This window comes from Triplophysa dalaica, chromosome 11 (genome assembly GCF_015846415.1).
Source record: "Triplophysa dalaica isolate WHDGS20190420 chromosome 11, ASM1584641v1, whole genome shotgun sequence".
NCBI lineage: Eukaryota > Metazoa > Chordata > Actinopteri > Cypriniformes > Nemacheilidae > Triplophysa > Triplophysa dalaica.
Genome location: NC_079552.1, coordinates 17,664,065 through 17,790,121, shown reverse-complemented (window position 1 = coordinate 17,790,121; position 126,057 = coordinate 17,664,065). Strand labels below are relative to the sequence as shown.

Sequence of the window (126,057 nt, the reverse complement as noted above, 5' to 3'; positions counted from 1 at the left end):
GAACCGTAGGAACGGGCAATGATGAGGGAGAATCGAGACATGAGAGTAAGCGTCCTTCAGGTCGATTGTTATGAACCAATTCTGGTTGGTCCCCCATGAGCGAGGTTGGTGGAGGTGTGGAGTTCCTGCATACACACTGGGTCAGTCTTACCCTCATGGAGCTCTCTCGTGGACCTGCAGGATGGCCATAGCGTGGAGAGAGGGGGCGGCTTGGCCCTCAGCAGTGTCAGCTCTCAACACCAGAGATGCCGAAAACCTACACGCTTTGGACAGGAGTCTAGGTCAAGACCCCTAGGTGGCAGCCGTCTGCGGTGCACCGAGACGGCACATTCCACCTGGGGGACATAGACGTATCCTTTAGCTGCCCCACCATCGAGGAAAGAATGGGTGATGGAACAAGTTTAACGTGCACCTGCCAAAAAGAGTCAGAGTCAGATGCCAGTAAGTCACCCCCCGATGCTGCAAGGGACATCTCATCAACATCACGCACCGTTTCCGATACGTGGTTGAGGTACAAGATGGTGGAAACCTCTCTTGGAGAACGTTCAGACGAGACAAGGTGCTAACTGTCCGCGCGCCAGTGGCTGACGGATTTAACGCTCACAGTAATCCTCATATCACCCTCCCTGCTCGCCGTAGCGGACGGCAGGGCCGTAGCCACTGCTGTCACGGAAAGGGAAGCAGACGAGGTGGTGGCTGAGTCCCGTGGGAACACAGCTGCCCGTGACGGAACGTCTGAATCGTGAACAGCCCGCAGTGCGGGCAGAACTTCTCCACAACGGCTGCCCCATTGTGCTGAAAACCCAACTCTTGAGGCAGCCATCGTGTCCGTCCCCCCTCCTCGATGATAGTATTGCACCCATGAGAACAGCAGGACATGCCACGCTGGAGAAATTTGAAAAAACTCAAACTCTTCTGGAACTGCCGCAACGCCCGGGGGAAGTTCCTGCAGGAAGGGACAGTCCACTGCATCACGTCGTAAGAATCCAGCAGTAATTCGGCATAGAGTTTGAAGCAAATTTCATTCACCAATTTCATTGGCCTTTTCTAAGCTAGTCGAAGTTGATAGGTTCTCAAGGGCGAACCCCATCTGTCGGTTCGACACAACTTTGTGTGATGACAGAAAGGGATCAGCGTTTACATGGAAATTTGAGACTTGTCAGGTTTCTCGTGTACAGTGACATCCCCCCCAAAAAATGTCGCTGGAAATCGTTAAAAAGCTGTATCTTAATATCTCTTTTCATGGCAGCAGTAGGCCTACCTGCAAATGCAACGATATATTTTCATTTTGCCATTTCTACATCAATTTTACTTGTAAAATTTAAATTTTACTTGCTGTTACTTCCGTTTGAAACATTTACTACTGCGCTGTCAGACATGCGCACGTAAACAAAACTGAGAGAAAACTGGTAAATGCGAAATGAGAGTAGTTGGAAAAAAAAAATCCTCTGCCGTGCCGGTTTTGCTTACGCTATTTATGAGCTTTTCCCCCGTCACACGTTTACATGTCCTTACTTGTTATCAGCTTATTTAGGATAATTGTAAGTTGTAAGACGTAGACAAATTCAATGATCTGAGTGTAGGATCTTTTCCCCCGTCACACGTTTACATGACCTTAATTGTTATCAACTTATTTAGGATAATTGTAAGTTGTAAGACGTAGACGCATTCAATGATCTGAGTGTAGGATGGCTGTATTAATACATGAACATTGGTACACTGAACTAATACAAGTTAAAAACAATCTCAAGATGATGTAAACTGCCACACAGGGACTCAAACAAGACAGTCATTTAATGAATAATTTATAGCCGTTTTGTGAACAGCGAGGGTTTCCACACACTCGCGCACCTTCATCAGTTTGTTTATGTGAACCAAAGCCCAGGACAGTCCGGTACTGTTGCCTGTCTGACAGCTGGAGGAAGAACAGACTCACAGCTCCAATCCTGCCCTGCCCGACTCCACACAAAGAGACATAAGAACATGAAGGAGAGAACGAGAGGGGCTTTAAAAGTCTGACTAAGATACATGAAATCTCCTTAATATCTCAATTGCAATGATATTAACCACTGAACAAATGGAGAAATATTGTTCTGCAACTTGTAGTTTTATGTTTTAACCGTTGATGTCGATAGAAAAGCAGAAATTCCATAGTTTAAGAGAGAGAGAAATGGGAAGAGGGACCCTGTGATTGACTGTGAACTGAAGGAGACCCACTGACCCAGACATGGGCAGACACTATGATTTGGTTGCTACGGCAACTGATGAAGGGTTCAAAGGATGAGGCAGCTTAAGACGCTGAAGATGTCTCTCAACCACTGCTGGAACATCACCCAACACTCACTGCGGCAGGACGAGACCCGCAGCTCTACAAACAGACCTTCAAAGATCAGTGCGCCCACAAATGCCAAGACGACTTGTTACCATGGAAACAGAGCATGTGCTTTGTGTGAGCATGTTAGCCGCAATATCTGAATCTCAGGACTGTATTATGCATGACACTAAAATCATTTACACTGCTATTTATTGATAACCATGGTTTTTATAGTCATTTTGCAATTTTGAAACTGAGGTAATTTATTTAATAATACATAAAAATTACAAATAATTATTGTAGATTATACCAGATTATATTTAAGTTAATTATGTCAAAGACATCTTTATGACCTTTCACATTCTAGCTGTCCCACCTCTGCGCCTATTTCTATAGCATGTTGACTTTCCATGATGTGTAATCTCTGACAACTCATAAAAAACAGATCTTTCCATTCACAAATGCATCCATCAGCTTTTCTCAAAACTTCTTACTGACTCCTGCCTGCTCAACAGAACTGATATTCTGCAAAAGTTTCTTTAATGTAAAAAGTTAAAAAGCTCTCTCAATTTTTTTATCAATCTTTACAATTTATTTGAATTCACATTATATCAATCTGACATAAAAAAAACTATTTGCATTTCTTATATCTTCATTTTTTTTTCAATTTCAACTTTACTTTATTATCATTTTAGATTGAAGTGTCTTTAAAATGTGAGGCAGCTTTTGATCTTAAGTTTTTGCATAGATTAACAGTTTTCTTACTTAAAGCATATATTTTGGTCAATCAAATCATGTCCCAAATAAACTAGTAAATAAAATAGATGACAAAAAATTATTTTACATTTTTCCTGAATCAGGGTTGCCAAGTGTGCGCTTTTCCCACGGAGTTGGCTATTGTTTTTAACTATGCAGGTTGAAGGTTGAAGGATTTTGTTCATCAGTGATCATTCAAGTTCTATATGAAAACAGACTGTGTTTATTATATACTATACATATACTACACAGTGATTTTTAAAAAGACAATGTGTTTAATTTAATTTGTGTTTTAGATATGGGCGTGGCATATCTTAGTTTTATTAGTCTGGGGTGAGTTTTTTTTGTCTTTTGTTGGTCTGGGGTGAGTTTTGTTTTGTTTTGTTTGTGAGTTTTAGTTTTGACAGGCTTTGGCCTGGTTTCGTTATGCAGATTTGGCAACCATACACTGTAAAATCAGTAGCAAGATTGACTTTTGAAATTTGCTAAATTTTACTTAAAAACTGTGTGCAAAAACTTGACACATAGAATTGAGTAACATTTACTTAATAAACTGTGTGCAAAACATGCACAAATTTAGAAAAAACAATCTAAGTTAAACTTACATTTTGTTTTTTATAATGTACATGTAACATATTGTGAGAGTTGTTTTTTCCTATTCCTGCAATGACAGTGTTTTTTGCATTAATGAGAATTTAGGGGGAAAGTGCAGGAAAGTCAGAAAAATAACTTAAGTAATAAAACACAGTGGTCATAAAATTGGTTTATTTTTCCTTAAAGGTCCAGTGTGTCATTTTTTGAGGATATATTGACTGAAATAAAATATGATATACACAACTATGTCTTCAGAGGTGTTTGACTGTCTATAGAGGTGTATAGGTAAGCTTACATAATGAAGCGTTTTGTTTTTATAACCTTAGAATGTGCTATTTTTATCTGCATACACCACATGCAGATATACAGCTCACTGTAAAAAAATGCCTGTGAAATTAACAGTGAAATTCTGTAGTTTTCACAGAGAAAACTGTTGTCAGAAAACATCCGTAAAAATATGGAAAACACATTCAAATTCTCTGGGAAATGAACAGTGAAATTCCATAGTTTTCACAAGGAGTTTCTTTTCAAATCCAAAAACACTATTATCACCTTCACTAACAGACACCACTGTCACTTTATTTCTGTTGCAGGTCTACAAAAGTTCTAATTGAGAATTAACACAAGTTTACATGTTGATGGTTTTGTTGAGTCATCATCATGGTGATGAGTGTTTGCTTTATTTGGGATCTTGACCCATTCCTTCTTATGTTAAATCTTTCCCTAGTTTTAATATCTATGTGTTTAAACAGTTACCAAAACAGTTGGGGAAAAACTCAAGAAAATTACTGCAATATCTGTTTAAATTAACAGTGTTATTAGTTTAATATAGAGTTTAGGTAGTGATTTATTGGATTAAAGAAAATAATATACTGAAGGTCTTTAAGAGCACATCCGTCACATGAAAAATGTTCTTGCAGACACCAAGAATAGAACAGTTTGTCTCAACGATGTTGACAACCAAAAAAACCTCTTAAGATGAACGCAATGCATTCTGGGTATCATCAAAGCACCTAACTCATCCATGACTCCCAGCATGCATTGCGGCTATAAGCTTTTCAGTTCAATTCAATTCAAGTTTATTTATATAGCGCTTTTCACAATGTGTATTGTTTCAAAGCAGCTTTACAGGGACAAACAGGAAAAACAGAAAAGTTAAAACACAGCACAGTGCATGGTATTTATACAACGAGTAAGTTCATTCTAATAAATAACATCTAATTTCTAAATAAATGAATGAATGCAGTCTCCCGGTGAGCAGGCCAACACTGCCCTGCTGTGGCGAGGAACCCAAACTCCAATGATTGATTAATGGAGAAAAAAACCTCGGGAGAAACCAGGCTCAACCGGGAGGGCCAGATCCCCTCTGACGTGTCATAGCTGCACTAAGACTGCTGACGTGTGGTTTAGGTTTAGCATTTAATACCAAATATTGTAACTTCAGCATTAATAAGACAAATAGTCCGTCTTTGCTCTTGGTTTGGGATGTAGTGGTCTGAGCTTTTAATTTGTTGGTCACCATTGTTGAGATTCATTCACTAATTCTTCATGTCTGAATCACAGACCGAATGCAGACATTTTAACGGTTCAGACGCTTTATAATGATTGTTGCAGGAAATGTGAAACTTAAATGTAAATTCACTGAAACTGTTGTAACAAAAGCCGAATCAAAAATTAAACAACATCATAGAAGAAGCTTGTGAAAGAATCTTAGTACATTTTCTTTTGATGTTATTTGCTATAAAACTTTGTTTTATATAAAGCACTGTCATAGCAGCCCAAAGAAAACTGGAAATTTACATAAGAAGGATGAAAGAGCTCAACTAAAGCAAACACTGATCACAACAACGCTGACTTTAAACAACAATAAAACATCAAGTCATCGACGTTATGCTGCAGTCCCTGTGAAGCAGAAGTGGTGATCGTCTTCAGTATTCTGACATATTTCCAAGATTAATAGTGGGTGTGGCTCATGTTTCCCACTGTAAATTGATTGAATGAGAAAAACAGAATGTTCCCGTAATTTTACAGTAGTTTGCTGGCAACCACAGCTGGCGGTATTTTTCCGTAAAAACTACGGAATTTGTATTTTCTCTTTTCTTTTCTGATATCAAATGTTTTGTGGGTCACCACTATGCTGAAGAGTGGAGTCTGTGTTTAAGCCAAGGTCAGGCAATGATATGCTGATGTCATGCTGATGTCATGCTGCATGTAGCTTTGTTTGAAAGGGACTTTCAAACAATAATGAATTTTTTTAATAATGAATTACAAAGAAATAATTTAAGTAAATGTAATGCTTTCACTTTTATGCATTTGGACCAAGTTTTCGTTTTATATAAAGAAATGCTGTTAATATAAAAGACTCAAATGTATTAAGTTCATACACAGCTTGAAGTTTTTGCCCAGACGTTTTAAACTGCAAAGCTGTTTACGTTCCTTTCCTGTATTACGGATTTTACTGGCAACCACAGCTTCCGGAATTTTTCTGTAAAAATTACGTAACATTTTTTACAGTGTAGCTCTAAACGGATAAACTGCTCTGCTGAGCGTCTTCCGTAAATAGGTTATCTCCTTCGGCAAAGAAGCGAAAATGCGACCACATCTTTTTCCTGTGTCAGCCACCATAATGATTCAAAAGGAAGGGGTAGAGTGAGGGTCCTAACCTCACCACTAGATGCAGCTATATTTCATACACTGGACATTTAATGGAAATACTTGTATTTAATTTGATTATTTATTTATTTGGGGGTATGACAGACATAATCTTAAAAACTTGGATTATATTGACTTCTACCTCTGCTTACACTACCACAGCCAACAAATGGTCAGTTGTACACACGACAGGGAAGCCATAAAGCTTGTGTATAAGAGTGTACAACATGGACTGTGTAGGATCTTCTAAAATGAGCCCTGATTTCTGTGAAACACGAGCCTGTCCAAATAATAACCTCTGACCTGGCCTCTTACCAATAAGTGGAGTACCAGATTCATTTTAGGATCATGGACCATCATTAGAGGAATTTGAACAGGGCCTGTCACGAAGGGCAGAGAGAGAGAGAGAGAGAGAGAGAGAGAGAAGCAGATGGTTGTGTTGGGGTGACAGAGAAGAACAGCATTGTTCTATTGCCTCCTCCATGCTTGAACACAGAACATCTGTCAAAAATATTCCCGTGTGATGTAGCATGAAAGAGCGTAAAAGAGGAGTTCGAGCGAGGTGGGTTAGCACGGTCATGTCAAATGCTGTAAAGTTCTGTAATCAAGTCAATCTGTGTTGGGATACAAGAGAGGAACCCAAACGTGCGAAGAAATAATCCTTTGTTTATAAATGGAATGGTTAATCCGTCTGACTTAATTTACACCATAATTGGGTTTATGTGAAAACCAGCGGGCCAATCATATGTCACGCTGCTGGAACAGACTGCTTTTGATGTTGTAAGGGCAGGTAATAAGATCCCATAATCCCCAGAATACCATAGGTCTCGGTCCTCATGATATCCTTGTGTTATTATGGTTAACACTAATGCTGTGTTTGTTCTTTAGAAAATGGTATGAAACTGGACATTTCACAGTAAATATGTTTCAAAGCATTGCAGAATAACCATCTCTCAGACTAATTTGTGACATATGAGACATTCAACTGAAAGTATTTTAAATGAGAAAGAAACAAGAATACTAGGAAAGATATCGCGCAGGTTAGATATCTAGGTGTTCTGGAAGCAAGAATGCCTCATAATATAGTCTGCCTATGTAAGTGTGTGAGAGCACCATCTATATCTCATTAACAAAGAAAAATAAGGCAAAGGGCATTATCCCTATAAACCAATTTAATCTGAATTATATCAGTTTTACTCAACTTGTGAAAATTTATACAGTGTCTGATTGCTTGTGCGTGTGTACAAAGTAAAAAAAAAACAAGACAAGCAGAGGCAAGCTATAACAGAATATGAGAACAATAAAAGTGAAACACAAATGAACTGTCAGTATATGGGGAAAAACTGAGAAAGAAAGCATCTTGGCACATTTAAATATTATCCAGTTCAAATGAAGTGTGTGTGTACGTGTGTACTGTATATTGCTTTGTCATTTTAGATCAAACTATCTGTTTTTATGAAGAATTATGAGAATTATGCAGTCTGAAACAGCTTACAGGCATACAGAGGTGAGGCTGTTTCTGTGTGTGTGGTCAGGTTCACATTACCGAAAGCGTACGCTGTTCTGTGATGTTCTAATTCTGCCTGAAGTCAAACTTAATGATCACAGAGAAGTGGAAAGAAATTAAATGTTTGGTTTTGTTTACAATTGTTTTTATTACTTACCTCAGGGTTATTATGAAACTATTCTGAAATTCAATATTTTGTGGTTCATTATTTCAATTCTCGCTCTTTGATTTGAAACAGATTGGCTGCACATTGGCCGGCCCTAGGCGACTAGCATATAAAGCCTTGTGTATGATTTGACAGTGATTTATGAGTAGTTGGTATTTAAGGCATATGTTAGTATACACAGCTACATGTGTGAGTCGGCTATATGAAACACACTCTCACATATGCCCCCCTGGAATTCAAAACGTCACAATTGAGCTGTGACAGACATATTGACTGTTTGTTTATAATGAAAGTGCAGTACACATACCCACTCTGTTCTCTGTTCTTCTTCCTAAACCGCTTCTGTAAGCAGAATTAAAGTGATAGTTCACCCAAGAATTCTGTCATTATTTACTCACCCTCTTGTCATTTCAAACCTTTATGACTTTTTCTTCTGAAAGAACACAAAGACATTTTGAAGAAAGTTGGCAATCAAAAAGCACTGGCCCCCATTCACTTGTATGGACACAAAACCAATAAAAGTGAATTGGGGGCCTGTTAACAACATCCTTTTAAATATATTTTGTATTCTGTGGAAAAAAGAAAGTCATATAGGTGGGTGAACTATCACTTTTAGGCATCATAAACAGTCTTAGACAATAAAGTGTACCCAAAATGTTTATTTTTGCTTAATATTATTGTAGCATTACATGTAATCTGTCACGATTGTGTCCGCGTTTTCCCCGTTAGTTTGTATTTTTCGTTTGTTTCTTTTGAATTCCTGTTTCCTGTCCTGTTTTGTAGTTATTTGAAGTTATTTTGTTCATTGGTTCTTGTTAATTGTTTCTCACAGATGTGTCCAGTATCTTGTTTAGTTTTCAGTGTATTTAAACCCCAGTGTTTCCTTGGTCTAGTGTGACAGTAGTCTGTTATGTATTGTTCCAAGTTCTTTTACAATTTTGTACTTTGTCTTCTGTTAAATATATCTTTACTGCACGTGGATCCGATGCCTTGCCTGCCTTTTTGTTACATAATCCCAGACTGCATTGTGATAATATGCATACAAGTTGAGGGTAAGAAAAAACGTATCAAAAAGTATTAATAAAAAGTAGGATATAATGATGAATACATTGACGATTTTTCAAAACATTTATGTGTGTTTAGCATTTTTATGTTAAGCTGAGCATCACTTTGTTGCCATAGCAGCAGGGCAAAGCTATAATTTTATGGTATCCTTGTATATTTGCATGATGCAGGTTCATCTTTTTAAGAGCTTTGTAAATCAGTCCCAATGTGGGTTCAATGTTTAACATGCTGCTTTACAGTTTAGATGCACATGCAGGGCCAAACGGTTCACTAGGTTTTTGAAGAGAGGCGACCAGCCCCTTCAGACTAAACCTTTTGCCATCTGTACTGTATATACGGATACAAACGGAAGGTTCTACCTACTTTATATTGGTGGTTGCAAGTTAGCACAGATTGGAGCGTCCACATGAAAGATGTAATTTTCTTGTGGATTGAGTCTTTGAGAGTAGCTGAAACCAAAGAGTGTTTGGCACAACATGACATCTCGGTACGATGAAATCCCTCCAGAATTTTCACTAATTACAACCATGTTGTATTTGAAGACACACTCGATTTCTCTCCCACTGCATGTCACAATACTAGATAAAAACATACTCACATACACACATACACACATGTGTTCACATATGCACTGAAGCCAGCTGCAAAAATACACCAGTTAATGACCTTACACAAATGCCTGAGGGAAGGACACTTCTGAAAGTTCATAGCAAAGATGAAGCCATTCTTTATTATAAGTAAGTCCTACTTTTGTTATCCGTTTAAAACGTCTTGTTTCTTTCAAAAAGCCACAGAGAAGATCCACATGCTTTGTTATCAAATGCAGCTCTTATAAAAACAAAAATGTTAGAATCTTAGACTCTAGAGAGACAGCCTTTTCTCTCATCTTAGACCTTGCCATGCAAAATCTAAACACTGATGGATGTTGCATGTCATATAAACTAAATATTATAAAAATACACTGTAAAAACTACTAAGATTAAGCGCAAAATTTTCACACAGTTTTTAAAGTAACTACTAAAATACTGTGTGCTAAAACTTAATACAAAAATGAAAAAAAAAACTTTTTAGAAACTGTGTAAAAAAACGTACGTAAAAAAATATACATAAATGGTTAAATAGTTACATTTAATAATATGACAAATATTTTGCAGCATGTGGAGTCCTAAGAGCGAATACATGAATTCGGATCATGAAATCACTCTTAGTTGTGTGAATGTGTGTGTCTATGAGTGTTCACCCTGCAATGGACTACCCATCTACACAGGGTGCCCGGGATGAAGAGGATGCTAGCCATCCCATGACCCTGTAAAAGAAAAATGGATTCAGAGAATTGGTCGCAATTAACCGCATCCAGAATTAATTTTGTGTTTACTAGATATACGTCTGTATACTGTGCATATAAATTTGTATTTATACAAACAAAAGCAAACACATACATGTATATATATTTAGCAAATATTTATTTTCTAAAAAAATGTATATACTGTACATGCATGTGTAAGTGCTTATAAATACAACATTAATATGCACACTACACAGACATATATTGTGTAAAGACAAACTTTTATTCTGGATGTAATTTGTCGTATTTAATCTATTATTTATACTTGCATTTCTGTACATTCATATTACATTTTTATTTCAGCGTTAGAAAAATAATATATTCCAGTTCAATGTGATATAAATTCTGCGTAAAAATGCAGCTTGTATAGACATATCACCTGTTAATGAAAAACCCGATAACATGTAGTTTAGGGTCTTATTAAAGGAGTTTATTGTGCTCAACAGGTTTTGATAATGGCACAAGCATTGCTTTACACTATGATCTTGCTGTGTGTGCTTTCAGGTGAATCTTAGTGTGTACAGGTGATAGAACACAAACTGTAAGCAACCACCCTGTATGCAATTTTTAGTAAACAGGGCATATTAGGTTTGCCTGAAAAATCTCATCTGCTAAGAAGTGACACAGAAATGTTCCTGTTAAAGCTTAAAGGAGAAAAGCTTCAGCTCAAAGGGTATGTTTACATCCTTGCTATTTTCTCTCTTTTCCATTCTTAAATGACAGACTTTGCCTTGATTGGACCACAAGCAGGAAATAACACTCCACAGCAAAAATTGCACAGCGATAACACACGCTATGCATTGTGGGATGTTACATAAAAGTTTTAATGAGCGCTGAAGAGCAAGCGGACCCCGCTGTACAGAAGAGTAAAAGAGAGATCAGGTAAGGACAGGAGACGTGTTTAAGATCTCGTCAGTGTAAACCTGTCAGACTTTCAGCTTCCTGATAATAAAATCTGCAGTCGGTGGCGTAAATGTTTAAAGGCAGCTATTTAAAATGTCACATTTTGAAATCCTTGTATTTTTCCTGGTGTCTTGAACTGTCAAGCTATGAGCTCAAGCTGACCGGTCCTGGATGTGCGCTGTGTTAATGTGTTTTTCTTTTGTACAGTGTCATTTGATATAGCATGTGTATGTTTTGTGTTTTACAGTCTGTGCTGTGAAGAGATCATGCTGGAAGGAAAGTCCTTGAATGAGTGAAGAAGAGACAAATGGCTCAGAAAGAAAATGTACTTCAGAAACTTCAGATGAAATCTTCAATAATCAAGAGCGTCATAGACCCGTGATAAAAGCATTTTAGGAATTAAGCAATAATTCACCTTCAAAATCATTTACTCACCATGTTGTCATTTTAAACCTCCATGATTTCCATATTTCCTCAAAACACAAAAGAAGATATTTTGAAAAATGTTGGTTACCAGCAACTGTTGGTCCCCATTGACTTCTATAGAAAAGACAAAAAACCATGCACGTCAATGGGGACCAACAGTTTTTGGTTACTGACATTTTAAAAAATATATTCTTTTGTCTTCTGCGGAAGATTTGAAATAACAAATAGGGTGTGTAAATAATGACCGAATTTTCATTTTGAAGGTGAACTGTTCCTTTTAGCTCAGCGATTGCTCCTTTCATTGCTTAATTCAGACACCATCCAAATTCCCCTGTTGTAATTTTTTCATTATCTCACACACAAAAAATACATTTCAAAATAATTTATAGATAGCAGTCAAAAAGGACAGGTGATTATTTGCATAATATGATCCTTATTAAGACATCAGTAACACTGAATATTCAGTTCTCTGGTGTATTAACCAAAGATCATGATGTCAAATCTTCACACCTACTCAAGAAATAGAAAATAAACTGAATTGTCACTACTGTTAACATATACAGATTAACAGCTTTTATTGGATAGAATAGTGTGGGTGTATTTGATAAGAAACTTTATAGTGTCATTTTTGGATTAGAGACATTGAAGTCATGAGACACTTTTCAGGATATCTTCTGAATCTAGAGGAGACATGTGTGAGGTCATTGGGGTGTTCTCTCCACAGAAATACTTAGGGATCAAAAATCTTAGACTAATCAAAAGTCTTGATTTGGTTTAAATTTTATCTAACTGATGTCTAGGAGATATAACTGAGGCATTAAAAAAAAACTATTTTTTTCCAATTATGGTTCGGTATTCTAATCTCGGATTCAGGAGGAACAGTGTGGTTTCCGTCCCGGTCGTGGAACACTGGACCAGCTCTATACCCTCTTCAGGGTGCTGGGGGGTTCATGGGAGTTTGCCCAACCAATCCACATGTGTTTTGTGGATTTGGAGAAGGCATTCGACTGTGTCCCTCGCAGCATCTTGTGGAGGGTGCTCCGGGAGTATGGGATTCGGGACCCTTTGCTAAGGGCCATCCGGTCCCTGTACGACCGGAGCAGGAGCTTGGTTCGCATTGCCGGCAGTAAGTCAGACTTGTTTCCGGTGCATGTTGGACTCCGGCAGGGCTGCCCTTTGTCGCCGGTTCTGTTCATAATTTTTATGGACAGAATTTCTAGGCGCAGCCAGGGGCCGGAGGGCGTCGGGTTTGGTGACCACACGATTGCATCTCTGCTCTTTGCGGATGATGTCATCGTGCTGGCCCCATCAGACCAGGACCTTCAGCATGCACTGGGACGGTTTGCAGCCGAGTGTGAAGCGGCTGGGATGAGAATCAGCACCTCCAAATCTGAGGCCATGGTTCTCAGCCGGAAAAGGGTGGCTTGCTCACTTCAGGTAGGTGGAGAGTTCCTGCCTCAAGTGGAGGAGTTCAAGTATCTGGGGGTCTTGTTCACGAGTGAGGGAAGGATGGAGCGGGAGATTGACAGACGGATCGGTGCAGCTTCTGCAGTAATGCAGTCGCTGTACCGGTCTGTCGTGGTGAAGAAGGAGCTGAGCCGCAAAGCAAAGCTCTCGATTTACCGGTCAATCTACGTTCCTACTCTCACCTATGGTCATGAGCTGTGGGTCATGACCGAAAGGACAAGATCCCGGATACAGGCGGCCGAAATTAGCTTTCTCCGCAGGGTGGCCGGGCGATCCCTTAGAGATAGGGTGAGAAGCTCGGTCACTCGGGAGGAGCTCAGAGTAGATCCGCTGCTCCTCCACATCGAGAGGGGCCAGCTGAGGTGGCTCGGGCATCTTTTCCGGATGCCCCCTGGACGCCTTCCCGGTAAGGTGTTCCGGGCATGTCCCACCGGGAGAAGACCCCGGGGAAGACCTAGGACACGCTGGAGGGACTATGTCTCCCGGCTGGCCTGGGAACGCCTCGGTGTCCCCCCGGAAGAGCTGGAGGAAGTGGCTAGGGAGAGGGAAGTCTGGGCATCCCTGCTTAGACTGCTGCCCCCGCGACCCGGCCCCGGATAAGCGGTAGAAAATGGATGGATGGATGGATGGATGGATGGTTCGGTATCTCCGTAGAGCCAACACAAGTCTCCAGTTGGAGTCTGTATTCTGTGTCTCTGAGGCAGATGGGAAGACATGGCAGGAATTCATTCACATTTTCCATTGTATAGTGAGTCATCTTCAGATGATGTCTGTTTTAATTCTGAAATACCCATTTATCTCTGGAAGCTCTGACTATTCTTAGGCAGAAAGAGAAGAATCTGGGAAAGTCTTACAGAAAAACTTTAAAACTCTATATTTTTAATCGGTTTGATTTATTCTGTATTTTATTCTGTAATATTATATTATTCTGTAGTTGCTTTACACTATTTAATCTTTGAGTTCGAAGATTGTGACTGATAAATCCAGACCCAACATCTATGTGTGGATGCCTATCATTGCAATAAATTCAGCAAGGTTATGTGGATTATTTGAACTTTCCTGCTATTTTCTACTGCCGCTTACACATTGTTCAGTTCTCTATAGCAAAGAGCCATCACTGATGTTTATACCCCAACACACTGCAGAGCCGGAGAGCTGAGACCATACGCAATCACACTGTCAACAAGACCCTGTCATAGTTTATTCTGCTAAAGTCAACAGCTTTGATATGATGCTCTTTGATCAGTCTTTACACACAATTGGATTGTAAATTGGCTGTTTATGGTAAAGCAGCCGAACGGTTTGTGGATTTGGGTCAGAGTTCTTTTCCTTACTGTCTTTGGTGGATGTGTTAGGACGAATAAATTACACAGTAGTTCTGGTTTTATTATAGGAAACTTGATCACTGGCAGACGCCATACTCAAATACTTTGCTTGTTCTCTCTGATGTCCTTGACATAACGTAGGTGAATTGACTGTCTGAAGTCTTCAAATGACTGACTTTTCATATTTTAGTGAACTGTTCCAAACAGAGCACTCAGCAGATACCATCAACATGTTAAAGTTGGAATATCAACACACCATTGGGTTGACAGTGTTATTATATTAGACCATATGTGAAGCTGACCTCAGTAAAGGTTGGGTATTGTCCATACAGAGACTACATGGGTGTTTATAATAGAATTGCTGTCCTTCAATGAGAAAAATGATTCTGTGTTTTTACATTAGGCGGCTTTCCTGTTTACGTTGAGGGCATGTAATGGTGGGCAGGGTAAGGCAAGGGGTTGATCAGAGCTTTCACAGGGATTGAGGTAATAGAAGGGGGCACTGAAGGGGCTCTGGCCCCTGGGGGTCTCACAGTGCTGTTTAGAGGCCCCTCAGAGTTTGGGTCACGCCTCGGCCAAAATCCTACTGTGGCTAATTTCCTGCAGTTTGATCAGGACTAAAAAGTAGGCCTCGTGTTGAGGAGCTACAGTTTACCTATGCTTAGGATGCAAAGCAGCATTATAACATATAATCCAAATTCATCTCATACTGAAAATCCAGTTATACAATTCAATATAGTTCTAAAACTGTAGGTCAGGATTCGTTCTCATTTATATCAACAGACTGAATGTTTTTATAGCAATGCATCATAGCAGAGATATTATATATTTAATTTTAATTGTATTAATATTTTAAATTAGCTTTTATTTTTAGATGTTAAGTTTCTATGTTAATTTTTGTTACAGTTTGAGCAATTTTGGTATGTGCTTTTTCATTTTATAATTTTGATTATTTGTTTATTTTTAATGTTGCTTTATAAGATTAATTAATTTATATTGTTGTTTTATTTTAGTTGTTGTTTATTATTATAATAATTTTAGTGCTTTAAACATACTTCAGTTTATTTTTGAGGCAACATTAAACTTTTTTCTATGGTTAAGTTTTTCAAATAATTTGTAGGTCAATATTTGACTTGATTTCAATGAACAGGAACGTTTTCAACGGTTTAATTTGAGTAAACTAAAATAAACTTGCATCAAATTAAGTACAAACTTAACTGTAAATCTAATTGTAAATCTAACACGAGAATCAATAAGATTTAAAGTTATATTTAAATATAGTATCTCTTTCACAGAATATTCATCTTCATTTAAAATTTTCATTGAGTGTAAAATAATTGCATCAAACTATGTCAAATTATCCTGTGGTTGTTTGAAGGAAAGCCTACACAAAGAACTACAAACACTCAGGAAAAACATCCGCGGCTCTACAGTAAGATAAAAGTATCCTGTGTCAAACAACAATCAATCTTTTCACACCCACAGAATAACCTTGCGTGCTAATGCAAACTCTATACGCACTCATCTAAATATAAACCTTGAAAGACCTTTCAGACAATTCCCATATCTGCCACTAAAACATGCACTCAAGGTCCAAAAATAACTTTTTTGTCACACCTGCACTAAACTGTGCTTACTGGCCAAGAAATTGTACTTCCTAATCATACATTTCCCCTAATGTCAATGACTAAATGTAACTGATAATTCTTCAATATAGGGGACAAGCAGCAGTCAATCCCACAATCCACCTGGAGTGTGTGGCCTAAAATGATTAAAAACTTCTTGATCCATTTCGCTCAGAAAACCTCAAGTGGAAATCTACAGCAATGTTCTAAATAAATTAAAGACCGAAAGTATTTCTTATTGGCTAAAAAAGTGTGAACCGCCCATCTGCTGACTCTTTTTGTAATGATGTTTAACACTATTTTCAGTGATCTGTCAGGCAAAAAAAATACTCCGCTATGATGTAAAAACTATTCCACATCCATCAAAAATGGCAGATTGAAAAATGTCAGCAATGTTTCCACTGAAAGGTTATATAAGAAGCAGCACATGTTTCTGCAGTAGACGTCTTTATGTCTATCATTTTAATTTTATATTATTAAAGACTATTGTTTTTAAACCGCACATAGTAATAAGTTCTGGGCGACTGTATTTTATTTACCCTCCAAAGTAACATTTGGAACTTTGCGTGTGTTAATGTCGAACCCTGCATGCACCTCAGTGTGATCCCTGGCATGTCTTCTTTTGAAGGGTCACATCTTTCGTTTATAAACAGACTTGCTCATTTTCCTCCATTCAGCCACTTGTCAAAGCTTAAGCCTTGCTGGACGGTATAATGTGCAAGACAGCTGGAAACAGTTAAATCTAGGCATGTTTGCGGTGAAAAAGTACATTTTCCAGTTTGAGACGAGAAATAAAATGTTGGCACTTGAGTATGAATTGCCTGGCAGTGGTGTGGGTGAAGTTTTTGGACCGTGGCTGGGTGTGTGCGCACTTCTGAGAAGAAGAAAAATTGCTCTAGAGGATCTGGAAAGTAGAGGATGAGAAAAAGTGCGCTGAGAAAACTCTCTTAAAAGGCAGCAGTTGATTTTACTATGATCACAAACATGACCGTTTCATTCCAGATCGCAAAGAAAGCAAATAGAATCGAAACCGACCGAAAATAGACACATATCGCCCCCTAGTGGCAGCATTTAACACTACAACACTCTCTGGTTTGTCTCTTCACGTTAGGTCTGGTTTATTTCATTTAAAGGGGATGGAAAGCATACACATTGGTATGTTCCATTACATACTTCCAATAAATATTTATATGAATAATCTAAAAGGAAGTGCTGCGGTCCCCCTTTTGCTTCATACAGAATAAGCATCCACAATGAGCAGCACAGAAAAGCCATTATAAAAACAATTATAAAAGCTGTTATAAAGTTATTACAATATTAACCTAAATGCAATAAATTATAAACTTTCATTGTATTTGGCAGAAAAAGCCCTTAGTCTTGTGTATACGCAGTCAGCCAAAGAGATATTAAATGTTCTCCGGTCTTCTGATGATAGACTGTATAACTATAGACGTAGACAAGAATTATGATTAGCCATTATTTTTGCACGAATACGCAAACGTTTTGCCAAATGTCTGCCCTGGCACCAAAAGCATTTTCCCTCCGTCATAAAAATAACACCCACTCACAGTATTGATACAACTCCTCAAGAGCAAACCGCACGCCTGACATCCCAATCCGCCCTTGTGCAGAAGCCATTTTAAACCATGTTCTTTTCTTCATGGCTCTGAGACCTGAACTAATAGAGGGTTTCAGTGCCGGTGGTATTTGATGAAAGTGAACGCGCGCAGACAGGGAGCGGATTGTTCATTCATTTGAGCGGTTGTGTTAATAGCATAGGCGCCTTCTGAAGGCCACACATAAACAAAATGGTCTAAAGTGTAAAGAGGGTCCCTAGCCGGGCGTCTTGTTTCTGTTCCCTTCTACAGTCTCCATAATTCAGTATCCCTCCATCAACACACCATTAATGACCCCGCTCCGCCTCATAGCCGTTTATCTGCCCTCCATCTCTCCACAGGCTCACATGGCTCGTGAAAAGCTCAGGGTGTGACAACTCAAAAGGCATTAGAGAGGAAAGTGAGAGAGATGTGGTACGGGTCACACAAATAATTTTCTTTCCTGAAAGTGTTCAAAAGTGCACACATTTGCTCTAATTCATGTCAATTGTTCGGTCAATACTGTGTCAAATGTGTTTTTATGGGGAAGTTAGGTCAGGGGGTTTAGAAGGAGTAATAAGGGATTACAGGGGCTGTCTTGAGTCTTAATGAAAGGTGGGTGGAGATTTGAGAAGGAGTGGGACACTGGGAATATGATACCTGGCCCAATGCATCACTTTGTGTCAAAAATCAAGTACAATATAACAAACACATACGTACTGCATTCACACTATCATTTTTAAAGGGTTCACATGACATGGCAAAAACGAGCATGATCGCTTGTTTTGGATGTAATGCAATGTATATACACGATTTAAGGTTAATAAATGCTGTTTTTTCCACATACTGTGCATGTTTTTCTCCTCTTTACCCCGCCTCTCTAAAACGTGTGGATTTTCGCTCTGAAAAGCGAGGCGTGCTATGATTGGCCAGTTAACCAGCGCTTAGTGATTGGTCAAATACTGCAAGCGTGAAATGTAACGCCTCTTACCATATTTGGAACATGAGGTTCCAACCCAATTCTACTGACAGGTACGCCCACATTACTTGCGTATACATTTGGGCAGTCTTAGTCAAATCATACCAGGAAATTGTTATTACCTAAATCCTGACGCAAAATAAAATGTATCTTCATGGATTCAGAACACCTGTATTGAGAACAACCAGATTTTATGAGTGGTGGTGTTTGTACTGTATACTGGGTGACTGTACAGTAAGTGCCCACATGGAGTTCCCATACAGGCGGTAATGATAGTGTGTAAAGTGATTTCACCCCCTCACCACTTGTGTACGTCAGTTAGTGTAAAACACATCACAGAATTAAGTTTTAATGGGGTCATGAAACCAATGTTAGTTAGGCCACCATAACACATATTTGTCTGTCAGCACCAGCACACAGATGGCTGCCAGCTCCACAGTGGCCTTATCATCACAGACCGAGAGAGGCATCAATCAGCTGTCCATATATCATCAAACCACCAACACACACCTGGTGTAAGAATTTAAAAGGAAAACTCACTCATGCCACCTCAAAGGAATAGTTCACATAAAAATGAAAATGTATTTACCTTTTTACCCTCATAACCATCCCGTTCATAATTCATAATTCTTACGATATTTGATATGTAAACATCAGCTGCAGACACAGAGAATTTTCCTGGACAGCTGAACACAGGTGTTATATCTCTCTTCAGCCACCGGAGGGAAGCATTGCTCAGGTAAAAATCAATTATTGCACCACGCAGTCGAGGAAGTGTACTTTTTAATGTTGACAAACACAAAAAACATTTTGCAAACACATTTCCAATCACGCTTTCTCGTTTTATAATGAAACATATTGCTGGTGAATCTTGCACACATTGGAGTATACACCTTTTTGTCTAATTAAAATGCGCTTTAGCCTGACAAATTACTTAATACCGCAATCCAATGAAAATAAAAAATATTATAATTATTACAATTATAAACAAATGAATTGGCTTTAAGACATTCCAAAAACATTCCAGTTTTCATTAGGAAATGTGTCGAAATGTTTATACTCCTCTAATGATTTATTTTTATAACAGCAATAATCACAATAGTAGATACAATTATGTGTCTAATGGCTTCTACTGACAATTCCTTATAAATATCACTGTAAATATTTAAATTCACAGAATATATTAGTACCTACAATGTCTTATATTATATTATTTTACCCTTTAATGATAATTTATTATCATTTGTCTGTCTTAAGGTTATCTTGGATGTGTGTACTGGGAACTTCTATGATCCTCAGGCACACTTGGCAATAAAGCCCTTAACGACCTTGTTTATAAATATTTAGAAACAGCGTCCTCTAGTGGCAACACCTTAAACGGTTATTTCCCACAACCAGATATGTAAACCTGAAATCAATTTAGACCATATTTACTTTCTTAATAATACACATATTTAGTTGTATTGTACACAATATTGTTATATTATTTTTGCACAATTTTTTGTTCACACCTGGATCAAAGCAGCCTCCCCACTATATATAATTCCCAACAGAAACATGGTAGAAAAAGCATCAGGGGGAATCATTTAACTATAATGTATGGCATAACATTCAACACGATCTAAACCTCAAACAGTCATTTGATGAATTATTAATGTACACCATATTGGCAGGAGCTTTGATGCTTCATCTTCTTCAAAGTAAAAAAGCAACTGCACAGCAGAGACCACAGATTTCATGTGTCATACTCTTCACTAGCCGAGAGAGAGAGAGAGACAGAGAAAGAGAGAGACATTAAAAAGAAAGATTTCCTCAGTCCATATTTCTTTCCCCGCCTCTTTCTTCAGGGGTGAAAAATAAAGAGAGCTTTGTCTGATTTTAACACTTTTGGCTGGAGTGAGAGGTCAGACCCTGCCAGGAAGTCGATGGGTGGGGGTTATGCAGTGGGCCATGAAGCTTTAGTGCTGACACTGTAGTGTAGCCTGATGAACATGTGTCTTTCCCATATACACAATGATAATCTCTCATAAAAGAGCCCACCCTGCTGATTTAAGGGTCAATCTCATGGACAATCTTGTCTCTGTCCGTATTAATTTCAGCCACTTACCCTTCAACAATGAGTTCTGGAATAAACAAGGAAGGAGGCAGCTGGGATTAAGACCAACACGGAGACGAGTAGCTGCACAGAGACCATCTGTTTGGTCAACACAATGCCCTTAACCTTTGGTATTTCAATGAGTCACCAAAACACTGTCCTATTTTCTTCCATTGCATCCAGTGTTGAGTGGCCAGACGACACTATGTCTCGTAAATTGTTTCTGGCGCCTTCCACATATGCTTAATCAATTGATTTCAATCTGGGAAAACACACATTCCACATTAGAAACACTTATACTTTATAAAATTTCCCTTAAATCATTACTTCTGTCCATGGCAAATATCGCTTGGGACGCAGAATTTGCAGTCATGCTGCAGTTTATTTGCAAGACTTTGTCTACTTCATTGTCTAGGGTGCACTAAATTTCAATCAAACCTGGACGCATGTAGGGCGAATGTCCTCCACGGGCACACATTCCTCTCAAAAACATGCTGAATCGCATGGTTTAGTTATGGAAATACCATGATATTTGATCAATTCCCTTGCATAAGTACTATTTTCAGATAACATGGTCCATGTCCAAAAACACCGAAAAAGTTATTTTTTATCAACCATTCGATTACATGAATGCCGTGGTAAAATCACTACACATGACCAAAAATATGGTTTGTTGAATGATCACAGTTTTAGTAGACTATTACGGTTTAATGTCCAAATTAAACTTGACCTATTCAGGCATATTGATTCAATAGATTGAATAGATTTCTTCACCCATTTTATGAGTTTACTGACAGGCCTTCTGTGGGTGTTTCCTACATGCAGTGAGAGAGATGGGGATGCATGGCTGGATTTTACATTAACATGCGTGACAGGCCAAACAACAAACAAATATGTACTAAAAGAAATGACATGCACATGGCATCAGCTCCTTCGTCAGAATTTCACAATTTTGGAATAGTACATTTTTGTACTGCCTTCTTTAAAGCAATGGAAGATAAAGTATATATCTGCATGCATGGGTTCAAACATGCATACAAAGATATTTTTAGCAAGCATGCAATTCAGAGATGGAAAACATGTCCAGCCTGCTAGCATTCTCTAGTGTGCACTTAATCCCGAAATGTAGGGACACCAAGCACTGATAACATATTTTACCTATTCTTATTTACAAAACGAGACATTGCATATCCTAAATCACGATATTATTATGACAGGCACAAAACATGTCCACTCTAAAACAAGATTTTTACGTCGTCTCTCATCTACAAACAGTAGTGTCACTACAGTATGCTCGTACACATGCGCACCGTGCGGTCAGACTGTTGCGCAGTCGGGCGGCCGCTGCGCAGCCCCTCGTCTGAGGGAAGCCGGCGGTGCCAAAATAGGCGGAGTCGGAAGCGCGAAAGCCAAGCGCTCGTCACACTCCTCCCCCGCCGACCGGAGGTGTAAACGACCGTGCCGGAGCAACTCAGGGAGCCGCAGAGAACGAGTGCCCCAGAAGAACGCTGCGTTATCCGGACGTAGAAACAAGCGAGTCGCTCGTTTGATCCCGAGGAGTCGTAACATTATAATACTTTCTTCTAGCATATAGGAGCACGAGGCGAATCCCCCTGGAATATCTCTCTGGATATTTACCACAGAAATGGACGGTTTCGCCGGTAGTTTAGGTGAGTGCGTCCGAGATCTGAGATGTTTACTATTAATAGCGTGCGTTTTCTGCACGCGCGGGGACTCAAGACGTGCAGTGCATGCTGTGTGCTGTATACAAGTGTCAACGATATACATTTACGGTGCAAATGATATTGCATCGGTGTGCATGTGTGCTTTGAGAAGAAGAAAGCCACAGTGTAAACTGCAATGTGTCAAGAAAAGAGGCTCATGCCACCATTCACGAAAGCCGTATATATTTACGCTTGGTTTATTTCCGTTGGTAATGCTCTGCTAAGACAGTCCTTTGGAAAATATTGTCAACAGATTGTAAACTGCCAGTGCACGCGCAATAACACATACATAGTGTTTAATGTGTTAAGCTTAGGTTGCTTAAGGATTTCGTTCAGTCTATATCAATAGCCGCATCAGATCCGCTTCGCCGTTGTCATGACACTCCGTGTCAGTCAGCTTCTGTTAGCAGCATCTTGGCCTTTAGTGCAATATACGGTTCGGTCTGTTACTAAATAGTAATGGCAAATTAGGATGCATTCAAAGATAAAATACAATTTATTTAGGGTATGTGTTAAAATGTTGTCATCATGCTGAATAAACAATCAAAACGATCTGAAAGGATTGCAAAGGACCGAAATGGAAATCGTGCTTGTTTTATGGGATAGAAAAAACGAAACCATGACAGAAATCCTTAAGGATTTAATGGTTACAATGGGAATTGTACTGGGTTTAATGGAAACTAATGGTCTCTGACAAATCTCAAATACAATCCTATTGAACACCATTTAAGTCCTTTTAAAACAAGTCTTAAAAACACTACACAATGTAATTTTGTACTGGGTTTAATGGTAAACAGCTTTTGATTCATGATGGCTTATACACTTTTTAGCTGGGATTGGTGTGGAGTATGTTTTTAAGTGGTATGAGTTAAATTTGTTGCAGAACAGTGTAGTAGGCGAATATAATGTTCAATACATACCGCCAAGCATTGTAATATTCCTTTGTTAATCTAATTATTTTGTGGCAGAATGGGCTGATATACTGCTTTTCATTGGTTTGTAACTTCAGTAAAAAAATTGGTAACAGCCAAAGGCACAATAATGACAACAGGAATTGATTTATCTTTTTATTAACTGGTCAGTTTGTGTCCTCCTCTCAGTGTGGACCATGCAGATCTGTACATGTAAAGACTGTGTCAGTCTGATGGGCTTTACTGGAGGGTTGGCGATATGGGGTCTCAATCTGCTCCGGGTGACACGTTGACTTGGTTAATGGATTGAATGTGTTCAGTCAAAGAGAATGACAGGACCAACGTGGATCGCTCTCCATATAAACCAATTATGTGATAGAACCTGCTTTGTGAAAGAATGTAAAAGCATGATCTTTTATGTAAGTGTTTTGCTTTTTAAAGGTCTTATGAACTAGCCTTGTTTATTCTTTTATACTGTTGTATGAGTTCTAGTAGTCATGACGTTCGCGTGATTTTTACATTCAAAAACATTAAAATCAAGAAGATCAAGAAGCGCTCTGCAAGCGCTCTGTTTTAATGGGCGTGCCGCATTGAAGACTTTATAAGTAAACGCCCACTGCTATGATTGGATTGGTTACACATTAACACCATTTACAGTTTTCGCAGGGCATTAGTATTATCTGGAGACCTCCTGTGATTTGTAAATTACCTCCCCACATCATTATTTCATGTGACGCATTCGCAAGGGATGATTTTACTCAAATTAACTGACTTATTTCCCACATGTGACGGCAAGACTTATAAGATTTCTGCACCATTCCTATCGGATCCAATATTGAAGGCACAGCACTTGCTGCTTTTTAATTTTAGTCATTCCACAAATCCAGTGTAGATCTCTGCCTTGCTTACGAAGGAATCCTCGGAGGAATGAAACAAGCAAACGCTCCATGTTTTTCCCACATGAGCTGGAATGTCTTTAAAAATAAACTTTAAGCCTGCATTCCTAATATCAAGATCCAAAGGAAGGTTATGCAGCAAATGTCTTCTTCCAACCTGGAGTGGCACAATATTTAGCTATCTTTAACGGCATGTTTGTTTATTGCTAGCTCGCTCTATCTGGTTCCGCGCCACCCGTGTTACTTCAGAATTGTCATGCATGAACCAGTGGGCGGGGGTCTAGAGAAGTAGTCGTTGATATTTTTCTGTGGAGGGGGTGTTCAACCTATCAGTGTCGTCATAGATATGTGCATTCCAGAACCTGGCGTTCGCTGGGCCTGGTGTCAATAACAGATGTAATCTCCGTAACAAGGGCGTTTTCAGTTCTGACACATTCATGATGTTCTTGTGAATATAATTACCTCTTATATAACAAAAGCTCGGGTTAAAATTGTGATTTTAATTCATGCCTCCTTTAAATGTTACAAAAGAAGAATAAACAGTAATCTTATAATTGTATTGATCTAGTTTGTCCAATGTAAACAGTTTTTCAATGGGTTTAGATTTCTCTCCTCAGTACATTTTGACGATTAAGCTGTATCTCACGTATGTGTGTAATGCTTAAACAAAGCTGTGTGGGACTTTGCTCTCCTCTGTACCTGTTGACTTGAAATATCAAGTCCATTACTGTGGCTGTCTTTTCATACATCCGCTGATCAATGAAACAGTACAGATTATATAACTCAATTCTGTTGCTTGGTTACAGTAGAGGTTTAGCGCTCAATTTGTCGTGCTCTGAGTTGCCCTGATGATGTTGCAGTGTCTGGCAGGGATGCGATCCAAAGTATGAGAACAGAGGGAGGAAGAAGTGTTGTATTTTCAGGTACATAGAGTTAAACACCGGTTTGTACGTTCTTTAGAGAATGTGGAACTGTTTTGTATAGGAAGCATGCTGTTTAAATTATTGCATATGACTGCTGCTAAAATATATTTTGTGTGTGTACGCCAATGCTTGAGGTCTCTGTACTGTCCTACATAATCTCAGCTGAACACCCCCTGTCTCATGATTTATTTTGCTCTGCAAGAATTCATGTAATGCGTGAGGTCCACACTGTTTTTTGGCTGAAATTGGAATCTAATACTTTGTGTGTCCCATCTATAGTAAACAAAAGCCCACTGTAAGCCACCATATGGTGAACATTTTTTGACCTGTTAAAGAGAAAATTGGATCTTTTAACTGTAAGACGGGACCATATTAAACATTTAAATTACTACCATTTATGTGATACATTTCATTACTTCTTCATAGTGATGCAGATGCACTGAAATTAAAATTGTGGGCCAAAACCGATACCGAAAAATTTAGGATGCACTCGGCCAAAAACCAATACCGCTGCATTTTTAATTAGTAAACAGGCTATCGACACTGATGTCACTGCAAGCGAGAAACCCGGTAAGGCTCAAACTTCCGTGTAAACATGGTCTATTACTATGCATGTAAACACGTGAAATCAAGTTTCTTTATAAGCTGATAGATATCCGTTTATTTCGTGCATGTAAACGCACTCACTTACTGATAGATCGTTCCGCTAATCATTCACAAATAAAGAGCTTATTGCATTCAAAGCTCGGCTTTAAAACACGTCAATACGCGTGATCTCCGACAATAAAGAAACATAAAGCAGTGTCACTTTCTTTCCGCTGGTTTTGAGCTGTTCTTGTTTTATTTATTACTTTCAGCCTTTGTTATGGCTCTTACATGGTCGTCCTTACTCAACAAAAAAATGGTGCTATCTAGCACAAAAAGTGGTTCTGTGCTTGTAATCATAGGGGAACCACTTAACATAAATAACCACTATATAGCACCATATCTCGGTGCTTCAGTGGTGCTTCAGTGGTTCTTCAAAGGTTCTTTGGGGTGACCGAGGTACTACATATATATATATATACCATTTCCATATAATAAACCTGTTAAGCCCCTGTATGGTTCTTCAGCGGTTCTATAAAGCACCTCAGTCATCCCAAAGTACCACTGAAAAACCACTGAAGCACCAAAATGTGGTTCGATACAGCACTAAAAGTGTTTCCCCTTTGATTATGAGCCAAGAACTACTTTCAGTGCTATAAAGCACCATATATATATATTTTTAGAGTGATAGAGTGAGCGGGAGCACTGAATGGAGAGGCACGGGTGCTGGAAATTGCGGCTTTTATTTTGGACTATTTCTTTCTTACGCCCGAAAGCGATAATGCTATTTTCCGCCGAAAATTTTTGGCAGACTTAATTTTTGTGAATCACTACTTCTTCAGGTTTTGGGAGTTTTATTTTTTGCTGCTTTCGATTTCCCAAAGAAGCTTTTCTAATTCCAAAGGTGAAGGTTTTAATGTGGTGAAAGCATCTTCAAGCATGCATCAACCCAGATCTCGTATCAGTTTTGCAAGAAGAAATATTACATCCGGCAGAGACAGACCGAAGAGGCAAACTACCTTTGCGTAATCCTTTAAGGTATGTTCTGCATAGGTTGTGGAAACTTTAGAATTTTCAGCCTACTCTTTCAGGGTTTTCTGTATGACGCGTGGACCTATTTCACCCTGTAATTGTTCTTGGAAGTTTGACGGTGTGGTTTTCGACAATGTAAAATGTGGTTTTGGTCGTGACGCATTACACAATTTTTTTTATTTTGCACAACTAAACCTCAAGGTCTGTAGAAAAACGATAGGCCCATTTCTCTCCAGTTCCGAAGGGCCGATGTCCCACAGAGTTTTGTTTGAACCCTCAATGGAGCGTTTTATTTTCTATTTACAACATTTTATTTTGATGTAAACAAACAATATGTTTGCTCTCTACCTATATATAGTTGCATTTTATTATTTATGTTTAGCATTTCGTCACTCCTTCCTCCAACCCCAAAAAACAAACCTGCGACGTGTTTTGGGGTTTTGACCGACTATTTAATGCCCTCTGTTTTGGAACATGCCTGTTGGAGTAATGTGTCCCTACAAGTGTAGGTCAGTAGGTTGGCCTGTGTGCAGCGTGCTGCCTTTTAAGGCATGTGCATGTGTTGGATGTGTTAAAGCGAGTGTAGGGTCTAGCTTATGGTTCCAGCACTGTAAAAGGTCTTCATGTATATAAGCTCATGTGTGCACAGCGCTCAAATGGCATCAGTTTCCCTCTGTGCCCGATCAACCACCCAACTGTCAAACTCAACATATAAATAGCATCCACCCCCGGTTTCTTCAAAGCCAGGTGCATTTCCCACCTCCACTGCACAGTGGGCCTCTGCAGGGCCTAGTGTGAATTTTCAGCTCTCTGGGTTGTTGTTCAAATCTAATAGGCAACATACAGCATAGTGACCAGAGCTATTGTGGAGTTGCGACATATTTGAGGAACTTGAGGAAACAACCAATATGACGGAATGGTTTGGATTTCATGTGGTCCACTGCTATGGCCAAAAGTCCAAGCTGTGGTCAGTTATGCCTGTATTATGTCAATAAATGATTGTATCGAACACCAGGAATGACCACTATGTCCAACAGTATCAGCAGTTGGCTTCTATCTGACCTAGGGATGTTGAATTGATTACATTTTCCCACCGATTTCCCAAACCAACTATCGCAACAAGCTTAATGTGACCTCTTAGGATTAAAATAGTTTTGATCGATTAGTTTTGGACGTTCATACTACTTACACCCCAACATTTTCATATTGAAAGACGCCCTGGGGTGGTCTTTTATGACCAACATTAGACTTGCTTTGACATCAGTTTTTGTGATTTAAAAGGCAGCCCCAAAATTCCCTTTTCCTAAAATTGAAGAAGTTCAGCTTGTCCTATAACTGAGGGCAGATGATCGGACCCGAATGCATTTGGGTGGCAGCTTTTATTGACTTGGTAATGTGATGTGAAGGCCGTATCATTGTTGAAAAACCTTACTCATGGTTCATTTGTTATGTGTCATACTTTGTTTCACGCAAGAGTTTGCTTTGGAATGAAATAATTGTTTTGACTCTAAATGATCTGTGTTGTGGTCTATTCCAGCATTATTTTTTTGCATTTGTTTGGGATTGCATGTGTCAGCAGTTAATCTTGAAGTTTGTGCACAAGCCGAGTTAAACTTGGAAAGACAAGATGAGGATCAGATTACTAAATTCCTTAGAAAGACAAGGAGAGGGAAAACACGGGATAAGCAAGGAAAGCATAAAAGAAAGCTTGAGAGAGAGGGATGCAGAGGGAGGGAGAGATCCGGAAAGGGACACACGTGTGCCCGAGCGCTTCCAGATGCTGGAATGTTTCCTCCCAGCTTTTTGCATTCCTTATTCCCTTCTTTCCTCATAACAATGGATGAGATTACAGCTGGAGCGAAAGGAAAAAAAATTGTGAATGTTGGTAGATTCTCAGTTTGATGAAATGCAGAGAAGCTGACTGGCTGGTTGCTTTATATGCAAAAGCTGATGTCCAATACCAGTTAGGGACGGGTACCGAGAACCAGTACTTTTTTGGACTGACACATAATTGGGTCGATTCCAGAGAATCGATAAGCTTCATGAGAAACAATTCTCTTATCGATACTTGCGTTGTATTATCTCTGTGTATTCGGGTGTTAAATGGCGAATGAGAGGCTGCTGCTGCCTGTTATTTTCAATCCCTGAATGATGTCCGAATGGCTGAAGTTTGCTCGACGTATGTGTGATATCTAGGGCTGTATGATTTCCGCAATGTATTTGTAATCTGCTTGTTCTGTGTGTTTATGAGTGAAAGAGTGGCATGGTTGCACTTGTGAAGCTTTCAGCGTCCTAGTTTCACCAAGATGAAGCTTTTGTCAAACACTCCTGTGCGGCAACCCGTCAAAATAAAAGTCCTTTATTTGAGAACAAGTAATAACATTGTTTTTACAGTCGAAGTGGTGGTAAAAAATATATTTAAACTTTACATATGTATGGAATCTATGTTTTCACGTATTTTCAGTTTCGTCTAGACATGCTCATATGTTGGTGTTTTGATATATTTTAAAATATATGATGTAAGAGATTATTATATGAAACTGGAAAAAAGCTGAGATTTAGCGGCACCCCTAGCCAGTTGTCACGGCACCCACTTTGGCAACCACTGATATATACAACAGTTTACACTGCCTTTTATAATCTGAAGTTTAAAATGAGTTATTGTGTGTGAATGACGCACAATGTTTATAAAGTTACAGCTTCCAGTGCTTTTAACTAATGACACTCATCAGCGAATACAGGCTTCATCAAAACACAGTAATTTTAAACAAAACTATAGGCTATTATCTTGTAATTATGAAGAATAACAGAAACATTGGAACATCTTTGAAAGAGTAACGTCCTGACTGTCACCGAACACGTTTGCATGCTGACTGGAGATTGACCGATTTCATGTCCAGCGGAGGTCATAGTTTTCATGACTAATTATTCTATTGGTTCAGTGTTTCCCACAGGATTTTGAGAGACTTGTGGCGCTCACGATGTCACACCCCAATTTGCATAGCTGTGACGCCATCACATCGTGTTTGCATTTCTTAGTGTTGACACTTGAAATCTGCTTCGCTTCTACCCTCTGCTCTGACACAATATACTGTAACCCTAACTGAATGCTATTCTAACATATTATCTGTTCTGTTGTCAGACATGAAACAAATATAAAATAGTGAATAAACGTGACCCAATAACACCTCGTATTTAATACAACCAGCTGTCACTGCTGTTAAAATCCTGTTTTATAAACACAACATCGTCTGACAAAAATCACCATACATCTACATTATTACTTATTTGCCTCATGCTGTTGTTGCTCCTCTCATTAATGTGTTGCTGTATTGTGAGCGCTGCTTTGATTTTAAATGCTAGTGATGGCTTTAGATTGCGTATAGCGCAGACAATTTGGTGCAAATTCAGAAATATGGTAAAATACACTTAGTTACAACTACTCATCGCACCAAACTCACTGGGAGAGAGCAAGAAGACCTCTCACACAGACACACCGTGCACATCGAGAAAGGGTGTGTGGACAAAACTGCTAACCTTTCGTCAAGTCCTGAGAAACTCTGCAAAAAAGGTCCGCCCTGACCCAAAATATCGTATTGGTGTGTCCCTAGAAGCTTGACATGAATGTAATAGCGCTGTCTATGCGGATATTTCTCTTAAACAAACGCATCTATTCTCTTTAGAGGTTGGCCGATACCAGTTTTTCCTTTGCCGATCTGATTCCTGAAATGTAAGCATCAGCCGATACAGATCCCATACTATTCCTGCTTTTTCCTGATCAGTGTAGAATTGCATGTATTTTATTGTATTGCACAAAATTATAACGTATTTATGAAAGTTTACTGAGCGCAATGATATTTGCTTTAAATTTAAGTGCAATTTGTTTTTTTAAAACACTCACATAAAGTACAGATACTTGAAAATGTACATGAGTAAAAGTGAACATATGTCACTACTGTACATCTCTGCTCTAATGTAAAATAGTACAAAAGGGATCATGCCCATCCTGGGTGCAGTATGATGCACTTAATGGATCCGCTTCTCTACAAGTATTGCGCATCCTGGGAGCTTGATGATGCATTTCATTCAGTCTCTTATTCTACAAATACTGTGTGCGTCCCGGGCACAGAATGATGTGCTTAATACATCTGCCTTTGACGTGCTTAATGTGCATTGCCTCCTTCCAACAGTTTACTGAACCCTTTAAAAAATAGTTATTGTGTGTGGGTGACGCGTTTTACATAGACCGTTTCCAATGCTTTAATCTAAGACACCCATCATTGATTACCGACTCCAGCTCAATACAATCATTTATACAAAACCAAAGACTATTATCCAGTGATTATACAGAATAAAACACTGCAACATCTTGGAAAGAGTAGCGTCTTGACTGTTACCGAACACTAGATTATGCTAAATAGAAAGTGACAGTTTTCTGCGCAGAATAATAATTTGTTTTATGAAAAGAATATTTGTTTTTATGAAAAAATGGTAAATATGGTTTAACATATACTGTCAATTACAGTTTGTGGATAGAAAATCCGAATAGACAAAAAACATCAGGAAACCAGAATTGGTCAAGAAATTTCAATCGGTGCATCTCTACTCATTAGTAAATGAATATTTTGTTACACTAGTATGACAGTACATAGTATAGGACTGTTTATTGTCAAGGCCCTTACAGTATAATCAGTTAGTTAGTCTTAGTCATAAGTATTAGTTTTAAGTATAAACTGTTAGTTAGTCTTAGTCATAAGTTAGTTAGTATTAGTCATAAGTATAAACTTTTTGTGTCATGCACCCTAATATAGTAATAAACTGTAAAGCCTTTTACATTGTATATGTGAAAATGCCACCCAGTGACTTGTTTGACAATTAAAAAAATGAAACAAACAGATTTTAAGTCCAATTTTGCTTAAGTACTTTGAATCCGATGCTATTGGTGCGACTCTGTTGCTGGGTGTGGCTAGTCTCTTGCTACGAGGTCGTTAGAAGGCTTTCCTAGATTTGGTTTCTCTAGTTACACTTATATAAACAATCCCTGCTGTAACTGACCTGGAGAAGGGTGACGTGAGCTCCGCTGCTTTGCTCCTTTAGGTAGTCGCTCCCGAAAGTCGCTCATCATTTGCATAAAGTTGAGCAACTCTCAACTTTGTCGTGTTGCCACTGCTCACTGTCACTCGTGTCGCCGAAAGGCGCATGCTCTCCATTGAAATGACTGACATCAAATCGCTTTGTCGCTAGATGTTGCTGGCGGTGTGAACCCACGGTCACAACATACGACGCAGAAGGATTGCAGTCTTGTTAAGCTCTTCAGGAAACATAATGTTCATATAAAAGACAATATTGCCAGAAAAGTCATCCCAAATATGAATATTCAATATATCGGCCAGCCCGATTCATTCTAGAATGTACAGAATGGCAACTGAAAACATGAGACTTGACGGATTTATGATTTCAGGCCCAGTGTGAACCTGAGAATTGAATCAAGTCGCATAAGCTAGTTTGAGAACTGTTTTGCACACCTCTTGAGTAAGAGGGGGATGGGTGAGAGAGGCTGGGGTCTAAAGGAGGACAGCGATGGAGAACATAAGTGGGTGGAATTTTGTTTTGCAGTACTGTAGTCTTAATCAGGATAACTCGCTAGAAACCCTGACGTGTGTCTGAGACTAATCTCAGAATGACAGAATTCATACAGAATGAATTGGGCTGAAGATGGGTCTTGAATGTGGTTTAAGGCACCCGTTTACCCCCCCCACTAGTGAAACCCAAGTCAAATACTTGAATCCCAGAAGTCTATTTTGAATTCAAGATTCACATTCTCAGGAAAACACCATCTGGTTTATGTGTGATGTGGTTATAACTCCATAAATGATAAATAGGACTAACACACTGTAAACTGAAAACAGTGCATGAAGTTATGCTTGTTTACAGTGTTGTTGATCCGCATGCATGCAAGCTCACATTCCAGTCCTGACATTGTTGGAGGCAGGTGTGCACTCGGCGTGAGCTGAAACAGGATCAGATGTACTGCTGTAGACATGCCAGCTTAACTGGTCACAGCACTCCTTCCATTGAGCTTTTCTTCACAACTCTTTTTATTTGTGTTTGCATGCATGTATTGTGGATGTGGTCCATTTAAATATACAGTATAAAGAACTTTCGAAAATATTGATAACTCAAAATGGCAGTTTATTTTGTTTCATTTTTTTAACTTGTAATGTGTTGCTAGCATGTATGTAGTTTCAAAGAATTGACAGTTTTCAGATTTAATAGGCATGAAGTAAAAGCAACAAAAAATTACTTTAGATTTTATAGGTTCTTAAAGTTTTCTGTGTGTTCCCTTGGTCTATGGTACCGTGTCTTCTTCGCTGTGTTCGCTGTCGCTTATTTTAGCCGTTTTGTCACCTGAACATCGTGAATGTGCAGCGACTGTCATTTTCTGTATGTGATGCCCCTCATATTCTTGTGAAATATTAACCTTTACCACACGCTGGCCACAATCCAACTCCTACGCATGCAAACGGATGTACATACAAAAATACTGATGCCACACAGTAAACTTTGTGCCTAAACTTTTATAGGTTAGTGGCTGTTCTCATGTTTGTTGACTAGGGATGGGCCGGTATGAGATTTTGACGATATGATGATAACCTTTAGCAAAATTGCCACGGTTTCACGGTATTGCAATTACAACACTAAAATGTATTATTTTCAAAAGTCTGTGAATACAAACAACAACTTTTCAACTGGACGCAAATGCATTTGATTTTTATAAAACCATAGCCATAAAATTTAAATACTCTTTCAAAAAATGATTTTGTCATAGCCCATATAATAGGCCTAAACATCAGACATTGCATAACATTACTTAAATATAAAGCTTGACTATTTCAAACCTTGGTATACCTTGAAACCGGTATCCGGCCCATGCCTATTGTTGACGTAGTTAAAATAAGGTGGGCCACTTTTCACTATAAGGGATTGTTCGACCAAAAATTGTAATTCTTTCATTTACTCACATTCGCTTTTAATGAAAGTATGAACTTTAAATGAGAAAAAAGTATACTAATGCACAGTCCCATTTAAACTATTTGGTCACACATTATTTAACATTTTGTATGCATGATACCGTTTAAATATGCATTATAAAGCTTGCTACCACTGTAAGTTTTTCTACCCCAGAAGCATCTGACACAATTTACCCAACAGCTATTGTTTTTGGCAGAATGCCAAATAACTTTGATTGCGCTGTACAAAAACAGTTAACTGTCAAGTATTATACATATTTTTAGACCTGAGAAAGAGTGCTTTGACTTAAATGTTAGCTTACGAGAGGTAAGTTTAGCCATTGCATTGGATTGCAATGCATTTCATCTTTCACTATTTGCATCTCTCATGCAGTCACAGTCAGCTAAATCAATAAATTGTAGTTTGCTAGGTTAAGGAGATGTATCCCTTCATGTCTCTGCATACAGTAGTTACATTTGCACTACAGTATGAGGTCAGCCAGCGCAGTGACACTGCAGATTTTCTTCTCCGCATAAACACGTGTCTGTCCGACAGCCATGTGGGATGGAGAAACGGCCTCATCCCATACCCGCAGTGCAGTTGATGATTCTGCAGTTTATAGCAGGTCACTACAGTCCATCCAACTTTCTCTGGTAGTTTTCCATGGCATTCTGCACAAACAATCATCAAAAATTAAGTTCCAAAGTGACAACAGTAGCATACGATGCTAAGATTTTGTTAGATCACAGTGGGATTTGTTTAAAAAATTTGCATGTAAACTGCAGACAGGGGGTGCTATAGCCATTTTGGAAAATTAAAACTATATTAGAGGAGTTTCTTTTGTTTGTGTGTTGATTAGACAGACATATTGCTTTAATGCATTTTTTTAAAGTAAGCAGTTGAAGTACACTTCTTTTTTAGTAGTATGAAGTTGGACCACTGTCAAACAGGCCCGCTTCATTCCTGGTGCAAAAGGTTGTACTAGCAGATATCCTGGGTTGGCATTAACCGCACACAGTATATAGCCGCAAAAAAATCAACGGGTTAAAACAACAGAACAGACGATCTGCGTTTTTAAAACAGAAACATCGCAAAAAACTAAACTATGTTTTTTTTTAGTTCTAAGCAATACAAAACTAATGTTTGTAAATATTAGAAAAAATATAAAAATTATGTTTTATGAAATAACCCAGATTTTTTTAATTAGTTTATTATCATGCTTTCATATTGCTGACACTCTTAAGGTTTGCTTTTGTTGGAATTCAACAAACACTGCAATATATGACTGCAATACATGCAGGATTTAAATTATTTAGGATGATAAAACTATAAAAAAAACACACATTCGTTTACGGAAGACTGAGATTAAAACAAAATAATTATTGTTGATTATTGCCTTTTTATATAGAAATTTGTGTATGTTTGATTTTGCTGATGTTTTACGCATTAATAAAGCGGTTATGTAAACTGGATATAAATTGAAGCCTATAAAGTGGGACAATCCCCATCACTGACCGATCACTGATTTATGTTTAATTTCACAAAAAAACTACAATTAGAATCTAACTACACTGCACAATGAACTTTACATCATATCTATTATATATATATATATATATACTATTTTGCAGTTTCACTACCACCTGCAGCTTGAATTGGGATGTTTGAGATTGAGGTAGACAGATTTATATTTGAAACTGGAGCTTTGGAAGGTGGAGCTTTCAGTCATTACTGACGTTCAACATGTTAAAATCTAGCCTATTGCAACCAAATAATAGCTGTTTGTTAACAGCACAAAATAAGACCGCAAAAACTCCTGTTATAATAAACGAATCAGACTTTACTGCACAATTACTTTTGCATCCTGTTTATAATAAACTCAAAGCAAGCGAGCAGTGCACCTAAAATTCCTTCGCACAGTATTTTGCTTCCAACATAGCATGTAGCATGCTTCTCTGTTACAAACTAAAGCCACTAAGTGGTTTCACAATGTGCATTGTTCCAAAGTAGCTTTACATGAGAAAATCAGAAAAACATTAAAACACAGAAAGGTAAAACACAGCACAGTGCATGTAGTTTATGGACTAGCAAGATCATTCTAATAAATAATATCTAATGGGGGCAATCGTGGGCTAATGGTAAGAGAGTCAGACTCGTGACCATAAGGTTGCCGGTTTGATCCTCAGGGCCGGCGGGTAACGATTGAGGTGCCCTTGAGCGAGGCACCTAACCCCTACTTGTTCCTCGGGTGTTGAGGAACCCAAACTCCAATGGTGAATAAGGGAGAGAAAAACGAACTCCCCTGACGTTTCATTTCTGAACTCAGTGACCCTGACCAAAAGCCACTGAGCAAACATCCACGAAGAAGATGGAGAGCCCACCAACCGCACGACCCAGGAAGTCCAACTTGCCGAAACCATGCAGGTCCAACCCGGTCCCACTCTGCGATCGATGCCAGAAAACAGAAGAACAACCAGGGAAAAATAGTAATCGCATAATGTAACTTTATTCCTCTGTTGTCCGACATCGACCACAATACAAGACCAAAGCAGACCCACACAGCCCCAACAAATGAAACCCCCACAACCAACAATAAGTAATTAAAATGACTTTAAAATCAATACGATACTTAATGGGTAGCCAGTGAAGGCATGATAAAATTTGGGTTATGTGATAGAATTTTCTTGACCTGCTTAGAACTCTGGCAGTTGCATTCTGAACTAACTGTAATTACGATACAGGACAACCACTTGGTAGAGCATTACAGTTTATTGACTTGGGATCCTCAATGGCGGTTTCACAGTGTTGCCAACTCTTTTCAATGGAAAGTACCCTGCCCGAAAAGTTGCTTAATGTCACCAGATGACTTCACGCGCTAATTTGCTTATCAGTAACGTCGTCACGTAGTATCTGACAAGCTAAGCGCTTCAGGTCTGCTTCATATCTCTACTCTCTGAGCGGTTGTATACAGTAATATATTAATACAATAATGGCAGAAAACGTATACCTTTTAAACCTTTCATCCTTATTTGGGGGATCTGAACTCCTGTTATCTGGCAACCACAAACATGAACAGTTGTATAGTAGAGGCTCGCACGAAAATCTGTAATATTTATCTAAATAAATCGACAAAGACTAAAAATAGTTTTTGGGTAAGTATTTATTTTTAAAGCTACATTTTAGTCTAGCTACATTTAATTTTTCTTCAACGATATTGCATGCTGATAAAGTCTTAGTTGTCGTTTACTGGCCTTACTTTCGCCTGGTCTTCGTCCTGGGAAAATAGTTGTTGACGATTATTTTATGTCAATATTTCCATTAACAAAATTAAGACAACTACACAATGCAGACTCCGCAAAGTATGCATCATGCAACAGAATATAAATAAGTAATGAATATATTCATGTTGTGGAAAAATTATATTCAACCAATTTTGGGTAAGGCTAAAATGAGACATCAGCCTGTTAGTTTTATAATAGCTTAGCAATAATCTAAAATGTATTTTCTTTCTTGTCAATGACTACGTTTACATGCATATCAATAATGCGATTATTTCCATTAATCAGAGTAAGGACTTAATCGAAGTAACCTATTTGGGTGACATGAGAACACCTCTTTGCTTCTGTTTACAGTTTTATTCATCTGATTATTTGCTATAATACACAGCACAAATGATGATCTCAGATACAGTAGTTGTGTTTTGCTGGCTATCGTTTTAATATATTTGTGTCAAATGCAAAACACTGTTATGTGGACGTAATTTCTGGTTATTCCGGAAAATGCCTCCACAACGGTGTTGTCATCACGTTCGCGCTTGTATTTGAAGGTGAGGAGTAGAGACTGCTGACTGCTATTTGTGTTGACGGTAAACTTCAATTCAAATTTATTTGAATTGATAGAAAACAGATATAGAATGATATGGTAACATAATGAATTTTCTTCATACACACCAGAGAAGTTTTCAGAACTATTGTAGATACATCCAGTCAGATGTTATTCATGTATGTGATTTGTTTGCACTCATGTTTTATAAATTAGCCAGCCTCTACCAATGAAGGATTAAGTCTCTATACCATACTGCACTGTAAATGAATTATTGTTCTGTTTTTGTGACAATTACGAGCTTACATATCTTCGATTGGTTGTTTAAGTCATTACATTCATTTGCATTTTTTACTCTGACTATACAGGCATTAAGACATATTGCTAACGTAAAAAATCATACAAATTAAATATTTATTTTCAGAGGAGTTGTTGAGACATGATATTAGATGAGCAAATATGTAGCAAACTGCGGGTGCCAAACTGTACGGTTCATTTATTTTCTTTTTGGAATGCTTTCATTCTACTACACCCTAATTCCAGTAAATACCACTTTGGAGTTTAAGTGAATGTACTTCCCCTAAGAGTTCATTTTGATCATTGTTGAATGAATCTATGTAAGTTAAGTTGAGTAAGCACTTTCTGCTAAATTACAACAAAAGCAGAGAGCGAGAGAAAGTGAGTGAAAGAGGAGAAACAGATGGAGAAGAGAGAGTGAATATGAGAAATTCGACGAGATTCACATGCATTGAAAGGGACTCTTTTGAAAGTCCTATTTTTAATCGACAAGGCAAGAAATAACGTGCAATAAAATAAAAAAGGAAGAATTCTTTATATAACTAAATACAACTAATATTTATCTAAATTTGACTAAACGTAATTTTTTATTAGGTTACGCAATACGCAGTAACATTTATGATGTTCTTTGAGTTTACTTGTCATCATCACAAGCATCTGCTAGACTACAGTTTTGATTCAGAGCTTTAAATTGATTTCCTGACTCTGATTCACTCAAATAAGTTGAATTTACCAAATCTTCATGCATCTGTATTTCACGTTTAAACCAGATGCTAATATTATTTTGTATATAACAAATTATTTTGCTGAAACTTTTTTACATCTGTCACGCTAAAATAAAGGATTTGAAAGCTAGTTTGATATTGAATTGTTTTAGAAACCTAATTGCCAAATAAACAAACATTCAAATATCAGTGATGCTAATCTTTGATGCTTTGTTTTCATTTAGCCTTTTGTTCAGAATACAGTTGATACATCCTGTTTCTCATCTCAGAAATGTTGCACGCTTACGTCTTGGTCTTGTTGCTGAAGTATCTAAAACAACCCTTAACATACTTCAATACGTTCAAAATTCGGCTACTAGAATGGTGTCTGTGGCCAGGTCTAGTGATAATATAACTCCTGTCTTGGAGTCCTTGCATTGGGTTCCTGTCAGGTACCGTATTGATTTTAAAATCCTTATGTTAACATTTAGGGCTTTGCATGATCTGTTTCCCCAGTACCTTGTCTGATCTTTTATCGCCTTACACACCATGTCACAATCTGCGTTCTTCTCAAAGTTTCTCTTAGTTGTTCCAAGTTGTTCTTCACTCCATGGGTGATAGAGGTTTCTCTTCTTGTTCTCCTAAGCTCTGGAATTCTCTCCTGGCTGACATCAGGGAAGCAAGTTCACTAGCAACCTTTAAATCTCTTCTTAAAACATTTTATTTTACGATTGCCAAAACTTGATAAATCATGTTATTTTGTATTGTTCATTGTATAACTTTTATAGTTGTAAGGTGTTCTTATCGTTGTTTTACCTGACGTGATCACGAGATTCATCTAATGGTAAAGACCAAACCTCAGATAGCATCAGTAAAGAGAAGGTACTGACAGCCGTCCAGTGAGATGAGATTGTCAGTAAGTGTCAGGTCTGCTGTACGTGTACTTCAGGAGCCCTCCTGCTCTCAGCCTGTCGTGCAGCTATCGAATTTCAGAGCACATTAAACACATAGACTAACAATCATCAATATTTTTCGCAATAATTTTGGTGGTTCAAAACTGTTGTTGCAGGATGCGCTCCGATAACTCTGTTTCCTTGGATCTTACAGGTAGTTGCTACGGCATCAGCTCCTACAGCTCAAACCCGGTTGAGTTCACATCTGCTGTTATTTCACTAATGATATGACTTTCATTACTGCAAGATATGTGAAATGTGTGCTGCTATACATATGTTTGCACTAGTTGAACGCAAGTAATGTGCATTTCTTTAACTGTGTTATTGTGGATTCATACATGAAGGTAGAAACTTATGATTGAGAGCTGTTGGGTTGTGCGGCTGATAGGACAGAATGGTTTATTTATCAGTGCTCAACCTATTAGTTATAACACAATATGCGTTTTTATTACCTTCAGTTAGAGATGATTAACTCTTTCAGGCACTAGAATAAAGGTTCATTCATAAAGAGAGGAAACCATTCATCAAATTATATACGTTCTCACATTTCTTCTGTGTAACACAAAAGTAGCTGTTTAAAAAAATGTCTCAGTTATTTTGTCATCGGGGTCCTTTTTTGTTAGGATGCCAATGTTCTTCAAATATCTTCATGTTTTAAATGACATAAGCGTGACTAAACAATGCTAGAGTGTACTGTTCCTTTAAGAAATGATAAAAAAATTTAGTTGTGACCCAGTTATCTACAGTATATCAAATTCAGGTCACTGAAAATTTCCGTGCCATCCCCTGAGGTGGTTTGAGTTATCGAATTACTGCCCGTCTCATATGCTACTTAGAGAAAATTTATCCGATACGTAAATGTGTAACAACCCCACACTAAACGGCAACATCTTAACGTACGTTTGAGACTTTTTTCAAAAAGGCTTTTTCAACTTCTGTGTGCATTCTCTTGATGTTTATAACCTCAAGTCATAACCACAGGTCATAAAATGGCAGCACACCTGTGATTTTCCTCAGGTGGAGGTCGGTGATCATCACCACCATCAGCAAACATTCAGCTCACCAATCTGTGGGTGCTTACGAGATAAAGCGCTGCTGTAGAATCAACAGAAACCTGTTTAAACACAACTCTGTCAGGTTTATCATATCATATTTTTGCACAAATAAAGTAGGGCTAGAATTACCGAAATAACGATTTCACGCCATGATTTCACAAACATATTTGTGCGATTTAATTTGTTGTGTGTTTTTTTCAGTCTGTATTAGACATGTGCGCGATTAATCGTGGTTACCACTGAATCCTTCTGAAATCGAGCTGGCTGCAATTATGCAAGGTATCGGTTATTTTATTAAGGTGTAGCTTGTCCGTGAAGCACGGCTCTGGGATCAGTAGGAAATGCTGCTTGATCTAAAAGTAGTGCGAGTTTGAATCGCTTATAATGTGCATTTAAAAAAGCAACTCCCGTCAAACATGATCATAATAAATATACTTTATTATCAGTGAATTTAAAAAACCTTAGGAGGCTTGAGGATCCGTGATAAAAACATTTCCTTAGGCATTTTCTAGAACTACGATAATGGTCTTCTTCTGCAGTGCATATTTGGAGTTTCTTCTGGCTTTCGAATGCAGCAGCATTTTACGGTACTTCACTCACAAGTTGTGCATAAATCACGTGATATATATTTTCGGTTAATCGGGCAGAGGTCTAGTCTGTATGCAGAGATTGCAGTGTTCAAGCCCACAGATAGACCATAGAGCTCAATTTATGATGCATGGCAGCTTTGGTTGATTTTCATGAAACAAATTGTTGGATGGCGTCACTAAACCCATTGATGTCCTCCTTGCATACGCACACAAACTTCAGACGGTCTAGGGATATTGTGGATTAAAGTTTATGCTTTCCGGGATTTGTCGGAACATCAAACCATCAAAGGCTAATGTGCTCTATATGGATGTAAATCTGGTGGTCTTTTGGGTTTGCCATGGCAGGCATCCATTCTCTGGTTTGACTGAAGGGATCACCTAGTAGCCGTTATAAACGCATCTAGTAGCAGGGCTGATGGAAAAATATAAAAATACGAGGAAAAAATGTTCCGCCAAGTTTTTCCGGTCCACAACACATCCAGGTGAAAAGTCAATATTGCGCAGAACACGCTGCATATTACTTTAGCTTCAACTCGGCTCTTATGGCCCCTCAGTACTGTAGAACTCTTCCAGGCTAATTGAAAACAGGGATGCGAGGAATGCTGCTGAAGGGTGCAGGGGTGGCCGGCCAAATCTGCACACATACACACCCATATTCAGGGGCACCACAGGGGGCAGGAATCCGCTCTCTCTCTCAAGCATTGATTCTTTTATTAGACGGCTCTACTGTGGCTTTGAGGTACAATTTGTGTGGCTTAAATGAGACAAAGAGGCTTAAATAGGTGCGGATTTAGAATGGCTGCTACCGAGAGGTGGACCTGCTCTTATTATGGCAACATGCCAATGCTACAATGCCAGGCTTGTGCACAAGTTTGCATCGATTTTAAAGTTTTGTTTTTTGAATACTAAACTTAAGATGTTGTGAATCCTTCCATAAGCCGTTGTGAACCACCCTAATATCATATATTGCCAGGTTGTGCACCAGACTTCACACTGACATTCAAAAGTCGGGTCTATGCAAGTCTAGTGGGGGGCATTTCCCTAAACGCTAGTTTGCGTGTGACTGCCGCATGAAGAACATGTCTTGTTTCGTCAAACCTGCCTAGTGGTTTTTGTTTTTTTGTGCACCTCACTTGTTCTGTCATTTAAGGTATGTCTGTCTTTCCCTCGGGTCATTACGGTCATTCCCTCTCTCTCGAGCGATTTGACCCTGTGTGTCCTTTTCACTCTCTCAGGGCCAGCTGTGTGTATGCATGTATGTTTGCTGGTGTATTTGTGACCGTCTTTCTTTCTAATTTAGGGAGGCTAAACAAACCACTTTCATGGGAAGGGGCAGATCTGAGAAGTCCGAACATTATAACTCAGCCACTGGTCTTATTTAGGATGTTTAATATTCACCTCTGATCTTTTCTTCAGTATGCCTTCATTTTATACGGTGTCATTTAGAGTACGCAAACAAACCACAACTGTTCTTTTATTTGCTTATATAAGTAAAATACTGTATAATTGCATCCACTGCCATGCGTTATTTTGATCTAAGTCAATAGCTCTTTCCTGTTCTCGCCGTATCTAACTGAGGCCATAAAGCTTGGTCCACTTTGTCCAAGGGTTTTTCCCTTTTTCTGACCCAACTTTGGGTTGAAAATTGCACTGCATATTTGGTCAAATAGGAACTGTACAGTTCTGTTTGTGAATGTCTGGTCTATTTGTTACTAATTTAAGTTTCTTAAAGCTGCAATTTTTTACTTTTGACTCTCTATTGCCATCTCTGTTTGAAACATAAAAATGCAGGTTACGTTTAAATGACGTCAAACTGATATTTTCATTAAAATTTTACTTGAAAGTTTTTGAAATCATTATATTACTTTTGACTACTATTGGGAATAGGGCTCAAATGTTTTGTCAACATTATCGATAACATCGACAATAAAACATGGTAGACTGACTAATATATTTGTTGTCAAGTAGTCGTTTGATTTCACATGATGTATTTTAAGGTCCCGCAATAACGTGGTTTGACCTGTGGGACGCTGTAGCCTCTTGCCTCTTTCCCTTTAAGAGGCAATGCAATAGAAGAACATGCCGCTTGCCAATGTAAGCTGAACTAGCAGAGCGGTATGTGACAATTGCCACAGAGAGATTTTTGCATCTTATGCCTATTTTAACTAAAATAGAATATAACATATTAACCAGTCTGTTTATTGTGAGTTTAAAATGCATCCAGAGTCACAGAGCGAGCGTTTTGCAGTGAGGGAGGAGGTGTCATGATTCTCACTGAGGACCCAAGTGCAGATAACAGGTGGCAGCAACAATAAAATTTGTTAATGAATGAACAAAAACCCACGATGGGGGGAAAAACACAATAACAAAAGACTTTACAAAAGGCAAATAAAAACTTCCCACAAGGGGGCAAAACAAGAACTAAACCCGAAAGGAAACAAAACTCACTATTAAACTGGAACAAGGCAAGGACAAGGCACGATTGGAAATTTATTTATTTATTTCACATGGGCCATTTCAGTGAATCCTCAAAGCTTTAATTAAAAGAGCTAGATGATCTATCCCAATATCTTCTGGTTTTGTTTGGATTAGACTGTTACGTAATGCAGAACAGCGTTCATTTACTGAAGATTATCAGTTACGGTTTACTTTGTTTTAAGGTAATTTTTACGGCATTTAGATTCCTCTAATTCAACCTCTTAAACTCTAATGTACCTACACAAAGATTCCAACACCTCTTCCTTCCAACAGAAAGCCAAATTGTCATTGGGTAATTCATCACACTGGCACCACAGTTTGTTACTCTTAAATATTGTGCAAGAAACTCTCTGTTCAGGCATGCCCTAATGTGTCATGTAAAAAACCATTAGCCTCACTGCGAGTTATGCAGGGGAGACATGGCGACACAAGAAAGAAATAAGAGTTAAGATGAGGAATAATAATAATAATCAATTATTCAAATTTGATGAAATGGATGTTTTGGACGTTTAAGAAGAAAAGCTAGTTTGCTGTGGTGTTGTTATTTCAACATGCAAATTTGAGCGCTTTATGCATGACTGCATGTCAAAATTAATATGATATATGACTGTCCATGTGTAAGCATGCTTGAACTCTTCCTTCCCGTATATATATCAAAACTATTCAAACTAAAACTCATCAGGAATGCATTCTAAAAAAAATTCTGTTGTCTTTTCAGTGGCTGTTATGAGTCTCCAATTAGTTTTACTTAAGACTTAATATTTCATCAGCTTCACACCACATTTTCTCACATCATATTGGATCCGTTTAAATGAAATCTCTCACGTCGTTTATACATATTTTCTGTATTAATGTCTTTCTGAGACTAATCTATTCGATTGAATTCTGATTCAGGCAAGATATCAGTTTTGGTAATACTAGATCTCAGTGCTGCATTTGACACGGTAGATCACACCATACTCCTACATAGGCTGGAAAACTGGGTAAGGCTTTCTGGGTTGGTACTTAAATGGTTCGGGTCATACCTTAAAGGGAGAGGTTACTATGTGAACACAGGCAACCATAAATCTTACTGGACACCCATGACTTCCGAGATTCAGTTGTCACTGTAAAAAAACATCTGATGCACAGAACACTTACATGTGCAGATGTGTGTCGCTGTGGCCAAATCTAATCCAGATATATGTGTTTGTCAAACATAATGCTATACTGTGTGTAACAATCGACTTTATGATACTAATGTATGCGAGGGTGATTTAAAAGCATAATGAGCCGTTTACAGTCGTATCACTCTCGTATGTCAATAATATAATTTAAGCAGATCGGTCTCTGCAGCACTTGCATGAAGTTAATCACCTCTAATAAGCCCCAAACTGAACATTGCTATGGATTCTGTTGTGCTGAGAGGGATCATTTTGTATACGTTTTATTTGAAGCAGTCGCAAAGTTTGCCCGGGTGTGGATGGTAAAGAGTAAAGTGAGTACAGGCCAATTGAGAGCAACCGGGCTATATGTGAGTATGTCTTAAAGGTTGATGCTTCCCTGGCTCACTGTGATGTTGTGCCACAAGACCGGTAACAAAATGGGTTGTAAGTTTTTCCCTAACCCCAATAATTGAGCAAAATGCTTCGGTGCACGGTACTGATGGCTTAATTAGTATCTCAATCCTGGTTCTCCATTTCCCACATTTTCGATGTCTCCCTATTCTATCACAACCAGTCACAAGTTGGTAAATAAAATGAAATACAAGATATATAGCGTTGGCTGGGCTCTCAAAAGCGCTTCTTTGTCCTCATAAAAAACCTGTCACTTTTCCTTACCACACTGCTCATATTAACGACTGGAGTCTGTGATATGCGATCTTGTGGTAACAGCGTTTCTGGGAAAGCGTTGGTGTTCATGCAGATGCTGCTATGAAAGTACGAACAGCCCTTCTGCTTTCGCCCTATGCACACTCTCTCTTTCCTGTGTGCCTTCCTGTCATCTCTATTTTATCGGTCTGCACTGCAGTCCTCGTCGAGTCGCACTTTTCTTTCTCGAGTTGACTGCGTCTTGCGGTCAGGACACACGACAATGGGTCGCACTCCTGGTGCATGCTGGGAGACGGGGAGTGGCACATGCCTCGTGTCTGCAGGCGGATCCGAGTTATGTGGCAAGCCTGAATAATATGTGTCTAAGTCTGATAAAAAAAATGAGATTGAAAATGAAAAAGGCAAATGACATTGAAATTGAGAACGAGAGAGAAAGAGAGAGAGATATGTACAAAAAATGAATGTTAGAATGTGAGTTTAAAATGAAATATTGCACCTTTAACCTGTCTTAACACAAGGTAATATCTTAACACTCATGTCTCTTGTCAAAGTTTTGAAGCAGACTTAATGCACACCCATGTTCAGCATTTTTAACTGTGTTTAACTTGCCTTAGGGTCTGAAACACACACACACACATTAGCACACCCAGCTTGACCCAACTCACAAAACCAGTTAATCTACTGCTGTAAAAATAATTATTAGTTTAAAGTAATATGTCAACAAAATTTACCCCTGCGTAACACCCATGCATTTTTCTTTTAAATAAGATTTGCATGAAAGCAACTGCTACAAGGTCTTTTACATCAGCCAGAAATTACAGTTAATTCTGCTCATGGCTACATATTATTCACTGCACCACACGGTACACGTTTGAACATACAACACTATTTTCAACCTTAGTGGATCTGTGGAACTGCTGCTGTATTTCCAAGTGAAGCAATATATATATCCTGCAATATAGATCCTGAATATATTGCAGGATAAGATATAGCTAACTAGAATAATCTGATTTTGAATAAAAGGATCTGCTAGTGTATAATTTGAACTTCATGCTCATATTTGTTGTCTGTGTAAAACGCTGATGCAAACTAATTTTGCCTTTCAGCCAAATGCTTTACGATCCTTATTGGCTGTCTTATTTTATTGTTCACAAGTAGGCACACGCTCTCATGTCTTCACAGTTCTTCATTTCATTGCAAGCTGACAGAAATGAGGCAGTCATGAGCAATGGTGCACACGTGTGCATGTGAAACTACGAGTGGGAGGTTGAAAGTTCCTACGTTTGGCCTTTGACCTACTTTTCATTTGTCTGTAATTTTGTCAGTGTGACACTTGGATCCCAGCATGAAACTACGTTCTCCCTCAGCCCGCAGTTTCTCATCCTTTGGTTTTCAAACGTCTGGGCGCTAAAAAGTTGCGACGAACGTGGCTGTGGTATCCTTCCTCTAAACTATTCTCCCCGTCTTTGGCTTTCCCTCTGGCTTCTCACCAGTCGCTTTTTGTTGTTGTTCTTTCTTCCAACTTGGCAGCTGTCCGCCGGAGGAATGCTCCCTCGCCCTCTCTCGCTCTCTCTTGCTTTTTTATTGTTTTAAAGCTCTCCTCACCAACAGGCTGGCCCCTTCGCAAACGTGGGATAATTAAACGCTTTGTTTTTTTTATGCTGCTGTCATTTTCCACTCCCTCTCCTCAGGTTTAAGATGAATATTTTGTGTGTTTATTTTCAACCAGGGCTCGCCAAGACTCTTACCGCTGTAATTCAGAAGTAAACTCTGAAGGATACTACAGTACACATGTAGAACACATACATTTTACACATGCTCAGACACAAAATCTCTTGCAGATAATGGCACATGTGCTTGTAAACATGCATTCATTTAGTCACTCGCTTTCGGGAACTATGTCAGTCTTGTGGGATTTTATCACATATTCAAGGTTTTGACTGCTTGAACATTTTTTACTGATATGCAGTGTATAATGCCTTCCAATTCTATAATTTTTTCTTTGTACTAAAACTATGTAGTAATATTATACAATAAATATATTTTTACATACTTTAATGTGTTTATACATTGTAAAACTGTTGTGGGCGCACAAACTGCTCTTTCTTAATGTTTGTTATATGTGTGTTCCTTCTTAAAGGGACAGTTCACCCAGGAATAAAAGTTCTGTAGTGATGCAATAGGGCTGGGCGATTAATCTACAAGTAATGAAAACTGACATTCAGGACCTTTAATCGACGTAATTTTTTTATAATTAAGGTTATTTCGATTACTTTCCCTTTAACATCCATGTCGACTGGTGCCGCTACCACACTTTTTTGTTATCAGAGCAAAAGATTCTTTAAAATACTGCATTATATCTGGGCGTACACATATATGAAAGACAGTATTAAAAACTGTAAGTGGTTTATTTTTACGTGCGTACACTCACAATAACAGCAAACGTTGTGATTTTGTAAAATAAAGAAAATTAACAGGGCGCATTATCAGCTGTTTGTCTTCACTGCCATATTTTTAAAACCGTGTCAATAAACTGATCCAAAACTCTGCAAAAACGTATCAAATAAACATGAAACGTAAGTCTAAAGAATGCTTAATATTTCTTATTTTAAATTATCCGACTCAGATTGGAATGAAATATTCCCTGTGTAAGTGATATGCATGGAATACAGGTAAAGTTGAAATATATTTTCTCTCCTGTTTTTGCTCCCAATTAGTGATCACAGGACTTTTAGTCCAAAAATGAAATATAGATATACTGAAACACGTTTACTTCATATTTCTTTAGACAGAATGGTGAGTTTTAAGCTTTGTTCACCTATAAAATCTCAGTTCAACTCCATCTGTTTCTTTCATGCGACAGCTCCTATGACTGCAGGACGTGTCTCCAGGGTCCTTAAGTACACCCTATATCTCACAACACATGCAGACAGATGATTTGCTGATTTGTGTTGCATTTCTTCTCCTGTCTTCAGCTGCAGCAAAGGCAATGTTTCCAAAAAATAACACAAAGATATGTATTGTTCAGATGTTCAATAAATCACCATAAATAGTTTGTATTTCCTTTGATTATTTTAAAATAATATGAGATAAGAAAAGTCGAATGAAAAAATATTTACAGTGCAAACCATGTCAGTGAAATACAGTAAGAAACTAATATAAATAAATAAACAAAGACAAAATAATTGTTTATTAATCGTAATCGAGAGAAAATGAGCTTCAGTGATATCAGCACCTGCCGGATGACTGTCCACATGAGCTATATCATCAGTTACTGACAGATCATTCCGCTGACCAATCACAAATGATTTTTTTCGAAAAAAATACAGAACTGTTTCCCAACAACCTTTCTTAGTCCCTAATTGGACAATTCTCCCGGAAAAGCATGCGGCACAGCCACAGGAGAGCAGGAGAAGGAGCTTGCGCAGACATCACTTTCACATCACTTTTCACAGGAGAGCGAGAGCATACGTTCCTGAAGTTCAGGTGTTAGTTTGTTCACTGCATTTGGGTGATAAATGTTATAAAAACCGTGGATATAACGTTGGATTCGGAGACTGTTTGAAACTGATATATGGAGCCGTCCCAACGCTAAAAGATGCCGGACATGAACCGGCATGGGTGACAATGTGCTTTGGACACGTCCTTTGGTTCAGCCTAACCCCCGCACGCACAATATGTTTTCGGAAACAATCGTAAAGCTGTATCTATCTTTTATAAATGTGATCAAACTAAATACTCTTCGAAGATACGAAGTATGCAATACTACTCTATAGGTACTCAAGATTAATATGAGATTGGCAGAAACCCATGTGTTACGCCCGCTTTAAAGATTCTTCTATGGCATCGAAGAACCTTTTGAAGCACCTAATTTTTAAGAGTGCAGTTTACTTAAACAGAAAACGCTTCCTTGTCACATGATTGAGAACCATTGTAGTTTAAGATATGTGTGTGTGTGTGTGTGTTCTGGCAGTTTTTTTAAGCTTTGACACCTCCACGTGGTCTCCACCCCTCTCCCATTCTACCCTCCCCCTCCAGTGCACTCTAAAACAACACAGACTTGCGTGTCTGATTCTCTCTATGTGCGTGGAACGGCAGAGGTTAAAGACGTGCGAGCCGAGAAGCTCTGGCCACTCCCTCAGCCAACCAAGATTTTCTTTTTTTATCCCTTTATCTCCTCCTACTCTAGTTTCCCTTGTTCTCTCTCACCCTCGCGCTTACTCGCTCATCCTGGCTTTTGTGTGAGCGCCGCCGAGAAAGAATGCGCGGCGTGTAAGATAGGAGAGACAGACGGGACGGCGCAGCAGGTTTGCAGAGACGTGGCTAGTTGGATCTAATACATTGGAGACGTGAGGTGCTGGACAGGCAGCCGTGAAGAACGCAGGCAGACGTACACGCGCGAGGACAGAATGGAAGACAGCCCGACAGGTTTAGCTCCTGTCTGTAACTCCGTGGCCGTGCTGAACCACCACTGCACTGGTAATACATGAGTGAGGGATTGTGGGAGGACATATATGTGTGTGATAGAGTGTGTAGGAGGTCTATTTACATGCATGTGTGCGGTTGTGTGTGTGAGCTGATAATGTATTAGCACAAGCCTTCTTCCTTTTTGTCATTCGGAGGTTCCCCTCTGCAAACCACATGGTGAGGAAGTAGTGTGTAACTCTCTGACCTCTGTTCACCAAACCTGAATGTAGCTCTGTGTCTGTAAGTGTGTGTGTGTGTTTAGTGAGAGAAAAACTGTTTTGGGTATTCGTGTGATCGTGAATGGTGACCACACCAGTGAACAGTTCTGCGTGTGGTTAGTTTTACTTTATTCAAATAAACCAGCTTTATGATGGACAAAGACAACGTAACGTTATTGTACAGGTCCTGTCTATTTTTTCCATCCAGTCTATTTATCTTCCATTCATGTCGGTATGTGAGGTCCAGTATATTCAAATACACAAAATGTGCACGAATGCATAAGTTTGTGGCTTTCTTGAAATGCCACGTCTGTACCTAGTCTGTTTGTGGCGTCTCATTCAAAGCAAGGTGGCCTGGGGGAGCACACACGAGTCTCTCTGTAAATTGTGTAATTGTGAATGTGGGTTAGACTGTTAACACTGCAGGCACAAAACAGAAATCCACACACACAGTGAATTTGATACCTGATGTGGACCGTATTCTGCCCCTGGTTAGGGTGTTACTTCCCTTCTTTGTAACAAATGTTTATTAAGGAAGAAGAAAAAATAGTTAACAATTAACCTGTGTGTGTGTGTTTATTTGTGTGTGCCACATGTGCATCTGACTGAATGTTGATGCACTCTGCTAGCGTTGAGTTTGTTTGCATATTTTGTAGGAGGCGATGCATAAACTAAACCTTTATGGGCATATACTTTATCGTCAGTGTCCTTCTGAAACCTTGTATCTCCATATATTGTGATTTTATTTTTTTGTCATAAATCATTATTATTAGTCACCATTTATGTTTTGCAAACAGGAATGTGGACATACAAGGTTTCAGAAGAATAGCGATGGTATGATTGGATGTTGTAGATATTTAATTTTGAAAATACTTTTTTCCGCTTGACGTGCACAAAATCTGCAAGCGTTCAAAGGCTGATTTACACAAAACGTTATCAGATATGTTGATATATTGTTCCATCAAACGTTATCTAAACATGATGGTTGACGTCCTGCCCCATTATGATAGCAATATTGGCTTAACAAGTACTGCAGATTGGGGGCGTGGCTATCTGTTTGGTTGACCAATGACAGATGGGTTGAGTGTTCAGTACAGCTAATTAAACCCCAATTTGATCAAAATTTGATTGGTGCCGCCAGTGGTGTCATATTTACACGCTTTACCTTTAACAACAAACAATAAAAATGAGTGTTGCGTGACAGCGAGTTGTATAGTTGTAGTGAATAACAATTATAATACCAAAGTCCAGTTTTTCTTTTTATCTTATAAGCATATCAGTGACACATACTGGTTTCACTATATCAGCGAGTTCATCCCCCTTTTTAATGAAGAGGACCATCTATAAAATTTCTTCACTGGTTGGTTGTTTGTGTGTATGCTATAGTGCTATATTTGTATTTTTAAACATTTGGCACTTATAAGTATAGTTAAACCTACATGCACACAGGTGCTGTTATAACAGTCTGCTTGTAATTGTCACTGGAGTTGATGTGTGTTAGGCTAGATTCCAGCAGAGAGAACCCCCATTCTCAGACAACTTTCACAGATGGACAGCTGCTGTCTGTGTAGGATGTATTTGTGTGTTTAAATTAATCTAACACAGAGAGATTAGTTTACGATTGTACAATAGACATCTAAACCTTGTGCAAGTAAGAATAAAAAACAAGTAGCCATGCACACAGATAAATTAGTTTAAAAACACAGCAATAATACATATTTAAACCCTGGAGAAATTACCTTTTAGATACTGTAGATATAGGAAGGTAAAATTTCACAGATATGGCCATTGACAAATTGTGCCAATGAAGTCATTTCGGAGCCAGATTAAACGTGGGGTGGAGCTTTGGTTTCAAGTCCTGCCCATATTCCCAGATTTCTCAATCGCAAATGAACAAATTTTGCTGCCACACACCTTTTTTTATTACATCTTATAACTAACTAAAACCAAACTTATTAGAGAAACACTTGAAAATGCCTACAGTGTAACAACGTCACTAACAAAAAATTACCAAGTACCTTTTGATCAACTTTCCTTATTTGCATTTACTGTGGTAATACCATGGTTTTGGTCTTTGTAAGTGTAAAATACCCTTGTTAATTATCAAGCCCCCTGTAAATTTTCTATCTTTGTACAGAGTTCTAAATCTGGACATATTTTTGAGACCAAACACGTGATTCATGAATGTCTTTTGATTATTTACCCCAAAGATGCCGGAAAGAGATTTCCCTATGTGTCATCGATCAATGCCACCCTGGGAGCATGCACAGTCTCAAACCCTTCACTATCCGCTAATCTGAGTCATTGCCACTTGCTACGGACTCCAAAAAGATGTCATGGTTGCGTCTCGGCAGGCTCAAGAACACCTCTGTATTTGGGCATGTTAAACTATTGAGTAAAGTAGCTGATCAGAATTGGGTTGTGCAAAACGGATATGATTCCGTATGTGGGGGATAATCCTGCTCATCCATCACCGAGCGGGCCACTGTTAACCCGTCTCTTTCTGCGTCTGCATACATAGTTGGCTCGGCCACGCAGCCTAATGTCTTTAAACAAACATGTCACAACACACACTTAAAATTTCGAAGCTGCTGTGAGGCAGCAGGCCACTGCAGAATAATTAGTGTTTTTGTGGAGATGCATTTTTTCAATTCCTTGCGCAGGCCCTCATATTACACATCTGCGTTGTAGTCATTATGTAATGTTTTATAAACAGTTCAATTCAAAGAGGTTGAATCGTAGTTACTTTTGTATGCGGTTACAAACACAGCCGAGGTCTTGGCAGTCCAATCAAGTCAAAAGTATGACATTTAAGAATCATGGCTATTGTTACTTTTAGCTTTTTACTCACGTAAAAATTAAAGGTTCAGTTGAGTGCATTGCATTGTTGGATACAGTGTTCCACACAGAAAATTGGTCGCTTGTTTGGGCAACTGGGTTTTATTCCCAGGGAACAGACATATCGATAAAAATTTACACTTTGAATGCACAAATGCCAATGTAATCTTAGTACTTTACTCTTGCTGCAGGGTGTATATTTGCTGTGTTTGTGCACAGTGGATTAATGTGTTTGCAAATATACAATCAGACAGGCTTGAAGGCTTGTGTTTAGTCTTCAGCAGTAACACAATACAATCCGTCCATAAGTATAGGTGGTGAAAACACATGTCACAGCATTGCTCTTCTCATTATCGAATCTCAGATCCAGACCCCACAGATGTGAGACTGTGCGTGTGGTTTTGTGTCAGGGGAGCTGTGTGTCAGACTCCAGGCTATAACAGTGAATCATTAACATGCTGTGTAGTTAATCATGTCTGTTACATGCCTGCTGGTGTGCTGACGGTAGAGAAATCCGATTCATGACGCCAATATGAGTGGCTCTCACAGCATTCGTGGAATTAAATGGAGATCTGGATGAGAAGCAACTGACTGAGATGCTTTAAAACCCTTCACAGGTTTGTTTTATGTGCTTTAGAGGTCAGGAAACTGCACGATATGGAACTTAAACATTATAAAATATCTCATTCATTTTATTGAAATGGATAAATTATTAATGGTTCATCTTTGACTACACTGGTTTTGTGGAAATGATAAATAAATAAGTTGGGTGAATATGTGCATCATGATCATCAAAACGTACCAAAAATGTTGTGCCACCTGTGTGCTTTCCGTGAATGCCACCTGCTCCTAGCTGTGTGTGTCCATTGCGGGGTCCCGTATGCCAGCGTATCCTAGATTCACATTATGAGATAGACCAAATGAAATCTGCTTACACTGTAACATGATGGTGATGCCTTTTGCACAACTGTGTTTAGTTGTGTAGTGATCATTGTCACATGAAAACATGAGATATTACTTGTAGGCTCAGCGGAAACATGCCGCTGCTAGTCATGTAGAGAAAAGCATAAATTTATTTCAGTCCCTTTATTCTTTTCCGTGCCATCTCTGAGGTCACTTCCTGTATGAGCTCATCTGTGGAAATGACTCATAGCCGTCACTGGCATCGCTCAACTTTGGTTTACGCGCTTTTATCTGTCGCATGCTGAGCATTTGAAGTTTCATTAGGGAAGTTTTTGCAGTACTCCTCTGAAGTGCCAAAGTGTTTATTTGCACGTTATCTATAGTTTATATACACTGAATAGACTGTCAGATTAACATAGGGATAGTTCACCCAAAAATTCTGTCATTGTTTACTTACCTTCAAGTCACTCAAAATCTGTATTTTTTTATCTGTAACTGTCTTTGTTCTTATAAAAAGATATTTGGATGAATGTTTATAACCAAACCGTTCTTGGACCTCATTGACTTCCATAGTAGAAAAATTATTACATTTTTTTTTCTGCTGAATACAAAAAAAATATTTTGAAAAATGTAGCAAACAGTTCTGGGGCACTTTTGATGATTCCTTGATTCCTTCTGTGGTAGTCATTGGTGGCCAAAATCTGTTTGATTACAAGCATTCTTCCAAATGTCTTTTTCTGTTATCAACCAAGTTGAAAGAATGAGCAATTCATGACAGTATTCATATTTAGGTGAACTATACCTTTAAATCTATGTTAAGCATTGTTTATCTGTGTTCATGTTGCCAAATTTGTTAAACTAACATGATTTTTTATTAGTCATACTTTTAGTTTAAAGTTTTCTCCCTTTCCATGATTCAGTCTTAAATGGTATATAGACATGTATTATGTATATATATAAAAAAAAAATACTAACCCTGTTCCTCAACAGGTAGTGGTCTAGCTTTTGTTGATACCAGTAACTTTTAATTGGCACCTAATGTATTATGGCTCCTGTATGACATATCGCTTCTTGCTCCCTAACTCTTTGTAAGTTGCTTTGGATAAAAGCGTCTGCTAAATGACTAAATGTAAATGTAGATGTATTATAGATACATAATGTTTTAAAAAAAGCATGTGGTACCATGCCATGTACCTTGGTAGTACAATGGAAAGGGAAGCCATACATAAAAAACATTAAATTGCCATTGTATGTGTCTAGGAAACCATAATAATACCATGCTACTTTTTCAAATTGTTGACTAAACCCTTACTTATACATCTATTGTGTATAATAGTTAAATGTTTGTCTGTGCCCTATCCATATAACGCAGACACCGACACCAAACCAGTTTAGTCATGTGCTGTACTACAGTTTACAAGTGTGCCAAGTGTTTTAATGACCGCCAAACCCTGGCAGTGTGACCTGATTATTTATCTTGTTAAGATGGCAGGTAAAAGAAGTCTCTATTGCTTTACGAGTGGTACGTCCAACCCAGTTCTTATTGTAGCCCTTATCTCACGGTGAGGAAGTGCACAGCTGAACTGTTCTCAGAAGTGCGGTGCTATCAGCACTGTTTGGACTGTTTGTTTAAAGTGTTGCAAATAGAAAACATTAACAAGACGCGTCAATCAATGCTCAGCGGGCCGTGTTTGTGCGGCCGGGCATCTGAATAAGGCTGATTGCACCACAGTGTCTTATCGCCGCTGTAAATCTGCTATCCAACCCCGACGACTTCCTCCAAAGACCTCCAGTCAAAATGAAGAACGCCAAAAACAAGTCTTACAAGCATGGTTTCTGGCCGTGTGCCGAGGAATTGTCTTGCGTCAAGGATCCTGCTGAGGTTGTGCGTTTGAGTTTTTGAGTTGAGTCGTATCTGTGAATGGGAGGTTCTCATGGCATTGGGAATTGAAATCAACTTAATTTGAGAGTTATGTGGGTTATGTTGGAGGCATGTTTGTGCTTTTAGGTGTACGTGCACAAGGGGTGGGGGTAGAAATGGAGGAATTTGACAAGCTATTGTGAAATATGACATGTGCAGAGGCCTTCCTTCCTCTTAGCCCGCAAGGAATCATGGGTAGAAATGTGAAGGGAGGTGGGTCTGGTGGGTTCAGGGACTTTTTTGAGGGGGCACCAAGAAAAACAGGAAAGTGTTTTCACTCACATAACTGTAAGATGATAGGCCAGCGGATTAGTTTTCCCTTCCAGTGCAATAAGACCCGGGTTCAAATCCTTTTTATGTGAACACAATCTGATTTATTCTTTGAAGGTTACCTGGGGTTACCGCACCTCCGTCCAACCCTTTATTTCTCTTGTTGCCTCCTGTTCAGATTTTTTTATTACTCTTTCACTGCCCATGTTATTTTTCCGTACGCACTGCCAATATCGGACAACCTCCCAAACCGATTTCCTCTCATAGAAAGGCATTGTGTTTTAAACGATTGCCCGCTCTATGTTTCCGTGGGCGCTGAGATAAGACAGTTTGAATGGAAGGACCTGCAGACAGAGAGGAAACTGGGGGCAGAGAAAGTAAATGAAGTTTTGCAGGATTTAACAGCTTTCCAGACTTTGAATCTTAATCTGAAATGTTTGCTTATGGGTTCTAGGAAGATAAATTCAACATTTTTAACTGACAGCTAAATTTCTTGCAGCTCGAGTGAAAAGACTCTTTGTATTTGTTATATTGAATAAGTCATCCCTTTGACTAGGTTTGTGCCCATGTTTAATTTTTATGTTGGGGTAATTGATTAAGCTTTTATAACTGTAGATAGTATTATCACGGTGATGAAAGGCTTTACAAAATAGGTTGAAAACTTTTTTCAAATATAAACCAATAATAACCCTGTTGAGAAAAACAGCAAATGGTGTTTTGATGCTGTTTTGATTAGCTTAAACCTGCTATGGACCATCTTATACCAGCACATGACCAGCTAAAGAACATCTTAAACCAGCATATGACCAGGTTAAACCAGCATAAAACCAGCAAACCAGCCTCAAAACATACCAAACAAGAATATGCTTCTTTTTAAACAGGGAATAAATGAATGGAGATTAAAGCTTTCTCATGTGTTTAATTAACTATGATAAATAAATATATCTTTGACACCATACTAGATGTTAGTTATGGAGGAACACATGTAATAGTCATGATTCAGCTAAAGATGCCCACTTGTACTCACTTTTGCTGTACAATAGTGTATTCAACATACATAGTCAAATACATATGCAAGATAATATTCATGGCTTGATATTTAAATGGTTGTTTTACTGATACATTGCTTCATTATAAATAATACCTGTCAGTGTCAGTACAACAATAGAGGGTACAACACGTGTCGTTACTTTCCCACGTGAGCACGCCGGAATGCACCTGCTTGAGTGGTAAAACACTGGGCAAAATGAATGGTTACAATATCATTAAACGCAATTCCGTGCAACATTTCAGTGTCTAAGAACACCTGATTCCTTTGTAATTCATAAGGTAGTCGTAGGAATCACTGTCGAGTCCAGCTGCTTGTAGTTTCAGGAAATAATTGCGTTTTTTAATCCCGGTTTTTGTTCCACATGTTGAATGCAACCATTTTGCCTTAGTTTTACCACTCAATGTAGTGTGTCCCGACGTTTTCAAGTGGGAAAGTGACGTCAATGCATACCCTGTATAGTACTAATTCATGTTTTCCAGATAGCAAGCAGTAGGATAGCTAGTATAGCTTAATAGACATTTACAAGCAGTGACAAGCTATGATAGTATTGCGTTCCATTTTCAACTTGAAATAATTGTTCTGCCATGCTGCCATTGTTGACTACATAACTTACTGTTTGCAGATTACTGTATTTTATTTGTTAAAATACGAGACGTGAACTTTAGCTTAACTAGCAGACCAAACTTAACCTTCAACTGTCAGGAATACAAATGGCAGTAGTCCATGCAATTTTGGTGCTTTAGTTCGGCTATTTGTTTTATGTGGTATTCAGAAACACGTAAGTTTGAGTAGTGGCGTGACATACATACATAACTTATATTTCACCTTAGGTGGGACTAAGCCACCATTATTCTCCACGTGAGGCTGTTTACATCAGTGTGCGCATGCATATGATGCATACCCAGCATAAACACAGTGTTATTTTAACCAGTCAAAGGAGATAAGGCACATTCTTCTTCACGGTGATTTGAATGCCCGCAATAACACTACCGTGCATTTTTACTACCACCCTTATTAAGTTTATTTTGTTTCATGCACTTTAAGATTGATTTTGTAGTACAATCATACAATGCGAATCATGCAAAAAAAGGGTTGTGCAATTTAAAAATCTGTGTAGCCCTGCAGACAGGCACTAAAATTTAGTTGTCTGAAACTAATTTAACAAGCCCACAATTTTAAATCACAATCATCAATACAAATATGCATGTGGTTCTATAACTGTATGTTGAATAACTGCAAGTTATTTTTAATAAAGGCAAAAATTTGCCTTTAAACTTTTGGTGTGCTGCACTGTGACAGCATAATCGATCAGTAGTTTTGCGTCCTATTTCTGACTTGAGACAGGCGATGTATGGACGGCTCCAAGAGGTTGAATCGATCTTCTCTCCATGACTGCGGTTGCTAGATTAGACGGATTGAGGTTTGAGCAGTTAGCTGTAGAATGTTAGCTCAGCTGTTGACGTTAAAGCAGCTATCGTGCTTGACTTTATGTGTAATGAACATTCGGTAAGCGTGCTCAGAAAGACTCTTTGTTTTGACGTTGACGTGTTTTGTTTGGGTATTTACAGACTTCCTAAGAAGGCTGTGGTGTGTGTTTCATCTGTGAGTGAATGAATGTGTGCCAGGGCATTCCCGACAACCCCCCGCCCCCCACACACAGCGCTCTGCCATGACCTTAATACTTGAGCTCATTTGAACTATTTGGGGAACTTGCTGATTTTTCAGTATCTGAATGTGTGGTGTGGTAATAGGCTTCTTTTCACATTTGCACCCATTGGGTGCAATACTCAGTACTAGTTTAACTCAGTACTTTCAATGACTAATAAGCTGTGTAAAAATGGTTTAGAGATTCAGGCTTGGATCAGAGATGTGCTGGTGTGTATGAGAGTATGCTATTTTATGCGCCTTAAACTAGCTAACAACAGTTCAAAATGCAGGGCCCCTAGCTCAGAGAAGCGCTCCAGCAATCAAAACCCCAACCACAGTTACGCCTGGCACCCGACCGGCTGCAGTACTGTAGTGCCCCCCATCCAGACGTCCACTCTTGTTACAGCAGCAACAACTTTTACAGTCCCTCAAAAGCACTTTAACATAAGCATCAGCATGGATTCTAATGATTTTAATGTGATTTTAGATTCAGGTATGCAGGAAATAGAAATTTTCATGTCATCCCAGATGTATGTGACCATCACTTGTATTCCTTGTTTGTAAGTTGTGAAGAGCCAGTTTACCCACTAATGACTATTGGCGTAATTTATACACCCTAATGTGTTTAAAACCCATATATGACTCTTTTTCTCTGTGGAACACAAAATAAGATATTTGGATAAATGTCTCAATGGTATAATGAAAGTCAATGGGCACCATTGTTGTTTGGTTACCAACATTCTTATTTCCGGTTCTTTTCATTTTGGGGTGATGCTTGTTTACTTTTCAAAGTTGACCAGATGAAATTTCAGAAAATATTTTGAACACATTCAACTAAATGGACCTGAAACATTCATAAGCTTTACCTCCTTCGTCTCTTTGTCCAGTTTTATTCCTCCCTGTTTGTTGACATGAGTTGTAGCTGGCGCTTTTTAAGAGAATGAAAGGGCGGATGTAATTTTTCAATAGCACATGAGCTTGAGTTTGGCCCTATGGCCTCCAGTGATTTCTATGGACTTTTTCATTTACGGCTCTATGGTGTTATATTAAACCTTTTCTTTTCACTTAAATATTAAAAGTGTGATACATATATATACTGTATATATTTGCGTGTACCATGTAGATATTTTTTATTTTCACATTACAAAATGTAATTTTGATAAAGTTGATAAAAATGATTGACATTTAACATTGTTAAATCAAAATGACCAAAAGAGTAGTTTAATAATATAGCTGAATCTATCATTAATTGGCAATAAAAAATTATTGATGTGTAAGTGAACTGTATCTCTCTCTCTCTCTCTCTGATCTCAGATGACAGTATTTCGGCAGCGAGCACGTCAGACGTGCAGGACCGCCTTTCGTCTCTGGAGCTGCGGGTTCAGCAGCAGGATGATGAGCTGACCGTGATGAAGGCCGCGTTGGCCGACGTGCTCAGGCGTCTGGCTTTGTCCGAGGACACGGCCGCCGCCGCTAAGAAACAGCAGAGCAGCAAAGGTAACCGAACGCTGTGTGTGTGTTTGCCTCCGGTGATCCTAACACGGTTTACATGCAGGAAGTGTAGGAGCCATGCCAAGGCAGGATCTGTTCACAATTTCAATCCAACTTTGACCCACGGCGGACAACATTTCCATTTGAAGAGCAGCTGCGTGTGTGTTGGTGTGTGAACGCTCGTTTGTGAGATCTGCTGCTCCCGGGAAAAGCTTTTTGATGTTTGACTATTAAACCGATTTCACTTTGTTCTCTGTTTAACACAGTGTATGTAAAACACACTGGCTCCTTTCCTCCTATCACACACGCACACACAGACATTTATTCATGATAGAATATGTAACATAACACATCTCCAAGGTAAAGTATGTTTTGTCATGTTTTTTGGTATTTCTGAAAGTTCTTGCAACTTATAGTCCACAGTGGTTAATACACACTGCACCCAAAACCGTCATTCTTTTTACTACAGTGTATTGTTTGGTGCCTATGGTAGCTCAGAAATGACATGTGACATGTATGTGAACTCTCAACCCTTTACATTCTGAGTAACACCCTTCTGTTTAAATCCTGCTTTCCGTAAATCAAAAGGAACATAAGTGTCAAAAATGAAAAGAAGAATTATAGTTTCGCTTAAGCCGAGAGACATCGAAGACCTAGAAAATCTGACACCGCGTTATCTTGTGTCTACTCTGCATACTTCTTTCCATTTCTATGTGGGATTTGTATTGATGGCAGTGGATAATTTGTGTGTGTGAAAGCAGCAGGTGAAGGTGTGGTAACACAGGACCTATTTACTTTCATTCATAAGCACACATATGCAGAGAGCCGGGGGGATTATTTGAAGCAGGGTTTTATCTTTGTGAACAAAATTCAAGTCTGGTGAACTGCGACCCACAGTATAAATTGGCAAAGGTTGATAATATTCATATTTACTTAGAGGGAAAGTGGAGTTAACAAGGTATATTTAAAATTTTCGATTTTATTCGATTTTTATTTTAATCATTTATTTTTTATGAAAAACAGCTGCACCATATCCAGTTGCTCACATCCATTGCTAGGTATATTTACATGAATACAGTGTTACCTCATCTGAACAATAGTGTTTGTGTAGTGTTACGATGTCCGGTGTGTGATGAATCTTGAATTTGTAACAGAAGTGAAAAACGTTCACATGTACAATTAATATGACAGGATAACTTCATCTTTATATCTGGCAGCATATTAATTCCAAGGTTTTGTGTGTTGAAACGCAGAGGTTAAACATGACTCTGGGAGCGCAGGTCTGTGGATAAATCCGCAGGATCTGTCTTTTTCCAAATGATCGGTTACTATGGTTACAAGCATTTTTCAGTTATTTGAATTTACACTGTAATTTCCAATGACCCCCCCACATTAATATCTTCCCGTAACTCTCCCTCCTTCCACACAAGTGCTCTTCTGAAACGCCCTTTTCATTATTCAGCGGCTATCATGAAAAATTCTATGTATCTATTTTAAAATTCAGGAAGAAGGAAGTGCTTGGTATTTATTTTATTTTTTTCGCATCGCATCCGTTATAAAGAAACAGTCAATAACAGACATCTTAACATGTGAGCACTTTAGCTTCTACTGTATTTTGAGTGTGAAAGTGATGATGTATGCCTGTGGGTTGGGAGCTGTGAAGCCAGTGACAGTCTGTGGATAGAAAGCAGATATTTCCTTGGTTTCCTGTGGGAGTGTGTCACACGAGGTCTTCCTGTGAGGCTCTGCAGACACACAAACATACATATCACAGGAGGGAGGTCACTGTATGCTTGAAACTGTTTTTGACCATTTAGTTTCTAAAAAATGTGTCATCGGACTAGCTTTCGACTCTTCCTATGTATTACAAGTATGAAATCATGAAGACATTATTGTCAGAGTAATATAGGTGTGAAAGTTGGTAAACATGAGTCTTGACGTAAATTTTATGTTAATTTTTTTATTTAAAATATATTCAATTCAATTTTATATATATAGTGCTTTTCACAATGTGCATTGTTCCAAAGCAGCTTTACAAGAGAAACATAGAAAAACACAAAAAAGTTAAAGCACAGTACATGATGATTTTAGCACAAGCAAGATCATTCTAGTAAATAATATCTAATTAATGCAGTCTCCCGGTGGTTTATTCAGGATATTATGCATTAAGTGAATGATTGCCTGAAGAGACGTGACCCTCGAATAGTATCGGGAAGGATATTCCAGAGTTGTAGCAATAAAAAGGTTTTAGTGAAAATATAGGTTGCTAAAGATGAATTCAAATATTTATCTGTTTAATATTTGTTGTATCCTATAATAAGTGCCATAAGAGAATATTAAGCTTCCATCTGTACTTATAATAAAAAAATATGAATCAAAAAGGCAACAGTAAACATTTTGATGACCTTTGTTATGGGCATTAAATATTAAAATGAAAATACAGAAACGGAACAGATATAAAATTCTAGAGCAGACACATTCTGGGATTTATGCGAAGGGGCTTTAAAGGCATAGTTCACCCAAAACTGAAAAATCTGTCATCATTTACTCACCTTCAAGTTGTTCCAAACCTGAAAAAAAAACTTTGTTCTGATGAACACAAAGATATTTGGAAGAATGTTAGCAATTTTTATTGACTACCACAGTAGACATTGTATTTTTTTTCTGTCAAACACAAAATAACCAATGAACACAAAAAACTACCATTTTTATTTTTCCTACTATTGTAGTCAATGTTGCTCCAGAACTGAAAATTGCTAACATTCTTCCAGATATCTTTCTTTGTATTCAGCAGAACAAAGACATTCATACAGGTTTGGAACAAGTAAATGATGGGAGAACTATTTTGGATTAACTATTCCTTTAAAGTTTGTTAGAATAAACACACGGCACAGACACACACACAAACAAAGGCTCTCCACAGTCGGATGGTCCCAGGCACACACAGTTTATGTGTTTTGTTGTGGGCTAATGGAGCGTGAAACACAGCCATGTGGCAGTGGCACAGACATGGTTTCACCACCCCCTGAGATAACACACACACAGACACGTGCCCTGAGGAGAAACAATTAATACAATCCATCACGCAAGAGCTGCAGTGCAAGTATGACAATAGCTACACAGACCCCGATCTCTTTCAGACGTCGTACGGGTCGAGGAAATGACCAGCGGGATACCAGGCACCTAAACCAGCCATTTCCACATGCAGGACATTCAGAGAGAGTTTTAAATAGCATGGCTGATGCAAACCATTGCAATCGTGACACTGAGGTTTAGCGTGAGATTACCATACCATACCAAACGCAAGACGCCACCTTACTGTCTTCTGTGGGACAAATTTCACAAATGTCCACTAGGATTTTCTATGTTTCATTATTTTGGGTTTGAATACAACATTTTTCTTTGCTGATAAATTAATCTGTGTGAACAACAGTGGGTTTGATTCCCCAGTAAGTCACTTTAGATTTTACTAATACATTGTTCATCAGTAATGGGGGGAAAGTTCAACTGAAAACTTACACATGTTTTTTAGTATTAGATTTGCTCTACTTTTGTTAATGTAGGCATGCACTGAGCTGGCATGAAATCCACAAGTTTGTGCAAATCTTATGATCCATGTTATCCCAGCAAGACTTGAGAATGTTCCACAGATCTTGTGTGCGTCAATGGAGGCAGAGAAATCTGACTTTATGTGCAAAGTTATCATGCCAAAGATTTTCTTGCATTTAATTAGTGACCTAGAAATGAGGAAGAATACATTTTTCTTATTTACTTATTTAACATTATAACCTTTTCTTTTTAAAAAGTGATTAAAGGAACAGTTCACCCAAAAAAGACGATTGTCATCATGTATTCGCCCTCAAGTTGTTCCAAATCTGTATACATTTCTTGGTTCTGATAAACACAGAGAAAGATATTTGGAAGAATGCTTATAGCCAAACAGTTCTTGGCCACCATTGACTACCACAGTAGGAATATTTTTTCTTTCACAACATAAGATATTTTAAAAAAGGTAAGAAAGCTAACAGTTCTGAGGTACTTTTGAATACCATTGTAATTTTTCCGACTAGGGTAGTCAATGGTGCCCCAGATCTGTTTGGTTAGAAACATTCTTCCAAATATCTTTCTCTGTGAAAATCCGGACAAAGACATTTTAAAGATTTGGAACAACGTATTTTGACAGAATTTTTTCTGTCAACATTTACCCTCTAGTTGGTCAAAAACCGTAGTACAATCTTTGTTCTGTTGAACACAAAAGAAGATATTTTGAACAATGCGGAAAATTAACTATGGCAGTCAATAGTTGGCTAGGACTGTTTGGTTACAAACTTTCTTCTAAATATCATAAATATCTTATCTTGTTTAGCAGAATGAAATTTACACAGGTTTGGAACAATTTGAGGGTGAGTAAATGATGTCAGAATTTCAATATTCCAGGATTGGAAAGTCATTGAAATTTTTGTTCTGTTGAAAATTCCTTACCCGGCTCAAAAATATTTATAGGATGCATCGCAATCCCTCATGAATAGTTTTATATTGACACATGACTAGAAAAGTCATGAAAATGTATCGGTCATAGGAGTGGGGACCCTGATAGAGTTATACTGTACAGTAATTGATCCAGCAAAATCACCAAAGCTACATTGCATAGAAAAATTGCTCTATTCAATTCAGTGGCTCTATTGTAACTGATAGGAGAGAGATTTAAATCGATTTGTGTTTTGACTCCCGCAGGTTCGGCTCAGATGCGTGAGGCTTACTCTATGTCCTGTATTGCCAATGGCAGTTCCGGCAGCCGCAAATCTAACCGAGACAGCTCAACAGTGTCTGTAGCCAGGAAAGAGACGCTGGCTTCCGCAGCCAAGAGGTAGTACACTCGCACCAAGCTACATAACATAGTGTGCTTTACAAACCACACTAATAACTTTAAACTGTTATCTATGGCTTCCTAAAAATACATTTTGTTTAGAACTGATACATCTCACTATGATGTGTTTGCTGAATTTGAAAACCACATCATTATGCTAAAGGGTAGTAATTAAAATTGAAAATTGTGTGACATACAGTACTTGATCTTGCTGGCATAAAATATGAAGGAAGGGTTCAAGTCCTTAAGCTAAACCGGGATGTTGAAACAGTTTTGATATACCAAAGTTTGTTTTATACCAAAAATGTAGTTTATATGCTTGTTTTTATAGTTTTAAGCATTTTTTTTTTCATTTCAAGTCTGCCTCCAAATTGTGTAATACTGTCATGTTTTTCGTCCCCGAGTTGATCTCCAGTCTTCTCATCCCTTCATGTGTATAAAAATCGTCCTCTGTTGACCTGCATGTTGTTTTCGCAGTGGTAGCGGTGAGCGGAAAAAAGACAAGCCTCAGATGGAGGAAATCAAGGAGAAAGAGGAGCCACCACAGGCTAATGATAAAGCCCCCTCAGCACCCAGCACCCCTCAGGCACCGTCCCCTTCTAGCAACCCCCCCTCCCCTCATCCCCCACAGCCCCAAAGACAAGCCTCGGAGAACAAGGGGTCAACCCCGGCCAAAAGGTTCCTCCTGACAGCCATAGAAATGTTTGGCATCATTAGAGCAACGTTTTGGCAATCTGCTTGCTCTTGTTTCGCAACGCGTTGACTTGAGAGCCAAAGGGGCAGGGCTGACATACTTCTTCAATCGATATCAGGATCAATAGAGCGCAGTAGTGATTGTTTCATTCTCACCTAGTGGTCCTTTTCCCTGTTCATTTTTCCGAGGGAAATAAAAAAAATCTAAATCTGCAATAAAAAGTTTTTGGGTTAAAAGTAGTGCTGTCAAATGATTAATCGCATCAGAATAAGCTTATCTTTACATAATATTTGTCTGTGTACTGTGCATATAATTTTTTTTTCATAATCACATACACTTACATGCATATATTTAAGAAAAATATAAAAACAGATAAACATTTCAATTATTGGGGAATACAAATTAAAATATGTTAATATTTCCTAAATATGTATACATGTACAGTATGTTTATGTGTTTATAAATCCCAAATTGATATGCACAGTACACAGACATATGTAAACACAAACTTTTATTCTGGATGCAATTATTCGCGATCAATCTTTTGACCGCCCCTAGTATAAAGGAATAAAGTTTGAAAAAAGATGCACTTGAACTTTGAACACTCTTGAATCTTTTATGAGGGAATCAATGATTCATTATAAATGATTTCCTTCTATACTATGTTATACTACTTTTACCTTCCATTTACCTTCATTAAAATTAAACTTGTCAAATTGTTTTTTATTTAATATGTTTTTAAAGTTAAAATTGCTTAAATAAAAAGTAAAATCAGTAAAACATATCATACATTATCAATGACCTTGACGCTTGTGAGCTTGAAAGGTTTATATGTCCTTGCTGAAAATGTAGTTCTAAATCAAATGGAGATTTTAGTAACATAAACAACTTAAGATATTTAGGGCGGTCAAACTTAAAATATTGAGGGCTGTCAAACAATTAGTCGTTTCCAGAATAAAAGTTTATGTTTACATGATATATGTCTGTGTACTGTGCATATAAATGTTGTATTTATAAACACACACATTTACATATTTAAGAATTTTTTTTATTCGTCTTAAATATATGCATGCATGTGTATATTTTTATACATACAAAATTGATATGCAGAGTACACAGACATATATTATTTTATATTATATATAGTATAACTTTTATTCTGGATCGCAATTAATGGTTTGACAGCCCTAAAAAAATATTTAATGACATAAAAAATGGATGAAAACATAACAATAACATTCTGTCTATGCCAACACATTTACAAGAAATGAGAAGCCTTCTCTATTAAAATAATCTTAATAAGGTACATTTAATCTTTAGGGATCAATGTTCTAGAAAGAACAAATTCAGCCCCATACAGTACAGTACAGTGTTTCTTTTCCTGACCTCTGAACTAAGTTTGAGATCAGTTGGCTCAGACTCATTCCTCATTCTGTGCTGTTAGCATCAGGCCAGCAGTAGTGATGAGAATGTGTCAGTAATACTTTGGATAGTACATAGCGGTCCACCCACAAGAGAAATTAATGGAAAGCAGATGTCTCTTCTGTGCTCAGACCCTTGGCCTCTGCTTAATAAGACATTTATGCTTCAGAATAATCGTGCTAGCCCAGCCGTGCATCAACACTATTAGTCTGTACTTAATAACACAAGAACCAGTCTGACGGCTTATTCATATTAGCCGTGCAAGCTGTCCCTTCCCATTAGCCTAAGGGAAGTGGAAAACCAATTAGTTCTCGTAATGTCATTTCATGGTCGCATCCGTGCCTGTTAGATGCCGCAAGGAGCAGATTATTAGCTGGGGTCTGTTTGACAGTTTGCTATTAGAAAGCATTGAAAAGGTGATGGTTCTGGCTACAAAGAATACTGCGGTATTACCAGTATACATCGCTTAAAATACAGTAGTGTGACATGCTTTTTTCACACAAATGGAAGGGATTGACTTAGTTTACTCTCTACATTTTACAGAAGGTACTAGTTGCAGTATTGGAGTTAGTATTTTACATGTGGAAGTGTGTCGCTCTGCCTCAGACTACCATTCACTGCCCCTCTTTCTTTCACTCCGCTGTTTTGCCAGGATGGAGATACTGTGCTACAGCTCTGACCTTTATAACAACCTTTGTGTGTTGAGATGTAAATTTTTGGATCACTCCTACTGTGGGAAATCTTAAAATATATCAATAATCTTCTAGAACTGAGGGTTGAGGGTTAAAGTCCCATTAAAGCACTTGTGCAAAGCTCTAAACCCCAAGATAAATATTACATTTTTAAAGATGCAGCAGAGAGATACACAAACTGTTCGTGTACACTCGGTGAATATAAGTGAAGTAGGGGTGGTCCTAAAAATCATATGTTTGTTTTTGTACTGGTAACGTTTTCCTCTTGCGCACAGCTTGGCGTATGGATTACTCTCCTCTGCTCTCTGTTTCTAAATCTCAAATGTTTCTTTCTATCTTCTCCCAGATTGTGTTTACCTTATTCCTGTAGCTTTGCCGCGTGGCATCTGTTTTTTCTTGCTGGCCAATGGACTGGGTTTCAAACTCTCACCTGCCATATCTGTACTAACCGTTGAGTTGTTTATGCTTTATCTGATGTGCCTTGGCTGGTGTGTGCATGGATGTTTTACCCTAGGGATCGCGTACCCACGCTGAAGATTAGGAGTTGCTTGTTTTCTGAATCCCGGTTTGAAATTAACCAAAGGAAAGGAACGGTCATTTGTGATTGGAGGAACAAAATCGAAATACAGTAGCTGCTAAGTTGTTTAAGCTAAAGTAAACAAGAGAAGTTATTTCTCTTCGAGAGTTGAGAGTTAATCTATTCAAGTGTTTTGGTTAAAGCAGATGATAAAGCCTTTGTGATGTTATTATATAAAGTATATACATGCAATCTGAATGCATAGTAAAATAATTATAAATGTTCAGCTCCAAGCTCATAATGCCACTCCTCTAAATTTTAACTCCTACCCTTGACTTTTTTTCAGCCTCTCGCTATTACTTCCTTTTGCAAGAACAGAGTATTTGTATTCATATTTGGGGTCTCCAACAGGGGTAGCAGTGCGAAGAGAGGAGGGATAGAGCGTTCTCAGAGCAGCACATGGGACAGCGGGGAAGACAACAGGAACAAGCTGGTGAAAGCCGCCTCCACTTCTAAACTGCTGGCCAAAGTTGTGAAGAACGCAGACAAGTAAGTGTGTTTGCACAGACTGTGACTAAAGTCCTGTTCACAAATGCAGTCTTTAAATTACACTTTCGAGATCATGTGTGAACACGTTTATTTAATACTAGTAAATCAGTACTGAAAATTTAGTCGGAACAAGAAGGTGTAACATTAGAGTGAATGAGCCTATGACGTCAGAATGATGCGTCTGCCAGGTCAGTCCGTGGGTCAAGAACAACTGCACGAATATAAAAACATTTGGCACAAAAATTAAAACGTAAAAAATATGGATGACATATGTTCAAATGTAAAGTTTTCAAACACAACAGCAGCGGTGGCGCAACTGCAGGACACTTCAGTTTAATGACATCACACAGTTTACCTATGTTTAAATAGTATAACACAGAATGTCATTGCTTGTTTGAACAGCACATTTGTGTATCGGCTGAAAACTTTTACAGTAATTTTCCAGTATTACAGTGTGAAAAGGGCTACTGTTTAATACTGTCAATACATAGCACAGTCCTATAGCCGGACATAATTTATATAACCTTATTGGAATGCAGTATTTGTTTTAATATTTAGTTTTCCCTTTGTTTTCCGTTTAGACACAGAGATCCAGTCATCAGTCAAGGTAAAGCCTTATTTTGTCTTTTGTGTGACCTCTAATGTTTCCATTTAATTTGGTTCCTCACATGTTTTCCTTGTTTGTGTCTCAGTGGTGCGAGTAAAACAGATGTTCTTGCCAATTTATACAGTAGTGAAACTTTTGTCTTTTACATGTGATTTGCAAAAAGAAATCATTCAAATTAAACGCACCACAGGGGCTGAATTGCATTTCATAAATTCAAATACAAAACAGGAACCATCATGACTCAAATCTAAATTGTCGACCTGCAGGTCAAGATTAGCATGACTTGAAATTACCTAGTCTCTCTCTCTCTCTCTCTCTATCTCTCTCTCTCTCTCTCTCTCTCTCTCTCTCTCTCTCTCTCTCTGTGAATGTTAAATATACACAACCACATTCCTGTCTCCTGTTCCCCATTGCTCATCCAGACCTTTTTGATATCACACTCACCTTGACATGTCTGTTATCAATGTGAAGTAAATAGATCTGTGTCTTTTTTTTTTGCCATTTTTGTGTTGGTGTTGAGAGATTATTATTTCTGTCTCCAAACCCAGCTAAAATGTCAACGCGTGAAAAAAACAGCCAAGGTAAGGCCATCCTCGCTTAGGGGCCCAAAAGCGTTTACCCTCCAGAAACCGCTTTACACTGGACTCGCACTAACTCCACTTGAATGATTATAACATTGTTGATCAATCTGACAGATCAATGATCAATCGATCACTTCTCTGCTTCACTTCTCTCTCTGCTGCTCTGCTTATTCCTTGAGAAACTTCCGAAAGTTTACTGGCCTAATGAGGAACATGCATCTCGCTTATTCATATTCTGCTTGGCGTAATTCAGTTGTTTGATATAAGGGATAATAGTCGCCACTAGTATATCATTAGCCTAGAAATGTTAAATAATAAAGTGGTGATGCTGTATCAGTGCAACTTTACACCGTCTCATGAAACCTGTAAAGAATTTTTAGCACCCCGTGCACCCCCAAAAAGAAATTAAATGTATTTTGCTTAGAGAAAATTTCTGAATTCTCAAGCTGTTTGTTTGTCCATATGTTTCTGTTTATGTCTTCACCGCCCTGATTTATGTGCTGTACCTTTTCTTTATTAAATCACAGCTGAATTGTCACGGCTGTAGCCCTACCGCACTTGCTCAAATTTTCTGATTCTCATACTTTGCTTGCGTTTTGAATGAGCTCAGAGCATGTGAACTTCCCTAACTCATTCACGAGCTTCATTTGTAGACCACATTTAGAGAAAGGAATGTCCTGGGTTCAGTACAAGTTAAAGATCTATGGAAAACATTTTTGGTATAACGTTGAGTACAGAAAATGGTTCTATCACTAGATTTTTTTTAATTAAAAGCTACAAGCTTTACCAACTTTAGCAGTCTTCTTCTTGTAGTATTTGGTGGCGGATGCCTTGCCAGCGTCTGCAAAAAGGGAGTGTTTATCGAACGATTCTCTTGACAAGACATCAACAAGTCAAATTTGAGTTTTTTAGTGAACTATCCCTTTAAGGGAAGTTTTTTTTTTTGCCGCATTAGAAAACATTAAATTAAATATTGAAATTCTTTACACAACACAAAATCACCTTCCACATTTTAAAACAGTTCCTTGAGTTTTAATACAATAGTAATCCTGATAGTAATCAAACTTTTTTATTAATTGTAATTGTAATCAGATTTTTTTTTTCATGTAACTGTAAAGGATTACAGTTACCCAATTTTTGTATCCTGATCACTATAATCCCGTTACATGTAATCAGTTACTCCCCAACCTGAATACTGAAAAAATCACAGTCACGTTACTTTGACATTGCCCGGCCCTGTGTACTTACTGTTAGCACAAATTATGCTTTAAAAACGATTTAAGATCTTAACTTGTATTGAACCTGGAGCGTTTAATTGAATTATTTACTGAGCTTTTGTCTTTCTGTCTTGGAAAAATAGAACAGTTATGAATGTTTTTGTGTGGCAAATGAACCTTGCAAACAGTAAAGATTTTACCACAACATATAAAAAATGTATCAGATTTCCAGTAGCATGTATTTATACATTCTACTGTTTCATGCAGTGAATTTAGTACCTGAAGTGATTCATTTGTATTTCTCTACATTAAAAAGGCACAACTTATCTTTCTCCGCAGAGGGAGACTATATAAAAATGTTCATGAGAGGACGTCCAATCACGATGTTCATCCCATCAGACGTGGAGAATTACGATGAAGTCCGCACAGAGCTTCCCTCAGAGAGACTCAAGCTGGAGTGGGTGTATCCTTTCTGCGGTCATTTGCATTACAGTCAAAATATATCTGCATTTGGCATTTAGGCAAGTCGAACTTCATTTACTTTTCACGCACAATGGCATATCGAAGTGATTTAAATGGACATAATAAAGAGGAAGAAAGAACATAAAAAAAATTGCCTGAATGTATCACAAAAGAAGTGTATTCAGGGTATAAATTAGAAAAAGTATTGTAATTACTGTTCAAATCACCATGTGTGAGGTATTCAGTCAGTTCAAGATCATATAACTTTGTACTGTTGTGTCGAGTATCTTGACTCAGTTGGTTAGATATGGCTACAGGGGGCGTGACTGCCGCACAAACATCTATTTGCTTCCAACCGGTGAGATTGTTTACTTCATCGCCTCGGTGGTCGTGCTATTCAACTATGAGGAAAGAACACAGCGCCACTATTTGGGACACACGGACTGTGTTAAATGGTGAGAGATATTTGACAGACACACAGTGTTGAAGTTGGTTAGCTGGATAGTAATTCTTTGTTGTAATATGATTGAAAAATTGACACAGAGATAAATATGAGACTCTAGAAAAAGTAAAAATATAACTGGAAGGGACTGTGTGAGAGGCTTGCTTTTATTATAGCAAAAATGTGTTATTATTTATTATTATTTATATATATACCATTTATTAGTTTAAATGTTACTAGTTGGTTCATAAAGATTTAAAAATATATATATTTTTAAGGATTTATAATACAGAGATGAATATAAAAGGTGTATTCTCACAACATGCTTTGTGTCTGTGTCTTGTAGTTTGGCTATTCACCCGGATAAGATTCGCATCGCCACAGGACAGATTGCAGGTGTGGATAAGGATGGCAGGGTAAGATTTACTCATACTGCTCTTTTCTCATACTATTTGCTCAAATATTAGTACTCAAATAGTTCAAATTAAGTTTTATTTCCAGAACAAGGAACACTGTGCTCCATCTTTGGCTAGTATTTAAAACATTTACTTTGTTATGGAGTAATTATAGAAGGGGTAATTCAGCCAGTCGCACATTATTTCCCACGATACTCTGGAATACTTAATTCCGATTGAATAGTCGTCATATTCCAGCATTTGTTATTCCCAGATAACAACTACCCAAAATTAACTAAAACCGATTGGCTGTACATTATCCCTTACATAACAATACTTTGGAATGTTGAGAGTTATCATAATTATTGCTATAATAAATACAATAACATCAAATATTTTTTACATAAACACTATATAAGTTTGTATACAGTTTAGCCATAACATATTGCGTCTCAAGGAATGTTATCAAATACTGCTTTTATTTTTTGTTAAAACTGAAACTTGAAACGTTTTTTGTTAAACGTTTTTGAACGTTTTGAACGTGTTGACGTTTGCATGGAAACTTGTAGTAAAATCTAACTTTTCATCTTTTTATGTTGTTTGTTTGTGCGATCTCTGCAGCCGCTTCAGCCTCACGTGAGAGTGTGGGACTCTGTCAGCTTGTCCACACTTCAGATCATAGGTCTCGGTACCTTTGAGAGAGGAGTGGGATCCCTCGCTTTTTCAAAAGCTGTGAGTCCTCTGTCTCCACCCTTTAGCTAGCTCTGAAAAGTATAGTATACATTGTCCTCACATTTGTTTAGTATGACGTGCTTAAATGCAAGTTTTGTGTAAAAGCATTCAAACTTTGAAACATTCTTTTTGAGAACTCGGGTCAGTCGATCTTGTGGTTTATTCATAATTTCTAAACTATAAAGTCAAGTGCATTGCATTGTGGGATACATCCCACACATTGTTCTCTGATTGTATAGCTGGGTATTCCATGCATACAGCAAATCTGACTACTGCACTTATCACTCACTGTACTGTACATGCATACTACATGCATGGGAGTTGAAAAATGTTTTAGAGAGTAGAACGGATGCCATTCCGAACGACACACTCTGGAAAAGGATCATAACTTCTATATGAGTATGTGTGGAAAAACGTCCCACAGACCCTCTAATCAGTCATAAATCACTATTCGTCATTTCTTACCCATTCGCTTTACATGTACATTCATACTGACATATCAACACACACAACAGTTTAACTGAAAACTCTCTAGTCTACTCTTGCTCACTTACCTGTATCATAGTCAGATAGCTATAACTTAAACATAACGTCAATTACGTCATAAACGACAAATTCAATTACTAGGGACACACAGACTGAACTGTCCCTTTACTGGATTAAGGTCAGTGTGATTACCCCTGCAAGAGAACTAGAACGTTTGTATCTGAAAGGTTGTTTATATTCAGCGATTCAGTGATTTGGCAACTAAAAAGTCATATAACCCTTTTAATACACAGTCACAGAAAATGACTCATAAAGCAAAAATGATGATTTACTTCAAATCTAATCGTATCATCCGGTGTCATTAGAAGTCATTATTATGGTAAGAAAACAATGAAAGCCTACCACATGTCTTTACAGTATATAGTGAAGCAAAGCTCTGTATTTTGTTTATGTCAACAGGACTCAGGTGTTCACCTCAGTGTGATTGATGACTCAAATGAACACATGTTAACTGTGTGGGACTGGCAGAAGAAATCTAAAATTGCTGAAATTAAGGTTTGTGGACACTTGTTTTCTCTATTCTCATCCATCAATCACTCCTTTAAATATTTTAGTTATTTTATCTTGTTGCTGTTTTAGTTTTCCTCGTTTTGTTCATGTGTTGTCGTATTGTATCATTGATGCAGTCATTTTTTATCTTTTGCGGCTTGTTCTGTATTTACTGTTTTTTTGTCAATGGGCTGTTGTTGTAGACGACTAATGAAGTGGTTTTAGCTGTGGAGTTTCATCCCACTGACGCCAACACCATAGTAACCTGTGGCAAGTCTCACATCTTCTTCTGGACCTGGAGCGGATCCTCACTTGCCCGCAAACAAGGAATATTTGGTGTAAGGACAAACACAAAAATAGAACAATGAATAGTTAAATGAAGTGATACACAGGCAACAGTACATTGTGGTCATATAAAACATTGAAACCTTGTAAGTCCAAATTTTTAATACATTTTATTGGTTAGACATTTGCAAAATCCAGTGACAAACAATAAGGGTTAGTAATAAAAATGATTTTTGGTTAAAAATCAAAAAACATAAAATATGGTTAAATAAACTAAACTGCTTAACCAGTGATGTTTACCAGTAGGGGCACAAAAATTTAACCATTTATAAGATTACAGTGTTGTGAGTTTATATCTGAGTGAGGCAAGGCATCAGAAACAGGACCCTTGCTTTCAAGTATTCATAAAATAACAAATTTGTCTTTTATTTTCTTGCTATTGGTCATTACCGGTTTAGACAAAATAAAACACGAAAGGTATAATAGTGTTAAAACAGAGACCTTTTTTTTAAACTTCAACATCACACTAGTGTTAGAGGGAAGTTTGTTATTCACACAAATCAGTTTAAGCTTTAGTTTCATGCTTCTATTCAAACCACTGAAGTAGAATATGAGTCAACCTGACGTTTAATCTTGTGTATTCTTATGACAGAAATATGAAAAGCCAAAGTTTGTGCAGTGTTTGGCTTTCCTCAATAACGGTGACATTTTGACGGGAGATTCTGGAGGAATAATGTTGATATGGACCCGAAGCACAGCCGAACCAGCACCAGGAAAAGGACCTAAAGGTACAAACACTCGCACACACACACACACACACACACACACATACTGTAGCCATTTTATTTGCATTGGCATCAAGTTGGAAACACATACCTTCACTTGATCATTCCTCTCATTGTTTCCATCATAACCAACATTTTCTGCCTAGATGCTTATACCATTTTACCATGTCAATGTGAGAAAAAGTACTTTTCAGTTTGATGATACCAATACTGATTAAGTGTTATGATTCTTGATACTTTTGATATCACAGCAAGAACAGCGCTTCAAACCTGTCAGTGTTTACATTCATACCTCACAGACATTTTAAGCATAAATATGCGTGTGAATGCGTGACAGCCGCTTTCTGTCAATAAGATACTTACTTGTTTATACTTGGTACTAGTGATATTGTGGTTAGACCGGTATCATTACTGGTATTGTTACTCTTATTTTTTTTTGTAGTCAGAGAAGCATAGTAATGATAAAGTGATTTAATGAATTCCTGGAAGTATAAACTCAAGTTCTTGAAACTCAAATGATGTGACAAATCAGGAGTAGAAAGTGACTATGAAGGGTTTGCGTCTTAAACTGTGTGTTTGCATGCCAGTGTGTGTTTTTGTGTGCGAAGATTGACAGATTGTTTTCTCTGGGCTGATTCTGGAGTGGTAATGGTTTTCACTGGCATGCCGTGGAACTGGATTGGATGTATCGCAGCCTGAAACACTGGCAGCTCGTTTTCATTTATCACTCCTTTATTTACCCCTACACAGTTTTATTCTACAGCACCCCCTGCAGGACACAGTAATAGCTACAACTTCTAGTCATATATCCCAAAGGAGCACTTAAAGATTTGAAGGGGTCTAAAATTCTCTTGTCGTTTAGTTTTTCTTGTGGACTCATCTGCTTACAAATGACTGGCAGGATCGACTTCACCTGCTGTTGAAATTCATGTCTTCCTCTGCTCTTTAAATCATTTGGCACATGTGTCCGGAACTGGCCCCGTCTAGCTCATTTCCCATCTCGACATCTGTGCTAGAGACATGTGCAACTGTAGACATGCAGAGGTGCAGGTGTGTTCCTCTGAAATTTAGCGTGTCATGTCAGAATGTGGAACGATAGGCATACCCAAACATCTCTGTTTATGAAATGTGAGAGTGCGTGTGCGCGATTATGTGTCCCGAGCAGTCCCGAGGTCTATGTTTTTCTGGGTTTGGCTCTCGTTGCAGGCAGCAGACCCATCAGTATTATTGCAGAGGGAGGTGATAATCTACAGGAATTCCCAGAATTCATCATGATACACACATAGAGACATGCCTCGCTGGCAAAGATACCTAAAAGCTTGTCTTTTACACACACACACACCTAAATGGCCTATCACATCCGTAATGGCAAACCAGTCTGGCATATAAACCACATTAGCCAAGAGAGACATTTGTGGTATTCTCTTCCCAGAAATGGTGTGCAAGTTGGTCTCCATCTGTCTGACTCCCTCCCTCTCCCCCACAGGAGCGTTTCAGATCACTCGTCAGATTAAAGCTCATGACGGCAGCGTGTTTACACTGTGTCAGATGAGGAACGGCACTCTGCTCACAGGGGGTGGCAAAGACCACAAGATCATTCTGTGGGACCATGACCTGCATCCAGAGAGAGAAATAGAGGTAGGAAAAACATCTGAGAAAAGCTCAAACACACAACACATGCGTGATTTAAAGTGGCAGTTCACACATTTATTCAATCTAAATCGAAATGTGACTCTTCTTCTGTGGAGCACAAAAGAAGATATGTTTCGAAATTTGTTTTTTCGACCAAAGACCTATATTGTATTAGAAACAAAATCACCATGGCTTGGAATGATATACAGGCGAAAATATGTCTAAGGAATGGCCATCGTTACAACAACTAAATTTAATTTATCAAGTGACTTTTTGTGTATTGTACAATTTTGTAGGACCATAAGGTCTTGTTTTGGTGCATTACATAAGAAGTTGCAATTGATAGCTTCTTGAAGGGATGCTTACCCAAAATAATGATTCTGTCATCATTTACTCCGTGTCGTTTTAAGCCTGTATGACTCTTTCTTTTGCAGAATACAAAAGAAGATATTTTGAAGAATGTTAGTAACTGACCCCCATTCACTTGCATTGGTTTTGTGTCCATACAATGTAAGTGAATGGGGGCAAGTGCTGTTCGGTGACCAACATTCTTTAAAATATCTTCTTTTATGTTCTGCGGAAGAAAGTCACAAAGGCTTAGAATGACAAAATTAGTAAATGATGACAGAATTATCGTTTTTGGGTGAACTATCACTTTAAATAGCTAATAAATAAAAAAAAGTAATTTATCAACAGCTAGCATTACTATAATCCAATTGTTAATTTGATAATAAAATCTTAATTACAAATGAAATTGTAATTTAACAATTATAAAAATATATATATTCTATATTTCGTACAGTATGAAGTATAAAATTTCGTTGCTGTCCTTCCAAGACCTCGGATTTCAAATAATCTGTTTTTCAGAAAATCTAAAAAACGCTTGTGACAAACATTGAGGGTGACTAATAATAATGATTTATGACAACAAATTTAAATCATGAAATATGGAGATATGAGGTTTCAGGAGGACAGCAGCAATATTATGTATTATAAGTAGGAGACACTGTAATGTTCAGCCAGATGGTTGTTTTCACAGAATAAACCCTGACAAGACTTGACGCAAAGTGGCATGTAATAATGTGATAAATGTTAATAATATATTTTATCACATTATTAAATAATATAATAATACTTTTAAATGCCTAATACTTATGGAACATGTAAATGAATATGAATAATTGCAATGTAAAACACACCAGCTTTTTTTAACGGCATTAGATACTTAAACACACTTCTATAATGTATTTATCATCAGGTCCCAGATCAGTATGGAACTATTCGTGCTGTAGCTGAGGGTAAGGGGGAGCAGTTTCTGGTGGGCACATCACGCAACTTTATTCTTAGAGGCACCTTCAACGATGGATTTCAGGTGGAGGTGCAGGTACGACAGAACTGTACAGATGGAGACAAACATACTGCACACAACACCAGAGCTATTGAACATGTTTTCAGATGTGCACCTGTGGTCTGAGTTGGAGTTTCATGATTTTCTGTATTCATAGGGACACACAGATGAACTGTGGGGTCTGGCCACCCACCCCTTCAAAGACCTGTTCCTCACCTGTGCTCAGGACAGACAGGTTTGTCTGTGGAGTTCAGTGGACCACACGCTGGAATGGACCAGATTGCTGGACGTAAGTGACGTGCTCCCCTATCGTCAGTTAACACACGTATACATAGACATTTGGTCTGGTCGTCTGTGTTGGTCTCGGTCGAACACGGCATTCACAACACATATTACTAATGGAATCTGCAATGGTTGCTACAAACCCTTCAGAAAAAGGAAACGCTTCGCTTTTTGATCATGCATCCTTTGCATTTTATAAATAAATAAAAATTGACAAAATGGATTTCCATTGACTCGCAGTTGACACACAAATGGGAATCAGATCAGTTGTGCATCAAGACGGCATTGATGGGATTATTTATTGTGTTTAAGGAGCACGGGCACTGTGCAGACTTCCATCCTAGTGGTTCTGTTGTTGCCATTGGTACTCACTCAGGGAAGTAAGTGATCTCTATGTCTGCTCTTTAGAGACCTTTGACATTAGTTACCATCCATAAATTTACATTGAAGTTGTTGGATTTGTTTGGTTAAGACGTGATTTGTGTGTGTTTCAGGTGGTATGCTCTGGATGCAGAGACGAGAGACCTCGTGGCCATTCACACAGACGGCAATGAGCAGCTGTCACTCTTGCGCTACGCTGTCGGTGAGTGGTGTGTGTGTGACTTCCCATCTTTTGCGTAACACAAAGTTTTACAGTTTCTTAAAAGGCTTTTTAAAGTTCTGCTAAATCACTCCATCTCTCTGTTTCTCTGTGTGTTCCTTTCTCAGATGGAATGCTGTTGGCGGTGGGATCCCATGATAACTTTATTTACCTCTACACAGTGTCGGATAAGGGACGCAAGTACAGCAGATATGGAAAATGCACTGTAAGTGACCCTTTGATAAGCTCCGCTTAGTCAACATCACCAGCTCTCTCAAGCTTCCTTACTGTCTGTCAGTTACCAAAAGTTATGACACGTCATCCCTTATTTCTGCCAGTTTTGTGATTATAGTACATTTTTGTGAATTCTCTTATACTGAAAAAGAGCGTTAGGATTGTCCTAGGATTATTTTTCAAAGGAATACAGAAGCTAATACAGAATGCATTAGACAGTGATGAGCTATTTTTGGCCACTAAACACATGGAGAAAGTCAGAGGAGCTCATGACTTTATAAGATAATTATTCAGTCTGTCTGTCTGCCACGTGCAAGCTGCCTTTCCAGTGAACTGTGAGCTCCTGCAGTGTGTGATGTGTTTGGAGGGATTTGTGTGTGTGAGATCCTCTGACTACACTCTAAAGATGCCAGTAATTACCATCCTTTAGTGTGTGTTAATCCAACTGTTTTCTAAGGATGATGAGACATAGAGAAATACCTAAATCAATATTACAACTCATACTGACTACTTCAATTTTGAGTTTTGCAAATGTTAAAGTTCACAAAACGTTTTATTAAGGAAATGCTTGGGGAAATAATGCAATTTATAAAGTTAATGAATAATAATTAATAGGTAATTTAAAGTTTAGCATGATCTAAGAATTTTTTTCAAGTAATTTTTTTTTTATATTAATACATATGTATATTAATCAATACGATATACTATTTTAAATTAAAATAACTGTAATTAGTTTATTTGTATTGTATATTCATTTTATTAAATAAACAATATATTCATTTGGTCGTGTAGCCAAGTAGCAGTTCCTCTAATGGTAAACCAAAATAATACTGGCTAGATATACTTTTAACTTGATAATGTTATTTTCTTGTGCTTCTTATCAGAAATTATCTACAGGGACTAGAAGTTAAATTTAGGCCACTTTGGACCTCACTATGATGCCCTGAATGTAGTTCATCTTCTCTCCTTAAACAGGTCACTTTTCTTTACTTTGGTATTGCACCTTGCATTTGGTATATTCACTATCTGCAGTTTTATGTCTTGACCATCTGTGTTTATTCACGGTAATTATAATATTACTGGCAGACGTGAAATCATTTGTATGCGGTCAGTCTCTGTCAGGTCTCTGTGTGTGAGCCTGTCTGATTCTGATGACTTGATTTTCCACAACAATAAGATATGATGAAATGAATGAAGGAGTGTTTCGAGATGGCTGAAGACGCTTTATTGTAGCGGACTGAATAAAAGCGAGTCTCTTGTTCAGCAGTCCTGACTGGGTCCAGTGGGAGTACAGACATTATGGGAAGTCTGGCCTGTGATGTTATTGATGCTGGCAGACTGCTTGCACATGTGTCTGTTAACACAGCTCCACCCTGTTACTCACGGACATGTTGTCAGACAGGGCTGTTACATGATTAATTGCGATTAATCGCACCCAGATTAAAAGTTTTTGTTTATGTTTGTTTTGTTTTGGTTTTGTCTGTGCACTGTACATATTAATGTTGTATTTCTAAACACATATATAAAATCTACAAATATTATATATAAATATATACATGCAAATATTTCCAAAATATGAAACCGTATGTGTATGGGTTTATAAATACAAAATAAATGTGCAAAGAACGCAGACATATATTAAGTGAACACAAACTTTGCACATACAATCTCAAATTTTCGTATACGTTTTTTCGTATTTGCTGCTCATTTGTACGGCGTCTATGAAGAGTCAAAAAACCTCTCAAAATGCTTGCCAAGGTTGTGAAAAAACGCAGAGAATCGAACTCAGTCCGAATTTTTTTATGACGTACGAAAATATCGGAGGCAGTGGGTAAATTTGATTGACACAATGTGAGGTCGTATTTTTTTTTTAACATGCGGCAATTTCTGATGCAACTTTCGGACTCAGTGTGCAATGGTCTTTACTAACAAATCAGAGGATAATCGCTAAATACTATCGTTCGTGTCAAACACTGGATGGAGAAATCAATGTCATTAGTTCTCACTTCTGAGTTTTTTTGGATTCGTCACTTGGTACAGTTTGATATGTGTTCTTTCTGCTATGTCATTTAACATTTTCATTTCTCTCATCAGGGACATTCCAGCTACATTACACATCTTGACTGGTCCCCGGACAATAAGTTCATCATGTCCAACTCAGGAGACTATGAAATCCTTTACTGTAAGTGGCTTAAACATTGTTTCATGAGAATTCGGAATAGAGTTCAGTGTACACTTCCAGCTTACTCCCGCAGTAGTTGCTCTCTCACACGTTCTCTCTGGCTTGCTTTCCTCTTGAAACATTCATTTCCAGTCATATTTGGGTTGAAAACAAAATAACATTTACAGTGTTTCATTTAGCATTTTCTGCTCTCTCATCATGGCTCTTTTTCAGGGGACATTCCAAATGGTTGTAAGTTGATTCGTAACCGCTCTGAGTGTAAGGACATCGACTGGGCCACCTACACCTGTGTGCTGGGATTCCACGTCTTTGGTCAGTAACTGCACATTAATACATCTTTCAAAGCATTACATTTATTTGTGTGTATGTGTGTGTATATACCACGACTACATATGTTTGTATTCTTCGACAACGGATGAAAAAGCAAGTTTTGTGTGTGTCGTTTTGATGTTTTCCCAAATGTGTGTCTGGTAACTCTACGCTGTATTTCACTGTCATTTCCTGTCAGCAGTTAAATGTCGAGGGGATCTTAGTCACAATCTCTCTCACAAAATTATAACGGATGCTCGTCACCATTATTATAAAGTCTAAATATCGGGCAATCTTTTCTGCTCAAGTTTTACAATTATTATGTGATGTACATGTGTGTAATTATGTTCAAAGTTCTGTGCGACTTTATGAAACTTTTGATAACAGAAACTAGATCATCCCACACAAATGTCACTTTATCATGAGCACAGCGAGCCGTCTTGTCTGTAATACTGCAGACATCAGCATTCACACTGTTGCAGGCACAGGGCGCCTTTCAGCAGTGCCAGCAAAGTCTTGACCACAACTCGACATATTTGAGCACTTTATTGGCCTGGAAAATATTTTGTAGTAATGTTTAAACTCGCAGCACTGTGCCAAAAGATTTGAGGCAGTGCTATTTTGTGATAAATATAGGCTTGTTACTACAGACTGTAGATGTCTGTCTGTCTAACTATGTTCAATTCAAATGTTGTTTAAATTATGCTTTTCAAAATTTGCATTGTTTTAAAAGCAGCTTTACAGAATACATTAAGCACAAATCAGTAGAGATAGTAAGAATAAAATCTGAACGAATCGAGAAAATAATAAAGTAAATAATACACAAATAGAAAAAATTATGTAAAATGATAGAAAAATATGAAAATTGTGTGTTGATTTTATATTTCAATGTCTAAAAACAATTGTTTCAATTCAATTGTCTGTCTATTGATATCTGTCATATAAATAGAACCGTGGAAACATTTATAGACCACTCTAAACTATTTTCAGTTTTTCTGAATTTACCATTTCTAGGCTCGTGTTTAGTTTCTATGATTTAGGGTCTTGTTTAGATGCAATGTTTCAGATCTTGTATACTGCAAAGAAAGCAATCTCGTATTCTTGTTTAAACAATACACCACTTAGTTTCCTATTTAAATAAAGGGAAATAAGCATGGTTATGGATGTGCCAAAGAAGGACACGGTTTTTGGGAGACAACAAACTGTGTAGGATTTCGGTGAATTAAAATGCATTATCCAGAAGCAATAATACCGAACAAATGGAGAAGGGACGACTCTTCATAGCATAGAAAATTGTTACTTTATTTTATTTTTCGTGTGCCACTTACCTGACCATGAAAAATCATGCACTGAAACTAAAAGGAATGCTTTAAAAACTTAAAGAGAGACCTAAAATGAGTGTTTGAACTACCAAATGTTGACATCTGTGCTATATGTATAGTAAAAATCTTTGGTAAAAACATTATGTTGTCGTGCTAAGGTTGACAATTTTCAATTGCCCATATAATGGAATATGTCCCATTTTTTTCACAACTTTAATGCGTCTTTGCATTCTCTCAATCTTTCACATTACTGTTGGGTAACTTTGTCATTCCTGAGGTTTGTTTCTCTTTAAATTCAATAAACACTGAACTGGAATCGCCACAACACATCTCAAAATGATTATTAAAACAAAACTGCAAAATCTTTGTCCGTCTTTGTATAAGTGTCTGTCTGTATATGTCTGTATCTTTGTGTGTGTGTCTGTTTGTCTATCTCTGTCTGTAAATGTGTTTTTCTATGACTGTGTGTCTATTTGCATGTGCCAGTCCTTTACTGTATGTGGTGTTCTTCTGCCTCCTGCTGGTGATTTTACAATAACTTCTAATCTATTTACAATCAGTTTTTTGATAGAACATTCAATAGTCAGGGGATTCTATTTATGCTGCTATTAAAGGTCGTCATGTTCAACATAAATCAAAAATATTTATCCAGTGCAAATATAATCTTGTTAGACTTTTAAACTAAACCCTCATCAAAACTACTAATAAACAACTGTATTTAGTGGCTTTTTATTTAGTATTGAATCACTGAACATTTAGCACGGCCTCAAACAGATCAGTAAATTTTACTCTGAAAGCCGCTCGTTGACCTGTGACTATTAGAGGACATAGAAGTAAATATAAGAGGATATTGCAGTGAGGTGTGTTTTGGCTCATAGTTGTACAGTACAGTACATGAATGTATTTTGGTGTCTGCTGTGTAACAGGTGTTTGGCCGGAGGGCTCAGATGGGACAGATATCAATGCTTTGATGCGATCCCACAACAGGAAAGTGATCGCTCTGGCTGATGACTTCTGCAAAGTGCACCTTTTCCATTACCCCTGCTCCAGACCCAAGGTCAGTCACGGCATGTTATATTCACTGTCTTCATTTTGAAAAATGATGTGATCAGTTGACAGCGATACAATAAGATCCATGATTTTTTGGTTTTCAATTTACATGGATTTAGTGGACTCTTATCCAAATTGGCTTACAAATGAGAGAGGTTTTTGTCAATGAGTTTGTTTACAGTATCTTTTTTAATTCAGAATAATATGTGTATTTAAAATACCAATGAATGGTAATACCTCATGTTTTAAGATTCATGTAACCGTTTTATTTAAATTTTTTAATTCAAACGCAGGCCCCAAGCCTCAAGTACAGCGCTCACAGCAGTCACGTGACAAACGTGAGCTTCATGCACAATGACGCTCACCTGATTTCAACGGGCGGCAAGGACACAAGCATCATGCAGTGGCGTCTAGTGGAGAAGACCTCGTCCCTGGTGCACAGCGACTCCAGCTTGGGCCTAAGCGATGCTCTGATGCACAACTCTACCCCTCGCAGCCTGCCATCAATACCCAGCAAACCCCAGACTCCTACTGAGCCTGTCCACGTGCCCATGTCGCTGCCGATCAGCACCCAACCCGACACCAGCACGCCCCCTCGCACGCCCACCGAATTATTAGACACAGCCACTCCTAACGGACAGCAGGACGGCTCCCCAGAAACCCCGCCTCTTTCTGATGAGATCACGCCCTCTTCTGACAGCACCCTAAGCCCAAAGGACAGTCTAGAGCCTAGCGATGATACAGCCACGCCGAGTGATGAGGGCACACCCTTTAATCCACCTTTATAAGAGGGTGATGTTATTGTAACGTTGGTCCGGCCCCTATCTTGCCTGCTCGACACCCTGCCCACGGCACCAGCATGTCACTGTCACCATTCTGTTGGCGTTCAAAAGCAGGATCTCCTCCTTTTTTTTATCCGATCTAGTTTTTCGTTTTGTGTCTTAGTTTTGTTGACGTTATGTTCATTGATGTGGTTGCAGAGGCATTGGTTTGGGTCGAATGGTGAGAGGTTTGGAACGATTTGGAAAGATTTAGCTGACACAAACACTAATACACATGAAGATACAAGCACCACAAACTGTGATTCTGTTATAGTACAATTAAAAAGAAGAATTTTAGATCAGGGTACCAATTTTTTTTATGATTTATCACTTTTAGATCCAAAGACCTGTCATGAATTTGATTCTTTGTCATTTCGCATTTAGTTATAATACAATTTAAACGGATGGTTCACCCAAAAATTTTAATTCTGTTATCATTTGCTCACTCCCTTGTCATTTCAAACCTGAAAGTTGGAGAATGTTGGTAACAGATTAAAGGCGGTACCCATTGATAGGAGTGAAATAGAAGTGAAAGAGTACCGCTGTTGTTCGGTAGGTTTGAAATAAGTAAATGATAACAGAATTTGTCATTTTTGGGTGAACCATCCCTTTAATGTACTAGAATGTACTCATGATCATGCAATGTAAATTTGTCAATTTCCATTTGTATAGTGTTTCAATTCAGGACGGTTGATTGAATTTGGGTGACCTTTAAAAATCAGTTTTTCTTATTCCTTTATAAAAATTGGTGGCAGATTGGGTTTAAATTGCTCTGAATTCTTTAAAATAGCTCTCGGAAGTCAAAACAAAAAGATCAGGACATTTGCACACAGGTTAATGACCCCGCCAACCTTGGTCAGACCAAAGGACCTCTTTCATCCCATTAGCTGCTTCAGCAAATGGAAAAATCCACCTTGAATTTCAACTTGGACTGAAAAGTGCACGATTACGGCCGCTTAATAGAAAAACAACAACACACTTTATTCAACACGACCACATCTTAACCCAAACAAGCTCAAACACATATGCATCGCGACACCCTGCCCGTATTTACAAAGCTCTCAAGTTTCTGAATGATACAAAAAAATCCCGAAAGCCTCACCTTTCTGTCTGAAAACATCATGCCACCCTCACATCTCCTGAATATTTCACTGTTGGACTGAAGATCTCCGTGCTCACGCCATACCTTTTAACTCTTGATTTCCATGATTCTTTCCTCTCACTGAGACTGAATTGTTTTTGGCTTTCATTGTGGGATTGTTTTTCTGTCATTTTGATCATGGACTGTTTTTTATCCATTGAGAGAACGATTAAACAAGTCTTAAATGTGCGCGTGAGTATGAGTGTGTGTGTATGTGTGTGTGTGTGCGCACAAGTTGGCGCTTTTTTCATTCCGCAGAAAACTTCTCAGGATCAGAGCAACCGAAATAATAAAGCAGAATGTGTTCTCCACTTTTTTCTTTACGCAATTGCCATGTTTTAGGTTGTTGTTTTTATGTAATAATGGTACTGTGGTAACACCATGGTAAACCTTAAAATACATTCAGGTGACTTGATATTGAAAGTACCTGAATTTGCACCAATTTACATCCAATAGTTTCTGTCTTGCAATGTCCTCAGATCATGTCATATAAATGTTACATTACCATGATTTTACCATGTGATACCGCCATAGTCATTTTGTAAAGGATTGCTCTCCTTTTTTGTTTTTATTTCTCTCAACATCGCGTGACGAGATGGATGTTTGACTGCCACCCATTGAAGATCAAACCGTATGCGGAACAGATTTTCTCCTCTACAGTAACGATTGTCTTATGCCTCAGTATCAGCAGATGAATCACTTCATTTCATACAAAAGAGCTCGACACAAGTATATGTCTGAAGAGTTGAAGTTGCCTCGAGAACTGGTTAAAGGACAGCAAGCGTTTTTGATCAAAATCTAATTTGTAAATGAATCAAGTCTGTTTTTCTGTAATAAAAATGAAAAATGTGGTTTTCAGATGAATATGATTTCATTGTTGCTGAGGCTACCCAGTCCAACGGCATATTGTATGAATGCAGATCGCGGATCAGTCACTGAAGGCAACCTCTGATGTTCATCCAGCATTACAGGCCACTAAAACACATTGAGACAGTCTGTGTACAAAGGCATGATGCACTGAAAACATTCTTTTTATTCGAGATGCGATGGTGTTGGTTTTGAGAATTTTGACTCGGATACTTACAATAATTTGTACATCTTGTTTATTATAATAAGTAAAGAAAACATAACAATCTTTTGAAATGTGTTTACATAGCTGCATGGCAGCATTCAGATGGTTTCAGTATTGACGGAAGTGTGTCTGATGCAGATGTTATTTAGTGTTGTTCAAGTGCAAGAGATGACTAGATTGCTTTAGATGTGTTTTGATGGAGAGCAGATAGCAGATTGAATGATAAAGGATTGTTTATGTTATTCTAGATTTAGTAAACTGTTTTGGCAGTTTTTATTGCATCTTTAACCACCACAATCAAGTTTAAATCTAGGCACAAATGTGTTATTGTTATTTTTTAGAGCTTTCTGTGTAAATGACATTCATTACAGTAGATTACGCCTTAATCCAATGATTACTGCACCACGCAAATTAAATGTAGTGCAAATTTCTTGACCGTTTGTTATATCTTAACAATCTGCAGAAGAATTTCAAAAGTAGACAATGCAAATCAGGCACATACAACACACATTTTTTGTACGGTTTTGACCTGTTTTGCAACAATGCTTGAGTTCTCCTGGATGTATGCCCTTCAGCTGTTAACTTGCTATACTTTTTTGCCGTTTTGGACTAATCCACGTTTCACAGCAATTTGTCCTGACATCCTCAAACCCTCATAAGCTTTACAGGACTGTGTGGCTTCACACTTTCCCAATACTTTTTTCATCTTTGTCGTTCCATTCAGAGCTGGTTTTGTAATGCATATTGGTGTGCCTGTGTGTATGATATTTTAAAGGAAGGGAGGTACGCTGGAATGATTATTTTAAATTATTTAGCTACAAAGAGAAGCTTTTTTTATCCACAACAAATCTAAGGGATTGTTTTATGTGCAGTTGTTAGGTGCAGTAGGTACAATAGCCTTCTGGCATGGGAATGTGTTGCACCGTTGCCTGATGTGTAGCTCAGTTTGACGAAATGGTCACTGACATCAAGTGTTTATCTTGTGTCTCGTCCAAGTACGATCATACTGGTGATTTCTCAACTTGTTTAGTTGGGAAACTGTTTAGTCAAATAAAGTGCTATACAGAAATGTTTCATAAAACATTTACACTCTCTGTAAGTCGCTTTGGATAAAAGTGTCTGCTAAATGACAATGTAAATGTCATGAAAGTCACAGATTATTTGCCTTGTTATTTAGAAAGAATGGTAAGTGAGTTGGAAGTTCTGAAGGTGAAAACCCCTGAAGTGATATATTGATATCATTGTATTAATGATCTCCATTGAGGAGAGAGACTGCTGTTTTGATATACAAGACAGAGAAAGAGAAAACAACCAGTGATTGTATGTACACTTAAATGAAACATTGGGGTTGAAACATCTTTGGACTTTCAAATGCTTTGCATCAGCGTGTTTAATCAAATCCTCATGGTATAAACTCAAAAAAAAATTGATAAACAAAAGCATATGAAACAAAATAAGTTAACCCGATGCAAATGTAAATGTAAAATGTAAATGAATTGACTGGGGGTTTGATTCTGAGAACCTATCATCTCCGAGATTTACATTTACATTTAGTCATTTAGCAGACGCTTTCATCCAAAGCGACTTACAAAGAGTTAGGGAGCAACAAGTGATATGTCATACAGGAGCCATAATACATTAGGTGCCAATACAAAGTTACTGGTTTTAACTAAAGCTAGACCACTACCTGTTGAGAGCAAGGGTTAGTTATTTTATTTTTATTTGTCTGTCAGGTATTCACAGAAGAGTTGGGTTTTAAGTAGTTTTTTTTTAATGTTGTGAGAGATGTGGCTGACCAGACAGAGTTAGGAAGAATGTTCCACCAGGAAGAAGTTGTGAAGCAGAATGTGCTGTATCGCGATTTACTGTCCTTATGAGAAGGCAATATAAGGCGCCGCTGGTTTGCTGAACGCAGGGATCTTGATGGGGTGTAGGAGTGCAGGAGGGTGTGAAAGTAAACCGGTGCAGATCCAGTGATGGTCCTGTAGACAAGCGCTAGTGACTTGAATTTGAAACGGGCTTCGACCGGTAGACATGAGGCCTTTTGGGCTGTTGGAAGACGATGTGTGCTGCTGCGTTCTGAACCAGCTGGAGCGGTTTGATAGCCTTTGCAGGAAGACCAGCAAGGAGAGCATTGCAGTAGTTCAACCTTGAGAATACCAGGGCTTGGACAAGGAGTTGTGCCGCATGGTCAGTGAGATAGGGTCTCACCTTTCTAATGTTGAATAAGGCGTATCGGCATGACCGTGTTGTCTTTGCAATGTGATCATTGAAAGACAGCTGTTCATCAAATATGACTCCGAGGTTTCTCGCTGTTTTGGAATGGGTGATCGTGGTATTACCAAGATGGATGTTGAAATCGTGTTGGACCGTAGGGTGTGCCGGAAACACGAGTAATTCTGTCTTGGCAGCGTTCAGCTTGAGGTGATGCCCTTTCATCCAAGCTGAGATGTCCTCAAGGCAAGCTGTAATGCGAGCTGCTAAAGTGGCGTCGTCTGGGTGAAACGAGATGTAGATCTGGGTGTCCTCAGCATAACAGTGATACGAGAAGCCATGTGCCTGTATGATGGGTCCCAAGGATGTCGTGTAGATGGGAAAAAAGCAGCGGTCCAAGCACCGATCCCTGGGCCTGTTTGAATGTGGATGGAAAAGTGCCGGTGAGCAGGGAGGTGTTGATGATGTGTGTGAGTGTGCTGGATATGGCCTGAAGGAGATCAGAGGGGATCGGGTCAAGGGGACAGGTGGTGGGGTGGCTGGAGAGAAGTCTGATTACTTCAGTGTCCGTCAGTGGGGTGAAAGAGGAGAGTTCGATGGTTGAAGTGTGGAAGGTGTGTACCAAGGTCTGAGGTACCGAAAATTGTTTGCTGTTGGATGATGTTCTCTCAGTGAAAAATACAGAGAAGTCTTCCGCAGTCAAAGATGAAGTGGGAGGGGGAGGAGGGTGGCAAAGAAGAGAGTTAAATGTCTTTAAAAGCTGTCGAGTGTTAGGTGCATTGCTCACCTTGGTGAGCAATTTTCGCCTTTTCAGTGAGGCGCCGTCCGGAGCTCCACGTACACATCCACGTCAGCCGCGAGCGTTTGGGGAGGACGTGGCCACTACAACCCGACGCTCGCGGCAACCCAGGGAAGCATGCATCGCATCAGATGACCGGAGGTAGCTATCAGATGTTATGACAGAGCACGTTGTTGAGTCTTGCCCGCTATGGGACGGTACACCGCCGCCCATCAGGGACGAGCCAGGTGAGCGTGCCGGGGCATGGATGACCCGCGAGCCGAAGCTGGCAGAGTGACAACCACGGGAACCCCTGATCAACCCCGCGGTTCGCTAAAGCGTTCAACTTCCCGTGGGAACACAACCGACCGTGACGCAACGTCTGAATCATACACCACCCACAGTGCGGACAGAATTGATCCACAATGGCCGCCCCAGCATGCTGGAAGCCCAACACCTGGGGTAGCCATTGTGTCCGTCCCCCCTCCTGGATGAGAGTGGAAACTGAGAATTATTGACCCTAAAAAGGACCTGCTCTTTTAGATCTGTAGCTCGCTGCCGAGACGCCCAGGTGAAGTCCGGGCTCTGGAGGAGAAATCCGCCACCGACAGGAAAGAGTCCACTCGCCGAGGGGGATCCGCCGTCTGAAGGGAGATGATAGGTTCTCAGAATTAAACCCCCAGTCTGTCTCTCAACACAACGTCGAATGACCGACTGAAAGGGAACCCTTTTCTCGTGATAAAGTTTGAGCCAATCTGTCTCTTATGCATTCTTGTCAATGAGAAGAACAGTACTGAAGATTTTAGAAAATAAAGAAACATTGTAAACACACCCTTGTGATTTCTTAACAGATGCTGTGTTTATTTTATGTTTATGACAACTTCTCACAGTTAATAAAAGAAAAATATACAATATAACCAAAAAGGTAGGCAGCAGCCTTTGCTTATTATGCTTAGCCTTAATACAAATTTATCTGAAAAGCGTCACTTTGTCACTGAATTTTGATAAAACAAGTTAAAGCTAAAAGATTACATAAAACATTTCTGAAAATGTACTTACATTTTACCTAACATACATAATTAAAAAATTTTACATTCCAGTTGTTACTTCAATAATTTTGTAATACGGACAGTACACAACTTAATCATTTTGAGTCGTAATATTTATCACCTTGTTTTTAAACATTTCCTTAAAGGTCTAGTGTGTCATTTTTTGGAGGATCTAATGACAGAAATGCAATATAATATATGTGTTCAGAGGTGTATAAAGACCTTACATAATAAAGCGTTTTGTTTTTATTAACTTAGAATGAGCTGTTCCCAGTGATGTACAAAGTAATTAAAATCAATACTTAAGTAAAAGTACAAATATCTTGCCAGAAAACTACATTGGTAGTTAAAGTCATTTTAGAATAAGACTTGAGTAAAAGTTTTAGACAATCAACTAAATATTGTACTTGATGTAAAATACATGTACATCATGAACAAGGTAAATATTTTTTGTCACTCATTTCAGAAATCGAAACCGTGGGGATTAAGAGTTTCTGTTGCGTTCTCTACTTCTCTTATAAAATGTGTGTCATTACTGTTGAGTGAAACTGCGCCAAATGATCGCTTGCTACTAGCCTACGACATGTGCACGAGTTCTCTGAAAGCTCCAGGAGCACATGCAAAACAATTGCAGATTATATATTTAAACACCATTTGAATATTTCTAAAGTAAATGCACAATTTGAATTTTAAGTTCATTCCTACATTTTGGTTAAGAAATAGATTCAGTGCCATTCCGCGTTATACAACAAACATGCCTGGATTCCGCGATTCAATCATAGGGCCTAAAATGGGAGCTAGTATGTTGTATTTTTACAGTTTTGCCCCATAAGACACCCAAAGTCCTTTCCTACATTTAAACATGCTGATTTTGTATTTTAAACTGCACAACAACAACTTCGGTGCATTGTAAGATGCCAAAGCAGGCTTTTCTACATTCAACATGTTCATCAGATGTATTTTGAAACTGCAAAACAAAAAAGGTAAATTCAGTGAACCTACATAGGTGCTGTTCTCAGATGCGCTATTCTCTGCCCTTGCCTCAGTACTTTTTAAATTACTTTTTAACTATTCGTGCTAGCGAAAGGTCAGAAATTAAACTAATAAATGTTCTCATGCGTAGTAGAAAACGCTGCACGATCTGTTCCAAACGCTGCACGATCTGATGCCCTTGCACATAGCTGACTGCGAGATAAGCGGAAATACGCCTTCCCCCCAATGAGCCTCATTGCACAGACACTGTGCATGGTCAGGGAAGAGGAGCACCAAGTGTTATTTTTTGCGCAACTTGGCCCAACCGCACTTGGTTCTCAGAGCAGATGCTCTTGGTAGCGACTCCCCCCTGGCCCATTCCCCTGACGGAGGACCTGCTCTCTCAGGGGATGAACACGTTCTAACATCCCAGACCAGACCTCTGGAACCTCCATGTCTGGTCTCTAGACGGGACGGGGAGACCCTGAGTTGGCTACCCCCCCTCTGTGGCGGAGACCATCACCCAGGCTAGGGCCCCATCATCTAGGCGGTTATACGCTTATTAATGGCGCCTCTTCTCGTCCTGGTGTCTCTCTCAACGAGAAGACCCACTGAGGTGCTCGATCGGGATAGTGTTGTCCTTTCTACAAGTGACTAACATCACACTGAAGGTGAATGTAGTCGCTATCGCCACTCGTCACCACTCAGTTGATAGAAACTCTTTAGGGCAGCACGACCTGATCACCAGGTTTCCGAAGGGGCGCAAGAAGGCGGATTCCGCCTCGTCTCTGCTCCATACCCTCTTGGCACCTTAATGTGGTCTTGGCGGGGCTCTCTGGGCCCCCCTTCGAGCCCCTCGGAGGTTCCGATCTTCCTCACTTTTTGAGTAAGACGGCCCTCCTGATGGCGCTTGCTACTTCAAGAGGGTAGGTGACATTCAAGCATTCTCCATGTCCCCGGATTGCCTTGAATTCGGCCCTGGCAACTCTCACGTTATCATGAGACCCAGGCCCGGTACAGGCACTCCCCATTGGGGAGGAAGACCCAACCCCATCTGTGTTGTGTCCAGTACGCACACTGCGCCTCTACTTGGACCGCACGTAGAGCTTCAGCTCTGACCAGCCCTTTGTCTCTTTGTCTTAGAGGACAGCAGTAGGGGAAACCTGTCTCCAAACAGAGACTGGCGCACTGGATCGCGATTGGCGGCATCCCAATCGCAAGCATACCCATTGGCAGTGTACGCTCACTCCACACGGAGTATAGCCACCTCCAGGGCACTGGCCAGAGGCTCTGGCAGACATTTGTAGAGCTGCGGGTTGGGCTACGGTTAACTACTCAGTCCGCACGTTCCATGCGATCTCCCCCAAGGGCGAGACCATATCTATATCCACTGTATTCCTCCCCCTGGGTAGGAAGTGGCCTCTGCAGCGCATCCCTAATTAAGGAAGTCGCCCTCACCCGGTGTAAACCCGATCTGGTTGGGCTCTCGCCAGTAGAGAGCGAAGGCCTCCGTCCGTGAAAGGTTACCGGCCAGGGCTGTACCCATCTTTCTCCAAGAAAGCACCGGGACCCCCCGACCATCACACTGGAAGATTAGAGTTTCGCGAAAGCCTCGTGCTGACACGCAGAGGCCTGTTACCGTCGCTTCGCTAGAGATTGTGACACGATAGAGCGTTTTGACATTTTCCATAGGAACACCATCTGTCGGTATGACACAACGTCGAGAGACCAGCAGAAAGGGAACGTCTTGGTTACGTCTGTGTAGTAGAGTAGGCTGGGCGAGACCGTGGTTCGAGTCCGGTGAGTAATTGTGAATTAGCGCCAGCTGTGCGCAATTACTCACCGGACTTGAACCACGGTCTCGCCCCGCCTACTCTACTACAGTCTGTAACCTCAGTTCCCTGATGGAGGGAATGAGACATTTTGTCCCTTATGCCACAACACGTATCGTCCTCTGCTGTTGTCGTGAGAGGCTCTCAGGCTCTTTAGAACAAAAGGTAAATTAATTCTGCATTTTTCATTAGCCAAATTTCATTGGGCTCTTCTATAGTAGTGATAGATCTGGATAGAAACATACACTTGTTTATTTTTTATTTCATTTTATGATTCTATTTCATTTATCCCATTTATTACAATATTCATCATATGTATTCATTCATTTATTTTATTATTCACTTCTATTCATATTATTTGTTCCTTACTTTCCTGTTGTTTAACCTCGTTGGGAGTTGTATTGTGTCTTATGCTGATATGAGTATCTGTTGGTCTCCATCTCAAGGTCCATAATAATGTCATGAGACAATGTTTTGATACTGTAATCTTGAATGTTAAAAACACATATTGAATCTGTTTCTAGTCAGACGAAGTTTGACAGAGCTTGACTGAGCATCAACGTACAACTGAGATTGTTCAATAAATAATTTCTCTGTCTATTTAACATCACTTCGTCTCCTGCCTGCTGTTCTTCCCTTCAGCTCTATATCTCCCTGGTGGTTGGGTTAAAGGATTGACAATGGAGTTGATATTTCCAGGTTTAATTTGTTCCTGACGGAGAGAGATCTAGTGAGACTGGACTCAAAGTTTGGATCTATAAGATCTACAAGCAATATCTCATAGTTGGATCTATCATATGGCGTTGTCGGCAGGATGGAATGACAGCTGAACAACCGGACTTGTGACAGACGAGAGGTACGAAGGGAAACCCTACAAGTCTTCTCCTCATCGTGCTGCTACAACTGGGGCGCGCCTACAGCAGTGTGAGTTGGTTGTTTGTCATCTCCATCTAAAGAATCTAAAGAATCAAAAGTTAAACGGTACCGTTGTTTGACACTGTGTGTGTTAGGGGATTGATTCTTGATGTTCCTTATGGGTATTGCAATGTCAGGAAACAAAACTAAAGATGAAAAGATGTCTGAAACTAAGGGTGATGCAGAGATTAGACTACACGAAATAGCTGGGGAATTGTCAGATAAATTATCTGAATGTTTTGATACTAAACAAACAGAGGCAGAAATAGTTGAAAAATGTAAGATCAAAGCTCAGAAAGGTGGCATTTGGGAGCCTAATGACATTAGGACAGTATGGAAAAAATTTGAGAGAATGAGGAAAAGAGATTCAAGGCAGGCTCCTTGGACTCTTGTTACCTAGTCTAAATGCAGGAAAAGGGAATGGAAATTAGACAAAGATACCCATAACAGGGAGAAAGATGTTATGGAAAGCAAATTGAGGGGATAACAAGATAGGTGTGATGATTTAAAATCCCAGGTGGAAAACTGTAACGAAGAGAAGGAAGTTATGACTGTAGAAATAACAACTCTAAAGGACAGGTGTAAGGAGTTCAAAGATCAGTTTGAACAAGGTAAAAAGGAGAAAGAGAAGCAAAAAACTCCTTCTGTAAGAGAACGGAAAATCCTAAAATCCTGTGATACTGATTATGACACAGACACTGATTCTGATGAATTTCAGGGAGCAAAGGCAAGACTCAGACCCTTGAGGGTTGAGGTTAAAAGAGGCCAAAAGAAAATTGAAGTTTATATTCAGAAAGCAAAGGATGGAAACATGTTAATGGATCGTGAGATTCAGAGTCGTGATGAAGTCCATTACAACTATGTGCCTGCGTCCGGTCTCTGCTTGATTTTTGCAAGGGAGTCAAAATAGTTAAAATAAGGTCAACGCTTCAACACTGTTTGATGACATCATTTGTTTCCTCGAATGTGGAACTCCTCTGTCTCCTTTAACTCCTTTTTGTTTTTAGAGATTGTCAGCAGCCTTCAAGCAGTTTGCAGAGAGATTTAGGCCTTATCATACAGAGGACACTCTGTGGCGTCAACCACCTGCAGGTCCGCCGGGCCAAGGCGTTGAGAGAGCTCCACGAGGGTAAGACCGACCTGGGTATAATGCAGGATCTCCTGGATTCATCGCCCTGGGTCGGGCGATGTCCACAGTAGTGGTCCAGGAGAGACACCCCCGCCTGTACCTTGCGCAGAAGAGTGACACCGAGAAAGTCCGCTTTCTTGATGCACCCATCTCGCAGGGTGGGTTGTTGGTAACGCCGTCGAGGACTGCGCTCAGCAATTCTATTCCGCGCCGCGACTCGGCCGCCTATAGGCCTCCGAGATCCCGCGTGGCGTCTGCTTCCTGGCAGCCCAGGACCCCTTCGACATCGGCTCCAGTTCCTGTGCCCCCACAGGCGGCACCCCGGAAGCGGTGGTCGAGGGGGAAACCTCCATCCCGTCAGCAACCTTTTCGCGAGAAAGGACAATGACGGGAAGACACAAGGGAGAACAACATCGGGCCCGACCTTCACAGCCACGGCTCTGATCGGTCGGTACCGGACGCCTCCTGCATCGTCTCCAAATCCGGACGCTTTTCAGGGCCTTTCGCCCACTTACTCACAGAGTTTTTCTGTTCTCCCCGGGTATACTTGCAGCCGATCGCACAATCCACTGGACTGTGCCCGGCAACCCGACCTCATGCCCTGGCGAGGCGTAGGATCGTACACACACGACAGCTGCCACCACTCTCAAACCGACAGTGCGTGCAGCTGTCCCGCCAGGCAGGCAAAAAGGCGGAGCCAACCTTCCCTCCGGGGACCCCCGCGACATATGGTTAGCTCCGCCAGCCGACGAACCACCCCTCGTGGGAATGATGAAGCAGACCGTCCTCTTGGTCCCCCTGTCACAGTCCCTGGGAGCTCGAGAGCTGCCCACACTGTCTCGGTGGCTAATGAGGGCGGTCCGTCATGGTTACTCGATCCAGTTCGCCAGAGACTCCCAGGTTTCGGGGCATCATCTCTCCCTCTGTCAGAGGCAGGGATGCCTCTGTACTTTGGGTAGAGGTCACCACCCTTCTGGCGAAACGGATATTGAGTCCGTCCCTCAAAACCAAGATGTTCAGTGGGTTACAGCCCTGCACTTCATCGTTCCCAAGAATAACGGAGGGTTGCGCCCCATAGGTCTGCGTACCCTGAACAAAGCACCTTCACAAGCTGCCGTTCAGGATGCTCACTCAGAGGCGCATCCAGACATCTAACAGGTGTCAGGATTGGTTTCGTGGCAATGGACCTGTTTTCCCTTTTGGTCTGTCCCTGTCCCCATGGTCTTCACAAAGATCGTGGAAGCCGCCCTATCTCCCTGAGGGGAGGAAGGTGTGCGGGTACTAAACTATCTCGACAACTGGCTTATCTTGGCACACTCACGAGATCTGTTATGTACACAAAGGGACCTGGTGCTCCGGCACCTAGATCGGTTGGGATTACAAGTCAACCGAGAGAAGAGCAAGCTCTCCCAAGTGCAGAGCATCCTCTTTCTGGGTATGAAACTTAACTCTGTCAATGACGGCGCGACTGTCCGCAGCACGCGCCCAGTCGGTGTTGAACTGTCTGGAACACTTCAGGCAGCCAACGGTCCCCCTGAAACAATTCAGAGGCTCCTGGGACACATGGCGTCCTCGACGGGTGTAATACCCCTTGGGTTGATGGACATGCGACCGCTTCAACACTGGCTACAGAGTCGAGTTACGAGGACAGCGTAGCACACCAGCAGCAGGCGCATGGTGTTGACGCCCTTCTGCCGAAGCACTCTAAACCCTTGGTCTTCCATGACCTTTCTCCGAGTGGGGGTTCCCCTCGGGCAGATTACGAGGCCCGTCATGGAGACGACGGACGCCTCACTGCAGGGGTGGGCCGCAGTGTGCAACGGGCACGCAGGAGCGTGGCGCTGGACAGCCCCCGTCTGAGCTGGCATATCAGTTGCCTAGAGTTGTGGCCTGTGCTGCTTGCGCTGAGAAGGCTGCGGCCTCTAGTGCAGGGCCAGCACGTGCTGGTCCGCCTGGCCAGCACGTGCTGGTCCGCCTGGACAGCACGACACCAGTAGCGTACATCAATCGCCAGGGTGTCGTACGCTCACGGCAGCTAACACGATTTGCCCGACGCCTCCTCCTGTGGAGTCAGCAGGTGATCCGCTCCCTGTGGGCCACACACATCCCAGGCGAACTGAACCAGACAGCCGACGCGCTCTCTTGTCAGTATACGCCTTGCGGAGAGTGGCGACTCCATCCCCGTGCAGTCCAGCTCATTTGGGTGCTGTTCGGACAGGCACAGGTAGACCTCTTTGCCTCTCACGACACCACCCATTGCCCGCTTTGGTACTCCCTGTCTCCAAGAGGCTGGGTCAGTGTGCTATCTACCTTTTTTCTTACCCAAACACATGGCTAAGAAACTGGTACCTCACCAACCTTCCTTCTTACCCAAACACTGGTTAAGAACAGGCGTTCCATCCATCACTAAGCAAGCAACCCCTGGAGGTTGGCTGGGCAGAGTAGCCTTCCCCCTTAGGCCGGGACACCATATGACCTATCACAGATAGCTCTAACACTTGTGACGCGTTACGGCGTTTTCCATAGGCAACCCCATCTGTCGTTCTCGACACAACGTAGAGAGACCGACAGAATGGGAACGTCTTGGTTACGTATGTAACCTCAGTTCTCTGATGAAGTCACAGTTTTGGCATAGATTTACCCTTTTGACAGACCAGTTTTTTATATTTGTACCTTATTTATTTTAAACATATACATTCCTCGTACTTTATATTGACTTTCTCTTGTTTCGAACAGCCGCTAGATAAGTTTGAAAGAAAATTATTATAAACTTTATACACTGTGCGGTAAAAAATAAGGATGTCAACACATTTTTAAACATGTTACTTTTAACAATTTGTTTTTTTAGTTTGTAATAATCGACATGTTTCACAGTCCTTATTGATCTCATTTGTAACACATATATAGTGACCCCTCACTTCCACACAACTGACGTACTGTATAAAACTATGAGCCCACGATACAAACATATGTTTTCCGTTCAATGTTTTGTCCTATTTAGTATTGCAATGCATTTGGATTTGGTTTATTTTCTTATAGACTTTTCATCAGAAATGTTTGTATGGTAGACTCCAATATGCACCAAATAATTTCACCATGAAATGAAACTTGCACAAGATAAAAATATTTGGATACCAAGAAGCTTTTTGGTTCTACTTAAATGTGGAAAAAAAAACCCAGGCTGAAATGTATCTGTGTGACCTTTCAACTACCAGTCACTTTTAACAAAAAGACGAAAATTCATTGGCCAGTTGCACTGTATTGTATTAACAACATGGGCCAAACTGCAAAAATAAACAAACAAAAAATCATACATTGTTTTATTAAGTTACGTTTAAACCTTGTGTTAAAGTCCACTGTCTTATCTTTTGCCAAAACATTAGTTTGTGTACCCTTAATCTTGATGAAGTTTGAATCTTTAAACAAATAATTTCACATGCTGAATTTGTCCTTGAATAATGTTTACGTTCTTTATCGATTTAGTGTGTGTGTGTGTGTTTGAGAGAAAGTCAGAGAGGCAATGAACTCTCTACAGTACACCTCATAGAGAGAGAGAGAGACTGGCTTTCTCACAGTGAAACTGTCTGTTCTTTTACTGTTCAAATAAATAAATCACCAGGCCAAAGTCTTTCTGTTCTACGCACACATATTTTCATCTCTGCACCTGTGTGTGTGTGCATGTGTTTGCTGTGAAAGCATGGCAAAAGTTCAAAATATCCATTTCTGACATCATGGTCCTCATTTATAAAACGCTGCGTAGAAACCGTCCTAAATTTGACTTTACGATCATTTCTCAAAGTAAGTACGTGTGATTCATAAAACTAACGTATGCACAGAAAGCACGTTTACCTCTCTATCAGATGTTTTCATTAATATGACCGTTCCTGTGAATTTTTGCGTGTGCACACTCAACGATCAAATCTTTGCATACGCATGTTTTATAAATGAGGCCCCAGAACTCGTTTGTTTTTTCACACATAATTGGGGACACAATTGTATTTAAGATAACAAACCACCTTTTAAAAATTAATCAGAAAATCACAAGCTTGGTAGGATAAATTATGATATTTTATTTATCATAACTTTAAGATTGCAGTATACAGTATATGCAGCACAATACTGTCCAAATCTTAATTAAGTAATACTGTGTCGTTTATACAAGTAGACATCTTCTACTTTATTATAACTATATTATTGCAATTACTTTTTTTATTTTCAATTTTGTTAAATATATGTTAAAAAAAGTGCGATTAAGGCATAAAAATTGGTCTCCAGCAGCATCCTCTGTTGTAAACATCAAGCATTGCACAGGTTTTCATAACAACATTTCCAGGCTTTCCTCTGACAAAATTCCAGCCTTACACACCCTTTCTCTCCAGTTCCTGTGTAAGAGATATCAGGTCAGATATAGGCCTACAATAACTTATATTTTAATTGCTTTCTTGTGGGATTGAAGGGATTGAGACAGCAATGGGGATGAATATCAATCTAGCTGGATTGACAATTACTGTAAATGCTCTGTGAAGTTCTCACTCTTCATGAGAAAAATGGAACTGAATTGAAGTTCACTATGTAAGAAATGTTAAACGACTAAAAATGTAAATGTATTTTTCCATGGTCTGAAATGTTACATTAAATTTACGAAAAACGTACAACTATTTTATTTCTCGGTTGTTGATAGGGATTTAATACTTACTACTGGAGTGTGGAGCTTACCTCTGGTGTAACAGGCTTGAGGAACTTTACTTCTGCATTGAAGAACCATGTTCCTCACCATCAGGAAATCCTCGCCATAGCAATCAATATTATGGTCAGCTGAACCACACACAAAAAAGAAACTTTTAGTTTTTGGACTGCATGATATTACCATGGTATTTGTTCAATCTCATTTGATTACCTTGTTAATACCATGATATGATTAGATAAAATCTGAAGTATGTTATATCTTAAGTACCTTGGTATAACTGTAGGATATATTCACTATATCATACTAAATGTTGCATCTTTTACATCTTACAATTTACAATTAACACTATACACTTTTCACAATAATGTATTTTTTAAAGTACTGAATAAAGTATAAAACCACTGACATATATTTTGGAAGCTGACTATATAAATATAATATAAATAAATATATAATTAATAAATATAATAATAGCGTGTTTTTTATTGTTATGCCAACATATTTCCTAATCCTAGATCCTTGACATTGACAAGATGAAATGAAAACTTGAAAAAATTAAAAAAGTCTTATGCATTTCATATATTTCTCCAGAGAAAATCAACCAAAAATGGCAGTAGAGTTTCAGAAGAGATATCAGCAGTGTTGAACTCAGATTTGTTGAGTCGATGTTGTTGACATTTTTGATATTTTTATTATTATTTAATATACAAAGCGATTTTAGAAGACACATGTGAGACTTACAGTTAATATTATATGAAACACAACTGAGAACTCCAGTAAATCCCATGTGAGATGAAAGAGCAATCTCTGAGCAATTTCATTTTTCTCAGGGTTATCATTGCTTTTTGGGTAATACTGTAGTAACATGCAATATGTGCAATTGTATAAAAGTGCACTCTTATGTAAAAGCTACAAAAACATAATAGATAATACACAAATAATAAAAAACAAATAATATACTTCTGATGATGATAATAATAATAACAATGATAAATGTGGTTGTGAAAGTCTTCATTGTTAGAAATAGTGTCTATTCTGAGCAAATTACACCTTGATTACCTAAAATATTTCTGTAAGTTACTTACCTGTGCAGATAGGCAGCAACAGAAGCAGAATGAGCCAAGCCTTCATCATCTTTAGGATGTTGATTCACTCTTGTCTGGCTAGTTTGTCTGTTGGAGTCTGGGTTTAAAGACTCTTATATAGTGTTACAGACAAAGGTCACGTGCTCAAGGCACTCGCAAAGACACATACATGCAGTGTGCAGTGTAAACAGTTTTATCTCCTGGGATAATTTTGGAAACAAAGAATGATTAATTGTTCTTTGAAGGGATGGGGTCATGACACAAACCATGTCTGATGACGCAAGATAATATTCGAAATGATTCAAAAAAGTGTAAACATATTAGTCATGGTCTTAGCAAACTGTCATTATTGATACTTTTTAACTGCTTAACAATCTTTCAAATTTTCATCACAGGATTGTGAGAATTTTAATAAAAGGATTTGAAAATTAGCCACCTCTTGAAGTTTGTATAAATATTCCTGTGAGATCAGGTTGGACGGTGATGGCCATACCAGTGGTGTTAAAGGGCCAATCTGTAATTTTTTATAAATATGTATTTACAAAAATGCAATATACTATATACAACTATGTATTAAAAAGTGTATAAAGACCGTACATAATGAAGCGTTATATTTTTATTACTATTTCTATTGAGCTATTTCTATCTACATACACCGCAATGTCATTAAATTTCCGTCACTGGACCATTAACTTTTTCTAATTTGACTGTAATTTTCAGTAGTTAAACTCTGTGTAAATGTTGTCTACATAATAGAATGAAACGAATGAATAGGCTCACATGTTTGTTCTTGAAAGTTCTTTTTTTACTTTAAAAAAATTAACCTATTATACAAGTGTCACAATACTGCTTCTAAATTACTTTTAGGTATAATAAATATATTTTATTTAAATATAATAAACAAAAGTAAATAAAATGACTGCAGTTGTTTTTGTTCCCAAATAACATGACAAATATAGAGTGACACGATGGAATGTGGCTGTATTACAGTAAAATCTCAAAATACAAACAAATGTTAAGGTAAGCCTAAATGTATAATTTTCATCAAGGTCTGGGCTTTCATGAGACTATGAGAATTTAACTCATTGCTGAGTTTATTAACTTGTGAGAGCATTGTGTTTATCTGTGTTTTGTCTCAACACTGTTCATTCAGTGTAATTTGGAGACACATGTGAGTGAGTACTGTATGTTGTGAAGTGTGTGCTATCTATGCCTGGTTTTCATGAAAGGCATCAGTATATGATCAGATAATCAGCTGGCTGAAACTAGAAGTTGTGTTAACAAGATCAAAACGATCTCTGATGCGGGCCTGATATCTTTCTTGGAACAGATTGGTTACACTTTGAATGAACTTTAGTCGTTAAAAACAAATCACTTAAATACATTATGTAGACAAATGGTCAGTAGATGATGTACAATGTTTTATCCAAAGAACATTTGTTCAGACTATATGTGGTAAATTGTCTGAATGAAATAAATACCCCTTTAAAAGGCTTTCTAATCTTCCACAACATATCTGTTTTAAAAAAGATTATGACTTTTCAGGAACACATTAGCAGAAAAGGTTATGAGGCATTGAAAATGGAGGTATTCAAAATTAATTGTCAAGATATAATCACTGTCTTTCCGACACCGTGTATTTCCAAATTTGCTGTTTTTCATGAAATGGAAAAAACACTGTACTTTTACAGTGATTGGATACTGTGTTGTCAAAGTTGACAAAGCACTTACTTGGTTAGATATTTGCAAAACCCAGTTAAAGGGTGACTAATAATAATGATTTATGGCAAAAAATATCATGAAATATGGAGGTATAAGGTTTCAGTGGGACAGCAGTAATATAGTAGGCTTTGTGAGACATATTTTTATTGCTCTTATGCTTTTTTTTGTACTAATGTTTGACCCAAATTGCTTCCATTGTTTACCCAACTTGTAAGTCGCTTTGGATAAAAGCGTCTGCTAAATGACAATGTAAATGATATGCAGTTTTATTGTTCAAACTGAGAAACTTTTCCAAATATACAATTATTTAGTAATTTTAGTTTGGAGGATAGAATGAACTCAAATTCTATTTTCAATAAAGAAGGGTTTGACTGGTTGAAACCATTATTAAAAACATATACAGGCAAGTTCCCCCATAAAACAACAAATCCCATTACAAATGATATTATATAATTCAAAATGTAATGAAATGTAACAGTGTTGTCAAAAATATTTTTAGGCATCACATAATGTATTAGGTACTGGAATGAAAAAAAGTTTGTTTTAAATAGTTTTCACTTCATTATTATCCTAATTTAAAGCAGGCCTGTGTTCTATAAAATCCAAAATTAGGACAAAATTATCAAACATACTGTATATAATGATGTTTTGTTGTATTACTTGACGGGAGTCGGAAGGTAAAGAAACATTATGTTCAATAAGTCTGTCAAAACAGCCATGATTGAGTTTTCTGCCCAGACCAGCCCGACAAAACAAAACTGCCTCTTTGTTTCAACAGACACACAGAGATACATTTCATGGCGAGTGTTCGGGAAACCATAAAACCTGTCAGTATTTTAGCAATTTACAATTAAACTGGTGGGGGGCACGGTGGCTTAGTGGTTAGCACGTTCGCCTCACACCTCCAGGGTTGGGGGTTCGATTCCCGCTTCCGACTTGTGTGTGTGGAGTTTGCATGTTCTCCCCGTGCCTCGGGGGTTTCCTCCGGGTACTCCGGTTTCCTCCCCTGGTCCAAAGACATGCATGGTAGGTTGATTGGCATCTCTGGAAAAATTGTCCGTAGGGTGTGAGTGCATGAGTGAGTGAGTGAGTGTGTGTGCCCTGCGATGGGTTGGCACTCCATCCAGGGTGTATCCTGCCTTGATGCCCGATGACTCCTGAGATAGGCGCAGGCTCCCCGTGACCCGAGGTAGTTCGGATAAGCGGTAGAAAATGGAATGGAAAAAAATGGAATAATTAAACTGCTGTCACAAGTATTAACTTTTACAATTAAAATTTTTTTAGACATGTCAATATATACAAATCTTTCCTTCGCATTTGTTACAAAGTCGATCTCAGATGGTACCCCCCTTACATGCCTTCATGTCATGAAAAAGTTCATGACGGCGGAAATGGTGTAGAAACTCTGATAACTGACAATAGTTTATGAGGTGGGTAACTTCAATGAGCCGGTTCTGAAGTGATGCAATACACCAAACTTTAAAGGGAAAATCTCAACGGCTCTGTATTAATGGCCTGACCTATCATGAATATCTGTAAGTCTGCTTACTTCAACTTGTCAAATATTCACACAACATGATTGTTAGACTTTTTTTCTGAGAAACGTTCAGATGTATTGAAGATTAAATATTTATTTACAGTACTATTTAAAAATGTATGGTCGTTTACTGACTTCTTAATATTTTCTCTCATGTTTTAAAATATTAGTAAACTTGTCAAAACTATTGAATAACACGAATCTATGCCTGGCTCTTTTGAACCGTTTTTCTATATTATTTAGTGAAAGCCATACATTTTATAAAGACTTATTATAAATAAAACTTATATACATTAAATACAATTTTAGTTTGAAAGTAGAGTAATAATTAGTTTGAAGAATTATAAATTGGTCAACACAATAAAGACATTTAAGCAAACATTTTACTCAAGTGACCCACTTTTGAACTGTGGTGTGTCATTAAAAATGTGCTCTATGTTGCGGATATGATGCTTTTTGACTACAGTGTAAACAGCAAAAATCACTGTCAATATAACTTCATTTGTTTCTGTCATTTATAAAAGCTCATGTAAGCAATACAAAAATGTACATTTACCATGTAAATGTATACAGTGTACAATGTATGTGAAAACAATATTTTTGAAACCAGTTTCATTTTTGTCTTTAAATTTCTTGAACACTAAGGATGTGCTGGCCTACAACTGTACAGGTGATGAACCTAATCGTGCTTAACTTAACTATCTTATTCTCTGTCATTGCGTTGACTGAGCTTAGTACAGGTCAGTTCAGTTCAGTGGAGAGTACATGTTGTAGTAAATGCGTGCTCTCCATGCGTGATTTTCATGAAATGTACAAGTATGTGATCAGATAATCAGCTGACTGAAACTGGAAGCTGTGTTAAAAAGGTTAGGATGATCTCCGATGTGTGCCTGATATGTTTCTGGGAACAGAAGGGTTACACTAAAGTCACTTAATACTGTACATTCTACTTCAAGTTCACTTTATTTGTATAGCACATTAACAACAGCCACTTGACTGACCAAAGTGCTTGACAGCAGAACACCAAACACAGCACACATAGGAGAATGTATTCTTTTTCTCTTACATATACTGTATATATATATATATATATATATATATATATATATATATATATATATATATGAAGAGTTTGGTACCAAAATGATGAACTCAGCCATTTTAACTACAAAAAACTACCTCTGCCAAGCTAACTAACACAATAAAACACAATAAAAACATGGTATATAATCAAAAAACAGATTTTATATAGACATATATATATCTATACAGTATATGTATGATTCCCTACAGAACACGGGGTGAGACTTTATGGGGTTAGTTGTCACAATATGACAAAACCAGCATATAAGCATTGACATTGTTTTAAATGCCATCTAAACATATAAAATAGCATTTAAATAATTATTTAAATATATGAGCAATTTGAAAAATATGCAACTAAGTTATATCCAGTCTCTCATGTAATGCATGAATAAAAGTGTAATGAATCCAGTCTCTCATGTAATGCATGTAGTTATTCTTTAACCTGTGGGAATCAGAAATGTACAGCAACAATATTTTGTCTGAAAAGTCTATCAAAGCAGCAATGATTGAGCTTTTTGCCCAGCCCGGCATAACACAACTGCCTCTGTTTTAGTAGACACAGCGAGTGTTTGGGAAACGTCTTTGTCGGGTTGGGTCGGGCTCCCCTATGGGGAGCGCCTGCAAGTTCACCACTTGGCCCCGGAGGGAGTAGTGGGAACTTCTTGGGCACGCATCGGGGCCTGGGTCTCAAGATAACGTGAGAGTTTCCAGGGCCGAGTTTAAGGCAATCCAGGGACACGGAGGATGCTCGGTGGTCCCCTACCCTCTTGAAGGAAGTGAGCGCCGTCAGGAGGGCCGTCTTACTCTATGAGGAAGATCGGAACCTCCGAGGGGCTCTTTGGGGGGCCCTGAGGCCCCCCAGGACCACTTAGGGTCCCAAGAGGGTATGGAGCGGAGATGAGGCGGATTCCGCCCTCTCGCTGCTTAGGAACCTGGTGACCAGGTCGTGTTGCCCTAGAAACTTTCCACCGACTGAGTCGTGATGAGTGGCAATAGCGACTACATACACTTTCAGTGTGGAAGGGAGATGTTAGTCTCCAGTCTCGTGAGAAGGGGAACACAATCCTGATCAAGCACCTCAGTGGGTCTTTCTCGTTGAGAAAGACACCAGGACGAGAAGAGGCACCGTCTAGAGGCGTGTAACCGCCTAGTAGATGGGGCCCTAGCCTGGGTGATGGTCTCAGCCGTATAGGGGGAGTAGCCATCTTAGGATCTTCTCGTCCCGTCTAGAGACCAGACATGGGTGTTCCAGAGGTCTGATCTGGGATGCCAGAACGTGTCCTTCCCCTGAGAGAGCAGGTCCTCTGTCAGGGGAATGGTTCAGGGGGAGTCGCTGTCCAGAGCATCGGCTCTGAGGCCAAGTGCGGTTAGACCGGTGTGGTGTAACCAATAACACTTGGTGCTCCTGCTCCCTGACCTTGCACAGAGTCTGTACAAGAAGGCTCCTGGGGGGGGAAGGTGTGCTTCCGCCCATCCCGCGGCCAGCTGTGCGCAAGGATATCCGTGCCGAGGGCAGGGACTATCAAGCGGGCAAATGGTGGTGTTACGGGAGGTGAACAGGTTTTACCTGGGCCTACCCGAACAGCCTCCAAATGAGCTGGACTGCACGGGGGTGGAGTCGCCACTCTCCACGAGGCATAAACTGGCGAGAAAGCACGTCGGCTGTCTAGTTCAGTTTGCCCGGGGTGTGTGGCCTGCAGGGAACGAGTCACCTGTTGACTCCACCGGAGGAGGCGTCGAGCAAGTTGTGTTTAGCTGCTGTGTGCGAACGCCACCCTGACGATCTGTATTCGCTACAGCTATAGTGCTGTCCTCGGAACAGCACGTGCATGTCTCGCACGAGAGGCCGTAGCCTGCTCAGTGCAAGTAGCATAGCCCACAACTCTTGGCAATTGATATGCCAGCGCAGGCGGGGGTTCGTCCAACACCCACCTGCGTGCCCGTTGCACACTACACCGCACCCCTGCAGGGAGACTTCAGTCGTCACCACGACCTGCCTCATAACCTGCTCAAAGGGACCTGAGTCCGTCGAAAAAGTCATAAAGACTAGGGGTTATGGTGCGTCGGCAGCAGGGCGGCATCACCATGCGCCTGCTGCCGGTGTGCCACGCTCTCCTCGGAACTCGACTCTGAAACCAGTGTTGGAGCGGTGTCATGTGCATCAACTCGAGGGGTATTAACCCGCGAGGACGCCATGTGTCCCAGGAGCCTCTGAATTGTTTCAGGGGGACCGCTGTCTGCCTAAAATGTTCATTTCAGACAGTTCAACACTGGTTGGGCACAACTGCGGACAGGTGTGCCGACATGGTGACAGAGCTGAGTTCCATACCGAGAAAGAGGATGCTCTGCACTGGGGAGAGCTTGCCCCTCTCTTGGTTGACCTGGAGTCCCAATCGACCTAGGTGCCGGAGCACCAGGTCCCTTTGTGTACATAACAGATCTCGCGAGTGTGCCAAGAAAGGCCAGTCGCTGAGATAGTTTAGTACCCGCTCGCCTTCCTCCTCTCAGGGAGAAAGGGCGGTCAGGGACAGACCGAAAGGGAGGACTCTGTACTGATATGCCCGCCTCTCGCACGCGAACCGTGGGAACGGCCGGTGTCGAGGAGGATCGAGACATGAAAGTAAGCGTCCTTCAGGTCGATTGCCACGAACCAATCCTGACACCTCATAGATGTCTGGACGCGCCTCTGTGTGAGCACCCTGAATGGCAGCTTGTGAAGGTGCTCTGTTCAGGGTACGCAGCCTTTGGGGGCAACCCGCCGTCTTTCTTGGGAACGATGAAGTGCGGGTGGTGACCCACTGAACATCTTGGTTTTGAGGGACGAACTCGATGCCTGTTTTGCCAGAAGGGTGGTGACCTCTACCCGAAGTACGGAGGCGTCCCTGCCTCTGACAGAGGGAGAGATGATGCCCCGAAACTTGGGTGAGTCTCTGGTGAACTGGATCGAGTAACCAAGACGGACCGCCCTCATTAGCCAGCGAGACAGTGTGGGCAGCTCTCGAGCTCCCAGGGACTGTGACAGGGTGACCAAGGGGACGGTCTGCTTCATCATTCCCACGGGGGGTGGTTCGTCGGCTGGCGGAGCTAACCATGTCGCGGGGAGTCCCCGGAGGGAAGGTTTTTGCTCCGCCTGCTTACCTGCCTGGCGGGACAACGGCACGCACTGTCGGTTTGAGAGTGGTGACGGCTGTCGTATGTGTACGACCTCACGCCTCGCCAGGGTGTGAGGTCGGTTCGCCGAGCACAGTCCAGTGGAGTGTGCGATCGGCTGCAAGTAAACCCGGGGAGAACAGAAAACTCAGTGAGTAAGTGGGCGCCAAGCCCTAACAAGGGCCCGGCTTTGGTGACGAGGCAGGAGTCGTCCCGTACCGACCGATCAGAGCCGTGGCTGTGAAGGTTCGGGCCCGATGTTGTTCTTCCTGGGGTCTTCCCGTCAGTGTCCCTTCTCGCGAGGAGGTTGCTGACGGGGTGGAGGTTTCCCCCTCGACCTCTGCTTCCGGGGTGCCGCCTGTGGGGGCACAGGAACCGGAGCCGATGTCGAAAGGGTCCTGGGTTGCAGGGAAGCAGACGTCACGTGAGATCTCGGAGGCCTGTAGGCGGCCGAGTCGCGGCGTGAAAAAAATGTGGTTAATTGCCACTGTCTGCTTCGCCGTCAAAAAACTGCTGAGCGCAGTCCTCGACGGTGTTACCAACAACCCACCCTGCGAGATGAGTGCATCAAGAAAGCGGACTTCCTTGCTGTCACTCTTCTGCACAAGGTATAGCCGGGGGTGTCTCTCCTGGACCACTACCGTGGACATCGTCCGACCCAGGGCCCGTGCCGCCGCCTTAGTCGCCCGTAGAGCGCTGTCAGCGGTGGCACGGAGATCCTGCATTATACCCGGGTCGGCCTTACCCTCGTGGAGCCCTCTCAACGCCCTGGCCTGGCGGACCTGCAGGATGGCCAAGGCATAGAGAGAGGAGGCAGCCTGGCCCGCAACATCGCAAGCTTTCGACACCAGTGATGCCAAAGTCTTACGTGCTTTGGACGGTAGGAGTGGTCGATCCCCCCCCAGGTGGTAGCCGTCCGCGGCACAGGTGCACCGCAGGCGGACGTTCCACCCGGGGGATCTCGACGCAGTCCTTGGCTGCCTCACCATCGAGGGAAGTAAGGGAGCCGGAGCTGGTTTCACTGGAACGGTCCGTGAGTGGAGCGTTCCAAGTTTTACACAGCTCCTCATGCACCTCCGGGAAAAACATGGCACCCGGGGTGGGCGCGGTTTGCACCGCGCACCGACCTCGGGAACCACACATCCCCGGGTTAGCACGGATGACATCACTTCTGCTTCCTCCTGAACTCGACCGCTGGGGGTGGAGTTTGGATTCGGCAGAGTCGGATGCCAGTCTCCCTCCGATGCTGCGAGCGACATCTCATCTACGTCACACATCGTTTCCGAGTGTGTGCGTGAGGATCCGGACGGTATGCCACCGCCGGTTGGGGAACGTTCAGAAGAGCGAATCGGGGTGCGATCGGCCCGTGAGCACTTGGCTGGCGGGTTTACGTTCGCAGAGTTCCCCGTATCACTAACGCTGCTAACGTGGGTGGTCATCGGGGCCGTAGCCACAGATGTCACAGCCCGGGTAGCAGACGAAATGGTGGCTGGTTCCCGTAGGAAGACAGCCACCCGTGACCGCAACTTCTGAATGACAATCTGCCCGCAGTGCAGGCAGATGTGTCAACGAACGCTGCTTCAGTGTGCTGGACGCCCAGACACCTAATGCAGCGATCGTGTCCATCCCCCTCCTCGATGAGGGTGCCGCACCCAAGAGAACAGCGGGACATGCCACGCTGGAGAATGCTCAGTCAGTCCTGAAAAGGACTTTTAGAAAAAATCTCTAACACCTCCGGAACCGCCGAGACGCCCAGGGGAAGGTCGCTGCAGGAAGGGACGATCCGCTGTAACACGTCGTAGCACCAGCGTGTAGTTGTAGAGGATTGAATCCTGAGTTGTACTCATGAGCGATGGCTCTGAAGAACAAAAGGTAAGTGAATGCTGCACGCCGGCCTCCTTTTATACCGGATTTCCGGGGGCGGAGCCCGGCATGCAAATTGCATTCGCCAAATTTCATTGGCCTTTTCTATAGTAGTCAGAGTTGATTGGTTCTCAAGGGCGAACCCCATCTGTCGTTCTCGACACAACGTCGAGAGACTGACAGAAAGGGAACCAGTTTCATACGTAATGCAATTATTGTGCAATTATTATTCCACTCTCGGTGTTGACGTTCAGAATGCCTTTATGACTCAATGAGTCATACTTCGGTTATGCTTAATAAATTGATAACAAGCGAGGTCATGTAAATGTCTAAAACTGTTTTATTTTGTCGGGAAAAGCTCCTAAATGGCGTAAGCAAAACCCACTCGGCAGAGGTAGTTTTTTTGCCCATAACTTCGGTTTCCCGCTGCTTGTAAGCCCCTTTACCAGTTTTCGCTCATTTTTATTTATGTGCACATGTCTGACAGTGCAATAGTAAAAGTCCCAAACGGAAGTAATAGTAAAATAACTTATAAGTCCGCTCTGGAATCATGCAGTTGATGTAGAAACGTCAAAATGAAGAATGTTGCATGTGCAGGTACTGCGGACATGAGAAGAGATATACAAATACAGCTTCTGACCGTTTTCCCGCTGCATTTTTATTTACTAAACAGACTATCAACGATGATGTCACTTCACGCGTGAAACCTGGAAAGTCTCAATCTTTCATGTAAATGCCGTTTTCTGCATAGCCGGTTTATTACTATGCATGAAAACACATGAAAACCGGTTTCTTATTACTCAGATTTTTGATAGATATCGGTTTATTTTGTTCATGTAAACGCACTCACGACTCCATCATAAAATCCATTTAGTCTTACTCCCCAATCCCAGTTGCAGCCTGCACCGAGATTTTCATAACCCAGAACACAAACACAGAGGTCACAGCACTCCGGGTTATCAGGAATATCTGTATGTAAGTCTGCGTAATGCACGCTGGTCATATCCTCAGACAGCTTTAGCCATAGAGCCGATTGTGTTTGGATCAATTATTATGGGGCCTGTATGAGAAACATTAAAAAGTAATATTAATAAATGTGTATAATAAGGTTGTGAGGTATTTGGATAACAGCCTAAACACCAAAGACCACAGTAGATGTCAAAAACTTACTTCTTTCAGTTCAGTTTCAAACCACTTTTATATCAATATTAAAGAACACTGATGAAGGCCATTAAAGACGGAGCAGTATGGCAAGCCCAAATAGCTTTAAATAATTTTCAGGATATTCAATTTTCACTTATAAAATCCTGAATTCTTGATATCATCAATGACTTCATAATCAACCAGCAGTGGCGTCGCTAGGCCCATTTTAAGTGGGCTTTAGCCACCCTAAAGTTTTAACTTAACCCCCCTAAAAATTGTGAGTAATTACGTAATCTGTACAGGAATTCGATATTGATTTATAGTTCTGTTTAAAACTGTCTGCATTCACCCCTCGTTACACTGTTAACAAGTTGTTCACTTTACCTCCAGCAAAATGAAATCACTTCACACCAAGGAAGGCATACTTTAGAAAACGATCATGATGATATTGTAGCGCACAAAAATTTGTCATTCATGATAAAGTGAATTGATACAGTTTTGAAGTGTACCAAAAAGCTCTTTGTCGTTTTTCAGACGCTTCAGAATTTTTATTATTAATTTAAAACATACTGTGGATGTGATAGATGAACACGCAGCAATGCACAGGAGTCAGAGCGCACTACTAATCAGAACAAATGGCAAGGAGACATGAAGTTATTCCTTCTTCTTAATAATGACTCAGCGGTTGATTGTGACATTTATTATATTTTTAGATTAGATGATTAGATTCAACTTTATTGTCATTACACATATACAAGTACAGTGTAACGAAATGTATTTTAGGTCTAACCAGAAGTGCAATTAGCAAGTGCTGGATATACAGTGTGAATAAATACAGAATACAATATTAGGAAAAATACTATACAATAGGCATGTACTATGAAAATACTTTACAGCAGGAATGTTCTATGAAAATATGACAGTCGGTATGTACTATGAACAATATAAACAGAAGGCTATATACTGTGAACATTAATGTACAGGTGGTTATGAACAGATAACAATTTAGACTATACAATAGTGCAAGTGATTTAAGTGTGCATTAATTATAGACATTAGCTTTTAAAGTTGCAGTGCAATGGATGAGTCAATGCGGTTATTAAAGGTACGGTGCAGTATATGAGTTAATGCGGTTATTAAGGTTACAGTGCAATAGATGAGTTAATGCAGTTATTGAAGTTACAGTGCACTAGATGAGTTAATGCAGTTATGAAAGTAGTCCATTAGTGCAAATGAGCATTCAGTATAATATTCCTGGTGTGCAAGTGAGCAGTATAGAGTGCAAATGATGCTATGGTGGAGCATCAGTCCGGTGGAGCAGATAACATGAAGTACTGGTGTGTACAGTTCAATCATGCATGGCAGCCCGGTAGTGCAATGTAAACAATGTAGTAGCAGCATTGAAGTTAAAGTTATGAGGGGTAGTGGAATCAGTGGGGGGCAGAGTTCAATAATGAAACAGCTGTGGGAAAAAAGCTGTTTCCTAGTCTGCTGGTTCTTGTCCGGAGGCACCTGAAGCGCCTACCGGAAGGCAGGAGAGTAAACAGTCTCTGAGCGGGGTGAGAGGATTCCTTGAGAATGCTGCGAGCTCGACGCAGACAGTGTTTCTTCTGGATGTCCTCAATGGAATAGAGTGTAGTTCCTGTGATGCGCTGGGCTGTTTTCACCACCCGCTGCAGTGCCTTCCGCTCACCAACAGAACAGTTCCCGTACCAGACTGTGACACAGTTGGTCAGGATGCTCTCTATCGTGCAGCGATAGAAGTTCACCAGGATAGTTGAAGACAGTTGGTTCTTCTTCAGTGTCCTCAGAAAGAAGAGATGCTGGTGAGCCTTCTTGACCAGGCATGAGGTGTTGGTGGTCCAGAACAGGTCCTCCGAAATATGGGTCCCCAGGAACTTAAAACTGGAAACACGTTCAACAGCCATCCCATTAATGTGGATGGGGTCGTGTGTGCCTGCTTTTGCCTTCCTGAAGTCCACGAGGATCTCCTTCGTCTTGGAGATGTTAAGGAGCAGGTTGATGTTTGAGCACCATGTGGCCAGGTGCCGGACCTCCTCCCTGTAAGCAATCTCATCGTTGTTGCTGATGAGACCAATCACTGTTTTATCATCTGCAAACTTGATGAAGGAGTTAGGTCCGTTCAAAGGCCTGCAGTCGAGTGTGAAAAGGGAGTAGAGAAAGGGGCTCAGTACGCATCCCTGTGGTACACCAGTGTTGAGGGTGATGGTGGTGGAGCAGATGTGCCCTACCCTAACAAGCTGAGGCCTGTTCGTCAAGAAATCCATAATCCAGTTGCAGGTTGAGTTTTTAAGGTTTCCAAGTTTGATGATTAGCTTGGAAGGGATGACGGTATTGAATGCAGAGCTGAAGTCTACAAACAGCATGCGTGCATAAGAGTCCTTATTGTCCAGATGTGTGAGCACGGAGTGCAGCGCCATGGACACTGCATCATCTGTGCTCCTATTGCTACGATAGCCAAATTGGTATGGGTCCAGTGTGGATGGTAGAGAGTCTTTTAGGTGTGCCAGGACCAGCCGCTCGAAGCACTTCATAACAATGGGTGTGAGTGCCACAGGGTGGTAGTCGTTCAGGCATGTCGGGGTGGAATGTTTCGGAATGGGCACAAAGGAGGTGGATTTAAAACATGCTGGAACCACTGCTTGGGCGAGGGACAGGTTGAAGATATCCGTGAAGAATCCAGCGAGCTGCTCCGCGCATGCCCTGAGTACGCAACCAGGGTTGCGTTTATCCGGCTTAGTGCAGTGTAAACATCTGTGGAGTTTAGTCTGATGATTGGGTGGTCAGTAGAGGGTGTGAGCTTGGTGGCGGGTTCCTTATTGTCTCTCTCAAAGCGTGCATAAAAGTCATTAAGCTCGCTCAGGAAGGCGGCATCTGTGGCTATGGGTTTGGAGTGGTTGGGTTTGTAGTCACTAATGGCCTGGATGGATACCCTGCCACATGCATTGAGGGTCAGAATTGGAAAAATGCTCCTCTAGCTTCAACTTTTAGCAGTGCTTGGCCTTTTTGATGCCCCTCTTCAGATTTGCCCTGGAAGTACTATAGGCCTGTGCATCACCTGATCTGAAGGCAGTGTTGCATGCTTTCAACAGGAGGCGCACTTCCTTGTTCATCCATGGCTTCTGATTGGGGTATATGGTGATCTGCTTCTGAGTTGTGACACTATCATCTATCAATATTTATTTGTGGCTGTTGTTGTCCCTTTAATTTATAAATGTTGCAGATTGATTGATTAATGTGATATTAATATAACATCAACAACTCGTCAACTCGTTCAGAATATTCTTTCTTAATTACTTATTTTAGTAATGTATACAATATATATATATACTGTATATATATCCTCAATGGAGGCTGAGCCTCCCTAATATTGAAAACCTAGAATCACTAGTAACTAGTAAAAATTGCATTTCTGATATCTGGAATTGAATTTGATTGGTGGCTTGTTGTGATATTTAACTAGTAAAAATGCAATTACAGATATCAGTCATAATTTTTTACTAGTTTAAATAATTCCTTTTTTAAATCAAGAATGCTTATTTCTGGGAGTGATGAGTCAATTAATCACTAGTGAAAATGTAATTACTGATATCAAATTTTTAATAGAAAAAAATAAATTGTTGATATAAAAAATGATATCCTGAGAATTATTTAAAGCTGTTGTGGCTTGCCATATGTACAGATGTGTTTAACACTTACTGTTCTTCACTTGTCTCAGCATGTTCCCCAGTACATGATCTGTAAGAGAATCTGGCCATAACATTGCATCCTGCAGATTGCAGGGAGCACTGAAACAAAAGTTGGTTGTACAATTTTCAAAGACTGTAACTTACCAACTAGAAAATGTGAGCTTCAAAAAATGGTCACTGACCTGTCACTGTAGCTTTTAAATGTATTCTATAAAATGTATATACAACATAAAAAACAGACTCTGCCCCACCGATATTTATGACAGGATGCTCTTTGTTATTGATGTTCCTCTTGAATGCTTAGAAAGCTACAGACACATTGTAAATGTAATGAGTTGTGTGAGGTGCCACTTTGCCGGATCTGTCCTTTTCAACGGCCTTTAAGCAGACAATGGCTTGTTTAACCCCCATTAACTCTTATACTGTCAGCCATGGTGCATGCTTTGCCACTCTCTGAGAATATACAGAATAAGAGCATTACTGTGAGAAAGTTTCATCTGTGTGAACACCCGCTGTTCCCTTTCTGTCGGTCTCTCGACGTTGTGTCGAGAACGACAGATGGGGTTAGCCCTTGAGAACCAATCAACTCTGACTACTATAGAAAAGGCCAATGAAATTTGGCAAATGAAATTTGGCAAATGAAATTTGCATGCCGGTCTCCGCCCCCAGATGTCCGGTATAAAATGAAGCCGGCGTGCAGCATTCATTTACGTTTTGTTTGCCTTCGCTCATGACTACGAGCTAAACGAATTCAACAAATTCTTCTTCTACATTGACTGATCTACAACGCAGAGCAGCGGATCGTCCCTTCCTGCAGCTACCTTTCCCTGGGCATCTCGGCCGTTCCGGAGGGGTTAAAGATTTTTTCTAAAAAGGTCCTTTTCAGGACTGAGCATTCTCCAGTGCGGTATGTTCCGCTGTTCTCTTGGGTGGGATACTCTCATCGAGGAGGGAGATGGACACAATAGGTGTCTGGGCGTCCAGCACACTGAGGCAGCTTTCATTGACACATCTTGCCCGCAATTCGGCTAGATGGTCATACAGAAGGGTGGCTATCTTCCTACGGGAACCAGCCACCATTTCGTTGCTACCCGGGCCGTGACGTCGGTGGTTAATGCCCCGATGCCCACCAGTGTTAGCAGTGTTAGTGATGTGGGGACCTCTGCGTACGTAAACCCGCCAGCCAAGTGCTCACGGGCCGATCGCTCATCTGAACGTCCCCCAACCGGCGGTGGCATACCGTCCGGATCCTCAGGGAAGCACTCGGAAACGATGCGTGACGTAGATGAGATATCGCTCGCAGCATCGGAGGGAGACCGGCATCCGACTCTGACGAATCCGAGCTTCCCCCCCAGGGGGGTCGAGCTCAGGAGGAAGCAGAAGTGATGTCAGCCATGCTAACCTGGGGATACGTGGTTCCTGGAGTCGGAGTGCGGTGCAAATCCCGCCCATCCCGGGTCCCATTTTTTTCCCGAAGGTGCATGAGGAGCTGTGTAAAACTTGTAGCGCTCCACTCACGGCCTGCTCCAGTCAAACCAGCTCCGGCTCCCTCACTTCCCTAGATGGTGGGGAAGCCAAAGGCTATGTCGAGATCCCCTGGGTGGAAAGTGCGGCGCGGCTGCCACCTGGGGGAATCGGCCACGCCTAGCGTCCAAGGCGTGTAGGACTTCGGCGTCACTGATGTCGAAGGCTTGCGCTGCCGCGGGCCAGGCTGCCTCCTCTCTCTACGCAATGGCCATCCTGCAGGTCTGCCAGGCCAAGCCGTTGAGAGAGCTCCACGGCATGGGCCCTGGGTCGGACGATATCCACGGTAATGGTCCAGGAAGGAAAACCCCGGCTGTACCTTGCGCAGATGAGTGACACAGAGAAAGTCCGCATTCTTGATGCACCCATCTCGCAGGGTGGGTTGTTAGTAACACCGTCGAGGACTGCGCTCAGCAGTTTTTGACGGTGAAGAAGCAGACAGAGGCAATTAGCCACATTTCACAGCCTAGAGGCCTCCAAGATCCCGCCGTCTGCTTCCCGGCAGCCCATGACCCCTTCAACATCGGCTCCGGTTCCTGTGGCCCCACAGGCGGCACCCCGGAAGCAGAGGTCGAGGGGGAAACCTCCACCCCATCAGCAACCTTCTCGCAAGAAGTGACACCGACGGGAAGACCCCAGGGAGAACAACATTGGGCACGACCTTCACAGCCACGGCTCTGATCGGTCGGTACGGGACGGCTCCTGCCTCGTCACCAAAGCTTTTCAGGGCCTGGCGCCCACTTACTCACGGAGTTTTTCCGTTCTCCCTGGGTTTACTTGCAGCCGATCGCACCCTCCACTGGACTGTGCCCGGCAACTCGACCTCACGCCCTGGGGAGGCGTAGGGTTGACACACAACAGCTGCCACCTCTCTCAAACCGACAGTGTGTGCAGCTGTCCCACAAGGCAGGCAAAAAGGTGGAGAAAACCTTCCCTCCGGGGACCCCCGGCGACATATGGTTAGCTCCACCAGCCGACGAACCACCCCCCGTGGGAATGGTGAAGCAGGCTGCCCCGGGGTCCCCCTCTCACAGTCCCTTGGAGCTCGAGAGCTGCCCACACTGTCTCGGTTGCTAATGAGGACGGTCCGTCTTGGTTACTCGATCCAGTTCACCAGAGACTCTCCCAAGTTTGGGGGGATCCTCTCTCCCTCTGTCAGAGGCAGGGACGCCTCCGTATTTCGGGTAAAGGTCACCACCCTTCTGGCGAAACAGGCATTGAGTTCTTCCCTCAAAACCAAGATGTTCAGTGGGTTACAGCCCGCACTTCATCGTTCCCAAGAAAGACGGCAGGTCGCGCCCAATAGGTCTGCGTACCCTGAACAAAGCTCCTTCACAAGCTGCCGTTCAGGATGATCACGCAGAGGCGCATCCTGACATCCATCTGGTGTCAGCATTGGTTTCGTGGCAATCGACCTGTTCTCCTTTTCGGTCTGTCCCTGTCCCCACGGTCTTCACAAAGATCGTGGAAGCAGCCCTACCTCCCTGAGGGGAGGAAGGTGTGCGGGTACTAAACAATCTCAACGACTGGCTTATCTTGGCACACTCACGAGAGCATAGCATCCTCTTTCTCGGTATAGAACTCCAGCACTACAGCTATGGCGTACATCAGATCGTCAGGGTGGTGTACGCTCACGGCAGCTAACACGACATGCTCGACGTGTCCTCCGGTGGAGTCAACAGGTGACCCGTTCCCTGCAGGCCACACACATCCCGGGCAAACTGAACCGGACAGCCGACGCGCTTTATCCTCAGTATACGCCTCACGGAGAGTGGCAACTCCACCCCCGCTTAGTCCAGCTCATTTGGATGCTGTTCGGGAAGGCCCAGGAAAACCTGTTCGCCTGCCGCAACAACACCATTGCCCCCTTTGGAAATCCCTGTCCGAGGCCCCCTCGGCACGGATACCTTTGCGCACAGGTGACCTTGGGACAGGCGGAAGTACGCCTTCCCCCCCAATGAGCCTCCTTAAGCAGACACTGCGCAAGGTCAGGGAAGAGGAATACCAGGTGTTGTTGGTTGGCCCACACTGGCCCAACCGCACTTGGCTTTCAGAGCTGAGGCTCTGGACAACTACTCCCCCTGGCCCATTCCCCTTACAGAGGACCTGCTCTCTCAGGGGAAGGGCACGTTCTGGCATCCCAGATCAGACCTCTGGAACACCATGTCTGGTCTCTAGATGGTACAAGAAGATCCTTAGTTGGCTACTCCCCCTCTATGGCGAAGACCATCACCCAGGCTAGGGCCCCAGCTACTAGGCGGCTATACGCCTCTAGACGGCGCCTCTTCTCGTCCTGGTGTCTCTCTCAAGGAGAAAGACCCACTGAGGTGCTTGATCAGGATCATGTTGTCCTTCTTAAGAGACTGGAGACTAACATCTCCCCTCCACACTGAATGTGTATGTTGTCACTACACTATCGCCACTCATCATGATAACCCATGAGCTTCCCCAGGTGGACCTCAACCTTGCGGTTAACTACTCAGTCCGCACGTTCCATGCGTTCTCCTCCAAGGACGAGACCATACCTATGTCCACCATATTCCTCCCCACGGATAGGAGGTGGCCTCTGCAGTGCATCCCTAATTAAGGAAGTTGCAATAACCCGGTGTAAACCCGGGCCGAACGGCCTGTAGCCAGTAGAGGGCAAAGGCCTCCATCTGTGAAAGGTTACCGGTCAGGGCTGTACGCATCTTTCTCCAAGAAAGCTCTGGAACCCCCCGACCACCACACTGGAAGGTTACAGTTTCGCGAAAGATTCGAGCTGACACGCCCAGGCCTGTTACCGTCGCTTCGCTAGAGATTGTGACGCGATACAGCGTTGTGGTGTTTTCCATAGGTAACCCCATCTGTCGTTCTCGACACAACGTCGAGAGACCGACAGAAAGGGAAGGTCTTCGTTACGTATGTAACCTCAGTGCCCTAAAGGAGGGAATGAGACGTTGTGTCCCTTATGCCACAAACACGTATTGTATTCTGCTGCAGTAGTGAGAGGCTCTCAGGCTCTACAGAACAAGAGGTAAATGAATGCTGCATATTTCATTCGCCAAATTTCATTGGCCTTTTCTATAGTAGTCAGAGTTGATTGGTTCTCAAGGGCGAACCCCATCTGTCATTCTCCAAAAAGGCAGACTTACAATGAAAGATATTCCGTGCAGGTAAATAGAAAGCAGAAACCAAAGATAATTTATCTTGTATCACTAATTGTATCACTGCGAATAATGTTTGTAAAATCATTAAAACTATGCAGCCTGAAGAAGCGCGGAAAAAGTCTTAAAATTAAAGGTAGACCCATGTGTGTTTTTTTGTTTTGTTTTATGCGTCTGCGTAAACTGAGAGAAACACTGGTTTGCATGCCTGTGCTTTATGATTGATTGTGTAGTGTTGCCTAAATTGCTGTTGTGTTATACGAACCGTCCAGAAACCGTTAAGTTTATTTTGGATTATTATATTAACAGCTATAATTTCTCATCATTACTCGTCATAGTGTTACTATAGGGATAGGGTGTGATCTGACCTTATCTCTTATTTATAACAGGTTGTAACCAAACCTTTTAGCCTTTTTCCTTGTGCTATACTGCCCTGTATTTTACATACTTGATCTCAGTAGGCTATATACAAAAACGATTTCAAAAGCATAATTATTACATTTCAAGATTGCACTTTATTTTACAGTATGTGTACCTATAGTGTACTTACACTGTAAAAAAAATCCTGTAAAATTTACAGTAAACTACTGGCAGCAGGGTTGCCAGCCAGTTACTGTAAATTGTACAGCCACAGTACTGTAATTTAATTTACAGCCATTTACTGTAATTGCAGAATACAGGAAAACCTGTAATTTTGAATAGCAACAGTATAATGCTGTATTTTTTACAGCAAATTGCTTGATTTTAATTTACTTTATTTAGAAGAAATACATAAATCACTGTATATCCAGTATGTTTTGCATACTGGATATACAGTGTTTATTTTTTTTTAATTGATACAAAAATACATTACAGACAAATTGTGTACGTTGTTGTACATGAAATAATTTTATTCAGTAAGAACTTCATAGTATCCAACATGGCTCTTTAAACATTAATGTTTAAACAACACGTTAACCAACATTACCATCATGAAACAACATTGCAAAACAAGGCCCAAGTGAGTCTGTAAAACGGTCCACATCTTGATCCATCAGAGCACAACAAGTAGCTGGAACTATGGAAACGAAACAAGAGAATAATGTTAGATATTCAATTTATAGTCAGAGAAAAACAGAGGACAACATCTACAGTCAGAGAATAATAAAATGATGTAATTCAATGATGAGATCTGTGTGTGTGTGTGTGTGCGTGTGTATGTGTGTGTGCGTGTGTGTGTGTGTGTGTGTGTGTGTGCTTCTTACTTTTCATCGATTACACTGAATATTCATCATTGTGTTTAGAAGAGCGGCGACATGTGGGTTCACTGCAACCTGTTTCTTCTGTATCCTGGCATTTTAGATGACGCTGCTTGTTCCACTCTCTGGATTAATATCTACAAAGAGTCAGGAAAAACTAAATGTTATATATTAAATGTACAAAATATATTATATTAAAACACATGAATTAAATCATCAGCTTGCTAGTGTTAAATAGGGGAGACTTCTAAATAATTTGCCCAAAAAAATTGCATCTCTCGTTGAGAAATATTGTTTTAAAGGTCTTAACAGGTATATAACATTAACATATCTATAAAAAGCAGGTAAGGAAGTTGTTCAATTAATACCTTTCATTGGACTCCAAGTACATGCTGCCCCATCCTGGTACTCAAGCCTGAATATGTAACATGCTATGAACAGAGTGGGAAGGCCAGACATGAAGCTGTGCTGAGCACCGTCACACACAACCTAACCTTCAGTAGTCAGCATCCAGTGGCCTGCATGGCAAAGTGTGTCCTAAAACAAACAATTATACATGTGACAATAGTAATAGTTAATAGTGACTATACAATTATCTTTAAGCATTTTACATTTTAACTACATTTTAGTATAAGTGACTCTACAAACAAACTCTAAGCAAATTAAACAGAGTAACTTACACTTAAAACCGTACTTATATAGAAATGTAATCCAACTAACGTTAGGGATGTCACGGTCAAGAAATTGTCACACTAGTATTTTGTAACGGGTCTCACTCCCACCCTCCAACGGTCCTATTTGGGAGACAGGCCTGCTATACAATGAGGGTGTCGCTAACGTCTTTTGCTCAAGCTCTCATCTGGCCTCCGATACATAAACTGTATATCTAGATGGTTACGTACATTAATCACTTTACCGGGCTATCCTCCGTGAACATCGACTTACCTCAAGCTATGGTGACTCATTTTAATTTGGGCGCTCGATTTAACGGATGACTGCATTTGCAAATTTGAATTACACCACAAAATAATCACGAGCGAGTGTGGTATCACAACTGTCGAAGCATGTAACTTTTACCGAGTCTACGGCGGGCGCGTTGTTCAACATTTAAAAAACAACCGTCAACTTACTAATACAATGAACTGTAGCTCGTCACATACCGCCTTCACTCCTTGTGTGAACAAAAACTCTAAATAACATGAACAACTTCTGTCCTCAGGTGCTATAGCGACGGAGAATGTTTGAAATCTTACCGCGACGGCGCTGCTGAAACCCCGCAAGACTCCTTCGGTCCCCGCGGATGGAGGTTGAATCCGGGGTTAGCAATATGAACCGCGAATTTAGATACCTCTATATAAAGTTACCAGTATGATAGTTACCAAATATGGAAAAAAAATACGTAATAAGTTACTTACCACAGGTGTGAATCATTCATTTTGCGCACTACCCCAATCTCGACTGTTGAAGATCATCCCGCCATTGTAGATTTGAAATTTACAGCAATATTCTGTACATTGAGTTAATCCGTCACGTGACCCCAGAATGCATTGCACTTTACAGCAATATTCTGTATTATTTAAAATACAGTCAGCTTCTGTAAAATAACGCTGTAGTTTTTACAGCAATTCGTTACAGTGTACCTTTGAAAGTACTGGGTAGTATAAGATGACTATTGTTACTATCCTGTCTGTCCCAGGCTGTTTTCCACGTGTTTTCCCCAAAGACTTCATTTCTCCACGCTTCCTCACCTGTCCCTCGTCAATTGTCCCTGCACCTGCCCGTCATCAGACTCCCGGACAGTATGTATAATCTGCCTGTTCCTTTGTTCATGGTCTTGTCTAAAATGTTACCTGTGTGTGTTTACTCGTTTGATGATTATTGTTTGAAAGCATCTGGTCTGGGAGTAATTTGTTACAACAAATAGTTACAACTATATGGTATCAGTTTATGTTTAGAACCTAGTTCTTACCCTAGTTCTTATATTTACTGTAATAGGTACACAGTTTGTACATGAGAAAGACAAATAGTTACAACTATATGGTATCAGTTTATGTTTAGAACCTAGTTCTTACCCTAGTTCTTATATTTACTGTAATAAGTACACAGTTTGTACATGAGAAAGAGGACTAAAAAATAAAGTGCTACCCATTTCACATTGTATATCTTAAGCTCCAGGGTAGCTTCTTCCAATGGACTTATTTGATAGTCCTTGTGCATCTCAAATAGCTGACAAACCCTACACAAAACCTCCCGGTCCTCCTTCCAAAAGAAAAATCTTCCTACATGAAGATACAGATACCCTTTGCGATTGTGATTCTTCTATAGAGGTCTGTCTCTCTCACACTCAATTGTCTGCTCGATCCAACACTCTCCGCTATGTTCCACATGACCAAATTGCACAGGGGCTGTTCATTGAAACAAACCCTCCTACAAACAGGGCATGTTTTTTTCTTCCAAATTACTGGCCACTTCTGTCAATGCTGGATTGTAATGGGTATTATAGAATTAAGACATCAAAATAACAGGATTTTCTCTTAAATATCCCACTATCAACAGACATGAACTAAAACCTATCCATTGATCGTATATCAGTCTTTTCTTAGGCATCTACTATATGGGTCAGAACAGGTGCTCTGTAAACAAAAAAATTACAGTTCCTGTCTTCTTCTCATACTCTGTTAAACAGGCATCTAAACAAATGCATTGTTTTCTTCCAGGGATTGTAATACGCCATGTGCACAAGCGTAGCCACGAACTTCCGCTGTCTCCAGAAGTCGGGATGTCAGTTTCCAGTTTGCTCTCGCACCGCACAAAACGTTAGTGTTTACAAGAGGTCTTAAAGATCTGCCAAATATAAACATTAACGATGTACACCGCATCGTTGATCCCTGGTCCCCTGTCCATCAGGCAAGTGGGACAAAGGATTTAAGCTCTATATATCGAGTTATAACTTTCTCCCCCTCTTAGTTTCTAATAAAGATCAGGGCTCAGGTGAACTCATTGTACTACAGATCCATGAGGAAAGCTGAGAAACCTCACAGTTTGAGTGTATGGTGAAGCTAGGACTTCAAAGCAGCAGTTTGAATCTTGTTACTTTAATAACCTGCCGTTTCTAATGTTTCTTGGGATTTGGCTAAGGTAAATCATGTTTAATATAACTCTTAAATTAGTATGTAATTAGCCACTAATGTTAGTTGTCCGCACACCACATTAAACTACGTATCCTTGTAGTTATGGATATAGAGCTTATATCCTTTGTCCCACTTGTTTAATTGTTGGAGCAGGAGACCTGGTATCAACGATGCGGTGTACATCTTTAATGCTTATTTTTGGCAGATCTTGAAGACATATTTTAAACACTGACATTTTGTGTGGTGCGAGAGCAAATCGGAAACTGACATCCCGACTTCTGGCAACAGCGGAAGTTGTCGCTACACATGTGCACATAGTCTATTGATAGCTATATTTCCACACTGTTTGAAGATGTCCTCAGACAATACTTATTTATTGCTCTGGACTTGCTTTTCACCAACAGCCTTTTTCGTCAAAGAACACCGTTTCTGACATTATTTTCGTATCATTTGGGGCAGTCGTGGCCTTATGGTTAGAG

General features: G+C 40.0%; 2 protein-coding genes and 1 long non-coding RNA gene across 6 annotated transcripts; 1 reads left to right on the top strand and 2 right to left on the bottom strand.

Annotated features, from left to right (window-relative positions):
- The first annotated feature begins 22,252 nt into the window (after nucleotides 1–22,252).
- Nucleotides 22,253–87,453, top strand: LOC130431278 (echinoderm microtubule-associated protein-like 4). 4 transcript variants are annotated; one of them, XM_056760223.1, is made up of 24 exons: nucleotides 22,253–22,484; nucleotides 60,236–60,418; nucleotides 65,147–65,279; nucleotides 65,757–65,957; nucleotides 69,016–69,153; nucleotides 69,735–69,760; nucleotides 70,309–70,341; nucleotides 71,898–72,021; nucleotides 72,326–72,475; nucleotides 72,809–72,878; nucleotides 73,479–73,589; nucleotides 74,535–74,630; nucleotides 74,828–74,962; nucleotides 75,562–75,697; nucleotides 77,181–77,332; nucleotides 78,585–78,710; nucleotides 78,832–78,963; nucleotides 79,269–79,336; nucleotides 79,451–79,539; nucleotides 79,665–79,762; nucleotides 81,865–81,952; nucleotides 82,166–82,264; nucleotides 84,510–84,640; nucleotides 84,927–87,453. In XM_056760223.1, the coding sequence occupies exons 1-24, from the start codon at nucleotides 22,460–22,462 to the stop codon at nucleotides 85,419–85,421; spliced, it is 3,039 nt and encodes a 1,012-aa protein (XP_056616201.1). In that variant the 5' UTR covers nucleotides 22,253–22,459; the 3' UTR covers nucleotides 85,422–87,453. The 4 variants fall into 4 exon arrangements, with proteins under 4 accessions (XP_056616201.1, XP_056616199.1, XP_056616202.1 ...); XM_056760221.1 differs by lacking the exon at nucleotides 22,253–22,484 and adding an exon at nucleotides 49,713–50,085; XM_056760224.1 differs by lacking the exons at nucleotides 22,253–22,484; nucleotides 65,757–65,957 and adding an exon at nucleotides 49,713–50,085.
- Nucleotides 87,454–100,606: 13,153 nt separating this feature from the next.
- Nucleotides 100,607–102,483, bottom strand: wu:fj16a03 (uncharacterized protein LOC335475 homolog). The gene is made up of 3 exons (XM_056760233.1): nucleotides 102,329–102,483; nucleotides 101,273–101,371; nucleotides 100,607–100,938 (listed from the first exon to the last, which is right to left on the bottom strand). The coding sequence occupies exons 1-3, from the start codon at nucleotides 102,375–102,377 to the stop codon at nucleotides 100,853–100,855; spliced, it is 234 nt and encodes a 77-aa protein (XP_056616211.1). The 5' UTR covers nucleotides 102,378–102,483; the 3' UTR covers nucleotides 100,607–100,852.
- Nucleotides 102,484–121,928: 19,445 nt separating this feature from the next.
- On the bottom strand, nucleotides 121,929–123,552 carry LOC130431288 (uncharacterized). The gene is made up of 3 exons (XR_008908208.1): nucleotides 122,816–123,552; nucleotides 122,454–122,584; nucleotides 121,929–122,266 (listed from the first exon to the last, which is right to left on the bottom strand). It is a non-coding gene; the product is annotated as an uncharacterized LOC130431288 (long non-coding RNA).
- Between the last annotated feature and the right edge of the window lie 2,505 nt (nucleotides 123,553–126,057).

What these genes read in the sequence shown, in the direction of transcription:
- wu:fj16a03 (XM_056760233.1), bottom strand. Translation starts at nt 102,377, where the DNA reads ATGATGAAGGCTTGGCTCATTCTGCTTCTGTTGCTGCCTATCTGCACA. An exon ending in GTTGCTGCCTATCTGCACAG is followed by an intron (nt 101,372 to 102,328) that starts GTAAGTAACTTA and finishes TGTGTGGTTCAG; the next exon opens with CTGACCATAATATTGATTGC. An exon ending in TCAAGCCTGTTACACCAGAG is followed by an intron (nt 100,939 to 101,272) that starts GTAAGCTCCACA and finishes TCTCTTACACAG; the next exon opens with GAACTGGAGAGAAAGGGTGT.
- LOC130431278 (XM_056760221.1), top strand. Translation starts at nt 50,016, where the DNA reads ATGGAAGACAGCCCGACAGGTTTAGCTCCTGTCTGTAACTCCGTGGCC. An exon ending in GCTGAACCACCACTGCACTG is followed by an intron (nt 50,086 to 60,235) that starts GTAATACATGAG and finishes CTCTGATCTCAG; the next exon opens with ATGACAGTATTTCGGCAGCG. An exon ending in AGACTCAAGCTGGAGTGGGT is followed by an intron (nt 72,022 to 72,325) that starts GTATCCTTTCTG and finishes TCAGTTGGTTAG; the next exon opens with ATATGGCTACAGGGGGCGTG.